Genomic DNA, 131,108 nt, shown 5'->3' with positions numbered 1-131,108 from the left:
AAAGGGAAACAGTTTTCTGTACGGGAGAGTGGCCTATGCCAGCACTTCCATGTGTCTATCTCTCTCTTCCTTAAAACAAGGAGGTAGAGGTGTCTTTTCACATGAAGAGGAGAGAGATAGACTCATGGGAGTGCTGGCATGGGCCACACTCCCGGATAGAGAACTTTTTCCCTAAATTAAATTATGAATATATACGAGTATGTTAAAGTTTCAGTTAATGGAATTTACAAATACATTCTAATTAATTAATTAATTAATTAATTAATGTGTTTGTAATGTTTTTTGTCCTCTATATATAGAGAGGTGCAGGATAGGATCTACTCCACAGAATGAGTGGTACTTCTTTAGTCACAAGGACAGGAAGTACCCAACTGGTTCAAGGACGAACAGGGCAACGAATGCCGGGTTTTGGAAGGCAACTGGAAGAGATAAATGCATCAGGAACAGCTACAAGAAGATTGGAATGCGAAAAACCCTAGTTTTCTACAGAGGGAGAGCTCCCCATGGGCAAAAGACTGATTGGATCATGCATGAGTACAGGCTTGAAGATAGTGATGATCCTCAAGGCAACTCCAGTGTAAGAGTACTATACCACTAATCTAGTAATTACTTCTGCCATTAATTGAATAATGTGATTATGTGGTCATCTTGCTACCCATAATTAGGTCTAATACATGTGTGCCAAGTGTATGGCATCTGATGTACGTGGCCATGCAAGCCTATACATCTGATGAGAACTGATGAGTTTGACTGGTGGGTTCTTTAGTAATCTTGTACGTATGTGTGCATGTGAAGCTAGTCAAACCACAATAAATTGAAGATACTGAGGATAAGTAAGAAGGAAGCTATGGAATTAAGGATCTTGATTTAGTGGTCCAAGTCCTAGTACATGTGAAACCCAGCAGAGAAGATCTGCTTTAGACCAAATTAAGGATCAACCCAATCAGTCATTGATTGAAAAGATGTTTTGTAAGTTACTACTTCTCACCACCAACATGGCAACATGCAGGATCGATCTTTGTCCTCTCAATTTGCATGCCCGTACTTGACGTCAAGTACATCTAATAGAGGGAGGTGGACCCCATCTCGGGCAATGTGTTCGGGCAAGGGGTAGAGGCAGAAATGATTATTCTACCCCTTGCCCGAACACATTGCCCGAGATGGGGTCCACCTCCCTCTATTAGATGTACTTAACGTCAAATACAGGCAAGCAAATTGAGAGGATAAAAATTCCAACATGCATGGGTAGGGTATCCATTAATTTGTAGTTCCTACATTTATCCTCCGGTGAGAGAGAGAGAGAGAGTCGGAACCAAAGTTTAAAGTCGTCCAACTCTTCTAGTCTGTTGAATACATGCTATGTTAATCCTTCTTCTCCTAATAACATCTATCGAGTCTCACAACCAAAGTTTAAAGTCATCCAACTCTTCTAGTCGATCTCTTGAATACATGCTATGTTACTCCTTCTTCTCCTAATAACATCTATCAAGTCTCACAACCAAAGTTTAAAGTCATCCAACTCCTCTAGTCTCTTGAATACATGTTATGCTAATTCTTCTTCTCCTGATAACATCTATCAAATCAAAACTTTAACTCGTTACAAATCCAATATTCTATCAATTCAAAAGTATTATCCATTAAAGATTCAATGTTCCAAAATACTAATCTAACCCTAAACTTTTACAAAAACATTAAAATTAGATTTTATGCAAAATCCTAGTGAGCATAAAACCTAGTGAGAAAAGATGATGAATAGATGAAAATTACGTAGATATGTATGTGTGTGTGTGTGCTTGTTGGCAATATCTAATATCTTAGCTGCGAGTAAGCTGTAGTTGATACAGTAATATTGATGAAGTGGAGGTATAGGGTATCGAATTTTTATCACCTGCGGTTCTCCTGCCCGGTACGGTTCCCTAGTGTCTCTAATAAAAGGTGGGGTGGATCCCACCCGGGCAGTGTGTTCGATCAGGGGGTGAAATGGTCATTTCAGCCCCCCCTATGAGAGGAACCACACAACCGTACCGGTCAACAAACCTTTGGGGATAAAGGTCCATAGGGTATCCAACAATCTCTTTAATCTTGAGCTTCTACCATACTAAACCTTCTTGTTTACCCATGCATGAATTGCTACTTCTTCATCTCTCTTTCTCTCAAGTAGAACTTTAATGCAAAATAACACCGACAGTTCCTTTCTCTTTGGTTCATATTATAGGAGGATGGCTGGGTAGTTTGCCGAGTTTTCAAGAAGAAGAACTTATTCAAAGTTGGAAACAATGAAGGTGGTGGCAGTAGAATCAACTCAGATCATCACCAACTCAATAACACATTGAGCTCCAACCATAACCAGCCTCGGACCCTCACTCTCAGAGACACTGAGTACCTCCGCCGTCAACATACTCATGGCAGCAACCAACCAGGCTTCGACCTCTACAAGCCTGACCTTGCCCTACACTACTCCCACATCCCAGCACTTCCTTACTCCAATTTACAACCTCAAGCCCTTCTTCATGACTTGTCCACTCTTCCTTCAGATACAACCACCAACCCATCCATGCTCAAGAACCTCTTGTCAATCCAGAGAGACTGTGACAGTGGCGGCGGTGGCGGCAGCGAGAGCCTCGCCGGACAAATACATTTTCAACCTCATCAAGCTTGTGAAGCAGGATTAGAGGTAGGGACATGTGAATCAGCTCAACAGCATTTGGTAGGAGGAAGAGAAGAAGGCCTTAATGACTGGGCTATGCTAGTAAATTCCCATCTTGGTCAAGAGGATTCCTCCAAAGGAGTGAGATTTGGAGATGCAAATTCTACATCAGTACACCAAATTAATCAGCTTTCACTCCGTGGAGAGATGGACTTTTGGGGCTATGGGAAGTAGAAATTAATAATGAACTTTTGGATGTAAACGAATCCAAAAATGTTTAAAAAAAATTTATTAAGATTAACTTATCTATTATTTATTCTTAAGTGGAATTAATGAAAAGTGGCTTTGAAAGCTTCTTTTCCTGTGGTTTGACTCATTTAATTTGTTGTACTTTGTTCAATTGTTTGTGTTTGTTTTCTCTGAAAATGATTTCTTGATTCAATGTATAAGGAAGATCTGTTGGAAGGGTAAGATCCTCTTTCATCCTTTTTGTGTGTTTGGGTATGTCGTCTCTGCTTCTTTCTACGTCTCTCTTTCAGTTGTCTCTATGGAATGGCAAACCTAATTGGCGTAGACCTTTTCTTTTTCCTGTAACATTCATAATGATTTATTAAGGAATAAAAACTAACAGGCAATGTTGTCTATCATAATATCTTTCACATCTAAAAAACAAAGGGCCTACCCAATGCACTTGCTCCCACCACTGTGGGGTCTGGGAAGGGTCATAATGTATTCAACTTTACCTTTACTTTCGCAGAAAGACTGTTAAACTCAAACCCGTAAGTCTGTGACTACTTGATCATAATGAAACAACCTTTATCGTTACATCAAGGCCCGCCCGCAATACCTTTAACATATAACCCTCTCAATTCTTCTCATGACTGAGCTGATGCTTATTAATTGGTTTAATTTGCAACCGATCCTTTTTGGTTTTTTTGGGTGCAGTTTGCAACGGCTTTAAAATCAATATTTCTTGTAGGGACGAACGAGTTAGAATTAAGAGAGCATTTGTCTTGACATCGACAATACTTATTGGTATCGGTATCAAAGTTGGCGGTGACAAATACCTTAACTCCAAGAACGATTGTACTGCAAACAAATAGACCTTCCATTTCTAATAAGAGCATAGGTAGTTTAGGTTAGACTAGATTAAATCATAATGATAGTTTTTATTTTTGTTTCAATTGGTAGTAGGTACGACGTTACTAATGTTCAATTAGCAAATATTCTAGCAATGCAAGGCACACTGCATGTTGTAATCTCTCAACGGTTTTTCAAAGTTATAATTTCTTTCAGATTCTTTCAATCCGGTGGGGTGTATAAAACCAAAATGTAGAGAAAGCCAAGAGAAAAAAAAAATGTAGGAATTATCTCTAAATTGTTAGAGAAATTGGTAAACCCTCCTCTCTCTATATATAAGAGAGGAAGATGTACCACCAAGAAATGTCTCTAAAAGACATGCCAAAAAATCATGTTTTTTTCCAAAATGCTTGTTTGTTGACCATTTAAACAAATCTTTTAATAGTCACACGTATTGATCATTTAGATATCTATTGATGCCTCTTAGGAAAAGACAAACCCACTAACATACTTCTATAAAATATTTGAATCTTTAATTTTATAAACAAATAAACATTCCAACACAATCTTCCCTTCTACGTAGAAGCACAAGTGGGAACTAAGATCTTCCCAAACAAATTGTTTCCATTATTGGAGGTGTACCAGAGTTGTCGCATTCTAGCTCTAATACCAATTGATTGGACTCAGGTAGAACTCACCCTTAAAAACCAGCCTAGCTTTTAAATAAAAGGTGTCAAAGTCATTATAAATTTTCATATTAGGCTATTCACATCCAACGTGAGATCTTTGCTTTAGCGTGGAGTCTCAATAAGTATTAGAGCCGCTGCGCGACAACCCTTTTGATAGCAAGACCTCAATTCTCATGTGTACTTTTATGACATGGCTACTTCGGTGTGCATAATCATGCTTACCATAATGGTGGAATATCATATCATATTGTCGAAACCGCCTGAAGTTAGTTTATTTGATTTTTCTCTAGCAAAGAGAATTCTCTTCTTTTTGTAACCTTTAGCTAAGTTACAAGGTGGAAGAAATGGAAAGCAAATGCTTAGCTAGACGGGGTACCATAATATATTTCTTAACCTAAGTTGCACATCAGATACCAAGGAATATTTCAGTTTCACATTAAAAATAATTATTACTTGTAAGGTCTTAAGATCCAAAATTTTGATAGAAGAATCTTCGTACCCTACCACCAATTGTTCGTCGTCAAACCATGTAACACTATTAGGGTAGTTACCAATGAGATGTTTGACACGTCTTCTATCATATGGACCAACTCAAGTACTACAAAATGACAAATAATGAAGCGTTATACTTCACTAGGCATAATGATGCCTAGTAAGACCCTTTTTTAATAAGAAATACCATTATTATTTTTCTAGGAAAATAATATCATATATATATTTTAAATTCATTTTTTTTATAATGTTAAACACACAAACCATACGGCAACACCCAAAAGGTTAACCAACTTTTAGGTAATCATATTACATTTAGCTAGGCATCAAGTCATAATTTCTTGTTAAGTGGTGGACATAAAGAGAGGGTTCATGTTATAAAGGACTCGATACCTATCCACTGGCCAAGTTCCAGCTCCAAACAAGAAAAGGAACGAGCTAAAAGGTGTCTGTTCCTAAAATTAAGAATGTCATAATGTCATTTTTCGTAATTTTTTGTCAATTTAGACTTACGTTTGAAGCGCTTCATTTTTGCTTGTTTGAGATTTCCTATTTCATGGACATACCCATATGGCCATTATACATAATTGGTTACTTGATTAACTATCATAAGTTATATTCAATATAAACAATTGGTTATTTTGATTTAATATTACAAAAATGCATCTTTATTCCTTAGATTAGGATAGACAGATCTTAGGGCTACACAGAAAAAAGAAGAAGATAAAGACAAACAAAGTTGGATTTAGATATTTCTAACCTGTTTTCTAATTGAAGAGACTAATGCATGATAATATCTCTAAATACCAAGGCATCTTAACAACAATTTATGTTCATTGTAGACTATGATATGCTTGCATTAACAGAATAATCACTTTGAAATATGAAAAGATGGCCATAATATTGCTGAAAACTTCAGTTAATAAGAAAATCTTCTTATCAGTATGCAGGCAAGTCGAATGCGCAAGGCAAACAGTACCCTTCTCATGGAGCTCATTCATACATCCCTTGATCACAGCTACAAATTATTAATTTCATTTTGTCCTCAAAACATCTTGTAGAATTGCATATCTATATCCATGTGCTCTGAAGTCTGAAGAGGGTAGGTAGTTTGCTTAACTCAAAACATGGGACAGATAAAAGTGATACTGTTAAGGGATTTTCAAAATATAAGGATTTCCTCATTCCCAGGGTTTGGTAATAGACAAACATATCAGGTGGGTGACATTTTGGACCAAACCCACAAATTTCGGTGAGTATCCAAACTAACCTTTAAAGATTGAAAAACATCTTCAAATTTTGTGAATTCATCATCTGTTCTGTGATCCACTCTTTTAGAACCACTTGGCTAACCTTGTGGAAGTCCATGCTCTTGATGAGATCCAATAGCCAAACCACAATGGTTTGAAATACTCTCACTTTTGGGTTTTCTGAATCACCAACTCCTACTGAAGTCTAAACTAGGCCAACATGTGACAGTCAATGGTTTTTACCAGTCCATTTGTGAATCACCAACTCCTACTGAAACCTAAACTAGGCCAACATGTGACAGTTATGGTTTTTACAAGTCCATTAGTGGATCCCTCAGTTTTTTCATTTACCCATCTCCCATATCAATAAATCATATCAGATGCAAAGATTCCAAATCCTCTGAGGTATAAATAATTTGTAGAATGAAAATCGAATTCCAGGGTTAACAACTTCTGTTGAATTTGTTCCCATTCACTAAATTTTGTAAACAGAAAAGCTACAGCACTATTGTGGGGGGAAAACACAGAGAAAGAACTAAATTCAAAATTCTTTTGGTAGGCATAAAAAAGGATACATTCAAAAAACCAAGTCTCAGACCTCCCTTAAAATACAAAAACAAAAATAGACAACAGAAAACTAAAGAATCTTTACATGTTCATTCCAAAAATCCCTTCTCTCACAATCACAAACTCACAAGCAGCTTCTGGTAAATGGGGTGCAAAAACGACCTGCAATTTCCTTCTAGTCTTCACAACACCTGTACCCCCAACCCCTCCATCCTCCAACCCTGAATCTTTACCAACAATCTCATCATTCCTTGACAAGAACAACCTTGAATTTACACAGTTTGCCCAGGCCAACCCCAAAGCAGGGCAAACCCGCCTTCCAGATGAATAAAAGCACCTCATATTTCCAACTCTCAGCCCATGAACACCATCAGATGCCATAAAATCAACAACCTGATTCGTAACTACAACAGCAAGTCCATACCTTTTCGCCTGTGATTTCAACTTCCCTGAAATCCTGAAAAACAGAGATGACCTGCGCTTGAGATCAGCCGGAGTGTTCTCAAATTCTGAACGAAAGAGTGCCGCAATCGAATCAATCACAATCACCTTCACAGGTAATTTTGAAGGTGGGTCTGTGAGCAGAGCATCAATTCTGTCTAATAAAAGAAGTAATTCTTCAGCAGATTGGACGGCACGAACAAAGATGAAATCACAAGGATCTTGAGGGGGGAAGAGGTGGGGGTGAGACGAGCGGAAGGAGAGGGAGAGTTGTTCGAGGCGGCGAAGGGGGAAGGGGAATTCAGAATGGATGTAGAGAGAGGAGGCTCTGAGGCCTCCATGAGATATTGGGAGCTGGGCAGAGAGGACGAGTTGGAGACAGAGTTGGGTTTTGCCACAACCACTCTCGGCGACGAGTTCGGTAATAGAGTTGCAGGGAATGCCACCAGAGAGGACACAGTCGATGATCGGACATCCGGTGGTCAATTTCTGGGAGAGAAGGTGGAGGGGGTTTTCTGGTTTCATCAGAAGCAGTTATTGGGAGAGAGAGAAAGAGAGAGGGTTTTGGACCTATGGTGGGAACTGCGAAGCAATGAATCTTTGGATTTGTTAGAATCACCGTACTAATTTTATAGAGGAGGAACAACAGCAGCTCAACTGAGGATTAGGATTTGCAGCAATGCCAGACGAACTTCTGTTCATCATCATTGGCAGCACCATCAAGCACAGTATAAAAAAGAGATAGGGAAATAGAGTTTCGTAGAAGAAGAGACGGTAAGATGGGGTTTTAGGGTTTTGCAGAAGAGGAGATGGTGATATGGGTCAATGAAGGCTTTCACAGAAGAGGAGATCGAGTTTTTACAAATCTATTCGTGAACGTGAAAAACAACTTTTTTTGCTCTGCCAAAAGTGTTCACTGAAACACTTTTTGAACTGGAACTGCTCTCTGTGAGCCAAAAAAAAAAAAAAAAAGACCAGCATGCCAAACGCTATTCTGCTCACAATCCGCTGCTCCTGGTGAGCAGGACATCAATGAAATTCCGGAGAATGTTACCCAACGCAGCCAAATAATCCCACTCCACAATCGCATGCCTGTGAATTACATGTATAAAATGCAAATCAATACAGATACAAGCATAATCAGTAGGCAGTCATTTGCGTTTCAAAAATCAATTGTGAGTTAGAGAAGTTGTGAATGGGAAAAACACAGTAAATTATTGATGTATCTGAATAAACAAGTCCAACAAAATAATCCGAAAACTGTTAGGACACTGAAAACTCAAACCTGGACAGTAAAAGGGTTAAAATTAAATCCCAGAGTCCAACTATTGGAAGTGGTTGAGTGATCAAAACTCTTCTATATGCTGGAACAGATCAGAATTACCTAATCTTTAACAAGGAGGCCAATCTGGTTCTGAACCTGAAATGAACAGAAACTGATTTACTGGCCTGAATAATCAGGAATTCAGATAATTGGGGTTGTTCTATTTTCAGAACTTCATCTGACCAGTTAGACATGAAGATAATTAAAATAACAATGGTACTAATCAGGAAATTAATGAACTGAAGACGAAACAAAGATTATTAACCTGTTGAAAGACCCGACTTTGATTGTCGAAAAAACCCAGAAAACAAATTTGAAATCCTAAATAGACTGATGGAGAAAGTCAGGAATCCATCTTCAAAGCAGGGCACACACAAAGCTAAAAGAAAACAGAAAACCTTCTTGCATAAACTCATACAGATGAATGGACCGGTACATATGCTTATATAAAGAGGCACTCCACAAATATTCCATCTTAACATGACTATAACCTATTACAACTTAAATATCAACTACTATGACCCACAAAGCACTGTAAAATGGCATAAAACTCTCTTCGACTGACTAGAAAAATTACAACTCTGAATTCCTAATGAGACTAGAACAACAAACTTAAATCTTAACTAAAGCCCAAACTCTCACTAGACTTGGAAAAATATAACTGAAACAGAAGACTCAAATGCTAACTAAACCGTGATAAATACAATACAGAATAGAACTGGAAAACGAACTCTCATATGGTCTGAAACTTGGCTAGAATAGAGTCGACAAATTCGGACTAAGGAATAACTAAGATGGCGTAAAATTCCGAATAATTCGTCTTCTAATTAAAGATTTTGGTTAGATTCTCTGAAAAAATGCGGCCTATATAAAAACTAGTATTTGGAATAATTTCTTTAAAAGCATGCATTAACCTCTACTAATTTTGGTGAGCCATTGTCCTGAATTTTTTAACAACTCGTGTTCTGAATCCTCCGATTCGGGGTGAGGGTTGGCTCTAACACTAGGGTTTGCAGACACACACACACGGAGGGTGTGGGCTTAACCGAACAGGGGAGAGTCGGACCGTCGGAGGGCACGATGGAGTATATATAGAGAGTGAGACCGGGAACTTACCAGAGTCGCGGGGCGTGCTTGTCGTCGACAGGACGGGGCTGACACGCCGCGATGGTAATGTAATGTTTCTCTGAAAAGGGGAGCGAAGAGGAGAGTGGGAGACGGAAGAAGAGACGTTCGGCGTCGGGGAAATTCGGTTTAAACGGTCCGGTTTCGGTTAAATCGTTCAATTAAACGGTTTTAATTTTAAAATAAAACCGAACCATTTGTTAAATATTTTTATAATTTCGATTTAAACGGTTTAGTTCGATTTAGTAAACTATTTTGGTTTGATTTTGACACCCGTAAATACCTCTAGCCCCCCTAAGTGTATTGGAAAGACATTCATTGTTCACAAATAAAATTTGGGGAGACCGTTCTTTGCAGAGGAGTATGGCCTATGTGCAAGAGTAGGAGCCAATGAGAATGTATGCAGAAACATCACGGGAGGCTAAATTTTCATCTTTCATAGGGATGGAGTGGTTGTTTCACCGCCCACTATGTCTAGGCGTGGGCGGTACATTCCCTCAAAGAGAACTTTTATTCTAAAATTTGGTAAGATATTTAGGGTTGTTGTCATTGCGACTTTCTCACTGTTTTTTTTCATTTATTATGCATGATATTAGGGATGGTGTTTTAAGGGGAAAACAATGGGATATAGTAGGCTAGTAGCGCTACTAATTTCGCTCTACGGTAATCTCTCTAAATAATATTAAATTGATAAAAGAAACATTACTTTTAAATTATTGGAAATATTTGTGAAGCACATTTTAATAATGTTGAAAACATATTGAATTTTCACAAATTAAATTTGAAATATTTTCTAGCTGGTTGTCATTGCTCTTTGTCATTATCTTGATCTTGAATCGCGCAATTCATTGAGAAAGGAATCTTTTAAAAATGAAAGAATTTATAGATAGATAGATATGCAATGCCACCAATAGTATTTTTGAAATATTAGCTATTTATTGTAAAATAAATGCTTAAGAGATATTTTTTTTTATAAGAAATGTTTAAGAGATATTGAATATTTACAGATTAAAATTTTACGGGTTTTCTTTCGTATCACTATGCCTAGTGAAATATAATGTTTCACTATTTGCCATGACAGTACATGGATCAGTCCATGTAATATAGTACCAAGCAAACATCTCATTGGTTTAATTTCAGCTAAAACGAGTAGAGGTAGTAGCTAAATTACCGAAAAAAAGAAAATGACATTTTAATTTGTATTTTATATCCATCTTTGTTTGATGCCATTTTGGTAATTTTACTTACAGGACATTACATATAAAGTTTTAATCCAATTGGAACTGTTTTTTGAGAATCCAAGACAAACAATAGGGTGCACGCCAAGACATGGACCACGAAGAGGCTAGTATGTTTTTACCAAAAAAAAAAAAAAAAAAAAAGAGGCTAGTATGTTTGAATTTGCCTGTAAAAATTTACATATAATCCTGGCCATGACCTATCAATCCAACACAAGGAATTGTCACGTTATCATGCCACATCGCACAAGTAGATAGATTGTCAAGGAAGCCTTCTCTTTAGTCTTATGATTTTCACATTATGTATCCAAACATTAGAATCACACATATTGCATACTTTTTGGAATTTTTATCTCCTCCAATTCTGACTCCCTCCAATTCCTTCCAATCCCTGACATGGGAGCTGAAATGACCACTTAGAGTGCGTTTGGTAACGTTCAAAACAGCGTTCTGAACAGTTCTTTTGTTCGAAAAGAACAAAAAAACATGAAAAAGTGTTTGGCTTTGCGGTTCGTTTTTTCGTTCTTTTAGAACGAACCGGAGGTCTTGAGCACCAAAAAACAAAGAACGAACAAGCAACGGACCAAAGTCACAAACCCGTGATTTTTTTAGAGACATCACGAAACTCACATCTCTCTCGCTCTGCTACCACGAATTTGGGAGATGACGAAGGGCTCGCTCTGCAACCCTAGGTGAGATCTCTCACTCTCTCTCGCTCTCTCTCCCTCTCTATCTCTCTCATGCTCTGGTAACGTTGTTTCCCTCTCTCTGTTTCTCTCTCTCCCTCTCTATCTCTCGCACTCTCTGCACCTCTCTCTCGCTCTTTCCCTTTCTGTGTCTCACTCTCTCCTTCTCTCTGTGTGCGAACCTATTGAAACCCTAGTTGAGGTCTTTCTCCCAGCGTCTATTTCGCTTGCCCTCTCCCTCTTCCTACTGATTCTGCGTCACTGATTGTACTGGATTAATTGGGATTTTCGGCTGAGTTTCTAGTGTATAAACAGAGGGCTTCGGAAGGTTTATTTGAATCCGTGGGAGGTGTTGCCTATTGAGGTGTTGAGGGTGAAAGCTGCGAAATATTTGATCTCACTCCAGTTGCCAGATTTGACCGTTCTCATCTTCAAAATTTTCGCAGTCAGTTTTCTCTCTATTTATGTCCCGCGTTCGCTCTCTGTTTAAGCTTATAATTAGGATTTTGCTTCATATTATGTCGATCTTCCGTTTTCATTTTCTTGATCTGGTTGGTTTTGCAGAGCTTTCAATTGCTATAAGGTTATTCTATAGAATGAACGAATTAATTGGGTTTTTTTTTTCAGATTATGTATTTGTTCAGGCAACTGTTCTGTTTTTTCTTCTCTTTATGATATCGATCAATTTTGATGCTCTAGTGTGTTCTATAGGGAAATGGTTTTTTCTTCTTTTTTTGGATTGTATCATGGTAGTGGGTGTTTCTCTTATCCATCAGGTCGTTTTATTAGTTGCTAAATGCGCCAATCTTTTTTCCTGAGATTTAATTTGTAATCCTGACCTATTTTTCTTGGGCTTTGTTTTTGATTTCTTTGCACAATCTTAATTTGTAGTAAGTTGGTTTTAACCCTCTTTCAAGTTATTGGTTTGTACTACACTTCTATTCCTAATGGTGGTTGTCATGTTCTTGGGTATTAGTTTTCACTTTGCTGGTTTGCTTTTCATGTCTTGGTTCCATATTCATGTCTTGCTTTTTAAACCTGTTTAGGTGGTTATGGTACTATGGAAGAACTGTTGGAGATGATAACATGGTCTCAACTAGGAATTCATGAGAAACCAGTAAGATGGGGTGCCCTTTAATCCAGGTTACTTTCCTCTTATGTTTCTTGCACTGAATTTGGCAACTGGGTTCTCATTCTCTCTTCCTCTGAAATTTGAGACAGGTGGGCTTGTTGAATGTTGATAAAATATTATGACAACTTACTCGCACTTTCAAAGGAATGGAGGAAGGTTTTATAGAGGATTCAACAAGACAGATTGTAGTCTCAGCATATACAGCAGAAGAGTTGATCAGGAAAATGAAAGTAAGATGAAGACATTCTTTCTCTTCTTTCAAAAATAAATATCATTATTTCATAGCGTGGCAAACAATATATATATAAATTTACGTTAGAGTTGGTTGTTAAATTATTGGATTCTGTAAAGAAGAAAAGTTGCAAGAAGTGGCAGGGAATGATTTGTTGCTGTTTTTGATTGCTATTTGCAGGAGTATGCACCACTTCATGACAAGGTTGTACCCAGAAAAAACTGGGAAGTAGACCTATTAGACTCTGCTACTAGTGGGCACCCTTTATATTCCAAATTCAACTTACTTATTTGAATATTGTTCAACTTTCATTTTAATTTCTTCTCCATTACCAAATTGATACAAAAAGGGAATACTGTTCAAGTTATATTTTTAGTTCCATCTCCATTACCAAATTGATACTAAAAATACTAAAAGCCAATCTCTCTCTCTCTCTCTCTCTCACACACACACACATTCTTGTGGACAATGTCTCTCAAGTTGCATGCATGTCTAACACTTGAGAGTAAGGACATGGAAGGGAAGGTAGGGTGAAAGAGAAAAGTTAGAAGAGATATTGGTGTTTCTTAGGGGTTTATCTTATTTTGAGTTTGTGGAATAAGCCTTTTCAATTTGGTTTCATTTTGTGGGTCGAAAGACTATGGCTGTCTCTTTCTCTATTTCAATAAATCCAGTGGTGGTTTTGAAGTTTTAGTCTTTCTAGCATTTCTTTCACTATCTAACAATCATCAACTTTTCTGCTAAATTTGTTCGAAGGGTGTGGTTTTGATTCTTATTTGCCTTTGATTTCAGACTATAAAATTTTCTTAACTAGATTTTTGTCAGGTAAACATTTTTGTTTTCCACACTGCAGGATCAGCTTTTGATTCATAGACTTCTGAAGAACAATGGCAATGTCTGGGGTCCCAAGGAGGGAAGGGAGTTGAGAGTTCATGAAGATGTGGAGGAACTTGCCACTGATTTGGCGGACTATATAGCTGAATTATGTGAGATATCAATGAAGGAGAGGGGGTTCTTTGGCATCGCCTTATCTGGTGGGTCTCACTTCTCTCATCAACTTGATGGGGTAAAAACGCTTTCCCTTTCCACAGGTTCGTTGAGTGATTTCTTTTGGTGCTTCTTGGGCCACTAAAATTCATTCATTGCAAATTAATTCAAAAAAAGAATGGAGAATATAATTTGGTTTAATCTGTTGTGTTAATTCATTGACAACTTGATGGGTCTTTAGCTCAAATTGGTAGAGCACTTGGAACATGAGCATGTTCCAATCGGATGGTGGTTCGAGTCCACTAAGGCCTTCTTTATTCAACTATTCATAGCATAGTCAGTCATCCTACTAATCCATACAAGAACCCAAATTTAATGGCATCTTTGAAATTTGACATATTTTTATACTTTGGTTATTAATGAGATATTTTAATTTTATGCTAAGGTTGGTAAGTGAAAAGGATTTTACAAGTCTTTTTTTCTTTGGTATAATTGACAAAGAAATGACATTATTGTAATTAATATCAAATAGGAAAGAACAGGTTTTACCAAACACCATTTTCGTTCTGAACGGCGTTATTGAGACCGTTACCAAACGGTCATTTTCTGTCTCAGAATGCCATTCTAGACCAAGAATGCAAAAGAACGTTTCTAGTCAAGAACGAGCGTTCTTTGTTCAGACCGTTCCCAAACGCAGCCTTACCCATTGTGTAAGGATGATGTGGCAATTTCGAACCGTTAGATAGGCAGGAGATGATCTAGATATTATAGTTACATACACATTGTCCAGGCAATGGGTAAGTGGTCATTTTAGCTCCCATGTGAGGGATTGGAAGGAATTGGAGGTGATAATGATCCTACTTTTTGGGGGTGATTAAAATATGGGAAAAGGGACTTTGTCCAGGAGTGTTGCTCTTGTGCGGCTGTGCCTAGACTCAATCCCTTGTGTAAGGATGATGTGGCAATTTCGAACCGTTAGATAGGCAGGAGATGATCTAGATATTATAGTTACAAATTTCATACTCTAAATTCAACATATATACTCCCAAGTATTGGCATGCATTCCCTTGTATATCCATGCAACTGTACAACATGACCAGTACTATGCACCACTATGGATTCTTCCAAACCCTGTTTTGCCACTCGGCAAACTCCATGTGGGCTAAAACTTGACATGAGAGCAGAATTGCTATCCCCTTTATTTCACTGTCCTGCAATTCCTCACATGGGGGCAAAAATGACCATCCTACTCCTTGCCCGAAAACACCACCTTAGGTGGGGTCCACTCTCCCCTATTAGAGGAATTGGAAGTTCCTGCAAATTGAAGGTGATAATTATTCCATGAGAGCAAGGACTTAGGGATTTACCTATCTACAAATTTAGACCCCGGCCATCCATGTACAACGGGCCATCTACACACCCATTAAGGGCCTTCTGTTTTTTTTACTCACGCCCCCCCCCCATTTGTGGGATTTACGATGGCCAAAGAGGTAGAAAAATTATCACTCTTTTATCTAAAGCAACTAATGCAATTTCATTAAAAACATCAAGTTTTATTATTTAAAAAGGTTAAAAAAAAATATTTACATTTGGCATAAAGATGGAGAAGTCAGGTCTTTCTGATTTCTGCCATGTGGCATATCGTAATTCACTGTGATAGTCCATCACTTAGTTAGTAAGTTCGAGAACGGCAATTGAACGGGAACGGATATGTACGGCAATTAAACGGACTAGACGGTAATAATACTTTTCAAAAATCCGGTTTCATAAAACGCATACGGTAATAATACGGTACGCGTTTAATATGGGTATAATATTCATTATTTAACATGCATTCATCACCTAATAAACAAAATAATATCATGATTTTATGAACTAAAATAAATACAATAATATAATATGCTATATAACATCTCTAAGATTATCATTTAACATACCAAAATATCAATAATCTACAAGAAATGAATGTAGATTGTCTGAAAATGAGATGAGCAAGTTGATTACCTTATCATTAAATCATTCTTCCAACATTACATTTCTTTCTATCTACAATGAGATAACCATATGTTTTTAACCAGATGTGTTCTTGTGAAGGGGGATGAGTTCCCACTAATTAACCAACACAAGACAAGAGGGAGAGTTCCAGATATGGATCTCCACTGTACACATTAGCTACAAGAGACAAAAAAACAAGAATAAAATAGAATAGAGATTGAGCCGTTCTCGTCAATATCACATCAGATTCATTTGCTTCACTACCACCATCAACGTTCGAAGACCAGAGAAACAAGAGGAGAGTACAAGACTTAAGTGCCGCTTTGTTGAACGGAGATGGGGAGGATGATTGGAGATGGAGAGCGGCTACTGTTGCCTGCTACGGTTGGATGTTCAACGCAAATCGAAAGGCACGAAAGTGAAAGTGAAATCATTTCCCTAAATTCTAATCTTTTGGGGTTTTTTTTTTTTAAAAAAAAGAGTATAATATGCGTATTATACGAGTATAATACTCGATCGATTAAAAAACACATTTTTTTATAAAAATATAGGAAAATATGGGGACGGGAGTATTATACGTTCAAAAATTTGGGTACGCATATAATACGCGTATTTACTAACTAAGGTCCATCATGTATCGTATTGCGAAATTGCTCATCAACCTCCTTTTTTTTTTTTTTTTTTTTTGGGTGTTATTTAAGGGCCCACCGGCCATCAACCTCAATGGGACCCCACAAGGAGGCAATGAGGGGACCCACAAGGGGTCAAATATGGTACCCAAAGGCTCCACTTCTTGGAAAGCAATTAAATGTGGACTAGGTGTCGCTAAGGAAACTTGAACCACCGATCAAGCGCCTGATGTTTAGTATGTGTGTGTTGTTTACATTTCATTTCTACCAAAAAAAAAATTGTTTACATTTCATTTCGCTCACTATTCCAACTTCTCCATCCATATTTAATCCCCCCTCCCCCAAAAAAAAAAAAAAAAAAAATCTCAGCCATAACTGAAAGTTAATTACCATCAGGGAGCTGATTCCCATCGAATTTTACTATGTCTCTCCCGAGGTTCAACAACAAAATGAAGAATATTTTCCCAATCAATCGAGTGGAATAATTTTAATTCTTCATCTAAGAATATAAAATCAGCCTAGAATGCATTCCAAGAATGCATACCAAACACCACTACTACTGCAACTTCAGGAGATAATGTGGTGCAGACTGTTGGAATGAGCGGAGAGTCAAATAAAGGAGCTTATTGTTGCTCTCTGAGAACAAATAAGTTTCTGGTAAATCGTTGATCCAATCCAATAAGATCCACTCTAATCATAACTTCCCCCTTGAGAGACATCATGAATTTCTTTTACTTTTTCTTCCTCCTGCAATGTCAAGAAAGCATGTTATCTAATCTTGAGAGAAGAAACCCTCAAAAGTAACTCTAAGACTTAGAGACTACTAGCAATAAAGATTGTAAGTGAATTCCCCCCCCCCCCCCCCTCCAGACTTTGCCAGCAAAATAAACTAGAAACTTGAGAGAAAAGGTTAATTGAGATGAGTATAATAGTGGAAAAGAATGAAGTTGAAGCTCTATTAAGGTGATAAATCATGTCATGTACATCCGATAAAAAAAAAGATAGGAAAAATACCTCCTTGAGGACCTGGTACTCCATATGATATGCTCAACTTCCTATTCTCCTTCAGCTGTCTGCAACTCCTTTCGATCTTTGGAAAGCCTCCACAATAGGTGTTCTGGTCTCTTGTATTCTTAGGCAATGCACACACTAACAATGGATAATAGTTTGTATGCTTGACTTACCAAGACTAGGCCCCTTATGGTATTTATCCTTCTCTTCATTTCATCTGTTACGAAATGTGGGAACGGTTACAAATCTCCACCACAACGCTCGGCAGTTACAAATCGTAATACCCAACGTTCATCAGTTACATTCTCAACACCCAACATTCAAATCCCAATGGGTAGATTATGGGAGTTTCTCCTCTCAACGGTTCAAGCTCGAGAAGAAAAAAAAAATTTGACTGAATTGAGTTTGGACCAACAATGTCGCGCCTACCAGGTGGCGACATCCCACCCCAGAACTGCACCGCTCCACAGTGTTCTCTCTAACTAATATTAGATTGATAAAAGAAACATTACTTTTATATTATTGGAAATATTTGTGAAGCACATTTTCATAATGTTGAAAAGATATCGAATTTTCACAAACTAAATTTGAAAGATTTTCTAGTTTTTCTAGCTGGTCGCATTGCTCTCTCTCTCTCTCATTATCTTGATCATGAATCGTGCAATTCATTGAGAGAAGGGATCTTTTAAAAAGGAAAGAATTTATAGATAGATATCTAAACCATCAACATTGCTTTTGAAATATTAGTTATTTACTTAAAAAACAAAACAAAAAGATTCTAATAAATGCTTAAGAAATATTGAATATTCACAAACTAAAATTTTATGGGTTTTTTCCCTATCACTATGCCTGGTAAAATATAATGTTTTACTATTTGCCACGACAGTACATGGGCCAATCCATGTAATATAGGATCAAGCAACTGAAGCAAGCATCTCATTGGTATAATTTCAGCTTAAAATGGGTAGAGGTAGTAGCTAAAATTACAACACAAAAAAAAAAAATAAAAAAAAAATAAAAAATATATATATATGTATTTTATATCCATATTCATTTGATGGCATTTTGGTAATTTTACTTAAACTTTGAATTAGAGGTTGAGCAACTTTTCTTGTTTACTTTGGACTAAAATTTGCCCATGGAGATGTATGTATGGTCTTCTATCACATGAACTAACCATGTACCACAAAGTGGCAAATATTGAAGAGTTATACTCACTAGGCATAGTGACACTTAAAATGACCTTTTCTTTTAGGGGCGTTGTTATTTGTGCCGCAATGCAGGCTGCACCCAGGCATATGGGGGTGGGCGCAATGACCACCCTGCCCCCTGAGTGGCAGGCCCATGTGCCTGGGCACAGCCTGTGCTGCGACACAGAAAACATTCTCTCTTTTTTTTTTTTGGGATAGTTTTTCCCCTCCCCTCAGGAGAATAGTTATCACCTCCATTTCCTCTAATAGGGGAGAGTGGACCTCACCTTGGGTAGTGTTTTCGGGCAGAGGGTAAGGTGGTCATTTCTACCCCATGTGAGGAATTGGAAGAATTGGAGGGGGCAGCAAATTAGAGGGGATAACGATTCCCCTCAGAGAGGATCTCATATTGAGAAAAACCTATAGAATCAGTGTCTTGTAACAATCGTTTTAGGTTAGGTGATGAATAAAGGCTTCTTTATATTGGCCATGTAAAGAACCAATACAAACGTGTCTTTGGGCATCACGAATCCCATTAAATAGGAGAAAAGGAAAAATATTAAAATTTATTTTTTACAATGACTGATTGGAAGTTAGGTAATTCCAAAAAGAATTTCTTGTTAGGTTAAGGTTTTCCAATTATCACCTCCTAGGCTTCTCATTGAAATAAATTTTTATTGTAACAATGAGATGTAAGGGTGAAGATGGACTTAGGGTTTGATTAAAAAGTTAAAGATAAATAGACAAGGTCTGCATTCGAAGTTCATCATGAAAATAAGTGTGGACAACCAACCTACATACCTTATTTTTATTTTGACTTATCAATCCAACACTAGGAATTGTCACATTATCTTGCCACATCGCACAAGTAGATAGACTATCAAGGAAGCCTTCTCTTTAGTCTTGAAAGACTGTTTATTAGTATTTTTCCCTTATGTATCCAAACATTAGAAACACACATATTACGTATTTTTTTGGGCAATTCAATTATGGGAAAAAAGGACTTTGTCCGAGAGTGTAGCTCTTGTGACCAAACTTAGTCCCTTGCGAAATGACATTCTATCCCTATGAAAAACAGAAATCCCACCCTTTTGGATGCTTACACGTGTGCTCCAAGGCCCCCATGCTAGCCCAAGAGCCGCATTCTCAGACAGAAAACTCTCTCCCTTAAATTACATTCAACGAAGCCTATAATTCTTCCCTCCCCCCCCCCCCCAAACCCAAAAAAAATGGAGGATAAAATAAGAAAAAATAATATATATATATATATATATATGGAGAGAGCTCCGTAAAAAAATCAACGGCCTATCTTTACAGTCGAATCAAGATCAGAGAGAAATCCGAAGAGGATACAACAAAGCCAGACCAAATACAGCCTTGCAACAAGGCTTACTTGAGAGAGTGACTCTAAAGCAATTAATGCAATTTCATTAAAAACATTCTTTTATTAATAAAAATGGAAATTAATTTACATCTACTATGTGTTTTCAAACAATTATGTCTACTATCCTTGGAATTTAAAAAATTACATCTGTACCCCTGAATACTAACTCAGTTCTATTTCTAAAGGATAATTTTGCCCTTTCTTATGTGTTATTAATAAATTCCCCCCACAAGGGTTGGGATCCAACGATCTTCCATTTTGCGACCACCTCTTGCTCCGGCAAACATTGCAAGCATCTTCGGTGACAAGTGTGGTAAGCATACCCCCTTCTTCTGCTTTTGGTTCTGCTTCTACTTGCAAAGAAGCAAGTATAATAAATTGTCAGGACCACTTGCTTCTACCACGCACACGGAGGCCAATTAATTGCAAAGAAATGAAAGAACGGTATCTTGTCAAGACTACAAAGACTTGTTGAGAAGTAGCAAATGAGACAAATGGCTGATTCTTCAACATCCAAGTGACAAATGAAATAACTTGCAGTCCAAACCCTTAAAATCAAGCATCTATCACAGCTTTATACTTTCAAAAGCTCTCAAGTTGCTTCGAGGGAGCATTTACGCCCACAGGGATGCGATTGTCGGCAACCTAATCACCCCCAATACTTGGGGGGGGGGGGCGAGCACCGCCCGATGCGCACAGCACCCCCCCCCCCCCCCACCAAAGTACTGGGGCGATAATTTTCCCTGACCAAGTGGTTATATTGATGGAAAGGAAGTTTGTGCAGAGATTTGTTGAGGGTGAAGTTGAAGTGAGGATGGCAGATTATATAGAAATTGCTCGTCAACCTCGTTTAGTGTGCGTGTGTGTGTGTTTACATTTCATTTCGTTCACTATTCCAACTTCTCCAGCCATTACTGAAATTTAATTACCCTCGTACACCTGATTCGCATTGGACTCTTCTGTGTCTTTACCGAGGTTCAACATCAACCTGAAGAATATTTTCCCATTCTATGGAATTGGACCATTTTAATTCTTCATTCTTAATATCTGAAGACAAAGAAGAAGCCATCGTGAGTCAATAAAGGGGTGTAGGCTTTGGGATAACTAGAGGGTCAAATAAAGGGGGCTTACAAATAAGTTTCTGGTAAATCATTGATCCAATCCAGTAAGATTCACTCTGTTCATAACTTCTCCCTTGAGAGAAATCTTGAATTTCTTTACTTTTCCTTCCTCCTGCAATGTCAAGAAATAATGTTATCTACTCCTTAGAGAAGAAACCCTACAAAAGTTACCCTAGGGCTTAGAGACAATAAAGAATGTAAGTGAATTTCCCCCCTTTTCAATATTGTGTTTTTGTAGGTCTCATAGGGCCAGGACATGACCTGATTCTATGTCTAACGTACCACACCCCCTCACAGATTTTGCCACCAAAACAATCTAGAAACTTGAGAGAAAGGATTAATTGAGATGAGTATAGTAGTGGAAAAGAATGAAGTTGAAGCTCTATTATGGTGATAAAATCATGTCATGTATATCCTAAAAGAAGACAAGAAAAATACCTCCTTGAGGACCTAGCACTCCTGCCATCTGATCAGTTCAACTTCTGATTCTCCTTCAGGTGAAAGCGACTCTTTTCGTTCGTCGAAAAGCCTCCACAATAGGTGTTCTGGTCTCTTGTGCTCTCAGGCAATGGACACACTAACAATGGATAACAATTCGTATGCTTGAGTTACCAAGACCAGACCCCTTGTGGTATTTATCCCATTCCCCGGCCATTTCCTCCGTTACGAAATTTGGGAACGGTTACAAATCTCCACCACAACGTTCGACAGTTAAAAGTCTTAACACCTAACGTTCATCAGTTACATTCTCAACACCCAACGGGTAGATTATGGGATTTTTATCCTCTGAAGTGCGGTGCATTGTTTAGTGCACTTTTAAATTGCATTGGACGGTGACCATTGCACTTCGAAGGATAAAAATCTAAGACAAATGTAGTGGCCACCGTCCGATGCACTTTAAAGGTGCATTGGGCAATGCACTGCACTTGAGAGGATAAAAATTCGTAGCTTATGGATAAGTGATGATGTGGCAATATTGGGTCATTTTGTTTTTTGGTAAACCAATATTGGGTCATACCAATTCACATATCCGCTTTGCCAAACACAAAGACAATATAAATTTAGATGTGTTTTTAGTTCCTTTTAAACTTTTTTTTAAGAATAAATAATAGTTTTTTTTTTTTGGGTAAAAGAATAAATAATAGTTATTAAAACATAATAGGACGCATGATATGCCTCCTATACCATTTATTTGGAAGAACATTTGAATATATTGATAATGCCTTAACAAAAACATGAAATCTTCTTGAAAACAGATTAATTTAAACATTGCTTTTATTATTTATAAAAACAGATTCTAATAATGCTCAAAGGAAATACATGAAACCTTCTCAAATTGGATTTGTGAGATCTTTGGGGTAGGTGTTATTGCCATTTTTACTCTATATTGATCTCGTATTGGTCAATTTATTAAGAAGGAATCTTAAGAGAGAGAGAAAAGTCCACATTATAGATATTGACACCAATTCTACTTTTTAATAACTTTTTTTTTAAATTATTAGAATAAAAAATTTCCTTAATTTTTTAGCTATTTTTCATTACATTAACATCTCTAAGTGATATTAGATTGGAACATAAATATTACTTTTAAATTTTAGAAAATAATTTGTAAATCACATTTTAATAATATTGAAAATATTTTATTTTCAAATATTAAATTTGAAGTTTTTTTCGCTGGTTGTCATTGCTTTCCCTGATTATCTTAATCTTCTATCGTTCAATTTATGGACAGATTTTTTTTTTTTTTTGGGTAGCAATTCATGGAGAGATACAGAATTAAAAAGATGTTATACCAATAACATGGCTAGCTTATAAACTCTTGGGTATATTTTTTGTGGAAAAAATATTCTAATAAATATCTAAAAGATATCAAATATTCACAAACGAAAATTTTATAGATTTTTTTTTTTTTGACCCTTTACCCCTCAGGCAGGAATCTTGTATTGTGAAAAACCCTATAGAAACACAATCTCAATATTCAATTGTAACAAGCATATTAGGTGATGCAAAAAACCTTTTGCCTTACATAATATTAGGGAAAAGGTTCTCTGAACCATTAGGGTAGGGTATGCTAGCACCGTCTGTCTGTTTCTCTCTCTTCACATGAAATGACTTCATTGCCCTCCCACTGGGTCAAATTAGGTTGGACTGAGATATCCCAATCTGACTTAGGGCTGGACTGAATTAAGAGAACTTAGGGTTGGGCTAAGATTTTAAAAAACCCGATCCGCTGACATCCTTAATACCAGGTTTCATTTGAGATTTATGTTTTGGAATTAATTTCACTCACAAATCCTATTTAGCAACTAGTAAGCAGCCAGAAAACCTTTTATTGTTTATATATTTATGTAATAGCATTAGCATTAATCTTGTTGAATACACAAAAACTAGGAAGGAAAAGCAAATATTTTTTTTATGGGTAAAGGAAAGATGGAGAAACGCCTCCACCAAGCAAGATATTATTTGAAGAAAAAATAAAAATAAGAGTTACTGTCCTTCAATGGGCCTGGATTGACAATGAAAATAGGCGGATGCATCTACCCTTAGACACCTTCAAAAGGGACGCATCCTTAGCTAATACTTGGGCATCATAATTTTATTTTTGTCATTTACAAGGAGAGGAATGGTTTTTATGAAAACAAAATTAAAATATGATTGACTCTCACATGTACGTTCACCGGTTGGTACGTACAGATGATCCATTCTCGATATTGAAGGCACTTTATTAAATTACGAACACAGTTCAAGACAGGCCGGCATCGTAGGATAATGAACCCAATCTGTCCAATTACTGCCCCAGTGAATGTAGCAATGGCTAAAGGTTCCACGCTTCAATCTTTGCTATGATGGTTATATGTCTAATGATAATTTCTTGTTTGGTTCGAAAGCTAAGCACTGCAATGGGATATGGGACAGTTTGAGGGAGGAGGCATTGGACATTTAGTTGAGTTTTTGGTGTACTCTGCTCTCACATGCAAGATTCGAGGAATTGATATCGGATTGTCCGGATCAACCGATTTGTATCAATATTGGTACAGACCGAAATTGATTCTTGACTTGTCCCGTATCGTTAGATCAATACAGAACAAAGGTAAAAAGGTAAAAAAATATACTGTATAAGGAAAATAGGGGTAAATCTGTCTGACCAAAATCGATACCAATCCCAATACCGGTTACTAAATCGTTGCTCATATGTAAATGGATAAAAATTGATCATTGACTTTCGTCGATTTTTTCCTTCACGTATTTAATATGCTTACTGGTAAATTTGTGTCATCCAAAGAAAGGAATGGGCTAAGAGTTCCCTTCAATAGCCTCCCTTCCGAGTACTAGGGATTGAGATATCGGTTTTGGAATAGTATCGGTATCTGTTGATATCGATTTGGATCAGTCTATATGAATTCGGACTGGTCGGTTTTACCTTGGAACAGTATCGGTATCTGTTGATATCGATTTGGATTAGTCTATAAGAATTCGGATTGGTCGGTTTTACCCTTAGTTTTCATTACTGGACTTGGCCGATATTGATCCAATCTGGCCATTGCCATACTGATACATGAATGCGATTGCTTTTTCAACCCGTTGACAGTTCCTTGTGTTCGATTTCTTGTGGGCTTAATTAATTGTTGGTATGGATCCACGGGCATAAACCCGGTTTAGAATCACTTTAAGGTTAATAGAGATATTATAATCCTTTCCATTGTGGGGTAGATAAGGATAAGAATTTTGTATTATAAATACACGATTGGAGTCCCGGTAGTTCTTAGTTTCATTCTTTATTTTTCCCATCAAGAATTTAAGATAATTGTATCGTATAAAACCCAAGATTTTCTGATACCCTACCTACAAGTCAAAATTCGAAAATGCTCCAAGCGTTAAAAGAAACACCCAAAATGTGTTTTTCAATTTGTGTTCTTCTTTTACCGAAAAAAAAAATAAAAAAAAATTTGTGTTCTTATGTTTTTAATTTGATTCAATTCGAGAGCACAAAAAAATGAACCGAAGGTACCTTTCTGTTCTACGTGCATTCCTGCAGAACAGAAGAACACCAGAAATACTCCAGCTGATTCTTAGCCGATTTTTTGGCTGGATCGGAATTGCGGAGGCCGATCCGTTGCCAACTCCATTTATTAGAACCGTGGTCAAACAGTTTTCCCACTCCAAAGTCCAAACCGAGTGAACCGCAAGGCGGGAATTGTAAAAAAAGGAGCTTCTTTTCGTTTGAAAGAACCAAAAAGTCGGTTGTTCTCGATAAAAATTCGCACACAACTCCTCTGCAACTGGACTCCATTGCAAAGCTTTTGAAGGTTGTAGTTGTGGTGGATGAAAGCTCTTCTCTCGAGAACGACCTCGTTACAACCCTCTCTGGAACTCCATCGATTGTCGTTCCCATCCTACGAATCCACAGGTAGCAGTGTTATCCTTGCTCCTCACCCTCTCTTCAACCCGTTTCTCTCTCTCTCTCTCTCTCTCTCTCTCTATCTACTATATTTTTCAATTCACGCAAGATTTCTACTAGCGGTCGTTAGCCTAGTTGCAGGGAACCGTTGCTGCTCCCTCTCCAGTCTCCATGTTCCACTCTTCTTTTTTATCTATCTTCTTCTGTCACTCACTTCCCCCATTTTTTCCAACCCCAAACCCTAAAAACCCCAAATGTCATATGTTAGCTATGTTTTCGTTGTTAATTTTTGTTGCAAAATTTTTTTTTAACTTAATCAATTGAATTTATGGGAGTTTGCAGCGAACATTTATTAGATTGTTAAGCAATCTCTCTCATTCTTGCAAGAAGAAGGTCAGAGTAATATCAGTTAAGTTTGATATTACAGAAAATTTGTCAAAAAAATTGGTATTGGTATTGGGTCGTTGCTTCTTAGAAAAATTGGTAGTCACCTGTTTTGCTACTGGAATTATTGGAACAGAAGGATATAGAGATTGGTGAGAAGATTGCTACCATCAAGAGTTTCCTGGAGAAAAGATTTTAAAAGTTGCGGTTATTTGGAATAGGGTGCTGTGGAAGTGCCAGAAATGCTTTTGTTACAATGGCTTCCCAAAGCACTCCTTGAGTCCCTGTTGTTGATTATCAAATGCGCTTTTATCTTGTAGAAGTGCACCCCGATAGCAGAAACACTCAGAAGTGTTTCTAGCGCAGAAACAACTCTCCAGCGAAGCAGCACTGTTGCCAAGCGTAGCTAATTCTCCCTCCCACCCGTCCTCTACTTTGGTACCACTTTTTGGTTTTCTCTGGTTGAATTGGATTTTGTTGATGGCCAATAGCAAATACAAGTATGTGAAGGAAGAGTTCGAAAAAGAAATTGAGGATGTGAATGGTCGGTTGATTCCATGCACTTGGATAATTGTCAGAATCGATGGCCATGATTTTCGAAGGTAATGACTTCTTAGTTTCTTCACGGAAATTGGCCTTTCTTTTCATTTTTTTTGGAATACTATCTACAAAAATTGGCTCTAGTTGATTTTGTTGTCTACTTATGGGTTACTTCATTCTTATATACCAACGTCTAGTTGAGTAAGATCTGCTCATAGTATGCCATTAAATGGTTAGGTTGAAGAACCACGAATTTAAGTATTTATATTTTAGGGTTATATTATTTAAAAGTTAGTGAAATAAATGAAAAAAAATGACCTTTTTAACCCTTTAGTTGACACTATCATGTTGTGTATCAATTAGAAATTGTTTTCTTTTCCTGGTGGATCTTTGGGTGATTAAATTTTGATATGTTGGAATTGTGTTCTTGGTTGGTATGCATTAACTGCTACGCAAAATTTTGAGAGTTCTCTTATGGCATTTTTTAGATTTTCTCAAGTTCATGAATTTATGAAGCCGAATGATGAGCAAGCTTTGAACCTGATGAACTCATGCGCTATGGCTTTGTTGGAAGAATATCCAGATATAGTATACGCATATGGGTTCAGTGATGAGTACAGGTACTGTAGTTATTCTTTAGGTTTATCACATCATATCAATCTCAATTTGCACAACTTCTGCAAGTATTCAAGTATTATTTGCTGTTTTTCTTTGACGATTAGAACTAATTATATTTCTCGTAATGTTATAACTTCCAGCTTCATTTTGAAGAAGACATCAAATTTCTACCAGAGGCGTGCCAGGTTTGTCCTCTGATATCCTACTCATTTTTTAGCTCCTACGATTCCATGGCTTCTTTTGTGGCATGATGATGAGAGATTTTAACCAGAATACAGGTTTAAGAACCAAAAAGATGTTAGACGTTTCTCATCAAAATTGGCAAGAATAAAAGTTTTAGAGCTAAAATATATGTTGTTAGAATCTTATTGCCGAAGTTTGCCACAAGGAGATTTGGATGTTCCAATATATAGGAATAGTATTGGCTAAATCCTTTAACTACTCCACTTGTTTCTTTACAAAGTTTACTCTTCCTTTTTTTTTTTTTTTAATAGATCTTTTAATTTTAGGAAAGGTGAACGGTGCCACCAGAATTTTATGGATTAAAAAAAGGACATGCAATAGTATCAAACCTTACTCCAGGCCCTTAATAGAATCCCACTTTCCTCCTCTCTTTCAAAGGAGATAAAAGTAGAAGAAGGGGAGAGGGTAGATAGAAACCTTGTTATGATGTTCCTGTTTGTCAATAAAGAAGAGGGAAATTCCAATAGAAGGAAACAAAGCAAGCATATCAATTCACAAAGATTTTTTTTGGAATATTTATATTCCACTTGAAAAGATTTCCATATCTGTATTCATATTGTGCAGATCTTCATGTTGCCAAAATGCTATAGTCCCCTTAAAATAATTCCATCGGCATCTTATTTTATATAATTCACGATTCTTCACTGTAGTTGGCTGGCTTATTTCTTTAGCAAAGGACCTTAAATGCTGCACAATTTTGTTAGAGAGGCTTGTGCCCATCCACAGTTGTTCATATCTTCCATTATCACTGTGTTTTGTCTGTTTTATTGAGGATGAACTATCTAAGCAAGCAGTGTCCAAGGTATTATATGTTTTGGGCCTCCTTTTGATGTATTGACCCTTTATTAAATCTTGGTATTTCATTTCTTTACATCCCTGTAAATGATCCCCCTTTTGTGGGTGTATTTTTTTTGTTTTTGTTTTTGGGGTGGGCGAGGGTTCTCTGTTATTGATCAAAAGCACTGTAGTAGATAAGTTGTAGTTCTTCAGCAATTGTAGGGCAGTCTATTTCTGACAAGGCCAATACGATGACAACATTTAAACATTATCTTGTAGATCTAACCTCTTCCAGTTGTAGGCCCCTGTGGATGTGCATAACGTGTATGGTACTAGCTAAAGAGGACTATTTTTTCCCAGTCGTTCCATCCTAATAATGATTCTTCCCGAAGATTACATCAGATTATTTATTATTTTACCAATTCATTGTTTATTTACTCCATACTGGTCTTTTTTGCAGCAAAATAGTGTCTATCACTGTATCTTTCTTCTCTTCTCTTTATGTCATGAAATGGAAAGAATTCTTTCCTCAGAAAGAGATGAGGTTCCTTCCATCTTTTCATGGACAGATCTTTCTCTGTCCTGAAGCTAAGGTTCTGAAAGATTATCTGGTGTGGAGGCGAGATGAATGTGAGTTCTGGGATCACTTAAGCTTTAAAGCCTAACCAAGCACTTATCCAACTGCACTCCTGGCATGCATACTTTTCTTTTTGGCATTTAGATTTGATCCCTATTCAAAGTAGATAATTCATTATTTTATGACATGTCACATCATGTTAGCTTTAAATTCATTATTGCTTGGTGTTTTCCAGGTCACGTTAACAACCAATATGATACTTGTTACTGGATGCTTGTTAAGTCTGGGAGGACTGAAGAGGAAGCACAGAATATTTTGAAGGTTCTAACCAGTATTTTTTTATATGTTTATGAGAGGCCAATTATGTAATCAAACTTCGTAGTTATCGGTCGGAATCGCCCGATATGTATCGGTATCAGGAGGCATCAATACGATGTTAACCCGATACGATACGTAAATATAAAAATATTGTATCTTACTTGTATTGTCTGAGACGGGTCGATATAGATTGGATACACTTTATACGTTTCCTTTAAACCTACAAAACAAAAGCTGTGAATGAGATACCAAGAGCAACTAAAGGTCGTGAAAACTGATTTTTCTTTTCGATCTGAGTTGGGAGAACTCATCTAATATGAAAAATGACGCTAATCTTCACCATTTCAACAAGTTTTGGGGATTGCTCAAATCTCGGATTGAAACAAACTTGGTTAAAAAAGATGAAAGTTATAGATCTCTCTCTCTCTTTTAACGCATCACTAAATTAGGTAAAAGCAACTCAAATCCTTGAATCAAATTGGGTTTAATTACAAGGATTTGAGCATATAATCTGTAATTTTTTTTTGAAATGTGTGACTTTCTTGTGCATGCATTAAATTATTATTATTATTATTTTTAAAATTGTTCTATTTTTGACTTGTAGTACTTTGTTCTCCTTTTAATACAGGATATATCTTTGTTAATTTGTGTAATAAGGTGTTTTAAAACTATATTTTGCATGTATCCTAAGTATTTCCATTCGTTTCTCAAAAATTTACATGCGTATTTTTAGCGTATCTTGTGTTTCTCCAATATGATACATCTCTTAAACTTACCCTTCTGATATGGTGACTGTTGCCGATACTGTACACCTTGTTGAGTTATATGCTTTTTTGTACTACACATTTGTGTCCTGCTGGTTTTTGCCTATGCCATCATTAATTTTTTTATGAAGGAAGTAGTATAGATGATGGTAGAAAGAAGATAAAGACGTGGCAGTCCCAAGTGGATCCTATAAGCCTCCAGCCAAGACAAAATTTAACGATGTATCAGGTATGACCTATTGTGTGTCACAGCCCTGCGAACAGTGTTTTCAGGACTCAATGATTGGATTGTGGTGTGGTTAGACCATTTGGACCACCACTTGCTGAGCCCGAATATCCAGTGCTAGGTCATAATTGTTCTTGGATAAAGAGTTGTTGGCTTGGTCAAAGGATTGTCTGGTTTGACTCATATCTTGAAGAATGAAGATGTGGTCCAGAAAATAAACAGCACCCTTATTAAATTGTTATTAAATTCTTAATTGCTTGCCATGTAATGGAGCTCCCTTCCCTCCTTACAAATGTTATTATAATTGGATAATGGTTACTAACATTTATGAAAATTTTAAGACTTCGTAAAAGTGGAGAATAACATCTGCCTTATTAATATGGCATTTCTGTAATTGTAAGTGTGTAGATTGGAGTGATTCTATCAGTTGCATACCAAGCGCTGATTCTGTTTTGAATGTAATCCGAAATCAATTTCAGAAAAATTTAACAAGCGATGATTTTGCTATAAAAAACCACTGGATGGTCAGACTTTTTCCAGCTCTGTTTTTCTAACAATAAATTCTGTACTGTAGAACAATTAAGACTTCTCTTTGATACAGTTAACATTACCCAATTGGGCCTAGGAAGACTTTATTTTATGCCACATATGGGTTTATGGGCTGGGTTTTCCTTTTATTTTTATGGGTTTCATTGTAACAAGCCTCAATTATCAGCCCATAAGGTTGGGGTGAAGCCAGTATACAAGATTAGTGTCTTAAGCGTTTGAATCAGATTAGGAAACTTATTAGTTAAATGCAGTTCTGTTTTGAGTCTATTTATTTCATTCAGTTTATTAGAGTGATTTGGAGTCCTGTTATGAGTCAGTCTAGGAATTTCAAAAGATATTTATTTATGTAATACCTCCCCCATTTATTAAGCGTGATTTGAGTGAGGATTTTGACTTTTTTTAGAAGTTTTGGAGCTGTTGAGCTTTGTCTATGGGATTGATATTCCAAATCCAATCTTCTTCCTCGTTTTAGTTCTATTCATCTCTGAGATCAGGTGTGATCTTTCCTCTCTCTTCTTCTTATTTCTAATAACTTCTCTGATTTCTTCTAATTCTCTTCTTTGTTCGTGAGAGATATAATATCTCCTATCAGTCTTCTATAATGCTTCTATTTTAGTTCTATCGATTCTACATTGATACTGAACTGCTCTTTTTCTTGGTTTTTAGGCTCCAAATTCTTTCTTAAACCTTGAATTACATTTCTCTTGTTTGTTTCCTTATATTTTCAAGCTTTTCTCTTTTATGTTTTATTTCCTCTAATAACATTTTGTTTCAGTGATACCAATAAAGAATCAAAGTTTTGCATAATAGCTCAGACTCTTAGTAATGCTACTGTGTGAATTGCAAGTGTTCACCCGACTTAATTTTGTATGCTTTATTTTGCAGGGTTCTCAAAAACAGGACAGAAATGAACTGCTTTTCCAACAGTTCGGTGTTAACTATGAGAAGCTACCAATCATGTTCCGTAGAGGATCCTGCATTCTCAAGGAAAAGGTTAGTATTAGTTTCTTCACATGAAAGATACTCCAGTAAGGATTCTAAAAATCTATACTCAAACTATAGGTCCCTCTTACATTCTGAAGACTATTGATCAGATTGAAAATCTTACGTCGATTCATGAACTTCATCTGGGTGTGGAGCTGTCATCTCCTGTATCACTAGGAGAACTATAAATATGTCCTTACCATTTTTGTTGTTTTCGTAAGGGTGTCAATTGGTTCGGTGCCCATTTCTCAGTTTGGTTCAGGATACAATATGTACAAATCGAAACCGATTAATTTTCATAACCTCAAACTGACACCAAATTGAATCGGTTTGATTTGTTCAGTTCCTATTCTGTTTTCTGTATTCAGTTTCATTCGGTTCTGATACTGTCTTGATAATTTGGTTTTTGTTTGGTTCACTTCTTCGGTTCGTACGAGACTTGGGAATTTCTTGTGCTGACCTTGAAGAAGCAAGGCACAAGAGAGGAAATGGGCAGAAATACAGAACTGCAGAAGAGAAGTGAAGAGAGTCGATGATCAAAGACGGAGGTGGAAGAGACGAAGTGACAATTGAAATCTTAGAACTCGTGTTTTAACCTTCTAGGGTTTAGTATGGTTTAAGTTCAGTTTATACGGTTTACATTTCATTTGGTGTGGTTCAAACCGATAGTTTTAGCCTCAAAACTGAATGAAAATTTATTTTCCGAAAAAAAAAAAAAAAGAACCATTTTTTTTTTGGGTTCAGTTTTAAACAGCCGGCTTTCGGTCTGGTTCCAAATTGACAACCTTAATTATACGCAAGTTTTTTCTGCCAGCTAATCTTGTACAAATTGAACTCCTGAACTATATAGTGTTATAATGTATGAAAAACTCAAAAGCGGAAATAAAAAACTAGAGGGAGACAAATTCAGATTTGGGTGTGTTTTCATTTATGAAGAATTTATATTCCCATTTCGACAACAAGAGAGTCTGTCATGTCATTTCTTGTGCTTTTCCTTTCTTTGCCTATCTTGATTATGAGGATCAAGATCCCTCTCGATAGAACAGCTGGACGTTCTTGGAGCAGCATAGCAGTATCTAGTGGTCAACATGAAAGGGGGTTAGTCCTAATAATTGATGACAACTTTATTTTATGGTCTGGATTTATTTAATCACCTTAGCGAAGGAGGTGGATTTCAACCAAGCCAGCCCTTCTCGAATCCTATTCTACACATAATTCAATCTTAGAACACACAACATTCAATAAAAACAATTGAAATATGCATTAGGAATGAAGAACCATAAAATTGGAAAGCATCCCACAGTTAACAAAGTTTGAAACCCTTTAACATTACAGCATTGTCAAGAAGTGTCATCATAGTCAGTAAGTACATTTTACAAATTGGCAATAGTTTGTCACCCAATATTGCAAGTTATAGCCCTAGGTCTATTGCTATACCATAGAGTGTTGGAGAGGGTCAAATTGACTAGAAGATCGATGCTGTCCCTGGTGTTAGTGGGATCATTCCTCTGACTGTGTTACATATGCTGGCCATATCATCCTCTACCTAAAGAAGAGCTCAAAGTCCATTACAACAGCCTTACAGGTGGATAAATCAACATATGCAAGATAATCCAACCTAGTATATTGATCACCAGGCCGTGAAGTTGCATATGTGGACCCACCATAATTGCTTGATGGAGTGGGCATATATGGTTGAGGGGCCGGGTGTGAGAAGATGTTCTTCACAAAAGACGATCTACCCTCACACTCAGTGGGGAATGAAGAAGAGTTATACTAACTATACATACCGTACCCGGAACTGGAGCTCTCTTGGGACAGAATGGTGCATGCCATTTCCCATACCCACCATATTCACCACTTTCCTCTAGACAAGCTTGTAACATTAATATCCATGCTTTCTTCCACCTTATCCGGTCTAAATGATGGCATGGACCTCTTGAGTAGCCTCTATGGGGGGGGGGGGGGGCACATGCACCGTGGTCGGCATCTTGTGTGGCATGGTCACACTGATTCTCCCTTGTGGAGCGGAAGGGCTAATGGCCATTGGTCCACTCATGATGTTTCTTTTCCTCTCGCCTTCTCTCCTAGACCTGCATGAAGCCATGAACAAATCTAGAAGTCTAGGCCAAAGAGAACCGAGCCTAAACCTTGGTTTCACTTCTATATGGGTAGCTGAAGAATTTATCTTTTATTTGGGGTTATTTTGTAATCTGAAATTCAGTTTATTATGGGGGAGTTGGCTGTCAACAGGAGTCACTAGGAGTCTAGGAGTCTAGTTCGTTTCAGTTTCCCAGTTTGATTCAATCTTGTTTAGTAAGGGAGTCTATATATGACGTAATCCTTATATTATTGAGCAGGTTGAATGAATAGATAGATTGAGTTCTTTTTAGAGTTTGCTCGTCTGCTTGCGTGGACTGGAAAGAACCAGGTTCTTGTTGAAAGCCTCTAGTTCTTCCTCTTCCAGCTAACTCTTTTCTCAGTTTTTTCCTTTTGTTCTTCTCATTTCCTCTTCCTTTTTTCTTGTTTCTTCTCTTCTGGCATAACTCTTTTCTGGTGTCAATTTGAGTCCAGCAAGAGAGAACTCGATCTCTCTCGGTACTGTTCCTATTGATCTGAATTTTTGGGAGTTAGTTTGTGGCAACCCAAACTCCTACAAGCCTCCTTACTGTGAGAAACCAACCTGCAACTAAAGCTGAACCTGCAAAGTACCATCTGGTATCACTTGCAAAATTATGTTGATTTTTCTAACTTTATTTTGAGTGCTGGTCGATTGGATTAAATAGGACTTTGAGTTATCGAACTCCACCTAAAGTTTCAAACCAATTGGAAGCCATATGGGTGAGATTCCTCACCAGAAATTGAACTTGGTCATCCTGGTTCTGTTTTTGTTGAGAGGTTACAATTAAGGCCAGATTCTCTGGTTATTTATTTAAAAGTCCTTCCTTTCTGAGTCTTGTTCTGTTTTATCCCTAGCCTGTTCTAAAATGCTAGAAAGTTCCTTCCCCACAAATTCAATTAGTGTTTGATCTATGATTCAGTTTGCCTTGTTCAAACGGGTCCTGAACTGTCCAGAAATTACAGAACTGCCAATATTCCTTTAATTTGAGTTTTTATTTGCTTTGGAGGGCCCATGGTGATCTAAATTAGGGTTTTGGAACCTTAGGTTGTTCCAATTTGGTATTACATATAAATCTAACCACAACAAGACTGCCACATATCATCAATCTTGAGCTACACAAGCTATATTGAGAACTCGCTGAGAGCCTGAGGTCAACAGAAACTGAGACAAGCTGGACTCCCATTGACTCCTATCAACAGCCAACTCCCTACTAATAAAATATTAGGTTACAAAAATAAACTCAAATATGAAATTGTAATGACAATCTTAGACTAAATAAAATATTCAAAATCTAAACTGGAATAGGAAAAAAACTGCTGTCAACCTTAGATGACCTCTACATTGACATGGACTCTTCTAACTTATTTTCTAAGACAAGTATTAATCTTGTGTGCATGCTTAAGACCCCACACATGGGCCTATAAATTAGGTCGTACAACAAATAACCCAAAATTTTCCGCCCAAAGCCCATGTAACCCAATAATGGCTTAAAACAAGGCTTAACCAGCCCCAGTTGAACTGGTTTACCTGCATCACTATTGGATCTTCTAGGCTCTAAGGCACAATAGATTCCAATTGATTGTGCTGGTTAACCCAGACATCTCATCAGTGGTTCCCAAAATAGTGTGTTGACACACCAACCGGGAGCTTGTATTATTGGTTTGTTCTGGGTCAAACAGGTTGGGATGAGGAGGGTCTAGGTAAACTCAGATGACTCATCATCAGTTATCCAGAATAGGTCAGTCACCATGGGGATGAGGAGGGTCTAGGTAAACTTAGATGACTCGTCATCAGGTCTCCGGAATAGGTCAGTCACCATGATGGATTTTAAACAGTCCCCAGAACTGGTCAATATTTTAGACTTGGGCAAGGTGGAAGGAGTACAATAGACTCTCCTTTTATATTAAATGTTATTTTTATATTCGGTAATAGATGCACTGGTCGTAGTCATCTTTTACAAGTTTACTAGACTCATCTGGAAAATCTGGAGGATAAATGATGGTCTCAGTTGCTCCACTAGCCATGGATGCAGTGTAATTCGCTCCCGCCAAACATGTTGAAAGCACTCTTCAAATGCTGCACCATCCATGGGCCAGTCATTTTTTCCTCCAAAATGTCAATTGCTAGTTTTGAATCTGAATGGATGGAAAGCTTCTGAATGTTCTTCTCCAAGCATAATATCACACCTCTATAACTCCATAAACAATTCTGATCTGTTGCCACCAACACCCACATGGGAAAATATGGGAACACCCTTCGCATCGCGGACCAAACCCCCATAAGAGGCCCTACTCTGATTAAGAGATCCATCACAGTGCAATGCAACTACATCCTCAGGTGGAAACATCCATGAATCCATACTACCTGCACTCCCCATATGTCCACAAGGAGTATATTCCTAGAATTCTGAATACCAGAAAGCTAAAGAGAATTACACTTTACCTAAATATCCTCCTTAATGGTATAAAAAATCTGAGGTTACGTCCTTATTTTGTTTTGGAATATCCGGAATTTCTGTTCTTGCCACAACTGATGAATAGTAGAATAGAAAGCCAATTTGCCATCTTCATGTAGTGAATGGTTGCCTTGGAGTATTACCTGAGAACCAAATTGCTTCAACTTGACAGATTTATGCCAAGCTAACTCCCAAGCAGATTTAGAGGAAAAAAAGTCCATTAGAATTTACCTTTCCAAACATCCAAATCAGGGTCTGAAGGATGTAGCTTCTGCAGATCCAGTAACGATTGCCTGGATTTTTGTTGATCATATTTATGGAAGCTTGTATTTGTGAGCCTTTTAATATATTGCTTGAGTGAGTGCTTAATGATATGGTGTTGGATCCTGTGTCTTTTTCTCTTTTAACTGCTTTTGATAACTTTCTTCCACCATCCCACCCCTCCCCCTCTCCCCCCCCCCCCCCAAAAAAAAAAAAAAAAAAAAAAAGGTGGAAGAAATTGTGAAGTACGATCAGGCTGGAGATCCTGTTAGAAGAGTACGGGAAAAGCTGATAGTGGACCACTTTGATCCGGACTGGCTAAGCTTTTGGGCGAAGCACCCATGTCTAATTGATGCGCTACTTATACCAAAGGAGAATTTCTGGAAAATTTGGTCAACCAAATGTGATTCTGTGAAATCCTTTGAATTCGAAGACAAGTTGATTCCCTCCACGTGGATTGTTGTTCGAATTGACGGCTGCCGTTTTCATAGGTAAATTATTTAATTGCTGAGCAGAAAGAATTGCTTGTAGTTTTTATAATTGCTTTAAAACGCAATCGAATTGTTTTTACAATATGACTCTGATGTAAGTAATAAGATGGAAAACTCAGAGAATATTAGGATTGCTCATGAGTTCATATGGTACGTATTACATGCTAGACTCACTAATTGATAAGTTCCACATAGGCTCTATGTGGATGGTCACCAAATTTTGTTGTGGAATCAGGAAAGTTATAGGGTTTGCAGTCTTGAAAACTGTGATTAAGAAGGTTTGGATCATCTGTTGGGATTGAGTATGCCCTTCAGGATGGGGTAAGACTTGGGTCTTTTCCATTTACAGTACAAGTATGTCTACATATAGATAGTTCGACCCTAGATTTCCTCTTCACGCTGATACAACATGCTGGTCATAGTTTAATTTCCAAAAGATTCCATGGAAAAGCACCAATTATTTCATATAACAACCGTTACAATAGAGCTTCTTAAGCTGGAAGATGATTTAATGTAGCTCTAGATAGGAGACAAATCCCCCTAGAGGCCAAGCAATAGGATTAAGAAAGGGCTGCTGGTTTGATTGGGCAGTTTAGGTCAAAACTAGGGTTAGGTTTTAGAATTCTGGAATGGGTCTTATATGGTTTTAATAGGCAGGTTTAGGGGGTTATTTTGGTATAAAGAAAATAGGATTTGGTTAGGTTTTATAATTCTGCAGATTTAGGGTTAGGGTTTCGGGTTTTAGAAATTAGGAAAACTACTAAAACTAGGGTTTCAAGTGGGCTGTGAACGCTGGGCTTGGGATTGAGCTTACTAAACAGGGAAGGGAAGGTTCGATCCAAATATGGGCTGGTTCTAATGGTGGAATCAGGCTGTGGGGAATTTAGATTATTTTAGGATTTAGGGTGTTAATGGTGGTAGGAGAAACTAGGGTTTATGGGGAAATCAAATAAAAATAAAAGGGGGAATCGATTGGGAGGGAGGATGAATGGAAAACAGAATTTAATCACTCAAACTTACAGCAGGAATCCACTGGCAGCAGCTTGAATTTGAAGAAACCTCCCGAACTTCTCGATGCAAGGAGTCACAGGAATTCACCCACCCTATCCGCCTTGAGATCCACAAGGATATACACTCACAAAGGAGCAGGAGCAGCAGCAGCAAACAGTCTTTTTTTTATTCAAAATTCAATGTGGGGGAGCCTCCACGATTTATTATATTTATAATATGGCTAATGCCAAGTCCTAATACAAATTAAAATCTTCTCCTTCACAAAATTGTGGAAGGGAGAGATTTAAATCTAACTTAAATAATTAAAACAGTAAATTGACTAAGATACCCCTACTAACTTAAATTAAAAGAATCTAACTTAAAACAACTAATTTAAAAAAAGATTCCATACTAACCAATAGGATTTAAGGACCTATTAACCAATAGGAACTCACTTAAATTAGACCAATTGAACCAATTGGGTGCAACCAATTCTAAACCGGTTCAATCTAAAAACAGGAAAATAAACTAAGTATGGAGAATAACTAGCAAATAAACCTACTCTCTCCCCCAAGATTTTTCTTTCCTTTCTTCTCTGTTTTCTCTCCTTATTCTCTTTTTTCCCACCACGAGCAGGTCCTCCATCATCTGATTTGCATCACTAAGCCAAGTGAGAAAAAAAAGGTGGGGGGGGGGGGCTAATAAAAAAAATGTGGATATTAGTTATTTAGCAACAACAACAAAATCAGCCTTATCCCAACTTAATGGAGTCGGCTACATGGATCCAAACAAAACAAAATATGGAAAACATAGATTTAACTAAAAAAGGAAAGAAAAGATGGGAAAAGAGAGATGAAAAAGGAAAAGGATAAAATAAGATGGGAAATAAATAGAAAAATGAAAGATGAAAGATATTAAGAGGAAAGAGGCATAGCCCAACCTGTCAGGATAATCTCAGCTAAATGTCTACGACATGGATCTTTGACTGGGGAAACCCAACCTTTGTAATTCTTCTGGGTGTTGCTCCTGCATCATCAAGTAATACTTCAACTTTGATATAGGATAAAAGAAAGTGCAGGGACAAGTAAATGTTTCAAGGCGCCTAGGCGACCCAAGGTGTTGTAGGGCCGCCTAAGCGCTTTGGAAACAAGGCGCTGCCTAGGTGTCGGCTAGACGCCCTAGTATTTTTTTGTTTTTTATGTGTCCATTATATCTAGTATAGCAATAATATAATTATTCTTACAGCAGTACAACAACGACAGTACAGATTTAATCTATGCACTAATATGCCACTACTTTTAGCAACATCATTACAACAACACTATGTTAGAAACAATGTTATTCAGAGTGAAAAAAGCGTAAGTTAATAAGTGAAGTGAACTAATGAAGTTCAATTCTTTCTTAATTTATTTATTTATTTTTTGGGATACTAAATGATTCCATGCTTCTCACCTGTACACAAACTTGTACACAAGCCAATAAAAATATTATAGACAATATTATTTAGAGGAAAAAAACGACCACCTGGGGACCTAGGCGTCCCAAGGTGCACACCTTGTTAAGTTAGAATAAGGCGGGCGACTGCCCAGCCCTTGGAACCTGCCCGACACCATGACAACTATACAAGTATTATGTATTCACCCCTTCCATTTCAACTGTTAGAATAGTTTGTTCTTTCATAATTAGATAGTTTATATATTGTCCCCTGATTAAGTGTAGTACCTGAAACATTATAATAAAGGAAAGAGGATGTTCTAACCTCTATTCAGGCACTCACAAGTTGTAATGAACTAAAATCTGTGATGTATTTGAATTTCATTGCTTTGTTTATTAGATTCTGCTCCTGAAACTCGAGTTTCCATTCCTGCCTGTTGGTAGATTTTCTGAAATCCATGAATTTGAGAAGCCAAATGACGAGCAAGCTTTGAATCTGATGAACTCATGTGCAGTGGCTATGTTAGAGGAGTTTCAAGATTTAGTCTTCTCATATGGGGTCAGTGATGAGTACAGGTACTTTCGGAAACCAACTTGGTTCCCTGGCGGAGGCCTAATTATCTGGATATCATCTAATAATAATCTCAGGGCATATCATTATCATCATCATCTTTGCTATTACGAATCATCTATCAAATAATAGTCTTGGGTCATATCATAAGTCTAAAATCATCATATTATTGTGATTTATTATTATTTTCTCGTGACTTCATTTATTGAAATTGCAATGATCGATCATTACTAGCTTGACATCATTAGTTTTTTTGTACTTTTTGATATAATATGCATTTTCTAGTTATTTACCTTCTTTTTTTTTTTCCCCCTTTTCCTTTTAGTAAGAATAGCATACTAGCAAATAATGTTTATATGAGAAATGTGATATCTGCGCATAGGGAGCCATAAGAACAAATCGTATTAATAAACAGAAAGATAAAGGCATAAGTTTCTTTGGGTGGGCTTCTTGTCCAAAGGGTATCATTGGACGGGCATGAGTAGTTGTGCCATGCAGAAGGGTGATGTGGCAATTCAGACTTTTGGGTGTCTAAGAAATTGTTTTGGTTGGCCATATGTCAAGTTTCAGACTCAAATTCAATTATATAGCATCCCATTTGTTGTCATGCTTCCTCTCAGTACTCCAAGCATTGGCATGCCTCTCAATGCTCCAATTTTTTGATGCTTTATTTACCACTTTGCTAACTCTGTTTTGGCATGAACTTGACTTGTGAACAAGGGACCTTGGGGTAGTCTACAATGTGGCACAAGCACAACCGGGTGTTCTGTCTGGTAAAACCTTTGGACCTGTGTGTCAAAAAGGACCAAACCAAAGATTAATTACTAGAAAACCTCTAGATGAAGTTGTAGAACTCTTTCTAGACTGAGTTATTAGGTGTCATACTGTCTTCTCAACTCAACATGAAATTTACTTGCCCATTAAATTACTTGAATTATTATTTTCAGCATTTGGCATTTCTAACATTATTTGTGTCTTAACTTCCAGTTTTGTTTTGAAGGAGGGATCTCAGTTCTGCCAAAGGCGTGCCAGGTTGCTCTTTAAACCTTTTATCTTAAGCAAAAAGGGTCCTGGTGCTGATGCATTAGATTATAGATTAATGATACAAGCCAAAGGCAAGATGGAAGGACTGGGAGGAGCCAACGGATGTTTATTACAAATACAATAGAGGTCTTTCCCAGACCTTCCATCCTGAATTGCTTATTTCCTCCACAAATGGGTTGCAGTGTAGGATTATGATCTCTATTCAGTGGTTTGACTTACTCCCAAAATCAATTTTTTTTTTCAGAAAAATAATTTCACGGACTGTATCATTATTCTCTTCCCTATATGTAATGAAATGGAAGGTATTTTTCCCTAGAGAAGAGCTGAAGTATCCTCCTTCTTTTGATGGCCGGGCTGTATGCTATCCATTGGTTCCAATTCTTCGACATTATCTGTCATGGAGACAAATTGACTGTGAGTATTTGCTTTTCTTTGACTGTGAAGCTCAAGCAAATGTTGCCAAAACATATCCATTGGATTTGTTTCTTTCTGTATGGCATAGGTAGGTATGTTCAATGCACGTAATCTTTCAATCTCCGTTTCTACTCTGCAGGTCACATCAACAATCAGTACAATACCTGTTTCTGGATGCTGGTTAAATCAGGAAAGACCGAAAGGGAGGCACACGATCTTTTAAAGGTGATAGAGAAAAGAGAAAAGAATGACACCAATATTTTTTGCATGTCACTTGTTTAGAAAAGTTGCTTACTTTTCTGGGGTGCCTCAGTTTCCTGTATTTAAATTTGGTGGGCTTGCAAATCTTTACTTAATTTTTTCTATCCATTCCTTCAAAGGAAAATTACTATTACTACTCTATACTTGCACTATAATTAGTCAATTCCCCTATTCAGAACTTCTTTTATGATTCCCCCAGAAAAGTAAACTTCCACTCTCTTTCTCCCTTGGTATTTTAAAATTCCTAGACTACCTCTCCGACCCCCCTCACCTGCACCGCCTCCCCCATCACCTTCCCTTTCCCCCTGCTACCACTCCCTCCCCCTCCCCCTCCCCCCATCGCCACCTCTGTACCCTCTACATCCCCATAACTCCAGCTTGTGCTTGATACCTTGGTGGTGGATGATGGAATGGACAAATAGAAATAAAAATAGGTCGTACGTGAACATGAAGATGGTAGAATAGTCAGGTCAATCATACTATTTTTCTTTGTCGTCTTAGTCCGCCATTGGCCCACATGCTTAACCTCTTCATAAACGCTTGCATGCAAAACCGTAACAGATAAGATGCAAATGCTTCACAAGGTCACAAAAACGATGTTTCTTCCTTCACGCACTGTTCTGAGAACATTACACTATAATGGCAAAATATACAAAAAAACGGCTCTGAAACTCATATTACGTTTGAAAAGGAAGGAGGCAAATTCGTACAAAGAAAAATTTGGATAGTGTATTTCTTTGCTTTTGTCCTTTATTTGGAAGGAAAAGACTGGAAAGGGGTTGCTGAGGAGGCCAACAATCGAGGAGCCAAAAACAGGGGCATGGTTGTGGAAATTTAGCAATTTCATTCGTAGGGGCAAACCTCACCAACGTCTTGATTCTGCTTAGAGTTGGAGGAGGGGTCTTCCTACTGCAAGAACCAAAGTATCTGCCACTGCAGCTTGTGACATATCTTCTGTTACTCTGGAGCAAAGAACCAAGCTGGAGAATCCCATCACCACCATCACTGGCATTATAATCAGGACTAATGTAGGGCCCGTCAAGAGACCAACGTAGGTGTGATCTTCCCTCGCTTGTGCATTAAGATTAACCCTAGTGGTGGAGAAGGGTCTCTGCCAATGAAGGGTGAGGAGCGACCAACGTAGGGCCTGTCAAGAGTGGTGGTGGGGGAGGGTGTGCTGTTGCTGGACATTTTGTTGTTGGAAGACTTCGTCAACTGAAGGCGTGGGGAAAGCTCAATGCATCTGACGATGGCGGTTGAGGGAGTGGGGGTGGGGGCGGTTGTGGTGGCAGGGTGAGAAGGGAGACGCAGAGGATGGTGTGATCTTGCGAAGGAGGGAAGACGGTCAGGCCAGAGGGTTAGTCTAGGAATTTTAAAATATTAGTGGAGAAAGAGGGGTGGAAGTTTACTTTTTTTGGGGGAATCAGAAAAATAGTAATTTTCCCTTCAATCTTGGTGTGGCTTTTAGCTTTGTACAATTATATTACAGAATTCCAAAAACTTCATCCTATGGTGATAGGGAAACTGGTTTCATTAAATTTTCAGAACAACTCACGTTACCACACTAGGAGAACAAAGAGAAGCTGTTCTCCTTTTATACATGTGGAACACATGGAGCACTTTTTAGACTACCATTTGAGAGTCTCATTTATAAGATCTTTCAGTTCAGGAATTGGCTGGCCATTACCAATCCCAACTATTTTTCTGTACTGTTTGCTATATCTTTTATTTAACATATAAAAGCATACAATAGATTGAGATGCGATGTCATCCTATAGGATAGGATTGTGTGGGAAACCTTAGGTGTGATCTTCATTAGGATTAACGGTGTTTTATATGTTTAGTTAAAATGGCATAATCCATTTCATGGGGCTCCAAAGTTGTTATATATATGCGTGAAGGGTTTTTCCATGGTGAAATAGAATGTTGGGATTGGTTTGTTGGGTAAACTTAGTTACGGTTTAGGCACTTGGAAGGACATTACGGGTGCTTTGAGGAGTTTCTGCCTGGGTCCAGATACTTTTCTTTCTACAAGCTTTTCTGTCCCGGTGAGAATTTTCTCTCAAGGTGGGGAGAACTCTTACATTGGTTTCTGACTGCCTCTGTTTTATCCTCTCTCATGCCCCCCCCCCCCCATGGAGAGTGTTTCTTGCTCATCTCCTCTTGGTGACTGGGTCTTGGTGTTTCCCTTCTCTCTCTCTTTGTAATAAATGTCTCTTGTCTGTGCTGAGCAAAAAAAGGTGGAAACAGGGAATCCATAAAATTCTGGTAAGGTGCATGATTGAATGACCATTTTCTGTGATATGTGCCCTTGCTTTTACTGGTTAGTCATGGATGAGGCAGCCACTGTTGATAAATGTAATGAAGTAAGCCCCTACTTACAAATGTAAAGAAATACAAGATGTGATCATAAGTTGATGTCCTACATGCGGAAGGTCATAATTGGATCATTCGTGCAATGAATGTGTCCATCTTCTTAGCAGGTTACACATGCTTCACATGAAAATGAAGAGATGGGTGCTAGGATGTGGAAGGCTAAAACTGGTTCTCAGTGACAGTCATTTTAATTCATTAGTAATTACTTAAGCAAATTGCAGAGCACTCTTCTTTAAAATTTTTTGAAACAGCTTCTGATATGTGGCATGATTGACGAGCTGGGTCAGTGATGTGATCTTGTTAATGTATTTTAATGATCATTGATTGTACTTGGCTGACTTCGGATTTAGACTAGTTCACTTGAAATCTATTAGCTGAGTTCTGTTTCAGTTCTAATTTTGTTGACCCTGCTTTAGATTTGTGGAACTCCAATTTAGCTGTTTTGAAGATTTACTCTTAAAATTTCCATAGTTCCATCTATTCATTCTATTGATGTTATGCTTTGTCTTACATTCAGTTTCTTTTCACTTTATGTCTGCACACTGTTCACATGATAAATGGTTCAAAAATGTAAAACTTCCTAATAACAAGTGCTGGTGTTTTTCCTTGTTAACTTCTTGTATCCTGATTTTGCAGGGTACTCAAACACAAGAGAAAAACAAACTGCTTCTACAACAGTTTGGAATCAACTACGAGAGACTACCAGTCATGTTCCGTAAAGGATCCTGTGTTTACAGAGATAAGGTCGACTGTCTATCCCACCAAGTGCTTGCACATTAATCTGTAAAAGATCCTGTGTATCATGATTGTGCAGGGTACTCAAACATGAGAAAACCAAACTGCTTCTATAACAGTTTTGTATCAACTACAAGACCACCGTCATATTCTGTAAAGGATCCTGTGTTTACAGAGTTAAGGTACACTATCTGTCCCACCTGCTGGGCGATCCTTGGCGCCACGGATAAGTTGCGCTATTGCAACCTGTTGGTTGTGGGTTCAAAACTTGGAAACAACCTCTTCTGCGAAGCAGGGGATTAAGGCTGTGTACATGTGCCCCTTGCTGACCCTGCAGTAGCAGGAGCCTCGTGCACTGGGATGCTCATCAAGGGTATACTGGCACATGTGGAAAAGAGTAGACGTGGTTAATACAGTTTGGAAACACATTTCGTAAAGCAAAAGAAGTGACCATATTGGATCACTATTATTGCTGACTGCACTTGTGTGTGTGTTGAATCATTGATACGCCTTAGTCAATTTTGGCAAGGGAGAGGAAATCAAAAGCACATGCCAAAGTATGGGTCCCATCGCCCATTTAGTTCTTTTTTTATTATTAATGAATCTATTTTTCCTTTTCACTGTCACTCAGCATGCACAAATGTGTTTCCATTCTACATTGGATTTAAGATACAGAATTTGGGTATTATCAACTGAAATTTGTCTGCAGTCCTTTGTGTATGGTTCTTTTCATCTATTGATTATCCTTGCTTGTCAAAGCGCAACAGAATTTTTTAATTTTATTTTATCTATTTGTCTCTCAGGTGGGAGAGAGCATACAGGACACTAAAGGTGGAGATCCTGTTAAAAAATCTCTGAAGGTGATTGTAGATCATTGTGACATCATTGGGCCTAGCTTTTGGACTGCACACCCAAGCATCCTTGAAGGGTAGCCTTTCCACATTAGTAACTCACCTGCAACAATTTACAGCTAAAATTCTAACTCTGTCCATTCGATCCATTTTGGTAATTTATAAAACTGTATTTGGTAGGGGGCTTGTTTAACAATTTTTAAATACTAGCAGATTCTTGTTAAAATTGAAACTGTCATACCCAAAGTGGGAGATGATCTGTATTGAATTCTCATGTATGAGAACATTTAAATTAAAATAGGACAGATCCATAGTTGAGTATTATCAGATGTGAAATACAAGGGTATTTGATGCAAATTCAGGGAGGTAAGCTGATTGAGCATTACTATCTTTTCCAAAACCAACACAGGGATGCTGGTTAGTCCTCTGGATTTGTCCCAATTTTGTGAGTACACTTTTAGGTCAGTTAGTGAGAAGGAACCTCCTTCATCCTTAAACAAGGGGATGACTCAGTTGAAGTCCTGAAGCTATCTGCAAATACATGAAATGGCCCATGCAAAGTGATGTATTGCCAGTCCTGGATGCGGAGGGAATTCATCAGAAACGTTTAAAAAATTGCAGGAAACTTACTAACAGGAAGGGTAAAAGTCAAACACTAATCTCAAGTTTGCAAGTACAACTCAACTAAAGTTCTCTTTTGCGGGTAGGTTGGGTTGGTGGGGTTGCAAATTGCTATCTCTGCGTATGAGAGTTTGGATTTGCAATGTGAGCCCTCAAGGTTTCAGGCTTCAGAACCTCTCTTTATTTTTAGGTAAACTGCAGCATTAAAAATTAGGATTTTTTTAGGATTTAGGGCCTATGAAATGCAGTTATTGGAAAATTGGGTGAGGGAGTTGTTTTCGTTGCATGGAAGGCTTACGTAAAGCACTGCCATTTCTTGTGCTCAGAAAGATGGTATTGCTCTTCAGAAGATCGAAGAAATTAAAATACTGTAGAATGATGCGGGTAGATTCGGAGATTACTAGTAATGATATTACTAAGCAATTCTGAACTTTTCTGTTCCTCCTCATCTTTGTTTGTCTCGTGGGTCAAAGCTTATGTACCAGGCTCAGATCTGCCATTATGATTAATGGCACCAAGCATAAGTTTATGCTTATGTTCCCCCCCTCCCCTTCCTGCTCTTCCTTATAGTGATGCACAGTGTACTTTGCTGATTTACTGCTTTTAGCCATGAGTGGGTGAACTATTAAGGCCTTGCACTCTTGTGTCTCACTTAGCTTTTTTTAGCAAACTATGTAATTTTGTTTCTTCAAAGTGGATGTTCCTTCGGCTACAGAGCTAAGTGGGGTTCTTCATAGCTTTGTTTGTGGCTATCTCAAGCATCTCCAAATTCAGCTGCCCGTATTCTGTTAGGAGATAAGAGGGCAAACCCAAATGTTAACCAGAAATTCCCTCTCTCAGACCTCTAATCATCCCAATTTCGGCGGTTACAAGAAGGATCTTAGTCATGGAAGAGCCTTGCCCTCTCCTTCGCAGGCAGGCTTGCACTCATTAAAAGGGTCATTTTTGGTGTCGTTCTCTATTGGTACTGGGCGTATCAGCTTTCTTCCTCAGTCTGCTCAAGAATTGAAAAGTTTATTGCTTAAGATCTTAAGGGCGGTTGACGAGCCATGGTAAGCACAAGGTGAGCTGGGCCCTTTCAAGGAAGGACAAGGGGGCATTGGGTGTATCTTTCGTAACAGCAGATGTGAGCCTTGCCTTGCCATTTCAGCCCCAATTATTGTCTCCTCAGCCCTTCAAGGAGAAGCACTCGCCATAAGAAGGGGTCTGTTATACGGTATTTCTGAAGGAATGGACTTTATTGAGGTTAAGACAAACTGCAAAGAGATTTTGGGCTATTTGCAGTAGGATATGTCCTTCACGATGGGGATAAGATAGGGCTTGTTCTTTTTCTTTTATCTCTAGGGAGACTAACAGCGTGATTGACTCCTTGGCTAGGAAGGCCTTGTCTTGTTCGTGTGAGACAGTATGACCGCTCTCTATTCTTTGGTTTTCGGAGGCTTGTAACTCGGATACCATGTGTTGGACACGATTCAATTAATAAGTTTGCTTTTTACCAAAAAAACAAAGAGCTGGGTCTTTGGATCCTTGATTCCTCTGGCTCCTTCTTGCAAGTAAAAGTAGGGAAAGGAAAGTGAAATTATTTTAAGAAAAAAAACAGTTATCGTATAATCTACTCAAGGATCGGGGGTTTCCTTCACCCACGATCAAGGGATTCCATGATCAAGGGGTTCAACTTTTCACCCTTTCATCTGTTCGATTTTTATCTTCTTCAGTTTATCTCTTTCACTCAATGGAGACAATGAGACTGTAGTACCACTCTCTCCAGATTTGCGACTATACATTCAAAGCAATGTTAATATTTTTTTATGGGAAAAAGAACGAAACTTGGTCGCGCCAGACATAGTGCCACATGCTGTGACAGGGGTGGCATTATCTTTCCCTTCTTTTGACATTAAAAATTTTCTTGGAAAGGAATGGGTATGCTAGGAGTATACCGTATGTGTCTGTCTATCTATCTTTTCTCCTTTGAAATGACTCCTTTATCCTTCAAAGGGGGAAGAGAGAGAGAGACACATAGAGTGCTAGCATACAGTATACCACTAGCATACCCACCTTTTTCAAAAAAGATTTGTGTTAATATTAATTTAGGAGATTCCATATTTTAAAAACCGGTTTTTGAAAGCTAATTGAATGTGAATACAAATAATGTTATATTTAATTCGATTTCAATTGTTTTACATTGCTAATTTTCACACCCTTAAATGATAGGGGAAAACAAGGTTTTTTTAGGGAAGGGGGATCATTGTCTAGTAATGTAGTGTCTGCACTAGCGCTGGGGCCAATAAGAGTGCATGCATGAACGTCTAATTAGATGATATAGTTGGATAAATTACAGATCACCCCCTGATTTTCAAACGAAACTCAGATCACCCCTTGATTTTTGAAAAAATTCAAATTACCCCTTCTACAGTAACGGTGTTAGTCCGCTGTTAGTTATTGGTGTGAAAGGACTATTTTACCCTTGTACTAAAACATTAAAATAAAATTTACAATATTACCCTTCCTTCATCTTCAACCCTTTCTTTTTTCTTCCATCTTCTTCTTCCACCCATCCCTCAGCTACCCTGAAGTTCGCGCCACAGCCACAACCACCACCGCCATCAACACCACCACAACCACCGCCATCACCTAAAACTCTGAGTTGCGGAACCTCTCCATCGCTCCACATCCACGAGAACCTCTCCATTGCTCCACATCCAGGAGAACCTGGATTGCTTTCATCCAAAGAGCAGAAGTGATTACTAAGCCGGTGCAGGGCTCTTGCAGCCTTGCAACAGTTCTGGTCCCTTTAAACTTGCAGAAGAATAAATTAATGAAGAAATAAACCCCATTATCTCACCCCAGTAGTCCAAACTCCAAATTCCAAACCCAGATATAGAAATGTATAGCATTTCATTTCTTACTTAATAGTAATTCATGAAATAAAAAAAAAAAAAGAATTAGAGCCCACTTTCTCTTTCTTTCCATAAACATACTTGAGCTACACTACTTTTCTCCTCTCTCCAAAATCTACAAACTACAATGACAGAGATTAAGCTCAAAAATAAATAGATCTCGATTACAGAGAACGAATTCTGAATTCAAAAGCTAACAAGGTAAAATTAAAGAAGAAAGAAAGAAATCCCAAAAAGGATTTTAAAAAATAAAAAAAGTCACGGGCGGAATTCAAAAGTGTGGTGGTGGTGGTTGTTGTTGTCTGGCGGTTGGGGCCCAAATCAAATCCGAAGAGAGATTGCAGCCATAGATTGATACCCCACATGACTCCGCTGGTGGAGCAGGGTGGCTATGGCTTCCCTCGCCACCACCACCACCGCCTCCGAAACCTGATGGAGAGTGACCAACGTTACCCGAGCCAGAACTCTGCAACTCATCTTCAGCTGGCAACCGGTGATAAGATGGGTCAGTGAATGCAACAACGACGATATAAAGAGTGTCGGCAGCGAGCAGAGAACCAGCAACGGAACCTCCAACAAGCGATAGAGAGGTTCTGCAACTCAGAGTTTTAGGGCTTTTCGTTCGAAATGAAATGGGGATGTGTGAAATGGAGATGGGTTTAGTTTGAGGGATTCACATCGGTTCAGTTAGAAGTGGGTTTAGTTTGATTGAACCGATTGGGGTGGAATTTTCATGGAGATATTTGTTTGTTTGGAGTGAAGGTCTTGAACTCAAGCACTGTTTGGAACATGAGTTGCAGAGGTGGGATTTGAATCAGGGTAGTTCAAATCACTACAGAAGGGTTGACATCTAGGATGCTCGATCACTGTGACCCCTCCATTAATGACCTCCGCCGTGAAATCCTCCACACGTCCCTCTACCTCCTCACCGTGACCCCTCCATTAATGACCTTTGCCGTGAGCTCCTCTACACACAATTGCAGGTCATATGAGGAAGATGATCAATTTTAGGGTTTTTAGTTACAAGGGCAAAATCGTAAATCAACACTGTTCAAGGGTAGTTTAGGGATTTAAATTTATTTAACTGGGTGACATCATCACTTAACAGCATAAAACAACCGCTAACTCGGTTGGCTGGAGGCATTACAGTGGTCAAGGGTTCGACTCGTGGATTGCATATTGTGCAAAAAAGGCACCTTTCTCCCCTCCCCACTCCCCATTAGTTGTAGATTGTGGGCTTGTCTTCCTTCCTCGACTTGTAGTTGGCCTTTGGGCCCTTGAGTAGGATAGACAAAAAAACAAAAAAAAAACTTAATAGCATAAAACTAATGTCAGGGATTAATTTGGCATTTTGGGGTCTAAATCAGAGGGTGATTTAAGTTTTTTCAAAAATCAGGGGGTGATCTATAGTTTACCTTTTTTTAGTTCATTGGGGACTGTGCAATAATTTTGTACGATCGATTAACGTTTATATTCCCTTCATTTTGGGGGGGGGGGTGTTGAAAAATGCAATTCAGTCCCACCATACATGCCGGCCCTGCGTCTTGATACATGGCGCACGAAATCATCGTGACACCCTTAAACCCCAAAAATTTACTAGGGTTGTGATGGTCATTTCTCGTGCCCCTGTGTCAGCGCAAGGGCGATGTGTATGGCAACCGACTGGCGTTCTCTTTATTATTATTTTTTTTTAGTTTGAACTTTGAAGTATAGAATCACATTGGTCCCATTTGGTGTTGACCAACTCTAGATGGGCATGATAGGTCTAGGCCTGTAAACAGATCAAATTCAGCTCGGATACGTCACATTGGATCCGGATATTCCTTGGCTGATACAATTTACTTTCAATCCGTATCTCTTAGATCATGATTATCTTTTTCCTCATATTCTAGAAGTTGAATCTTCAAAAAACCCTCAAGATCATTATTTACTTAATTTTTTATTATTAAGTATTCAAACTTTTTTCCGAATGTCTCTAAACGAATACGGATGCGAATCGAATTTGGATTTTTTGTTATTCATTTACAACCTTAGATTGGTCCCATTTGATCTTCAATGAGTTTGGAAGGAGATGCATGTTGCAGTTACAAGAAAAAATATAAGGGTTTTTTACAATTATCATCCCAAAAACTTTACTATTTATTATTACCCTCTAAAAAACTTTCAAACAACTGTTACCCCCATGTTGCAAACTAATTACTAAATTTAGGTTTAAATTTTCACTGTGACGGTTACTTTTCGGGACAACTCATAACATCGGGGCATAACACATATTGTGAGTGGGTTGGTTGTTTGGGCTTGATATTAGTTGCATTGATTATGTCATCATTATAAATATTAACCGGTTATCACGGATTTTTAGGACGAAAATATCCTTGATCAAAAGGGAAATAAACCTGTGGATTTTATCCCTTCCGACAACGGTTGCAGGCTTTTGCAATCAGATTTAGTTTGACGAGTCTCCACTCTCCATGTAAGGTATTGGATTGCAAGCATGTCTTCTCCTTCTCGCTTGATTGGAAGGCCTCGTTCACATACTTGTGGTACAAAGGAGTACAAATGTGATTGTGGAACCATCTTCTCCAGGTTTGTTATTTTTTCCTTTTCTGGATCGATCCATTAACTTGGGTTTTTTATGATTCTTATAGTAACAGAGCTTGATCAAAGAGGGTATCTCATGTTCATATTAACATTAATGGAGATCTGTGAAATGGCCGACAAAGTAATGAATCTCTTTTACATCCCTTTTGATTTTTTTGTTTCTTCTACTTCGTTGAAGACCTACTGTACTACACAACCCACAGTCCGCATGTAGATATTCCTCTGCTCCCACACTTCTAAAGGGAAAGAGAAATGAACAAGCCATGATAGAATAGAAGAGCAAACCTGATTATCGATTCTCAAAGTTCCAGGTAGCAGATCTCGTGATTCTCGTTTGCAATTACTACGTTACTTCCGAAATAAAACAGATCTGCTTGTGAAGATCGATCATCAAGGGTTTACACCAGATCTAAACCTTCAATCCTCTACCATATTTGAAGTTTTATTTAGAACAATAGGGCATTGCGAGTCACGGGGACTGGAAATCAGGTTTGGGATTTGGGCGTTGGGGGAGTGGAGAAGAAGAGTCACGGAGAATGGAGAAAATCGTGTGCAAAGGTTTCACTGAAACCCTATTTAGCCATATATGCCCTTTTTACCCATTATTTATTACCTGTGGATTTGATCCCTTCCGGCAACGGATGCAGGCTTGCAAAGGCATTTAGGGTTCGAGCTTGGTTTGGGAGAAGAGGAGGGTGAGATGAAGTTCTTCTTCTTCTTCCTGGTTTCTTTGCAACAGTGAGGTGGAGAGGATGAAGTGAAGAGGGCTGAGACGAAGCTGAAAATCAAAGGGTTTATTTCACTTTTGACCAAGGGTATTTTTGTCTTAAAAAATCCGTGACAACGGTTTTGTATCACTACTAACCCCCACCGTTATGGGTCTATAACGGTGGGGTTCATTTAGTAATTAGCTTATAACATGGGGGTAACAATTGTTTGAAAATTTTTGGGGGGGTAATTAATAAATAGTAAAGTTTTTGGGATGGTAATTATAAAAAACCCAAAATATAAAAAAGAGATGCATGTTGCATTGATGGATTCTGATGTGGATTTGCATAATACGCCCTAATCAAATCCCCATGTGTTCCCTAACCCTTGGATGCTTTGGCATTTGTTTACTGAAATGATGAAAATCTAATAACTGCTACTAGGGCTGCAACAGGGTCGGGTTGGGCCGGGTTTTACAGAACCCTAGCCCAACCCTAAGTCCCCTTAGTTGGGCCTAGACACGACCCTACCCTAATTCAGGGCCAGAAAAATCCAACCTTGACTCGCCCTTAGGGTCAAGCTGGGCTGACCCTGATTGGCCCTTATCATAGAGTAGGAAAAAGAAATGCATGGGTTGGAATGAACCGGGGAGAACATTATCAATTTTACATAAAATAACACTATAATAAAAGGTATTATATCAGTAATTGTCTTCATATATAATATATTATATAAAAAAAATGTAGGTGACATTTAAAGTTTATAATGTATATATTATATCAATATATATTTTATAGTAAAACTTAAATCAAGGTTAGGTCGGGCCGGGCCAAGCTTAGCTTGAGGCCTCAACCCTAACCCGACCCGACCTTGACTAAGGGTCAGAAATTTTCAGTCCTGATCCGCCCTCAGGGCCAGATATCTCAACCCAGGCCCTGTTCGGGCTCAAGGCGGGCCAGGGCAGGTTCAGGCCGACAAGACCAAACTTGCACCCCCTAACTGCTACACAGGATCAAAACCCGTTGATGGTAAATTTGTTTCTCCCTTTTCGGGCTTAAACGGATGGAAACCCTAACGCTCGGCCGCAAAAGCCTATAAATAGAAAATCCCTCAAGCTTCTTGTGTTATAAACCAGAAACCCTATTGAGGCTCCCTTCGACGTTTAGAATCGTTGTTTCGTAAGAGAACATCGTTTAGTCATCGCGATAGCTGGTTCTCCTGGTTTCTTATTCTACGATTCAAGATCGCAAAGCCCTAATTTTTCTTCTGTTCCACAACCACCTTTTCTTCTTCTTCGCATATATTTGGGAAATTTTCTCCATGATAGCGTTATCGATTTTAAAACTTCACTATGGATTTAGGTTTTCAGTTCTGCATCCGGTTTACCATCGTTTGCTTCTTCTCTTTTTTATATAGTTTGAAGAGGCCAAATGATGAACTTTCTGACTCGAATACCCAATTTATTGATTGGGTATGATGATTTTTAGTTGAATAGGAAGAGCTGATGCCTCTTGACCTTTTTTGAGCATAAATCTCATTTCTTTTTAAATTTTCTGACTTTATTTTTTTGTAATTTCCTACGGCATTATGGATGATGAGAAATTCAAATTACAGTTATCCCTGTCTGATTCATTGGTGATGATTCTTATCAACTCTGACATCTTTGCTGTAGTTTTTTTTTTTTTGGGGGGGGGGAGGGCGGGTGTACTGTTGTTCATCTCTCGAATATTTGTTATGAATTCTTTTCCCCCATTTGTTTCTGTAGAAAAATAACAAACCCTATATATTGCCAGTGATGACACAAACTTTGGTTGACTGAAATGCAAGTATGAGTGCTTGCATTGTGTTGAAATTCATGAACTAGGACGGTCTGAGGCATGAAATGATTGTTTGATAAAACGTTTTTCAGAATTTCTATCTCTTGTTTTTCTATGGATTTTGAGTGGTTTATACAAAGATTGTGTTGGCTGAAAATCATTGAGGATGAGGAGAATTTGAATAGAACAGTTATCCCTGTCTGATGCATTGCTGCTGATCTATTTTGAATCTCTGACTATTATGACAGCTTTTGAGTCTTTTCTGTTCTTCTGCTATTTTTTTTAAACTCAATTTCAGGTTTTCAAAACGAGGAATTTTGAGTTCTTGATTAATCTCGATTCAGATCGAATCGGAATTGGGTTTAATCGCTCCGAATAACCTTTTGCGAAGGATGTTTTATTGTTAATATTTCTCGAATTGAAAGTATCGCCCAGAGTTTGGTTTCTCTGCACGTATCAACAGGTGAACGAACATGTGAGGGTCAATGACATGTTATTTTTCCTTCTAGGGGTGAAGGGATTTTATGGAAACAAAATTAAAATTTGATTAGCTCTGAGATGTATGTTCAGCTGTTGATACGTGCAGGTGATTAATTCAAAGTTGAAAATCCTGCCCAAGGTGATTCTTATATATTCCATTGGTTTTTTTGAACTTTCTCTTCTTTATTCTTCTACAGTTTTGGTTTTTAATTTGCTGTTGGGTATGGTTGTTTCATTAAGACTTTAGTGTTCATGATTCTCTCGGTGAGGCACAGGTATTATAACTGCGAAGATTTTGACTCCCTCCCCTCCCTTCCTTTTTCCTTGCTTAATCTCCTATGGTGAAATTGTTAATGTTAGAAATAGATTGAATTCAATTTGTGCAACAATGTCTCTGTTTTTTTCTTTCTCCAAAGTCACTGCCAATGATGACTTGTAAGAAAGAAAATCTGATTGTGGGATATATTATAATTTTTCACAGTGATGAATATGCGAGAGAACTAGTACGTTCTGAGGCACAGAGTTCTTCTTTGGAATTTTCTCTTTAAATTTCTGTTTGTTACAAAGCAGACTCATGTTTATTCAATCTCACATATCCGTTGCCATGTTTTAGCATCATATGAACTTGCCCAAAAACAAGAACAAATTAACAACTTATGAACAAATTTTGATGAGAATTGAATGCTTTATTGGTTAGAGAATAGAGATGAGCAAGTTATCCACTTGTATTGGAATTACATACTCATAAGGGATAGTTATTTGTAAATGGATTACAAGTTGTTCGATTTGAATTGCATTTTTATCTTACATTGTTCGTTGCTCAAACTGCTGTTTTTGCACATGGGGCAAGAAATGACAACTTAATCTCTGTTGGCAATGTGTTTGGGTTGGGTGGACATGAAATGACAACTTAATCTTTGTTGGCAATGTGTTTGGGTTGGGTGGTTAAGTTGTCATTTTGTCCTCATGTGAGGGGCCAGTAGGAGGTGTTCGAGCAGCGGACAGCAGAGGATAATGATTCAGGTTTGGATTGCGATCTTCATCTCCAACCACCCATTCAATTGATGGAGGACATTGATAAACAACCTTGCATTTCTACAATGAATTTTCATGTTCTCAAGTATTGTCCACCACTGAATATATTTTTAAGTGCATTGAATAGTGTGTTGAACATTCAAAGTATTTTAAAGGTGCATTGGGTGGTGTATTGCACTTGAACGCCTCGCAACATTTGGGAATGCAATTTCAAAATCCTCATTATTGTTTTGTGGTTGGAGTCTTTGGAGAGGATCTTTTCTTGTGTTGAAGTAGAGAAAAATGTGAAGGTATATTTCCTTCTCACATCTTCTTCCTCTTTTATCTCAATTCAAAGTTGTTGCTTTATTATGGGATTATAAGAGATGATTTTTGCCTCGTTGAAGGTTAACTTTCTCTTTTTATGTGTTAATTTCAATACTAGTGGATTGTTTGTTCATCCCTCTTTCTAAATGTATATGATTTCACCAATGTGTCAAATGGGGCTCACTTTGGTGTATGGATGGTTTAATAAAAATGTTAAATTCCTTAACTTTCCATTCTTCTTGGTATAGAAGTTTCAATAAAAAGGTTAAATGACCTACGACTCTTTCTAAATGTATATGATTTCACCAATGTGTCAAATGGGGCTCACTTTGGTGTATGGATGGTTTAATAAAAATGTTAAATTCCTTAACTTTCCATTCTTCTTGGTATAGAAGTTTCAATAAAAAGGTTAAATGACCTACGAGTCTGGATTGATTCGTTGTAATGGCTCTATTTGTGATTTTATTATGTATTATTCTAGAGATATATAATTGTGGTCAAATGTTCTCTGTGATGGGGTGAAGGTTTTGCTCAGGCACATGGGGTGGGCAAAATGTTCATCCACCTTGCCCCCTAAATGGCAGATCCATGTGTCTGGGCGTGTTGTGGCACAGAGGACATGTGGATGTAATTATTCTGTTTTATTTGATGGAATTTCAATGAGTTCGGACATCTGCATCTAAATAATTTTAAAATAAAAGACAAGGATAAAATTGCATTAAAAAATTACAATAAATACTACATTGTAAAATGCTAAATCTTATTTTTTTGTGTTTTGTTCTTTATTCTCAAAAGTAGTTTATTTTTAGGGTTAGGATTTTTCAATTTATAAGTGAAAAGTCAAATAATTTTTGTGAATAAGGCAACAGTCAAAAAAGTAGGTTACAACTTAAATGTATTGGATGACAGAAAAGAATTTTGTTTGGTAAGACTTATTGAAACTGAATTGAACTTGTCATGATGAAACCTTAAGAATTGAATCGAACTCTTTAAATCACAGTAAATTGATTGAAACTAATTAATATATGAGAAAATGTAGTGGGATAATATTTTTTACATTGGGGGTGTAGGATGTCTCCCAAATGCATGGATGGGAATTTGCCGAAATGATTGCTTTGTCCTTTTAAATGATTGAAATTCTGCATCTGTCTGGTACCTTGGGTCTTTGTGCAGTCTATACCCAGATGTGCTCCTGAGCAGAGAACATGCACCCTTAATATATATATTGGTGTACGTTTTTTGTCTAGGAGTGCATCTGGGTGCAGACTACGCCCAGACATATGGGGTGAGATAGGGCCGGGGTTTGGGTCGTTGGGGAGGTTGGCTGGTCATTTTGCTTGCCTTGCATGTGTATGTGCGTATTCCCTAGTGCAAAGAACAATGTCCCATATCTTCATTACTTTTTATTGAAAGAGAAGGGAGAGCAGGGAGAATTTTGTACTTAATAAAGAAAATTTTGTAAATATTATTCATGTGACTATCATTAACTTCAAATTATACCATATTTGGTTATTAAATTTCATTTTACTTTGCATTTAATTTTCTTTGGTTTAAAAAGAACAATAAAATTTACATGCAAAATGTATCATTATTAAATATGGTAAAATTTTTAATTAATATATACAATCACATAGGGTAATTATTACAAAATTTTCTATGTTAGATTTGAAAATTTTCACTTTTTTTCCCTTTAAAATTTCTCAAAAACAACAAACGCTCAAAAGATGAAGCATGGATTATCCCAATCAAGTCGACCATGAGGACACAAACAAAATCACCACTTTGTTGGGGAGAGAGAAACCCTTGTTACATAATTATTTCAGAAAATTTTATCAAGTAAAACAATGAAAAACAAACATTAGAAACATTGATTGACATTTTACGTTGTATTTTATCTCTTGGAAACAGACATTGAAAAAAGTTTTAACATGAAAAATTTTACAAATAAATTTTTCATATAAAATTAGCTTGTACGGAAACAAACAGAACCATGGATTCAGTAAGAAAATGACTTGTTTTTTCAATACCTAAAAAATTGAATACATTTTGGGTCATTCTGGTTCTACCCATAAGTGAATAGTTGGTATCAATTGGTCTAGGTTGAATGGTTGGTTTATTGGTTTCTCAATTAGGTACTTTATTTTTCTAAATGTTTATTAGATTTTATTTATTTTTCAAACCGTAGTTTGACTAGGTAAACTATATCAAATTTGAATCGACAGATGTCAAGGGAAAAAATCTCCATGATGGGCATCTAGTTAGATAAAACTGAAATTTGTAGACACATAGACCCCAATGTCCTTTACCACATGTTAATTTTCAATCCAAAAGATAATATCAAATGATAAATTAGAGCATTGAAAAAACTGGAAGTGTTCCGATACATTTTGAAGTACCAATAGGTATGCATAAACATATAAGGAACGGCATGTCAATACACAGGAGTAGTTAATTCAAATTGGGGTTGAAATTTTATGTGGGAAATCCAAACACAAGTTTTGTTTTCATGATTGTATAATCTACCTAACCTCTTAATATATATGATAGTTTTACTTCTGAGATGTAATCTTTATTTTACTTTTTAAATTAAAAGAATTTACAAGAATTTGATCGTAAAGTAAAATAAATTTAATAATCATATATTTTGAACATTTTAAAGTTAATTATATAATCATGTGAACTGTCCTTTATTTCCCTTGCAACGACAAGAGAGAGGGAGAGAGAGCTTTTGGCCCACAGCCCTTAAAGGGTCTCAAACCCACCATACAAATTTGATTTAAGGACAAAGAGGAGGAAAAGGATTCTGTCTAGCCGTGGCGGGAGCTGGAGCGTCCAGCCTAGGGGTGTCAATTCCAGGCCTGGCCCGGCAGGCCCAATCGAGCCCGCCTTGTTAAAGCCCGACCCGGACCGGACAGATTCTTAAACGTGTCGGGCTTAAGCCCAACACGTTTAATAATAGGGCGGTCCCGGTGTGGGGTCTAAGCCCGTCGGGCGCCTGACTGGACCGATCGTTTTCAAGCCCGACCTAACCCGTCCAGCTACAGTCTGACCTAGCCCGACCCTTTAAGCAAACCACCCTCCATTATCCATTTAGCCCACCTGATAACCCTCTCTCTTTTCTTATTCAACTCCTTAAAATGATTAGCCCATTAAGCCCAAATTAATGGGCAATTCAATTGATGGGTTTCCTTAACTCAGAAAAAATGTTTATATTATTCTCCATTAAGCTTCTCATTTCATAGAACAGAACCAGACATATACAAAAAGGGCTGGGGGTGTTCTTGCTCCAAAGAGAAAACAAATAGCAGGACGAACCCAGTACCGTCAATGATGATTGAGCTGATAAGAATAAGCACTTCATAAATTTGAGTTAATTATAATTACAAAAAGAAATAAATCAATAAATAAAAACTAATAAACATAAGTTCTCACTTTTTTTTTGGTAGAAACTAATAAACATAAGTTTAGGAAAAGATTATTGTTTGAAAAATTGGGTTTGAATTTGGGTCTTGAATGTGTTTTGGTGGAAACCCATTTCTTTTCTCTTTATTTTTTCAAGTAGGAATTTAATTCTGTAAAGGCCCGATGAAGAGTTAAACAGGCCCACAACCCGGTTAAGACTCGATTAAAGCCCGATTTTAGTACCCGATTAAAGACCGATACCGACCGAATCCTGATCGAGCCCGACATGGGCCGGGTCGAATACTTAAATGGTCGGACATGGTGCAGCCTGCACAATTAGTGAGGCCCGACTAGGCCCGATCGAGCCCGACCGATTGACACCCCTAGTCCAGCCCCACTAAATGACAACAAAAATAGGGGTGGGATCGTCATTTCACAAGTGGGTTCACCTAGGTCCCACATGTGAAATGACCAACCCCCTATTTTTGGGGTGGTTTCTGAGCATTGGACCGTCCAGCGGCTAGACCGGAGCCAAGGGATCATTATCACCTACAATTCTGACACCCTCTAATTCCCCTACAATGCCTCACATGGGAGCTGAAATGACCACTTACCCACTGCTTGGACACATTGTCCAAGCAGTGGGTAAGTGATCGTCCAAGCAGTGGGTAAGTGGTCATTTCAGCTCCCATGTGAGGCATTGTAGGGGAATTAGAGGGTGTCAGAATTGTAGGAGATAAAAATTCGCAAGTGAGGTGCCAATAAGTGTTGGGCAATCTAATCTTTTACACACACATGGAGAGAAAGAGAGAGAATTGTAGGAGATAAAAATACGCAAGTGAGGTGCCAATAAGTGTTAGGCAATCTAATCTTTTACACACACATGGAGAGAGAGAGAGAGCTTGAGCTTTTGACCCACAGCCCTTACAAGGTCTCAAACCCACCACAAAAATTTGATTATAGGGACAAGGAGTCAAGTAAGGTGCCAATAAGCGTGAGGCAATCTCACCTTATCCACACTCCAACCACAGCCTTTATTGCAGGCATCATCTCCTTCTCCACATCATCATAATCAAATCCATAATTCAAATAGAAAGGGAAAAAAAATGAAAAATAAACCAACCCCAATAATACCATCTCTCTAATAGTATTTCTTCTTCAACTCTCTCCGCTTCCTTTCACAAACTCAATTTGAAGCAATGGCAGCTATTAATTCTAGTGTTTTGGCATGTAACTATGCAATCTCAGGCACAACATCATTAGATGCCAACTGGAAGCTTCCCTCAGTTACATCTTCATCTGTTTCAGGTCCTAAATTGCCAGTGATCAAGGCTCAACAGGCTAAGGTAGTTTCTGACAACAAGGAGGCAATAGGAGCTAGTGAGGGAAGAAGAGCTGCACTTGTTTGCCTTGCAGCTGCTCTTTTTGCTGGCGCCACCTCAAGCGCCTCGGCCAATGCTGGAGTCATCGAAGAGTACCTTGAGAAGAGCAAAGCTAACAAGGTGCACTGTTCATGTTGCTGGTTCTTCTCTATTTCATCATTTTCATTACCATCAATCAAGATTATGCTTTATAGTTGAAGCGAAGATTTTCATAAATTTGTGATTCTTTTGAGAATTTGTATTCAAAAGTTTTGTAGATCTAGCTACAAGTTGTCTGCTATTTTACTGATTTAAAGAAGGGGGAAAAAAGAGGGTAAAAACTGAAGATCAAAGAGCATTTACAGTAGATTCAAAATAGGTTGTGGGAATTGACATTAATCGGAATCAGGCCTATACAAATTAGCTTATTCCCCCAATTCTAATCCAATTCTTGAAACCATGGTTCTATAGAATAAGGATGTTTGGTGATCTTCCTAAGATTTGAAAGCAGATTACAGAGTCTGAATTGAATTTGTTTATACACCCATTACTAGGAAATCCAAGATGGATTTGTTAATCTTGTTCTATTTTATAATTTACAATCATATTTTCGATGGTTGTGATGAGTTTTCTATGAAAGATAAATCATTCTTAGTAGTGATGCTTAAAAGCAAACATGAATGTTTATGAAGGCACTGAACGACAAGAAGAGGTTGGCCACAAGTGGAGCAAACTTTGCTCGTGCATACACAGTTGAGTTCGGAACATGTAAATTCCCTGAGAACTTCACCGGCTGTCAAGATCTTGCCAAGCAAAAGGTTTGAATTATTCTTATTGTGTATGTTACAAGTGTTTAACTGTTAATTAAGTTAATCTGGGTTTATTGCTAACTTTTTTCTTCACCTGGTGATGCAGAAAGTACCATTCATTTCGGATGATTTAGCTCTAGAATGTGAAGGGAAGGATAAGTACAAGTGTGGTTCCAATGTTTTCTGGAAGTGGTGAACAAACAATCTCTCTGTTATCTCCACAACTTGTTTACTATTACTTTCACTAAATTTTCCATTGAAGCACCTTAAAATCAAATTGTTCTATAGCCTTCAGTACTTTTCTAATGTTCCATTGCAGTCTTCGTTTTTTTTTGCTGTACATCACAAGAATTTAATGGAGTACTGCAGACAAGGGACTCTTAAGCCGACAATTAATTCGTGGCAGTTGGTGAATGAGACAGTTAATCACTTTAAGGGCAATATATGGGATAATGTTCTAATGCTAAACTAAGAAACCTTTAATGGATTTCACAAAGATTAGAACTGACCAAAGCTTTTGTAGGGGTTACAAGTATCAAAATTCACATAGCTATTTCTTTGTATCGCTTCTATCAATGAATGGAAACTAACACTTAAATAAGGACAACCAAAGCAAGGCTACAAGATAGATTCTTTCCATTTTTTTTTTTTTTTTTATTTCATCTCATTTGTTTCTGATTGAAAAAAAATCACTCTGTATGTCAGAATCCCTACATAATGGTGTAGAAACCTGTGTAAATACCAAGCTACAAGATAGATTCTTTCCATTTTTTTTTTTATTTCATCTCATTTGTTTCTGATTGAAAAAAAAAAATACTCTGTATGTCAGAATCCCTACATAATGGTGTAGAAACCTGTGTAAATACCAAGCCATCAAATTTGGAGAATTGATAAGGGGAAAAAATCTCATGAATAAATTTGATTAACTGTTCCAATTTTTCATGTACATGGTTTTCTATAAAAAGCTGTTGGGGGGGGGGGGTTATAAACCCCACTTCATACATCTCAAAAACAGGGGGAGTGAAAGCCAGTTCCTGTTAACAATCTTTGGTATAGCAACCCGGCAATCTGGTGGTAGATTCCAATCATTGAGAGATATAGACCTCTCCTGTAGAACTCAATCCAAGTACAGGGTGAAGCAAGGGAGATCATACTGAACTCTCATGGAATGTTGAACTGTAGGCATGCAAGCTAATATACATCAATCTTCTCCGATCACCTACACACTCCAATCTGATCCTGCTCAACTATGCATCACTTAAATTCGTTGATACCCAGGTTCTCAGTGTAGGCTAAGTCACCTGGACCACTTCAAACCAAGTCCCTTAACCTCTCAAAATGCTAGGCCATTACATGATTAATTGAAGCTCAAGAGTGTGGACAGCTGAATAAAGAGTCATTAGTCTGAAGCTGTGGACATGGCATTGGATGTACGTCGACCACATCACCTTTGACAAATTCACAGTGCCATGTTGCAGATGAAGGTAATCCAGATAAAGTAACATTTCTCATGCATATTCCTTCAAATGGAGCATTCTCAATGCCCTCTAAAACTGGTGCTTTCCTTGTGTCTACGCTGACCACATTACTAATGAAAATTCCCTTCACTGTGGGAAGGGCATTAGGGTCCCATCTGTCATCTGGGTGGTCATTTGAGCCTCTACTGAATCTTATGGGTATCTTCACTCTCTCCATGGTTATATTAATTATGATTATGTTGCTTATATATCCTCCTCTTCCCTTATCAGTCTTTACACGTACCCCGGCTGCTGAATCTCTGACATGCAAATCTTCCACGGTTATATTTGATATCCCACCAGACATCTCACTACCAATTCCAACCCCAGAGCAAGTAGGAGTTGTGCCAGATACCCTCCTCACTATGATGTCTTTGCTTGGACGGGCCATGGCAATACCATATTGGTCCCAACCACTCTTTACCGCTACAAGATCATCCCCACTCTCAATGTAACAGTCTTCAATACATACATTTTCGCTTGAATCTGAATGATTAAGAAGGCAAGTGGGATATCAGCATGTAATCAAGTTGGAGATTATAGCATATAGAATGGTGGACAAATTGTGGGTACATATGTGGTATCAGTGTAACTATAACTCCAAACTTTAGATTGTAAAACCTTAAATCAACTAAACTTTTTTGGTTGGGGATGGGGGGAAGGGAGGGCAGGGAGGAGAAAGTAGGAAAAAGATGAAGAGAAGCCCACACACACCTGGGTCTATACCGTCTGTATTTGGGGAATTAAGGGGGGCCAATATAGTCATTCCTTTGATTACAACGTTACTGAAACAAAAGACAAAAACAACAATTAGTTCTTTAATATTCAAAGAAAAAACAATAACAAAGCTATAAGTAGAGTATAAGTTTTTTTTTTTTTTTTTTGATGAAAGTGTAATCACACAAACCACATATCAATCCCAAAAGGTTAACCGACTTTTAGGACCGTGGAATGGTGGTAAGCAGAGAATAAGTTGATCATAAGCATCAAAGAAAATATTGTACTCATCAATCATAGGGGGAAGGGATTTGAATTTGTTGAACAAACATCTGAAAGTGTAACTATTTAACTGAAGAATAATATCTTCATACTAGTAGGAACTGTAAAACAGAAAAGAAAAACTTGGAGGAATAGTTTTACGGAATTCAAACCTGCAGTAAACAGGATGGATTGTCCAAAAGGGAGAGTTAAGTAAAGTGAGGTTGGAGATGAGAATGTTGTGAGAGTTCATTAGTTCAAGGAGGTGACCCCTAGTGTACTCAAGTGATCTGTTCCACCACAGGTCCCACCACATCTTCCCTTGACCATCAATTGTCCCATTTTTTCCTGTAGAAAAGCCAAAACAATTCTCAATTATGGTTCTACATTATCCTGGTAGGGATTAAACGAAAACTGAACTGACTGGAAGGATCTCACTTTTCAACCTTTGTCTTTTGTTCTTCCAACAACCCCCCCCCCAAATGCCAGGGGCCTCAAAACACTAGTGAGGTGGTCATCCAATCCAGACCATTTGATGATGACTGGTTGCACAACAAAACTTCTTAAATGTTCTCTAATCTCACATATAATGTTAACTAACAAATTGATTAAGGTGATCTTAACATCAGATATTCAGGGTTGTTGCATTCTTCTCGGATAGTTACAAGCTAATAAGGTAGAAAGTGAAAGATAATGCTACTGGATCAGAGGGACCAGCTTGCTGAAATCAAATCCATCAAATGGTGGGCCCTGCTTCCCCAAAATGTAACATAACAATTGATGTGCCCTAACTGGAAGATATCCCAATCTTCTAGGTTTTCTTGTGACTGATCGAATGGTGGGTCAATCTTGAATGTCCGTGTGACATAAGGATTAAGTAGAATTAAAGGCAACCACCATTTCAATGATCAAATAATATACAACATATGGAAAGAAGAAAATGAGCAAATTTATTGTAGACTCAAATATGGTGGTTATAGCTGGGGTACCTGTGACGATAACATCAGTAAGAGCATCTCCATGAATGAGGCTAATGTGTCTCCCTCCCAATCTCTCTCTCCCTCGTCCATAAGACGGCAATGGCTCTATTACAGGCCACTCCTTTGGATTCTATTAAAATAAACCAAACCAAATTCAGGAATACAAAATCAGACAAGAGTTTTCTCCATAAGAGGAAATTGTTTCCTCCTATTTCATAATTTTTTTCAGAATTCAGAGAAAGGTTCAGTAAATCAAGAACTCCAGGAAGCAGGGCCTCCACTGATCCAGTGGGGTTTCATAAAAAATGAACAGAGCTTTGCTTATATCAAAAGAACAAACCACAGTAGGTTTGGCAGTTGAGGGTATGGAATTAGCATCTATGAATAAAGTGAAACAGCTTTATGAAATAGCTTTACAGCAGTTTCTTCAAATAAGGATCTTAACATAAACACAGCTCTGTTTCATTTCACAGGGAAGTGGTCCCATAAGTACCCATTAATTAACATGGTTGATTGACTTGGTCCTTGAAACCCAATTCAAGTTCAACGAAAAACAAAAGGGTTCTTCGACGAAATAACCATTAAACTAAAAAGAAACATGTTTTGATTCAAATCAAAGGATTAGAAGAACAGGGGCAGGGTAGAAGAAATTAATCTTTTCCTTTCTTCAACTTACCTGAGAACCTAAAATCACAGAACCCTCTTCAAGAAAAAGCGTGAAGTTGCTGGTGAGATTGAAATTGCCAGTAACCCATCTCCCTTTAGGGACGTTAAGCTGCGATCCACCTTTCTCTCCGAAACGCGCCATGTATCGTATCGCCCTCCGAAACACCTCGGTATTTGAAGTTTTACCATCACCAACACCACCAAAATCGCTTAACGACTTAACGACCTGTCGCGGCGGTCCTTGCCGGAAAAACCCAGAACAGCTTCGTGGGTCCGCCGGAATATCGGTTTTCTCTGAACCCAAAACCATCCATATCGGGAAAACAGTTTCTGTGGTTATCTGGAACCATGAAACGGCGATAACTGTGAATACCAGCAATAGAACTGCCCATGAAGCTCTGGTTAAACCACAACGCCTTGTGTTGACGAACAAGGATTTCTCGACGTCCATGCAGACCCCAACAAAAGAGAAAAAGAAAAAGCGAGAAGAAAGGAAGAATAAAAGGTATCACGAGATTGTTCGGAACTTCGGTGGCTTTGAAACGAGGAGAGGTGAATTATCATACGCCGTAGTGCGTATTAGTTAATACGGTCTTTACGAGGCAAAACGGACACCTTTAAACGGATTCGGATGGATCGGATTCGGATTCTAGCCTTTCCTGAACCCATAAGGATCTGTTTGACCCCATGATTTCCAATTTAGAGTCCGTTCTCTGTCCGGGAGCGTGGCTCCTGCATCAGCTCAAGTTGGGTGTAGAGAATTGAATGACAATAAAATGGTCCAACCTCGGGCTTTTAGGGCTAGGCTGGGCTAGGCTGAGCTAAAGAGACTCAGGGTTGGATTGGTTTTAAAAAAAAAAAGTGGTTCAACCCAACATCTTACACCTGGTTTGGTCCATGATCCATTCTTACCTGATGAATTTTTATCTGCTGTTGTGCGCTTTGTGTAGTGCATCAACGGCCATGTGTGCACAGCAGGCCCCACTGTGCACACATGGCCGCTGTTGCACTGCATGAAGCACACAGCAGCGCTCTAGTTACAACAGCGGACAAAGGTCCCATGTAGAGATCCACCTAAGCTCTTAGACTCTAAAGAGTCCTGCTACCTATATGGCTATGTTTGACATTTGACTAATGGCCAGTACTTCATGTCAGCCAATAACAATGAAAGACATGGAATATTATTTTGCGGTGTGTGGGCAAGATAGTTTACCATTGAAGAAAAAAAAACAAAACACACGAATAGAGATTCATTAATGGAACAAACAACAGGTTTCTTTTTGATAAATACTAAATGGTAGATTTTTTTTGCTTGGGACGTAGGGGTCACCACGCTTACGTACAACAGGGGTCGAAATTACCGCCATGCTAACCATGTATGGTAGAAATTCTGCCCTCTTTTGTACCATCGCGTGCACTCTCATTGTTTGGCTCAAGTGACATGATCTTGGTCTCACCCAGAAAACAACGTCCCATAATAAATTATTAAAAGAGAATGATAAATGTGTTATTAGTGATGTAGATAAATGAAATCCAAATTTAATTTTATTTTTTGATAAAAATAAATGAAATCCAATTTAAAGTTATCAAGAAGATGATTTTAGAATCCCCATCCGTCTTAATCAAATTAGAGCCAAAACCAAGCAATCTTATATCAATTTTGATGGCTCTGAGAAGTCTCTTAAACTAAAAAGATGGAATTAGAACTTCAATCATGAACTTTAAGATTGTTATATATTGCCAACCCATCTGATTTATTTTCAAATAAACTATTCAAGAAAGGTTGATTGTGGCTAAAGGTAATTAGAAATGATATGTTGATATAAGTTATTATCGTCTTTCTTCCACCCCATCTTTCTCTCTTTGTCTCAGAAGGGGAATTTAAAAGAGTTTAATATGTATATAATAGTAATCATACGTCCGGTTTCATGGTGTAGTGGTTAGCACTCTGGACTTTGAATCCAGCGACCTGGGTTCGAATCCCGGTGAGACCTTTATTTTTCTTCTTCTGATTTCTTTTAAGACTTATCAAAGCAATCACGGTTCAAATGTGTAGAAAATTAGTGTACTTAAATCTATGAGATTTCTGAATCAAAAATTTTAAAAACCAAAGATTTGTGGGAATCTACACTTTGTCTTCTTGATTTCAACTTATTTCATCCAATTCTGATCTGACTTGAATCGAAATCGATCACATAATTAATTTTCTACACTTTTCCATGTATCGAAATAAGATCAAGCAAAGTGGTTATGAAGAACTTTGAAATGAAGCGATTCAGTTATTTAGTGGACTCCTCTAGTTCACATCATATGGTATCTATTATTTCATTGCAATTTTTAAGTAAATTCTGATCTAAATTGAGAATCTTTAAATCTCTCATTCTATGTTGGTTATCATTCAAATTGGCACATTCAGTTCTAGTTCATGATTCACTTGTAGGATGCATATATCGCAGAGATGTAATGGTGTGTCTATATATAGTGAGTAATTAATAAAGTTTTCAGTTTGGGCCTTGGATTAGTCTTAGATGGTGGTGTTAACCAAATAAGTTTGAGGGTTAAGTGTGGAGGCCCTAAGTTCTAGTAGTCCAACTTGATTACAATTTATTGGACTAGATTTGGGCATTCCTTCTCTTGGTCCATCAAAAGCTTGACTGGGCTTTGCCTGAGCTCCTTCAATCATGGCCCAGGTACACATGAAAGTGACATAAAACCCAACACGTTTGGTTTGTAACCTTTTGCCAAAAAGATATGGGAAAAAAAATGCTACCTGATTGGGTGTTGATGTGTTGTGCATGGTCCCTGTGTCCAAACACAGGGTTGTACGAAATGACCATCGTACCCCCTGAGATTTCATCTTTTCATGAGGGCACAATGGTCATTTTCGAGCACCGCAACCCAACCAAGTAGCGTTCTTTCTCCCTTAAGATATATATACTATTTGAGAAAAAGAACGTTGTGTAGTGGCATGACCACTGTGCCCAGATACAAGAACATGCAAAATTACTACCATACCCCGCTTTGAATCAATAATACCATCCATATTGATGTCCTCTCATTGGTCCCTACTCTTGTGCAAAAACATGCCACCACGCAATGATCCTAACGGGAAGGGTTCCCCACATTACAATGTAGGAAGAATCTCCTACACCACAACATTGGTAATACACTAATATGCAGTAGAGGCAACAATGATCAGGGAAGAGAGAGGAAATAAATTAACAAAAAAAAAATTGTGAGAGGACATACATTAAGGGGACAATGTAGGAATCTTTTCTCCTTCTTTAAATCCCACTCCCTCCCACATCCCTTAAATACCCTTAAACTCCATTCTCCAATTCCCAAAACCTCCACACAACCAGCTATAAGGTCTTCACCGGCTGTATTGAGCAAATCATAGTTAAGATATGCTTCAATCAAGGTTTTAAAAATCAAATCTAAATTGGCCATGAATGCAATTTGATCTTTTTTTCCTTCTTTTTTAATTAGTAAAATAATATAAAAGATTAAAGAATTAAAAATTTTAAAATATAAAAGATGAGGCACTGTTCTCTGTGACGCAATGCAGACTACGCCCATGCACATGAGGGTGGGCATAATGATCACCCTGTCCCCTGAGTCCTGAGTGGCAGACCCATGTGGCTAAGCATATAGCCTACGCTGCCACACAGAGAACATTCTCCGATTTTCTTCTTTTGATTCCATTATGCAGGGTTTCATGATTCTATGTAAATTCCAAATGGATATACAATATTCAAAATCCACGTCATAGTCCACGTCCCATTTTATTGAACGTTGACTTCTGCGATACCTTCAAAGCAGGCCCATTTCAGTAATTTCAAAACATTAGTAGATCTCTTTCCAACGTTTCCAAAATGTTACGGCAAAAAAGCAGAGCGTGTTGACTTGACTCCTCCTCCACCACACCTTCGAGAAAGAACACAGACTTTGTGGTCTTTGGAAGACTCAGTCATTCTTTACCGCCCACGAAGGAAAGAATTTCAACTATGCCATCATCATGACCTCCCAATTTCCCTCACAGATTCCGATCCGTTTCCAGATATCACCGGTACCATGTTATGTAGTTTACAACCAAAAACACTGAATCAATTCTTAGTTAGTCTTTGCCCACAACGCACGCTTGAAGAGGGGTTATATGGTAGAGCACAAACCAGATTCATTGCAAGGTAAACAAAGAAGAAGAAGAAGAAGAAGAGAAATCTCAAGATGGATAGAGAACCAGAGGAACTCCAATTCCTGGGTTTGATAGGAATCTACAAAGAATCCTTGAAGATAATCTTCACATGTCGAAGAGTTTTCACCAAAATCACCCTTGCACTCATTCTTCCCCTTACTTTCATTTTCTTAGCTCATATACAAATCTCTGAACTCATCTTCTCCAAAATCATCAGAAACGAAGTAGACTTAGATAGCACTCGTTCCGGCACACCTTCTTATTATCGTCTCAGCGATCGAATTTCTTCAGAATGGACTACTTTTTGGCTGTTCAAAGCAACCTATTTCCTCTTCTTCTTAATCTTCTCCCTTCTCTCTACCTCTGCAATCGTATACTCTGTCGCTTCTATTTATACTTCTAAAGAATTAACCTTCAAGAAGGTCATGACTGTTGTCCCCAAAGTGTGGAAACGCCTCATGGTCACTTTCTTATGGAATTTCATTATAGTTTTCTTCTATAATGTTGTTGCAGGGTTGTTCTTTATTCTCGCTCTTATCGGGATCGCTCCTGGAACCACAAGAGGAGTTGTTCTCATTGGTCTTCTTGTTCTCTACTTTATTGGAATTGTTTATATAAGTATTGTGTGGCATTTGGCTTCGGTGATCTCTGTTTTAGAAGATTTGAAAGGAATCCAAGCCATGATTAAGAGCGAGGCTTTGATTAAGGGGAAGAAATGGATTGCCTCTGCAATTTTTGTTAAATTGAATCTTGGTTTTTTATTCATACAGATGGCGTTTGAGAAATCGGTGGTTCATGGGGAAGAATTGGGAATGGGGAATAGGGTTTTGTATGGGATGATTTGCTTCTTTTTGCTTTTGAAGTTGTTTTTGTTTGGGTTGGTTGTTCAGTCTGTGTTCTACTTCGTCTGCAAGTCGTATCACCATGAGAGCATCGATAAGTCTTGCTTGGCTGATCATCTTGAGGTTTATCTTGGAGACTATGTGCCTCTTACGAGCAAGGATGTTCAATTGGAGCAATATCATGTCTGATTTTTTGGTTTTTTTTCTTCCGCTTTTAATTAATTTGATGATTTCCAATTCAAAATTGTTGCTATGAGATTATGTTTTTGTTTGTCATGAATCATAAATATGTACAGAGAAAATTAAAAGATCTCCCCTTGGTGGTGTTTCCAACGTCCTCTTGAATGGTGAGATGACGTTTCTGCCCCCGGGTTAGACACCTATACATATTCACCCATTGGCCCAGATGCGTGTATCAAAACCATGCGACCAAGTAGAGATGTCTTGCCCATTTATGTACAAATACAAAATACTTTTGGTGTGTCTCTTTTTTAAGAATGAACAAGTTCGGGATGATCCGTTAATAAACACAAACTGTCAAGAATAGATTATCTACACGTATCTTCGTACATCTGAGAGGCATCCACATGTCCCTTTTGTTTTCATAAATATCCCTTCTCCAATTGCAAATGTCAAAATGGGACATGTGGTTGCCTCTCTCATGTACGTGCAGAGGATTTGAACTCCAAATCGTTTGCAAATTGCACTAGTGCGGGGCTAATCAAAGCTTGTAAATGGCTATTAAATGTATGGGATATTTTATTTCAAATGGGGCAGGACAGTAATTTTGTGGTCTCTTATGTCAAGGAGGAGGACCGCAGGGGTCACACGACTAGGCAGTGCTCTTTTTCCCATTCTTTGTATACCCAACACACTAAAAAAGATGTTTTCATTTATGGAGAAAAGTTTTCTGTGGGGGAAGAATAACGTGTGGAGATCCCATCCCCATGATGCTTTTGTGCGCTTCCCATTGCCACCCGCATGCACAGGGGACACGCTCCCCCCACATAAAACTCTTGTCCCGTTCCATTGCTACTATTTTTGTTCTGGAAACATGTCTCTGGACTCTAAAATGGTGTTTGGTAAACTTGTTCCAGAAACGTTTAAAGAACAGAAAAACAACACAAATCCGTTTGGTAAAATCTGTTTTGAAACACATTTTACCAAATTAATGAATTATTACAGAGATGTCATTACTTAACTAAACTTTACTTAAAATTAAAATGAAAACATCCACAATGAAAGAAGTTCCCAGTAGCACAAAAAAACAACACAAATCCGTTTGGTAAAATCTGTTTTGAAACACATTTTACCAAATTAATGAATTATTATAGAAATATCATTACTTAACTAAACTTTACTTAAAATTAAAACGAAAACATCCACAATGAAAGAAGTTCCCAGTAGCACAGAAAAACACCAAAAACGTGAAACAGAAGCATTAACAAACGGATTCTAATTAACTTTTATTAGAGAAAAAAATAATTTCGGTCTCTAAAAAGCATCGTTAATGGCACTTTTTTTTTTTGGTTGTTGTAGTGCATATAGGACAATGAAAGAAGTTCCCAGTGGTGTAGAATTTTCAATTTGCCCGTGTAAATCTAATCAGAAATAACACGTACTGATAGAACAGTGAGTAATCGGATGATTAAACTGAATTTGAACAACTTATTAAAAATGGGTTAATTTTTTGGGATTGGTGTGTGGTTTGTGTGATTATACTTTCATAAATAAAAAAAACTTGTGCAAAAGGGTTTGTTGCGCGATACATTGGGTCCCACTTAAGTATACTAGAGCCACCATGTTCTCTGGGCCGTAGCGCAGGTTGTGCCCAGGCATATGGGCCTGCCACTTAGGGGCAGGGTGGTCAATGCTCCCATCCCCATGTGCCTTGGCGCAGCCTGCGCTGCGACACAGAGAACAACGCCCCCATAAGATTTTAAGAATGATCTTTTAGAATCTTACCTAGTGAAGTGTTTGACAAAAATATAATTTGATTTGTTAATATTAAGATGGGAAAAGGAACGCCACTTGGTCGTGCATTTGGGGGTGTACCTGCGCCCAGACACAACGGGGTGTGACCACCCTACCCCCATGAAAAAGTAGGAGTGTATCGATCATTTTGTGCCCGACTGTGTCGGGGCATAGGTACACTCCCAAATGCAGGACCAGGTGACGTTCTTTCTCCCTAGGATATATGAAGCACTATTTTATGGACTGATTTCATTGCCCACAATCTTGCATAAAACAATCAACCAGTTCATTGTTTTTGATAAATAAGCTAATAAATACTTAAGAAACGTCATGTTGTAATTAATTTCTTTTTTTCTTCTTTTTTTTTTTTTTTTTTTTTTCTTGCTGATTAATTTCTTATGAGAGCAACAACCATAACACTTCACATTTTTATTTTGCTAAAATATTATTAAGGAGAAAGAACGATACCAGGCTGAGTATGCTATGCTAGTGCCTCCTTGTGTCTATCTCTCTTCTCCCTCCTATATAATGACATATATGCCCCTATTGTGGGAGGATAGACACAGGGAGGTTAGCATAGTATACGCTGCTTAGCAACGTTCTTTTTCCCTTAGAATTAATAAGGGAAAAGGCTAAGCAGACCACTTGCATGTTGCACGCTAGTAGACATGTCTATCTCTCTATTTCAGACTTGGTTTCGGTCAAGCCCGAGACCAAGACATCAGTTGAACTATGTTTTAACCATAGCCAAAAAATAACGAAAAAGAAGAGAGACATAAATATAACTTCTTATAATGGGGAAGGGATAAGAGGAAAGAAATAAATCTAGGATTACAATGATACAATTACATGATTCTAAGGGAGAAGATACGGAGAATGAGCTCAATGTATAAGCTGGCGCTACTGACAAGTGTAGTTTTGAAATTATAAATAATTAAAAAAATGAAAAATAGAGTTATATATGTTACATAATGAAATATATTGTGTAATTTACTATGATTGTGAGAGTAAACCATGTGAAAAAATATTACACGGAAAATAAGCCTTTTTTAAATTTTTTTTACTTAGGCTTTACTTGAAAATTTTCACTTCAAAAAATTGACATGTAAAATTTTACATGTTGACAAGTGTTCCAATGTTTTTTTTTTTTTTTTTTTATGGAAAAAAACCATTGGAAAATTTTTCAATATATAAAATTTTACATTTACGAAGTAAAATTTACCAAGGAAAATTTTCCAGGTAAAATTTTACGCAGAAACAAACAGAGCCTTAATGGAAAATTTGATAACAAAATTACACAACGTTTGTTTCGGCGTAAAATTTTCCTTGGTAAATTTTACTTCGTAAGGTGTAAAATTTTACAACATTTATGAAGGAAAATTTACCAACCATGCACCTTAAGGTGTAGGGGTAAATGGATTACCCAACAAAAAAGGGGAGAGAGGCGTGACTCTTGGCTCTTGGGTACGTATTGATTGGCCCAAGCAAAGGATTTAGGGAAAATTATCCTCTCAGGTTCCTGCTTGGTATAGGTCCCTAGTGCCTCTCATAAGAGGGGGGATGGACCCCACCCGAGTAGTGTGTTCGGGCGGGGGATAAGGTGGCCATTTCTGCACCTTATGAGAGGAACCGTACAAACTGTACCGGGTAGGGAACCTAAGAGGATAAAGATCGGGGATTTAGTCCGTACTTTAGGGTTGGCTTACAGGAGCCAAATGTCAACTGTTGCCTCTCCTTACCTGGTCCCAGGTAAAGGGTACCAACAAAATTAGTCCTTACAAGGTATTTTAGAAAATACTAAAACCTAGGATGGTATTTATGAACCCAAAAGGGAAGTGAATTATTCCATTTCCTTGGCTGCTGGCATGGTAGCAGGCATAGAGCCGTGCTGGCAGACATAGAGCTGCGTGCAATGACCACCTGATCCTCACCCGGGCAAGGCGCTCGGGCAGGGGTAAGGCGGTCTTTCCCCCGACGCAGCTGTGTCTATGCAGTGGATCCAGATCCTCTACTACCGAGCTGCCCGGTAGGACCGTGCTGTCTAGACACTAGGGGTGTCAATCGGTCGGTTCGGTTCTATTTTTTCGATTTCGGTGTGGCTTTTAACGAAATCGAAACCGAAAAAACCAAACCAATAAGGACTTTTCGGTTCGGCTCGGTTTTGGTTTCATTGCGGTTTGGTTTCGTGTCGGTTTCAGTTTATGATAATAGGTTGATAGTGGTTTGGATTCAGTTAGGTACTGGGTTTTTTAAAACAAGTTGGGTTCGGTTTGTGCCTATTTCTTCTCTCTCTTTTCAACTACATAAAATATTGGGTAAAGTATACGTACCTCACTATAATGCACCCAATATTCCTCGTACCCCTCTATGCGGCTCAATATTCCACGTACCACCCCTGCTTTGGACCTCAAATGCCAGATAGGTCCAATCCATTAAATACCACCGTTAGATGCCAAAATTTTGACCATTTTACCCATTGCTCCATTTTCTGAAATCTAAAAAGACTTAATTACCCTCACTTATTTGTTGCCCTAAACTAATTGAAAATGACTATTTTACCCTTTGTTTTATTTTTATAAATGAAAATACCTAATTGCCCTAATTTATATATTACCCTAACCTAATTTGAAAAGACTATTTTACCCCTAGATATTTGTTCATAAAAACCCCAAAATGCCTTCATCTTCCCTAAATAATCTTCTTTTACATACCCACCACCACCGCCGCCACCCACCATTAACACCATCACCAACCCAACCCCTTCATTCTTCTCCCCCCCCCCCCCCCCCACAAGAGCCAATGACGGTGGTGGTTTTTCACAAGAATTTTATTGAAAGCATGGATTCCACGATCTTTTACAGCACTGTAAAGATGGCCAACGAAAGAATTGCGAGTGTCTTTGCCTCTGAAGTTAATAAACACGTCATAGTTTGAAGATCCAACCCGTGACACCATGATGATTGCAGTTGAAGATGGAGATGTGCGATTCTGAATTTGTCAAGGAGCTTTATTCGTTGATTTGCGTTGTTGAAGGGGATTGATAATTAATGGAGAAATTGGCGGTTCTGTTTCCTACTTCTCTGAAAACGAAGAGGGGAATTTGTTTGAGATCTGAATTTGGGTAATAAATCTGATCACAGGAGTTCACAAGACCAGACCACTTATCACAAACGCAGCAAAGTGAAAAGTCTAAGGGCGTTTTATCCAAAAAAAAAATGTCTAAGGGCGAGAAGGAAACGCATACGCAGAAGAGAAAGAAAAGGAAAATCCACGGTGACTAGCGGGAAACGTATACGCAAAGGGGAAGAAAAGAGAAATGAGTTTAAAAGTATTTCTGTACGGAGAAGCTGGTGAAGGTTACTGGTTTTGACGGAGGGGAAAAAGTACCAGCCAGGAGGCTCGTTCCCCTGAAGAACGAGAAGAATGAAGGGGTTGGATTGGTGATGGTGTTAATGATGGGCGGCGGTGGTGGGTATGTAAAAGAAGATGATGATTTGGGGAAGATGAGGGTATTTTGGGGTTTTTAGGAACAAATATTTAGGGGTAAAATAGTATTTTCAAATTAGGTTAGGGTGATATATAAATGAGGGCAATTAGGTCTTTTCATTTATAAAAATAAAACAAAGGGTAAAATGGTCATTTTCAATTAGTTTAGGGCAACAAATAAGTGAGGGTAATTAAGTCTTTTCAGATTTAAGAAAATGGAGCAAAGGGTAAAATGGTCAGAATTTTGGCATCTAACAGTGGTATTTAACGGATGGGATCTATCTGGCATTTGGGGTGTAAAGGCTGTAAAGCAAGGGTGATACGTGGAATATTGAACAGTGATACGTGGAATATTGAGCCGCTTAGGGGGAGTACGAGGAATATTGGGTGCATTATAGGGGGTACGTGTACTTTATCCTAAAATATTTCATTAGCCCCACACTTAAAAAGCAGATCAATAGAAAAAACATTGTTACAAATGAATTTCCCTATTTTCATAACCTCATACTCATTGATTTGTAACAATTTCCCTTATAACCATAAATTTGCTCACTAATATTGAAATCAATTCAATTATTAATAACCTTATACTTTGTTTTTTTTATCAGTTTCATTCGGTTTGGTTTTTGGTTTTTGGTTTGTTATCGGTTGATCCGGTGCGGTCCGATTTTCAGTCGATCCCGTCATACCCCAATCCAAAACCAATCCAATAAGGTTCGCGGTTTGGTTCGGTCTCGGGTTTTTTCGATCGGTTTCGATTGGCCTTAACGGTTCGGGTTAGGTTTTGACACCCTCACCAGATACAGTGAGGTGGATCCAGATCCTTTACTGCCGAGCTGCCCGGTAGGACCGTGCTGCCCAGACATTGTTGGGCGCACAATGGCCGTCTTACCCCTGCCCGATCGCCTTGCCCAAGTGGGTGTAAGACAGTCATTGCACGCCTCACCGTGTCTTGGTAGTACGGACCTGCTGGACAGCTCGGTAGTAGATAAGCAGCACAGCCGTTGGGGGCAGCCCATGCAGTAGAGGAACTGGATCCGAATATTGCTGCTATAAGTGTAGCAGCAAAATTTCGTCCTAAAAGATATAATCCAAGGCAAAAAATAGAAAGAAATCACTTGTACAAGTGATAAGTGAATCTTGTAACTACCTTCGTTTTACTAACAAATTTTCCCATTACTTCACTCTCTAACACAAAATTTTAACAGCTTCTTTTTTTAAACGAAACTCTGTTGTCCCTTCTTTTAACCATATTTTGCTTTCTTTTTCTGTTCTTGATTATATTTTCCTCCTTTTTTTATGGTGGAGTTTTTATTATAAATTTCCTCTCCCTCTCTTCTTCCTCTCCATTATCTCTCCCTCTTAGGCTCCCATTCCTTCGCTCCCTCTCCCTCTCCCTCTCCCTCCCCCGCTTTCAGATTTTTGAAAACTGTAATATAATATTAGGAGCAGAAGGTGGTGGAGGGAGAGGGAAGCAGTGGTTCTATAATTCCAAAAAAATAATATGGAAGAAGTAGTTGTAATAGTAGGGGCAGGGCCTTCAGGATTAGCAATCTCTGCATGCCTAAACATCCTTTCAATCCCAAATATAATCCTTGAGAGAGAGGATTGCTCTGCCTCTTTATGGAAAAAACACTCTTATGATCGTTTAAAACTTCACTTGGCAAAGCAATTCTGTCAACTCCCTCACATGCAATTTCCCTCTAATGCACCAACCTTTGTTTCAAAGAAAGGTTTTATTGATTACTTGGATGACTATGTTTCTCACTTTAACATAAACCCAAAATATTGTCGAATAGTCGAATCGGCGGCGTATGACGGAGTAGCCGGAAAATGGCGTGTTTTGGCCAGAAATAGTGTCTCAGATCAGACTGAGGAATATGTTTGCAAGTTCTTAGTTGTGGCAACTGGAGAGAACAGTGAGGGATTTATTCCTAATGTTAGAGGGTTGGAGAACTTTGAAGGGGAGATTCTGCACTCTTCTGAATATAAGAATGGAACCTCTTACGTGGAAAAGCAGGTATTGGTTGTTGGATCTGGCAACTCTGGCATGGAGATTGCCTATGATCTGTCAAACTATAGAGCAAGGACCTCTTTGGTTATTCGTAGCCCGGTAACCCCCTCTCTCTCTCTCTCTATCTCTCTCTCTTCACTCTATATATGTATGTGTATGGATTAAAGAAAGCTATCGTCGTGGAAAATTATCTCCTCCAGTTTTTTGCCCGTCCGGCTCAGTTCCCCAATGCCTCTAATAAGGGGGTGGTGGACTCCAACCAAGTAGAGTGTTCGACAGGGGTAGGGTGATCATTGCACCCCCTTGTTAGCGGCATTGGGGAACTGGGCAGGGCAAGGAACTAGAGGGGATAAAGATCCATTGCCCTGCCCCATGAAAAGGCGGAAATCTCACCCTAATCGATGCTTGCGCATGCACTGCCATTGGTCAGCTTATGCATGCAGGCTCTAGAGGCCCATGTAACGATCTCTTGCCCCATATATATAAAGCGTGACTCCTATGTGGCCAAATACAAGAGCGTACAAAAGTATCGCCTTACCCCTCATGAAATAAAAATCGTATTTATGTTGATGTTCCTGTGTGTGCTCTCATTAAACCCTGTGCTGGTGCAAGCACTACATGACCAAACAACGATCTCTTGTCATATATATATATGAGATTATTTATTGATACATGACAGTTTATACAATTTTAAGTTGGTGGCATTTGATTTTTATAATGATGTATTATTTTTGTCTTGTGACCATGGTTTTAAATATTAGTATTAATCTAGGTTGATGCCGATACTAATACGTATTGATTGTATTGGATCGTATAAGACGATTTGTCCTCACTATTAAAAAAATTGATTTTTATTTTGACAAAATTTCCCTTATGAACTATTACACTGATATGTGATTGGCCAAGTATCGATATCGACCAATCTGACAGTGTATTTTTACCAAAAAATAAAAATAAAAAAATCTGATACTGTATTTTGAAACCATGAATGTGAAAATTAAGATGGGATTGAAATATTTTCTTCTAATTTACTAAAATTAGACCATAATTTACTAACTTGATCTGGTTAGTGTTATACAATTAGACCATAATTTAAAATTTACTAAAAATTTTCATTTTACTTGGATGGATTATTAATTTAATTAATCAATGTTTACAGGTACATGTGCTCACCAAAGAGATAGTGTTCCTAGGCATGGTTCTATTGAAATTCCTACCACTCCCTGTGGTGGATTCTATAGTTGTGAATCTTAGCAAACTCAAATATGGAAAATATTTGAGAAACAAAATTCAAAGACCACAGAAGGGACCATTTTATCTCAAGGTAACCACCGGTCGATCTCCAACTATAGATGTTGGGGCTCTGAAGAAGATTAAGAAGGGAGAGATCCAAGTAAGTAGCATTAATATTTTTGCCTTAAATGTATATAAAAAGTATTTATTTCCTAATTAATTAATATTCTTATCTTGTGATGACAATTATATTAGGTTTTTCCTGGGATATCAAGCATAAGAGGAAATGATGTCATGTTTGAAAATGGCGATTTGCAAGAGTTTGATGCTATAATCTTTGCCACAGGCTATAAAAGCACGACTCGTAATTGGCTTAAGGTACTTATTAATCTAGTTCTAGTCTTAATATTAAGCTTCAAATCATAAAAGATACGAAAAATTAGGAATGTCATTTCTAAGCCCGCATTGGCATACCTGATCAAGATTGATCGATCAAATTTATAAAGAAATTTGATAATCAATCGGATTTATTTTTTATCGATGAACCGATGGGTGCTCGATCAGTTACACTGAAAAACTAATTGAAACCCAAATTGACCAGTATAAAACCCATGACTGTATCATGCAGACCAATTACATATGGGCTTAAAGTTATTGAAAAGCTTACTTAGGGGTACTAATTATGTGTATGATGCATGTAGGGTGGTGAGGATCTTTTTGATGAAAATGGAATGCCTAAAGTGAGTTTCCCGAACCATTGGAAAGGAAAATCTGGTCTCTATTGTGTGGGATTTGCAAGGAGAGGCTTGCAGGGCATCTCAAAGGATGCACAAAATGTAGCTAAGGATATTGATATGCTTTTGAAGATCTTTTGAATTGAATCATATTTTTCAAGGGAGAGGATATATAACTTATTGAAGTAATTGTAAAGTGGCATAATATATAATTTGGCCACCTATATATTTTGCTCATGACAGATGAGATTTTTTGACAATAATTTTTTTTTAATGTTTGTGATTTTGTGACAATAAAGTTAATATGAATAAAAGTTTATGTTTCTTTTGTCTTTTTATGAATTGAAAATAGATTTTTAAATCCAATCTATTGATTTTTGCATTTCAGAGGGGAGGTCTGTGCACATCGATAATGTTGCTCCATTCCGACCTAGTGGTCATGGATTTGAGTCAGGAAATAGTCTATTTGCAAAGTGGTGGTAGGGTTGTGTATATTATAACCCTCCCCAAAGCCCATAATGGCTGGAGCTTCCTACATTGGGTATACCCTTTTTTTTAGGGTTTTTTCCAAATGTCCCCCTTAAATTGCTCAATTGTATAGATGCGCCATTGAAACTTTACTATTTTCAATTGCACCCTTATTTTCCAAACATTGTAACACTTTAGGCCAGTCCGTAACTATCCGTTATTGGAAAGTAGGGGTGCAATTGAAAATAGTAAAGTTTTAAGGGTGCATCTATACAAATGAGCAATTTGAGGGGGACATTTGGAAAAAGCTGTTTTTTTTTTTGTAATTTGATTTCCGGATTTCATACCTTTGGTCGTATTATTCCATGAGCTTTAAATGTTCCTCATAATTTATTTCTCTGGTAGGGGGGAATGTTTCCTTATCTCTCTAATTTTTTTTGGATAGAGAATAAGGTTATTTATTGAAGCGTGTCCAATGCATGAATCTTCATTACAAATATTAGAAATTCAGAGAGTAGAAAAGGTCTAAATTGTTTCACACGCAAGAGACAAGGTCTTCCTGGCAAGAGAGTCAGCCACGCTCTTAATTTCTTTTGAAATTCCTTATCTCTCTGTTCACTTCCCTTGATATTGGGTGTTTTTACTACCATAGGCTAATCTCCCAAACAAGAAACATTCCGTCTCTTATTTTTATTTTCATCTTTAAGGAGAGGGTTCTTTGAGTTAATGGCACAGAAGAAACTTACAATGAGAAGCGACAAAACAGTTTACATAAGGGACAAAGAAGACATTTCATGTGAGGAGGATAAAGATAGAGAGAGTGAGAGGATGCTAGTTGTAATTTCGATCAAAAAACCTTTTTCCTAATCTGTTTTTTAACAATGTTCAATCGCAATCGATCAAATTGAAATTGGGAAAAAGGACTCTATTCCAGAGCATAGTTACTACACCTAGACAAATGATGGGGTCAAATGACTGTGCCACCCCAATAAAAGGCAGAAATCCTACCGTCATCGATACCTTCACACACACTCCCATTGATCCTAGTGTTGGCAAATCAGCCATGCTCCTGGACAAAGAACTCTTCCCCCATTGAAATTATGCCCAAACATATCCAACATCTTTGGAGTACATTAGGTCCCTTCTTTTTCTTCGAACTCAAAGTCAATTCAATCTAGCAGAAGTACCAGATTATGGACCGTGTTCATGTTTCAAGGTAAAGCCCGCATATGCAAGACCTCTCATTGAATCACTTTTTTCATTGGTGAAATAGTATAAGGATTTGATGGGCCCCATCCTTATTTTTCTGGAGAGGCTGGGAAGATAATAGGGGTCCACCCTAACACAAAATCGAATTCAGATCTGATATCCACTTGGAGGGGTCAAATCTGGGTGGGGGTCAAATCTGTCCCCACCCGTCCTCATGTGGATAGCTGATCCGAACTCTACAAAATCAAGCAATCCAATCAAAATCAATGCCGTCAGCCTAGCATCAGACCGTGATTATATTAATTAAAAGGAAACTACCAGGTTCCGTAAAATTATGAGTTTTGATATTACAACAATACCTAAAATAGTGTACGGCCTATGTATGTTATCCGCAGAACCCGTAGGATTCTTGTTGACCTTAGCTGTTCATCATCCTGTGGACATGCGGTGGAATCCAGTGATCAGGTTCTTCTTGAATGCCCTTTCGTCAATGCTGTTTGGTTTGGCAGTAGTCTATCTTTTATTAACCCGAGTGGCGAAGAGACCCAGCTGGCCTCATTGCTACAAATGTGGAATCGCTTTAACCTTGCTAGCGTGGAATCATTCGTAGCCTTGAATTAATCGATGTCTTGGATGCTTAACTTGCCTCCATCAAACCGTTATTAAACTTAAGAAAACAACAACTACAGTTGCAGAAGCATCACTGGTATAACACTATGTTCAGCCACCAAAACAACAACATGATGATGGTGTTAGAAATAGGAGCAATGATAGTGATGATGATGAAAAGACACCCAAGTGGGCTCACCATCTACACCTCCAACGACCCAAGATCCCCCTTCACCAAGACCAATGCCAAGAACTCAAGTCCTAAACAAGATCAAACAACTCGTCCAACTTCTCCCTTCTACCATTAGATGATATTTAACCTACAAAGATTTCGTGGGCAGGGTATTGGTCATATACTCTTATATAAACATACACTAGGGTTTTTTAATTTTGAGGAGAAAAGTTCTCTATGGGGGAGTGTACCATCCACCCACGTCTAGACATAGTGAGGAGTGAAATGACCGTCTCACCTTCTATGAAAGATGGAAGTCCCAACTCCAGTCCCCCAAGATGCTTCTGTGCCCCCTCTCATTGGCCTTGGTGCACACGCAGAGGCTGCGGTTCCCCCGAGAGAATGGTCTTCTTTTTTCTAATACTCAATTTGGATAATTCAGTCAACATAAACATTGGATGGATAGTTTTTGTAAATTAAAATCGATTCTGAGTAATCTCATAATTTTTCAAAAAAATATATATTAAGCCTGCTTGTACCCAAAAAAAAAATATATATATCTATTAAGCCCCGCAATGACTCCAATTGAGATATCAATAGCGAAGTTTACCCTAAAAAAACCAAGAAGATATCAATGGCGAAGAAAAGAATTTTTTTTCTCGTTATTGTCGGTAAAGAAGCAAATAACATTTTAATGGTGTGAAAATTCTGCTTATGAAACAAACGGAAACGGTGAAATGCCCGGCTTTCACCCAAAAAAAAAAAAACAAAGGAGGTCTTTTTCTTCAAGCTTTCTTTGTCTCTCTGCAACCTTTCAAGTCTTCTTTCCCTTTTCCAACCTTTTCATTTCTTCATTCTATGCTCTATCTCCCTCTCTTTCATTGGGTATCAGATCTGACTTTATCCTATTTCTCATTGAATTATCTATATTAACAGGTAATTCAAACAGCTTCCTCTTGATATTTGAGAGTGTGCGAAATGGCGGTGTGAGTTGTAAATTGGTTGGATTTGATCTATGGGTGTTCTTTTCTTTAATTGATCCTTCTCTTTTTGGTAGGATTTTGGCGGTAGCAGTTGGGGAATTCGATGGATTCATCTTCAAGCCAACCGGAATTTGATTATTTGTTCAAGTTGCTGTTGATTGGAGACTCTGGAGTTGGAAAGAGTAGTCTTCTTTTGAGTTTCACGTCCGATACTTTCGAAGATCTTTCACCGACAATCGGTAAGTTTGGCTGTTTAGGGCCTTTTTCTTCGGTTTTATCAATATTGGGATTTGGGAAATGTGAAAAGGTGAAATAGAGAATCACATTATTACGTTGATTATAACGTGGTGGCTGCTGAAGCTCTCTTCTTTTGGTGGAACAAAGTGAAGAAAATCCTCAGTGAATTCGGCTCCTGCCTTTGAGAACGTATATATGTAGCTTAGCTTTTTGGTTTCATTTCTCTTGAGGCAGAATAAATTAATAGCCTGTAGATATGAGGCTGTAGTTTTGTGGAATGATGACTCATTGCCTTGATTTCTTTTACATTGTTCAATCTTTTGGTTTGACATAAGGTTCTCACAGGAATATGATACTTATGAAGTTTATGTTATGACAAACTTGTCAAGCTAATCGGTAGAGTTCCTTTCCTGGATGGACATGTAAGTAGCTAGTAAAATTTGGGTCTAATTAGAGTATGGAGAAGAAAGTATTTATGTCCACCTTTTGGGTATCTGAGGGAGCTCCTTTATCAGCTAAAGAAAAACTTTCCCATTTAAGGAATGTTATCTACTTATCTATGAGTTTTACAAGAGTAGCTGGATGGTCTCCAAGGATAAGGTATCACTTATCATTTCTAGATGTTAGTGTAACTCCAACTTAAGAAGCTAAAATGTTGGCCTCTCAAAGTCAAATAGTGATATCCCTAGGAGATCGATATGAAACTATGAAACTTATTAAAATTCTCCAAACAGCACTGTACAAATCCCTCACTGATCAGCAATCTGTGATGGTCTCAAATCCCAGGCAAAAAAAAGAAAAAGAAAAACGATTCCAATACCAGTACAATCATTGCTGAGGGGAGGGACAAATTCTAAAAGATCAAACATAAGGTTTAGATTTACTAGGATTAATGGGCTTGGATTTTAGACACTAAGTAACATCCAGATTGGAAAAAGTAATAAAAATCTCAATTTCAATTTAAATCTGACTCTGTGCTCATCAACAAGATGGAGCTAAACTTTTTCCTTGGTTCATATGCTTGCAGCAACAGAAGATATTCAATGCAATGTTTAAAAGTTCTTGTAGGATCTGCGGTTCAATAAGAAGATAATGGGAAAAGTCTTTCTGAGCAAACAGCGTGGCTTATGTCTACTCACATGAGGAGAGAGGAAAAAATGAATAGAAATTTTTTGTGAGGGGTTGTAGGCTAGCCCACTTTCTTTGAGAACTCTTTCCCGAGGATAATATACCTGATTCGAAAAACAGGGTTTGCAGAAACAAAATTACTGTCCTCACCTACTGAAACCATGGTTGAATTCATTCCTATAACTTGGATGCTTTATTCTGGAAAACTGAGGGTTGAGTCGAATAAAACCGATGGTTAAGTTGAAATCCAGAAAGAAGAGATCTTTCACCATGAACAGAAGAAGGTTCGCTTCCTTATGCAGCCACAACCAATAGGTATTTTATAGCCCATGGTTAGACTATGCGACTTAGCCTACTTAGGCAGCCCACAACCACATGAATAGGCATCCATAGCTAAAAGACCTAACTAATTTAAGACCCAAGAAACAACTACTAAATAGCAGAACCCAGTAACGCACACAACATTATAAACTCAAACCATCATGAAAATTAGCTTGATTAGTAATTGAAGAGTGTGGCTATACTGTATTATATGATCAATGATATGAAATGATACTGGTTTTCATTCCCCCCCCTCCCCCCAAAAAAAAATGTTGAAATGATACCGGTTTGATCAAAATAAGTAAATTAAGAATTAAAGGAGATTTTTTGAAACCACACCAATACTCGTACTTCCTGGATGATGTTGCCAATTCCGACTGTTGGATAGACAGGTAGAGATTCGGATGGGCCACGTATCACATTTCAGCCTTGAATTCAATCATTTACCCTCCCATCTAATGGCATAACCCCCATGTATATTCATGAACTCATCTGTACTCCCATGTACTCTCTTCATAGTCCTGAATATTTAGTGGCTTATTTTGCCACTTAGCCAGCTCAGATTGGACTGAAACTTGACGTGTGGGTGGGGACCTTGAGGTCAACCTGTCCAAAACATTTGGGCCCCATCGGAGCTGCCACATGGCAGATATTTGATGCTATAGCTGATGTTTTGTAAATGTCCTTTTGTGGGTGTCACATACTACGACCAAGGAGAAAATATAGTAAATTGGTTTAGGAACATATATGATTTCTTTCTGGAGGGTTGCCTGAGCAACAGGAAGAGTCTGGTCGTTTTTTGTGGTTGGTTGGTTGGGCAACATGAAAGGTCTGGTTAAAATTGAATTGCCATGTGTCTGCAAGTTGCGTGAATGATCGACCTGACTTCTATTGCCAATGCTCTCAAAAATATGGATACGATTTTATATCACAGAGTGCAATTTGAGGAATAGATTGCAATTTATGTGCCTGCTTCCAAGTGCATGGTACATGTAAGCAGGGATGCAGATGAGGTAGACCTAGTTATAGACTTATAGTTGATGTGGCCCTGTGGATTTACCTATCAGGCAGAACTCTTAAGGAGCTGTTGAGTGGGGTCATGTTACTGCTTAATGTGTAATGTGGATTCCTTGGACATGCAAGGGTGTAGGAGGAATTCCAGCAATGACCAGAATCACAGGGATAATTGTACCAGAATTAGAGATCTGAAATAACTCACAAAAGACGGATCAAATAGGTCTGATCTTCTGTTCACTGAAGCTATTGAAGATAGATAACAATGCCCAAAAGTCTGATTCAGATCTGACGGTAGTATCTTAAGAGGCCCGACAGTCACAGAGATAGATGATAATCAAATTAGAGACTCAGATTTAGTATCTGGAAGAGAATAGCAACCTGAAATCAAGAAATTGAAAGTTAGAATCCAAATAGAAACTTGGGATCAGAGTTAGAAACTAAAGCTTGACAGAAAATAGCCACTGATGGAATAGAAATAGATTACAGAAATAAAATGTCGGTCAGTATTAACAACTGATTATGAAATAGCAACTGGAGTCAAAACACCGTGTTGGCACCAGCACAGGGAGTTCAAAACATGACAACAATGACCTCCTGAAATTGATAGTTGAGTTGAGAATAGAATTGACTGATCCTGGCACTTCAGAAAGAACAATACACTTAGAAGCCAGATTCGATGGTAATGTGTGATTTGTAACTGATTGGAAACAGAAACAATATCAGTACCTCAACCAACAAGGAAAAAGAAAAGAAAAAGATAAGGATAGAAGAATAGAAGACGAGAAGGATATGTTATGCCTCACACCTAACTGTGGAAAAGGTATCCCACCAACTCCAATCTTGGCATCCCACCAATGTTTCCCTACTGCATCCCACAGTAGAACAGTTTTGAATCCCACAAGACCATGGTCTGTCTCTCCCAGAACTCACAAGCTCAAGGCTAAATTATTTCTCAAATCGTTGGTAGTGGGTATGATTCGCTACTCTTTATTAACTTCATGGAAATAAGCAAAACAGGAAACACTTATATATAATAGGGATAAACCATTACAACTTAAGTCTCTCTTCAAAATAGTAGCTATTCTAGAACATTACAAATTTGAAACTAACTACTAAATGCCGTATTGGACTTAAATCCCTAATATTTGGGATTATAAAATTGGCCCATTACACTAGTAAACCCAAAATTTCTAGCCCATGTAACCTATTGGACACTCAAAAGTAGCATAAGTCCATTCTTTTGATGGCCTGGTTTGCTGCTGGCCTTCTTGTTCTCTTGAACTACAACAATGTGTTTCCTTATTTTCTCCCAACTCTCTTTTCTCTCTCTCATCAATTATGACCTAGATAATGCTCAGATCCGTTACAAAGTATGTAAAGAATTTAATGTGTGTGTGCTTTTTATTTTATTTTTGGCATCTAGTCCATTTCTAACCACAAATATATGTCTGATGGATGTGCAAAGGTATCCCCAAAACTGAAAAAATTGTTGACTATTTAGTCAGTTAACTACAAGAGACAATATAGTAAGAAGTTTTTTTTTTCTTTCTTTGATGTATTTACTTTTTCTCGTTTTCTTGATGTCATAGTTTTTCATGTCCTTCTGTTTCATTCTCTGTAGGTGTGGATTTCAAGGTAAAGTTAGTTACTCTTAGGGGTAAAAAGTTGAAGCTTGCTATCTGGGATACAGGTAAATGATCTTCACTAATGATTTCATTTTGCAGAATTCTTAACGCCTTAATTATAACAGGTTACCATCTTAACCGACATGCTCATCCCGTGGAACAGTTCAGATTCTCATAAGAAATTATATTGTGTTTAATATGGCTTTCAATGTATTTCCTATTTTCTCTGACCAAAAAAGCTTTTTTTTAGTGCCCAGCTATTTGTTTTGGAATTAGATGACCTTGACACATGCAATTTCATTGCTTTTGAACCCAACTAAACTCAACTCAACTCAACTGAGACTCATTCCAACTAAATACGGTCAGCTACACAGTCCTGTCTCACCATTCTAATCTATTTAAGGTCATGTCTTTTATCAACATAGAGCCACCCATTTCTCCCCAGGTCATTTTTAGCATGCCTTTAGTTCTTTTAATTCCTCTAATCTGCAGAATATGGCTCCTTAATCCTTATCGGTGCATTTAATGTCCTTCATAATTTGCCCAACCGTCATAATATATTTTTCCTCATCTTATTGCATAGTGGAGCCTTCAACAGTTCATTGCTTTCTTTTGCTAAATGTAACTTTCACATTGTTTGTATCACACTTGCATAATTATATCACCCTTGTACTTGTAATAAGTACTTAATAAGAAAGTACCTCTGTATGATAAGAGAAATTCTGGTGTATAATTAGCATATAAAATTTCATGAGTCCTTTTAAAAAAAGAGGAAGGAAAAAATGGTATCTTTCTTTTCAATGTACTTTGAAGCCCAACCTTGAGAACCTCCCCCCCCCCCCCCCCAACAAAAAATTGACCTGATTATGCTGGAAGACATGCATACACTGTTTATGCATGTACAACTATTGTCTTAGCAAAAGTTTATTGTGCAGAAGGAAGGAAATTCATAGTTATCCCACTTTTTTCTTCTCTTGTGTGAATATGGTATAGCTTGAGGGAAGAGGGGTAAGGATGAAGGTGGGAGATGAACCCATGGCCTAGAAATGACAGCCTGCAGGCTTTAACCAGTGCAGTGACAGCATCTTCAAAATAATCCAATTAATATAACAGTTATATTTATCACTTTTTTAATCTCTCTCTTTTTAAGCCTTAACTGAAAACATTGGAACTATTAACTAATCCCAACATAGAAGCATTGAAAAAAAAAACTGATATAAGTAAAAATCTTAAAATTGAGAACCCTTTAAATGAGAGTGCGAACTTTCAAAAACTTTGAAATAAATAACCTAGAAACCCATATAAAATATTTGCCTACCAAAAAGAAATAATTAATTAATAGACCCATTAGTCAAGGTCTGAAAATATCAAACCCTTTTTTTTTTCTTTTTCTTTTTTAGATGATAGTAGAATCAATTTTATTGTTAATGAAACTGTTATTTACAGAACTTGAGACATTCTAGACCTGAAGCAACACAGGGAACTGGAAAATTGACAGCTCAAACAAGAACTACAGAAAAAGAACCCAAAAAAAAAAGAAAAAAAATGGGTGAACCCAGTGCACAGGGCTTTCGCCACTGCGAGGTCTGGGGAGGGTCATAATGTACGCAGCCTTACCAGCCTATTCACACCCTGTTTGGCCAGCTGGTCTGGCACATCATTAGCAGATCTGGACCTCCAGTTGAATGGGCAGCAGTTCATTTGGGAAGCAGTATATCTGATACTCCTTCTGGCATGAGCAAACCTCCATGGAACCTGTGAATCTGAATCCATCCAAAATATAATAGTTGGCTGAATCTCCCTCTACTATTAGATTGCAAATGCCCTCTCTCAAAGCATATTCCAAATGATAGAAGCTCAGCCTTTGTAGAGTTTCCTTCTCCAACTGGAGCTGAATAGGCTCTCGAAACTACTCCCTACTAGGTGTTAAGACCTCCCACCCCTGATTATCCTGGGTTCCCTAATGAAGTACCATTAGTTTTGCTATTCCTTCCAGCTGAGGACTCTTTAAAAGTCAATTATACCATCACATATTGGTGCTTGTTAGCTCATCAGTGAAGAGTGAACTGTATTGGGATCAAAATAAATGGGCAACTAGGAAATAGGATGCAAACTTTAGTTGGTCACCAAACGGTGGTATCCTATGAAAATGCTGAGAGAATCATCAACAAAATGCAGTGTCTTCCATTCACACTTAGGTGGATGCGTCATTTCTTGAGAACTGAGGCAGCATGTGTAGAGTCTTTGGTGTTGATTAGGCTCGAGTATTATGAACACTCAACATGTTTCTTTAAGTTGGAAAGCCTTAATCTAGGGATTTAAGGATCGCTATTGTTGTTCAGATTGGTCCTGGTGATAATGACCCTGTCGTTTTGAATCAGAGAAAGGATCTACTGATTCGAGGAGAAAAAAAACACTCGATCCACAGTTGATTGGCCAATCCATTAGAACCACAGTATGGAACAATCTTCTCAAATATGACAAGCTCTTTGAAATTCTTGCAGTGGAAAATCCTCCGGTTTCTAAACATGGTAACGCTGTCATTATAAACAATTAAAATGAAAAATGATGTTGGTGACCATGTCTATGAAGTGAGCTAAATCCTTGCACTGAAAGACTTGTCATTCCTTCTCTTTCTATTCTTTTCTTTCCTTCGTCTCCCCTCCCCTTAAAGATTGCATTTACCAAGTCAACCACTCCTGCCATCTGCATGAGTCCATGTCTTTATACACTGCTTCTTTTTAGCATAGTTATCAAGGCGTCGCCTAGGCGTCCAGGCTCCTTGGTTGCCTTGGGCACCTAGGCGGACACGTTGGTACGCCTTGTTGGTGTTGCTTTGATTTTGGACCCTCTCCACCGCCTTGGTCGCCTTGCCGCCTTGATAACTATGCTTTTAAGTACTTAATCTCACAACACAAATGCCCTTCAGAAGAAAATTAAATAAAAGACTTCAGCAGCCTCTGAATACAAAGAACTACATTTGTTAAGACAGTTTTCAAGATTACTTTCAAGCTGGGTAAGTGTACTTACTGAGAATCCATCATGGATAAGTGTATTGTTGGAGCATATTAATTATCTCTTTGTTAAATGGAAAAAATTTGCTGATGTACTGTAAAGTGGTTAGAATAAGATACCTTGTTTGTGCTTCTTTTTGAATGACCTTTTTCACCATCTTCCTTTTAGGCAGATGAGGTTCATTTGGTTAACCATAAAAAAGGGAATAATGAAGTTACTTATTCTTTTCATCATGCAGCTGGGCAGGAGAGGTTCAGAACATTAACAGGCTCATACTATAGAGGAGCGCAAGGAATCATTATGGGTATTTCTTCACACTTCAGCCTAATATTTTTTTCTTTATTTTTTGGGACATAGGTTTGAGTTCTATATTTCGTTTTTCAAATTTATTTGTGCTGTTCAAAATTTGTATTCACTTGAGTGCAATCTCGCTATGGATCAAAGATAAAAATTGAAAAGGAGCCTCTCTGATTACTTGTGGGGTGTGATAAAGTTGCTCGGTGTTGTGGATGATTTGTGAGCTTAGAATCTGCATGGCTGATGGCAATGGTTTGACATTATATATGTATTTCTTTCCCTCTTTGATTGTTATAATTCATTCTTAGTGCTGAGATTATGACTATCCATGTTTGATATGTAAAGTAACTTAGTAAGGTTAATGCAGATGCCCTATGTATGTATGTATGACATAAGAATTGAGTAGTCCTCCCGTTTAGGGCTATTGTTTCTGGGGTTATGCGTCATATACAATGTATTGAAACAGAATAATTCCAAGTACAGCCTTTCCTAGTTGCATTATAATTTTGCAACTGACAATTGAATCACATCTGAATCAGATATGGCTACTGATACATCTAGGATACTGGATGGATCAAGTGTCAATAATGATGTCCAATGGCTGTTGACACATTGACTATTCACAAATTTTCTGACTCAGGACTCTGAATGACAGCAGTTTCAACCACTAAGATGACCGATTGGATTTCAATGTGGTTGAAGTTCAGTATTTAAAATTTATTTTACTCACATAACCATGTCACTGGGTACGCCCTTTTTTCTCTTTCACATAACCATGTCACTAGGGTTTGAGAGAAGGTTGTATGTGGGGCAATGAATGAAGGTTAATCTTCTACTGTTTTTTCTTTTTTTTTACATATATATACTGACCCTTTTGTCTTATTGGAACGCTTCTACTGTTGGAAATTTTGTTTATGTGAAAAAGTCTAAATTTTATTCCATTAACTGAAGAATAATTTTGGCCTTAGTATGAACCTAATGATTGTTTGAGCAGAATAAGAACGATCTATGTAGTCTTCTTCTCGACCGTTGTCATAATAGTATAAAAAACTTCGTGATTTTTAATATGAAATTGACATCATTACATTCACTTGGGGGGGTTACATTCACTTTGGGGGGGGGGGGGGGGAGGGAGGGTGAAGGTGGGACTCGATTCCAAGACTTTGAGATCAGGCCAAGGTCCTTATCAGCATGCTATACTGGCACCTTCCTGCTCTAGTACATCTACATCTAAGAAAATCATGTGTTTATTATCTAGCTCGTTTGTATTCATACAATTCAAGTTAAGAAATGTTGTGGAAAACCTTAGTAAATTTTTTCCCCCTCGGGGAGTACTTGACAGTTTATGATGTCACACGGCGAGAAACATTCACAAACCTTTCTGATGTATGGGGCAAAGAAATTGACCTCTACTCAACAAACCAAGATTGCATCAAGATGCTGGTGGGAAACAAAGTGGATAAGGTACTTCTTTAGATATCCTGGCTCAGAACTTCCATTTTATGGAGAATTTGGCAGGACTATGGCCTGATTTGGTATGATTTCTATTTCAATTTTAGATTGATTTCTATTTCAATTTTAGATTGATTTCTTGAAATAGTCAACTAATAGATTTTTGGTCAAAAAATTGAAATTGTTTTGGTTGAATGAATATAAAATATTTCAAGAATAAAAAAAATCCGTTTGATAGTTCAAATTCTGAGGATATATTCTCTATATTTCTTTGGGAAGGATGGTGGTTGTAGCGGCAAGGTAGTGGCGATGGTGGTGGAAGGGTAGTGGTGACGTGGAAGTAGTGGCGGTGGTGGTGGTGGTGGTTGTGGAAGTAGTGGCGGTGGTGGTGATGGCAGGGTAGTGGTGGTGGTGGTAGCGGGGTAGTAGTGGTGGTGGTAACAGGGTAGTAGTGGTGGTGGTGGCGGTGGCAATGGTGGGAGTGGGGTGGTGGTAGTGAGACCATTAGGAGAAGAAGTGTGGTGTTTTATTTTTAACATGCAATTACTACTTTGCCCATGAAATTAACCATGTACTCATTCAGGAGTAAGAGTGTTAAATCAAATGAAATAGAAATTCTGAAACAGCTCCTCAGTTATTTCAGAATTTCTATTCAACTTGATTTCTATTTCACTGAAATAAGGTGCAAAAATCAAACCAAACAATTTTAGAAATAGAAATCACCCCCTGAAATTGAAATAGAAATCATACCAAATCAGGCCTATATTTGACAGGAATTGGAAAATAGTTGAAACAGTTGTTCTTTAGCTTATGTTTATTTTGTACTCATTGAACAATTGAATTTCATCATAGAAGTACTTGCACCATTTCAAGGTGTGATACAGGTTGAGATCGTTTGCTTTTTCTTTTTTTCCCCTTCCTCTCCAGGAAAGTGAAAGGGTTGTCACCAAGAAAGAGGGTGTTAACTTTGCTAGGGAGTATGGATGCCTGTTTCTTGAATGTAGTGCTAAAACCCGAGTTAATGTAGAGCAATGTTTTGAGGAGCTTGTCTTAAAGGTATGTACATTTTAAATATACAAGTCCTAGAATATGCCTTAAATGAAACAATAAATGCCACTTTATAATAACTGCATTGTGTAAATACTAAATAGAGAGAACTCCAAGTCGATTACCATTCTCATTGTCCAATTGTTATTTTACTTTATTAATTTAGTGTTAAATGTATTGTAGTTAGTAATTAGAGGGCGGACCTCGGCGCAACGGTAAAGTTGCTCCATTGTGACCTAGTGGCCGTGGGTTCGAGTTGGGAAACAGCTTCTCCGCAAAACGGGGTAAGGCTGCGTACATTATGACCTCTCTCCAGATCCCGTAGTGGCGGAAGACTGGTGCATTGGGTACACCCTTTTTTTTTTTTTTAAACTCATTGGTCATTTGGTGTAGTTAATTAGTGAGAGAAGGTTCTCTGAGCAAGCGGCATAGGGGAGTGCACCAATGAGAGGCAAAGAAATGTTTCTAACATTGGCGGCAGAGACATCATTTCAGGAGAGAGAGAGAGAGAATCTCAAATAATGTTCTTTCGACTGGTGGTCTAGGCATCATCTGGTCATGTCAAGCTGTCCACGTGACATACTTGAATTAATAAAACCACAACTCAGTTCATATCTCTTGGCCAAAACGTTTTCAAATCTTGACTGTGCAAATGGAAAGCTCCTCTTTACACTGATCCTAATTATCCAAGTTAAACCCTTCCATGGATAGAATTCTGATTGTAAAATTTCAGAATCTTCTCATATTTGATCACTAATTGTTATTTTTTGAGCCAATGGTCGATAATATTAGGGTTAATTTTACATTTTGTCTTTCATTCTGATAGTGCAAGGTAAACCACATCATTGACTCATGAAAGCATCATACAGAATGTGAAATGTCTCTTCTTTTTTGGGTTTTGTTCTTTCTCATTAATGAAGGTTTGTATACCTTACGGAAGCCATATCAATTCCATATGGCCTGTCTTCCACAAGTTTGAAAATGACTGAGTGAGTGGGAAGACACATTTCCTTATTTTCATGGTTTCTGTCAACATACTCAAATGTCTATGATGCAGCATTTTGCAAATACCGAAGGTCCTTAGATGGTTACTGCATTAACTTGTAAACAGGTTGGAGTTCTTAAAATTTGATTATGGGAAAAAGAACTCTGTTCGGGAGTGTGACCTACGCCAGCACTCCCATGAGTCTTTCTCTCTCCTCCTCATATGAAAAGACACCTCTATCCCCTTATTTTGAGGATGAGAGAGAGACACATGGGAGTGCTGGCGTAGGCCACACTTCCGGACAGAAAACTACTTCCCTTTGATTATATAATTTTTAGTTTGCTTGTTAGCATGCTAGAATATGATGATGATGGTTTTTGGTGGTGGTGGTGTGCAGATATTGGACACACCCAGTCTCTTGGCTGAAAGCTCAGCAGGTGTGAAAAAGAACATCTTTAAACAGAAGCCTCCTTCGCAAGCTGATGCATCAACTAGTGGCTGTTGCTAAGTTGATTGTCATGTCAGGTTTCTCTGATTGTCATATTTAATACATACTTGACGGAAAACTGTCAATTCAGCCTCAAATAGTGAAAGTTGGTGTTCCTCTTCACCTTATTATAAATCTTCGGGAAGCAGTTTTCTGCACAAGAGTGTGGCCTACACCAGCACTCCCATGTGTCTGTCTCCCTCCTCTTTAAAATAAGAGACCAGAGATGTCTTTTCACATGGGGAGGAGACAGAGAGACTCATGGGAGTGTGGCCTACCACACTCCCGCACATAAATCTTTTTCCCTAAATCTTCTGTTCTGTTTGGCTGTTGGTACAAGTTTCTTGGGAGATTATTTGGAAAGTCCAACAGATTCTACATTTCTGAGTAAATGGAAACATTTTAGGGCAACCCATATAAACATCATAGGCCTTTCCGGCTAGTGCATCAACATTAGCAGTAATGTTGGAGAGATTCATGATGCCACTGGAATAAGATGTTTCCCTCCATACATAGAGAGACTTTTCTTCCCTTATGAAGTTAAAATACTCCACAGGCCTCCAATTTCTGCTGCTAATATACAAGTCCATAAGATCCCAAATAGACTTATTCGGTTTGTCAAATGACACACAATCATATGGAAAGAAAAAGAGGAATCTCAAAGGTAGGTAGACCTATTAAACAATGGCATTTTATGCAACAATAATTCATCAAACCCAAAATTTCAACTTCTGATTCCTTAGAGAAAATGCAAACAATGTTAAAAAATAAGAGCAGCATTCCATTAAGATAGATTATTATTCAGTAACCAACGCCAAATTAAAAACCAAAAGCAAGTAAGCAAACTATTACAGAAACTGAAGGACACCCTAATTGTTATTTGCATTCTTCATTACATCAAATCACTCACCAAATAATTGAGTACCAACATCTACTTCAATGGAAATGCTCACTTAAAACTGCTTTCTCTAGCATTTCATGAAAAAGTTGGGGACAACCCTAGTTCTGCTTCCTCTTTCTCTAGAAATATGGAGGTCATTGTTTCAGGAATATAGAAGGAATTGATAAAGAAGGGGGAGAGAGTGAAGAGGAATACTTTGAGATAATACAAAAAAGAAATGCTTTCTTGGATTTGAGTGAAAAGTATGAGGGAGGGAGAGTGTCGGAAGAGAAGTTGGGAATTTGGGCTTCACCCAACAAACACTCCTGACAAATGCGATCAATATTGTATGTTTTGACATCAATGTTCCAACCCTGTATCAATGATACAATAAAATGTTTGAACATCGTTTAGGTCGGGCTAGGTCGGGTTTTAACAGGGTGGGTTAAGTCGGGCTCGTAATCGATCAGACGTTCGATGGGCTAGAACCCCACACCAAGAACAATCGATTATTAAACGTGTCGGACTTCATCGGACTGCCGAACCGGGCCGGGCCTGAAATTGACACCCCTACAAGCCGCCCGTTCCGATTATGCAACACCAACAGTCTATCCTTCGCTTCATTGCATATCTCCTCACTTCTTATTGTTCCCTTTCATTTTGTCGAAATTTTCCAGTGATTTGTCCCTAATTTTGGCAAATTTTGAATTTCCAGCGATCTCCATCTCTCTCTCTCTTGCTCTGCATGTGTTCAGCATCTTCCGCAGTGGGGTTCAAGGAGGTTATTCTCCTTCGACGTTTACAATGGGGTTCAAATATTTTTGTTCTTCAAAATTTCTGTTCTCATTCTAATCTTCTTGTTCTTCAAAATACATTGGAGGTTATAACATTTGGAGAGAAGAAGACGACGAAAGGATGAAAGAAGCAGACAGGAAGAGAAGGGCTAAGTTGCTAAGGTCGACCTACCCATTTAAATTCGATTCTGGGATTTCGTTTCGGCATCCACAGTTCTTCACATTCCTTTCACTTCCAAAACAGTGGTTCTTGACAGGGCTCTCTTTTCTTACCGTTGGGCCCACGAGTTATCGAGATGAATCGTCTAAACGCCAAGGAAAAGTAGAAAACTCGAGTTGAACCGTCCGAGTTTACACACAACAATCAAGTTGTGACAAGAAGAGAAGCAAAATTAAGAGTAATTTACACATACCACTTCTGAGGTTTGATGAAAAGATAATTTTATCCCCCAGTTTTGAAAAATTCTGCGTACCCCCTTGAGGTTTGTAAACGGTAACAAATAAGCCCATTACGTCAGTTTATGACTAACACAGTTAAAAATACAATGTGAATTGTCAAAATTGCCCTTGCAAGAAACAAAAAAAAAAAAACAAAAAAAACCTGCAACTGTAACTATCCAAATACTCACAATTTAAAAGAAGAATCGCATAAACCACTACGACATGAAGATGAAGCTAACCGGAGAAAATTGATAGGATACAAACCGAATAAACAGCTCCATTGAACGGGACGATCCAATCCAAGGATTTTCTTTACAGAATGTATAAAAAAGAAAGTGGAAAAAAAAGGTTCTTATCGTTGATGGACATCTAATATCATTCTTCTGCTCATCCTCTCTCTCCTCCTCCTACTCCACTGCAACTAAGTTGCATACCCAGAAAACCAAAAATCTCCCAAACATATGTTGCAAAATTGTACAATTCGATGCACATTGAAGGTGGACCAGAATTCAGGTTTCAGAATTTCAGATCATTCAGAATTGCTTGCCTTACCCATACAGTCCAGACCTTCAGTTCGGCTATGCACGATCCTATGGAACACCTCCCTTACCTGACGCTCTAAAGGATCTAATCCCTCTCTCACTGTATCCAATACCAATGCCAAATCCGATGCTCCCTGTCTCAGCTCCTTCTCCCGTTCCTCTGTCAAGGGAAACTGAACTGCATCGGCCATTTTCGTCAAGTGAGGCACACATTTCTCAATTTTATGGATTTCGTTCAACAAGCCACTCGCATTCTTTCGGTCCCGCTTCTTGGATTCCTCCGTGATCCGCTCTTGGAGTGAAAGAATTGAGATTGCCCATGGGAAATGGCGAGGGATGGAGAGATGAGTTTGCAGGCCACGGTCCTGACAAGGTATAGCAGCTACGAGAGACTACATTACAACAGAAGCATCGAATTCATGGTATAGACAACAACTGCTACCCCGCCGGTGGCAACAATTTCATTGCTACGGGGAGGGGTCAAGTTGTTCCCTATCGCCTGAAGCTGCCTAGCGGCTGACCAAGAGCGAGAGACACTCCAGGAGAGCGAGTGGAAATGCCCTGCTGGACGGTGGTCCTTGCTGTTGTTGTTGTTCCTCCCGAACGAACGGTTCCTGTGGGAGAGGACAGAGCTAGAATCCTTCTCATCCAGCATCGCGATTGTCAAATCCGTCAGCGCCTTCTTGGCCTGCCTGAACTGGTCCTCCCCGAGGATTCTCTAGCGGGAGTCCAAGGCGCAAAGGACGATCTCCAAGTGCTGTTGCCATTGTTGAACCTGCTCAATTCCATCGCGAGTAGCGTTGCAGACATCAAGCGCCTTCACACTCCTCTCAAAAAATTCGTTGACCATGCGATCTAAGGGCGGTCTCGAGACGAGAGCCTTGCTGTTGAACAAAATAGCCCTAAAATCCTCCTGGCAACAGAGGAACGCATCAAGAAGGTGATGGATCCATGAGAGGGAGAGCAGATCTTCACCGGTAACGGCATGGAGATCATTGAACCGATCAACCACCTGTTTCTGGAACCCCTCGAGCTCCAATTCCAGGTTGGTAGGCTCTTGGTTCCCTTCCATGGAATGAACTTGATCGCGCCTAATACTCAATAACGAATGACCTATCGAGGAAAAAGGCACCGAAGAACCCTGGTAATCCTTCACTGGCATTCTCAGTCACGATAGGATAATTTTACCCCCTGCAGTTACTTGCAACTCATCTTCCCCAATCGATTTGGGGAAGATGAGTTGCAGGGTTTTTATTTTATTTTATTTTTGTTTTGTTTTTTTGCAAGGGCAATTTCGATAATTCATATCGTATTTTTAATCATAAACTGACGAAATGGGCTTATTTGTTATCGTTTGCAAACCTCAAGGGTAGACAGAATTTTCCAAAATGAGGGATAAAATTATCCTTTCGTCAAACCTCAGGGGTGATATGTGTAAATTACCGCAAAATTAAAGCTGAGAGAAATAAGTTAAAAATACAAAACTGAATATCCGAAGGTTTCAAAAAAAATGGGTGCCTGCAAAGCATCCATTCTCAATCTTCTCTCCTCGACTCCAAACCCTTCTAATCCTAAAACCCTCCAGAGAGCAAATCCTAATGGGGCCTTAAAAGATTTCTCTTCTATTTCGTCAAAGAGGCGTTTGCTGCTCTTCTCTCTTCCCATTTCTTCCACTCTTCTTATCCTTCCCATTATAAATCAACCCGGCTCTTGCTCTGCTCTTCCCAACTTCGACCCAGTGAGCCCAGCTGAGAGAGATGCCAGCGATGCCCTTTCTGAACGAGTCTCTAACGCCATTGAATTGCTTGAGAAGGGTAAAGAGTTGCAGGCTCAGGGAGACTTCAATCATGCTTTGGAATATTTTTCTCAGGTACCCACTTCTTAGTTTTCTTCGGGGTTTTTCTTTTTCTTTGCTTCCCCCCCCCCCCCCTCTTCTGTTCTGCTCCCTAGAGGATTTGATTCCAATTTATGTCAGGTGTAATGGAGCTTTTGTGCAATTTCAGTTAATAAATCTCATGTCAGGCAATGGATTGGAGTGTTTGGTAGTTGTTAATCTAAATCTGGTTCTGAGATGTTAAAACTCAGCTAAAAGGGTCCTGATTGTTTCCGTTATTCTGTGAATCAATTTATATAATATTAATATCCAGAAGATCTTATAGAGGAATTTTGATTTTTCTGTGCTTTATTGATGAGAGTAAAAAGGAGCACCTTAGTATACTTGACGAACTGCTTTAGACCTGGTTAGATCTGGGACGGAAATTGCTTATATGATTGCCTTATTCACCTATAGGCCTTGTTGGTTAGTCCATGCCAGGGCTTGCTAGGGGGTACGTTGGAGTTTGGAGTAGCTTGTTATAAACCGAGACCATTACTCACTTCAATTCAATGGAAGTCCAATTTTATCTTCTTGTATTAATTTTTAAGGTAAGATTCCACTACCAGCAACAGAGAACTTTTGAAGGAGATACCTAACTTAGTAAACTTCTCTTGGTAATGAGATCAATGTTTTTTCAGAAAAGTTGACATGCATATGCACGGAAACAGAAGGGATAGGTTACTCTCTTTCCTTTAACAGGGAACAGCCCAACTCCTTCCTCTGCAACCCACCATACCTCCTCCCCCCCCCCCCCCCCCTTCCTCCAGAAAAAAAAAAAAAAAAGAGTGGAAACTGATCAATCTGTACGGTTCTAAGGCTTCTTGCATTAGAAAGCAAACTTCTTTTATAGATAGATAGACATATCTACTATGTAACCTTCAGGAATGAGGGTTGCTTATTAACACTTGTATGACTTTGCTGCTTGGGAAGCCAGATTATGAATACGATAACCCACTCATCTGCTATCAGGGTCCAAGAATGATAATCTTCGCCATAATCCAATTTTACGGCTAGAAGATGGTAATACCTTCACTTTCCTTATATCCATCGTATATTCTTAATGATAAACATGATTTCATTTACTTATAAATCTATGACAGCATTCTCAAGTTATTTACATGTTGAATATAGATTTCAAGCATCATATAGCAGAAAAATAGGTACACTATTTGTTTTTTGTGATGTGGCAACAAAAATATATGTTATACATGATATAGTACTTTCTCTTTTGAATTACAAAGTTCACTTTAGGGGGGTTGTTATGACTATTAAGCATCTGCTTATGATGTTATGTCAAATTCATGGATCTTCAAGTAGAAATGACTTGGGCAAATCCCTCAACTTCAAATGCTGGAATTTAGGTCTCCCAAAATGCGGTACCAGAAATTATTGTCAGTTGTCACTCTTTATACATAAGGAAATTATGCCAAGACTTGTTTTATTGGCATCTTGTTCTCAGTTATTTTTCATTTCAGGTGGTCAAAGAGTACAAAGATTTTGCATTCTCAGACTATGCAAGAGTGGGAAGAGCATTGGCCTTGTATGAGGTTGGCGATAGAGAAGAAGCAATTGCAGAGATGGAAGATGTTTCTATATCTCTAAAAGGATATCCAGGTACATGTGAACTTTATTAGCATTAACCGCTCAGATTGAGACATAAAAGTGTGCAAGCCTGGAGAACTTTCTTTATCTTCCATCCTATTGTTCTTATTTTGGGGTTTCCTGCAGAAGTTCATGCCGCTTTAGCTGCAGCCTTGTATGTGGACAAGCATGCTCCTTTGCTGGCTGAAAACCAGTTTGCGATTGCCACTCTGCTTGATCCTCACTATACAGATCTCTCTTATGTAAGAGAAACAAAGCATTGGCCGCCAAGTCTGGTCAGTTCCTTGCAACTTTTCATCACCCTTTCCTAGGGATTCTCTGTATATCATATTAGAATACATGTTCTATACCAAACAGGTTCCTCTCAACCAATGCTAAATGATGAACCTCTGTTCTTCATTTCTGGCACTTTTTTGTCATGTGTGTCAACCAGTTAAGTGTTACCTTGCACAAATCATAATTATAACATTTAAAGATATTTGTAAAATATAATGGCAGTTGTGGAATATATGATTCATTCTTGCTGTTTGTTGGACTTTGATATTATTCTTCATCAGTTCATCTTTAGGCTATGCCATTTTCCATACTCAAATATGTGAACATAATCTACTTAAAGTTATTGACTGAATAATCTACAAATATATTTTTTTCTCCCTTGGTTGTACTTAAACCTGTTCCACACTATATTAGAGCACATAGGGGATGACTTAACAAGATAGGAATGGGAGAGATTCCTTAACCTCTTGGGATCCACAACAACCTGCAGGGGTACCACCAACTGCTGTTAGTCTTCAGGCATGTATGGATTGGTTCTCAATTCCTTTGTCTCTACCTATTTCTTTGTCCAATTGATCACCCCTTTGAAAAGAGGGGAGGGGAGGGGGAAGAGCAAGATACCTATGATTTGAGTCCTCTCAGACTGAAAATACAGTTCAAATTTTTTAAGGTCATACATTATGGATTCTTTTAGTGGCTAATGTATGGCCCAAGAGGCCAAGGATGTATAGGTTTCAACTGTTGGTACACAATTTTCGACACATAGCAGCCCAAAATAGATCCATGTGCCAACTGGTTTTCCATGCATCAATCATTCCATGTGGGACGTCTTTAACTTAAATTCAATCGCTGTCTAAAGGAGTTGGTTTCACCCTGCCTTTTTTGAGAAAAAGAAAATTTTGGGAGTTGAAAATTCAAGGGCTTTACTCGTTGTAGGTGTCGATGTAATTCAGAACTGTGTTAACAAAATACACAGGGCTCTGTAATATAGATATTCATGAACAATACTCTCATATGCTAAACACCTATTGCCTGAAGTTCAGGTTTAATGCAAGTAATTTAGAGATGGACATGTTGCGTGATCCAGAAATACAAACACTTATTTCCCAGGTGAGGGCTGTTCAACCAAATCTAAAAAATTCCATGTTGGATTGTGGTTGAACTGAACTTGACATATATGCGACCTGGATTTTTTATTTTAACCTGCCAGGTTTATGTTGGTTAGGCTTAATCCTGTTGAAAATCCTTGTTTTTTGAGGTGCAACTTCATACGATAAAATGCTGTTATGAATTACTGCATCCCAGGAGAAGAAAAGGAAAACAATTGATAATAAATAAAGGGAGGGGATAGTTGCCAGGTTGTGTGGCCACTGCACCAACGTAGGGGCCAATGAGAGCGCACGTGGGGGCATCCAACATGGGTGAGATTTTGCATTTCGCAGGGGGTGAGGCGATCATTTTGCCCTACAATGCTTGGGTGCAAATGCACCTCCAATGAGAGGACGTTATATCGTAAAGGGTAAATTACATCTGACATACCCAATGTTTGCAAAAAATACTTCTGGATTGCAGTAGGGAGGATGTGTTGGTGTTGGGGCTTGAGGATGATGATGTGCATAACCAGGGATTAAATGTAGGGGTGTTGCAGGTTGGGGGGTGTGGTGTGGGGGAGGGAGTAAGGGTGGGAAGGGGACGTGAGGTTGGATTGGGGTCAATTATTAAAAGGGTAATTTAAATTGATTTAATTCGAGGGTAAAACTAAGCTCAAAAGAACCTCAATCGTCCCATGTAAAACGCCCGAACTGTTTTTTTAATTATCAAACATTGGGTATTTCAAGCGTAATTTGCCCTTAAAAAACAATGAAGCTTGGTGCATTGCTTTATTAAGAGAAGTGAAAACAACAGAGGTAGAGGAGGATGAGATGTCTCTCCCATCCACCAAAGGTGGAGAATTCAAAAACAAAATTACCCAGTTGAAGGAAGTACAATGCTGATGTGAAGAATCCAAAAACAGAATCACCCACCAATATGAAAAGTAACAGACAAAAATGGAGTGAGAAGAGAACAGAGCAGGAAATCAAGATGGGAGCAGAGAGTTCATTTGTTGAAGAAGACTACTCCAACCTCTTCTACAATTCTTCCACAATGTTTAAGTAATCCTTCGAAGTTGTGGATTGGAGGGATACAACCTCATTCAGGAGACGGTTCATACATATGATTGTTGCACACATCAGGTATCGTTGGTAGATCATGTAGAAATAATCTTTTCAGCTCTGAATGGAAATGGTGAGAACCTTTCAACTCGCTCTTGTTAACTTTGTCAAGGGACACGATTACCCTATGTAATTGATGCATGACTAGAGTCACTTCTCTCATCCTCATTCCCCTCTTAATTTACCTGAATTGCAGCTACTCAAATCCGGTTTTTTTAACTTCATCACCCTGATGCTATTGGATTTGATTTTCAGAAGGTCAATTCCTCGAGCAAACAAGAAAATATCCTCTGTTGCCTTGACTTCCAAATCTAAGTATCTCAAACTGTTGAAGAGTATTAATCCAAAGTGCAAACTCCATAAAGATGGCTGCTAACAGTTGGGAGGTTGGATTGAAGTCCAGTAGATCTGTGGAAGATGCACGTGGTGCGGAAGCATCATCCATGTAACAAATAACTGTGGGGAAACTAGTAAGAATTGTGCCTACCATCCAATTTGTGACGCATGGCGATATTATTTTGTCACTCTATAAATGGAGGCTTGGTAAGTGTTTTCACGTCAACAATTGTTTCCAAGGCAATTGCAAAATGAAATTCAACCACACCGTAGAGTGCTAAACTGCCTTTTGAGAAGTGTTAGAACAATGAAGTGGTAACTTCTTAATTAGTCTTTTTAACAAAGTTGTTTCACAAATGAAATATTCGTGGCACTTTCATTTGGATTTTAACACCCATATCAGTGCACGTATCTTGAATCCAACGGATCACAAGAATCTTATTATTTGTTATCTTGCCCAATCCTTCCATTCCATATACTCCAGTGATCCCAAAAAATAGGTCACCGACGTAATCACATACCTGTTTTAGTAGCACTCCTTGAGTTCTTGATTGGTCCTCGATGGATTTGCTTCCCCCCATCTCTTTCACAAGTGAAGGAGAAGATGGTCAACAAATTGTTCGTTGAATCTGGGATCTGTATAATTCTTGCTCAATTTGTAGTGTGAGCACTTCCAGATCACACACCAGCCCTCTTCACACGCCTCTTGATCTACGATGGCAGCAGCTTCCATTGCGATTTCATGGAAAAGAGAAGATGAAAATATTGAAAGATAAAAAAAAAAGGGATTTATGAAGATGGAGAATCGGACAATTGATCAATCTGAGAAGGCAAGTGGATTAGAAGAATACAAGGCGAGAAAGTCGAGAGTTGAAGGCTCCATGGAACTGCATATGTAATCGGTGAGGACTTCCGAGAAAGAGGGGCATGTGGAGCTCTTTAAGCTGTTAGCAATATTAATTCTTGAAAAAATAAATCTTGTCCGTTTGATCACGTGAAACGTTGGCAAGTGCGGACTGTGAGATAAGACGTGACACACTATTTGCGTTATAGGAATCGGGATTGATTTTTTGTTTCTGTTTTAGAAAATGAAAATCACGGGAAAGTTTCTACCAAAAACAGGCAGTCACGGGATGGGCATTAAATTTTCCTGTGACCCATGAGTGAATCTGACTTCTTAGTAGGGTAATGTAGGGAAAAAGATCCTGTGCAGCCGTGGTGGGAGCTGCATAGGTGCAGCACCGCTGAACAACAGCAAAAACAAGAGTATAATTAGGGTTGTAAATGGATCGGATTCAGCTTGAATAGTATTATATCCGCATCTGCATCCGATTAACTATCGGATGGATTCGGCTCGGATAGTGCTAAACGGATACGGATCGAATATTTTATCCGTTTACATGTAAATATAGCTTTTCGGATAGCTATAGCTTATCCGTATCCACATCCGATTAGCTTTCGGATGGATTCAGATAGTGCTAAACGAATACCGACACGGATACGAAAATGGATTTTGGCTATTCATTTATACCCCTGGATATAACCTCATTTGGGATGATGCTGTTGTACCTGTGTAGCTCGGTTGCACAAGAGCCAAGTCCACAATATAGAACCTAGATTCATGAACATGAAGGTGGAGTATCCACACATTTCTGCAAAGGGTTGTGGAGTGTATAGACTTTTCTATAGGGAGGTAGTTGTGTGCAGACTTTTTTGCATGGAGATAAGGTTATGTGCAGGGTTTACTGCATAGGGATGTGGAGTACTTGGGGGTTTTTACCGCTTTGTTTTTGCTTATGGCCTTAACTTCGTCACATGTCAATTTGCCATTGATGGAATATTTTTTGGTATATCAATAATGATGTAAATGAATCCCAAGGGGTTAGTGCAGCTGGCTTGGAGGGGACATGTCCGCCTCAGGAAGCGAGGTCTCGTGATCAAAACTTCGTTGCTGCATAATTTTTTGGGGCCACCCGTCTGTGGTTGACTAGGGTCCAGAAGCTCCCGGTTTGTGCGTGGTGCCGGGGCCATGTACGACAATTAAACCAAAAAAAAACAAAAAAAATGATGTAAATGAATAATCGAACTATTTGATTCGCATTTATATTTGAAAATTTGAATATTCTAATAATTCAAAAGTTAATTTGATAACATTATTTCTATTTCAAATCGAATATCATCTCGTTGGTATTAGAGGTGAAACAGGGTCAGGTTGGGCCAAAGAATTGATTATATACTGCTACACAAGACATATCAATGGTTTTGCTGTGACTCTTGAAGGAGATAAGCAGTTGAGATCGCAAGTACGAAGCATCACTCATCATCATCTGTTATTAATTTTTATCATTTAAATTTTAATGGGTGTTCATCTTCATCATCGGTTGCTCCTTCAATCAATGATCACAATAAATTTTAATGGGCAAAATCAAAAGAAAAAAAAAAAAATTTTTGTTCCGAGAAACAGAGTATAATACCATGAGACCATAGGTGAGGACTTTTTTTTTTTTTTGATAGAACCATAGGTGAGGACTTGAATGCTGATATTGCCGAGTGAAGCAGCAACGAGTTCAAGGTTGTCAAGCTCAAGGATATCTCCAACTCATCTTCTCTTTTTCAAACCCTAAATGATTTGGGGAAGATGAGTTGCATGGTTTTTTTTCAAGAGCATTTTTATCACTTTACTCTTTGATTTTATCTAAACTAACAGAATGAAGACATGTGTTCACTTTTAAGAACCTTACAAGACACAATGAAATTTCCCAAAATTGAGAGATGTTTTTGTAATTAGGTGATACCTTAGAGGAGGAGCTTGAAATTTCCCCTTCTTTCTATTTATCGGGATTGTCCCCTCCCCTCCCCTCCCCTCCCCTTAAAAGAAAAAACCCTCCTCTGCTAGTTTTTTTTTTTTGGTTTGTGTGTCATCAATAAACAGATATTTGATTATTTTCTATAGGTTTGTTGGTTACAGTTGAATTGGGTCGTGCAATGAAGAGAAATACCAGAAGAATTCTTATTTCTTTTCTTTTTTTTCATTCTCTGTTCCTTGATTTCTTCTTATTCTAACTGGCAAGAATTTAAGGTTCCACGACCTACCAAACTCAATCCATCAAGATCAAAGTCCTGCACAGAATCAGTGATCAACAACTAACCAAAACTTGAGGATGAAGATGATGATGCACATAACTAGGGATTAGAACAGGAGGGTGAGTCTGCTCTGAGTAAGCTTGTCTTGGAACAGTTTAATCGTCAACCTACCAAATCCAGCCACCATCAAAATCGGGGTGGGGAAGAAATTACGATAAGGGTAATTTAAATTCATTCAATTCAAGGGTAAATCTAAGCTCAAAAGAACCTCAAACGTCCCTTTTAAAACATCCAAACTATCTTTTTATCAAACATTGGGTACGTCAAGCGTAATTTACCCATAAAAAAATGAAGCTTGGTGCATTTTTTTATTAAGAGAAGTGAAAACAACAGAGGTAGAGGAGGATGAGATGTCTCTCCCATCCACCAAAGTAAGGTGGAAAATTCAAAAACAAAATTACCCAGTTTAAGGAAGTACAATGCTGATGTGAAGAATACAAAAATAGAATCACCCAATACAATAAGTAACAGACAAAGATGGAGTGAGCAGAGAGTTCATTTGTTGAGGAAGACTATTCAAACCTCTTCTACAATTCTTCCACAATGTTTATGTAATCAGTCGAAGTTGTGGACATGGAGGGATACAACTTCATTTAGGAGACAGTTCGTACGTATGATTGCTGCACACATCAGGTATCGTTGGTAGATCAAGTAGAAATAATCTTTTCAGCCTTGGATGGGAACAGTGATAACCTTTGAACTCGCTCTTGTTAACTCTGTCAAGGGACACGATTACCCTATGTAATTGATGGATCACTAGAGTCACTTCTCTCATCCTCATTCCCCTCTTCCTCCAATTTGAGCAAACAAGAAAATATCCCCTGCTGGCTTCACTCTTCCAAATCTAAGTATCTCTAACTACTTATACCTTTCAAGCATACAATCTTAGGTGGAGATAAAACAAACTGAAGAGTATTAATCCAAAGTGCAAGCTCAAGCATCAATTTGAGCAAACAAGAAAATCTCTCCTGCTACCATGATTCTTCCAAATCTAAGTATCTCTAACTGCTTATAACTTTCATGCATACAAACTTGGATGGAGATAAAACAATACTAAGGAGTATTAATACAAAGTGCAAGCTCAAGCATCATATCATATATTCTCACCATATCTTCATACTCTCTATCTTTCTTATGCAAGCAATTTTCAAGCTCCCAATATAGACTCAAAGCAATAGTTTTATATGTCATCTTTGTCTATGTCATAATCTTCAAGGTAACAAAATTGGAATTGAATTTTTGAAAGGAAAAATATTTCACCTTTGCATAACAGGAGATTTGTGGCTTGATTGCTTCATTTCCCTTGTTATATCTTTCCACTCTTCAACAACTCTATGTTTATTCGTTATTGTGTGAGTAACAGTGACAATTGCCACTGGTAAACCCCACATCTTCCAACATATTTTCAGTACGTCCCTTTATAAATAGAGTTCTATACCCATTTTTTATCTCAAAGCTCTGAGAACTAGTATGCTGGTAACATCTCTAGAACGAAAAATGGGTACTGAAAATAAGGTCAAGATTGTGATTTTAGCACCCATATCAGTGCAGGTATCTTGATTCCGACTGATCACAAGAATCTTGTTATTTGTTATCTTGCCCAATCCTTCCATTCCATATACTCCAGTGATTCCAAAAAATAATAGATCACCGATGTAATCACATACCTGTTTTAGTAGCACTCCTTGAGTTCTTGATTGGTTCTCGATGGATTTGCTTTCCCACATGTCTTTCACAAGCGCTGGAGAAGGTGGTCTTGCTGCGACAAATTGTTCTTTGAACCTGAGATCTACAGAACTCTTGCTCAATTTGTAACTCTCTTCACATGCCTCCTGATCTACGATGGCTGCAGCTTCCATTGCGATTTCATGTGAAAGAGAGGATGAAAAGATTGTAAAAACTTAACACGCAGAAAAAACAAAAAAAAAATGGGGTTCTTGAAGAAGGAGAATCGATCGACCGAAGAACGAAAGTGGATTAGAAGAAGCAGAGAACAGAAAGTGGAGAGAGTTAACAGGTTCCATGGAAAAGCATATGTAATCGGTAAGGACTTTTTCGGGGAAAAGGGCCATGTGGAGCTCTTTATATCTGTTAAGCAATATAAATTCTATATAAATTTTTGAAACAATAAATCTTGTCCGATTGATCAAGTGGGAAGTGGCCAAGTGGGGACTTTGAGGTAAGACGTAGACACACTGTTTGCATAATGGGGAATGAAAGTCACGGGAAAGCCGTTGTGACCCACGATGTGCCACGTTTGTATCTAGATGCGTGAATCTGACTTCTTATATGTGTGGTGTATGATGTTAGGAATTTTTATCCTCTCAATTACGCAATCGGACGTAAAGTAGAGGGAGGTGGATCCCACCTCGGGTAGTGTATTAGGACAAGGGATAGGAAAATCATTTCTGCCTCCTCTATGAGATGTACTTGACGTCAAGTACAGACAGTGTAATTGAAAGGATAGAGATCCATTTTTCCGCATAGAGATAAGGTTATGTGCAGGTGTTACTGTATAGGGATGTGGAGTCCCTAGGGGTTTTGTACCACTTTGTTTTTGCTTGTGGATTTAGCTTCGTGGATTAATAGCTGATGGGCTATTTTTTGGTATATCAATGAGGACGTAAATGGGATGTGGGTTCTGATCCTCTATGGCTTGGCATGTAACGGCCTTGGTGTGGCCCACACCCAGATAAGAGCGAAATGACCACCCTACCCATTGCCTGAGCATCCTGCCTGGGTGGAGTCCATGCCCCTATTTGGGTGTGGGCCGCACCAAGGTCACTATCTGCCTAGCCATAGAGGATCCAAATTGCATAAATGGATAGTCGAATGATTCAATTCACATTTGTATTTGAAAAATTGAATATTCTAAGAATTCAAAAGTTAATCTGATAACATTATTTCTATTTCGAATCGAATATCATCTAATTGGTATACATATGGACCTAGCTCTCGTTCAGCCGTGGCAGAAGCTGGACGGTCCAGTGCTCAGAAACCACCCCAAGAACAGGGGGTCATTTCACATGTGGGACCTACCTATGAAATGATCATCCAACCCATGTTTTTGCTTTCGTTTAGCGGGGTTGGACGCTCCAGCTCCCACCACAGCTAGACAGAATCCTTTTTCTATACATATCTCGTATTTTATTTTTTGGATTGGTGTTCTCTGTGGGGGAGTGTGGTCTTTACACTTGTATGGGGGCCAATGAAAACACACACGTTGGCATCATAGAGGGGCGGGGGGGGGCGAGGAGTCATTTCGCTCCCTCTGTGTTTGGCATAGACGGTTCACTCTCCCACAGAGTAATGATCTCCTTTATTTTTTTAATAAATAAAATGAAAGAAGGGTTCCGGGCATTGTCTCGTAAGCCCTATCAACGATCCCCAAACTAGGGAGGGGATAGTCTGGATATTTCAAAGAAATTAATGAATTACTCTAGAATAGTGGCTGAGACGAGAGAGCTCCAAAAAGGCTAGTACGGTGCCCTTCGGCCAAGGCCCAATAGAGGGAACAAATGGAGGCCCATCGTAGATTGTACTGACTGAGAGACAAAGCAAAATGTTTGTTTGATTGATCCCAGACTCCAGTTCAGTTCAGAGATGGGACTGAGTGAGATCTTTTTTCAATTAGATCTCACAATATATAGATTTTTGATGGATGGCTAAGACATGGGCTGTGTAAGCCTGTAAAAAATTCATCAATTTATCTCTGCAGATCGAGCATTATGCACTGATCAGTGCCTCAGGAATTACAAGAGGGAAGTGTTTGTAGAGAACGAAGTGAAAGGTATGTTGAGAACTGTGGATGCTCTCATTAAATTGCAAAATCGAATTTAAATGGGTAGTTGGTCTTCTCTTAGCCCTTCTCTTCCGTTGCTTTTTTCATCTCTTTCGTTTTCTTTTTCTTCTAAAGCTACAAAAACACATCCTCGAGCAAGTCTTGTCAAATTGTTGAAAAACTCTGCAGAAGATGATGGATGCAACAAGTCAAGTAGTACAGGCACCTCCATTAGTGTTGAAGAAGCATTCCGCCGATGGTTCACTCACAACCCTTTCCAAAATCGTCGCTTTCAATCAACTATTTGGGATAGTTGCCAGATGCAAACACTATTTGACTGTCATTTCTATGTACAAAAATATGTTTTCTTTGCAAATACAGCCAGATATCTTGACTCTGAACATCTAACTCAACTGTTTCTGTGGGTCGAATCGGACAGATTTCGGCTTCTGTCTTTGGGATCATCATGAAACTTGGTTTCGAGCCAGATATTGTCACATTGACTACCCTACTTAAGGGGCTCTGCACGGTGGATAAAATTGCAGAGGCTAAAGAGTTGTTCCACAAGATACTTAAAGAAGGGTATCGTGGTAATTTAATCACGTACGGAACCATAATCAATGGGCTCTGCAAGTCTGGAAACACTTGTGAGGCTCTTGAAATGTTTAGGACAATGGAACTCAAGGGTAAATGTAAGCCTGATGTTATCACGTATACTACAATCATCGATGGCCTTTGCAAAGTAGGAATGGTAAATGAAGCTCTGAACCTATTCCTTGATATGGTCGGGAAACACATCTCCCCTAATGTTGTTACCTACAGTAGTTTGATTCATGCATTTTGCAATTTATATATGTGGAAAGAAGCTGCAAATTTGATCCACGAAATGTTGAACCATGGAGTATCACCAAATGTCATTACCTTCAACATTATGATAAATGGTCTTTGCAAAGAAGGAAGGGGTGTTCAAGCCAATAAGTTGTTTGAATTGATGCTTCAAAGAGGACTAAAGCCTAATGTTGTCACTTTAAGCTCTTTGATTCATGGCCTATGCAATTCTGATCAATTAGAAAAAGCCACTGAGGTGCTGAAAAGAATGTTGGGACTAGGAGTATCTCCTGATGTCGTGACTTTCACTATTTTGATAGATGGTCTTTGCAAAGCCAAAAGGACTTCTGAAGCGCAAAAGTTGTTTGAATTGATTCTTCAAAGAGGACAGAAGCCTAATATTGTCACTTTCAGCTCTTTGATTCATGGCGCATGCAATTCTGGCCAATGGGAAGAAGCCATTGGATGGCTAAATAAAATGTTGGGACTAGGAGTCTCTCCTAATGTCGTGACTCTGAGCATTCTGGTAGTCTTTGCAGAGCTAAAAGGACTGTTGAAGCGCATAAGTTGTTTGAATTGATGCTTAAAAGAGGACAGAAGCCTGATGGTGTCACTTTCAGCTCTTTGATTCATGGCCTGTCCAATTCTGGCCAATGGGAAGATTCCACTAGATGGCTAAATAAAATGTGAGTCTCTCCTAATGTCGTGACTTTCAACATTATGATAGACGGTCTTTGCAAAGATGGAAGGATTGCTGAAGCACATAAGTTGTTTGAATTGATGATTCAAAGAGGACAGAAGCCCGATGTTGTCATTTTCAACTCTATGATTCATGGCCTATGCAATTCTGGTCAATCGGAAGAAGCCATTGGATTGCTAAACAAAATGTTAGGATTAGGAATCTCTCTTAATATTGTGACCTTAAGTGTTTCGGTTTTTGGTGTAGACAATTCTGGCCAGTTGAAAGAAATCACTAAATTGTTGAATGAATTGTTGGATTAAGAAACCCCAGGCCTGTCATGTGTGGGAGAACCCATCAAAGATGACGGTGGGCAATTTCATCGGATACTAATCTGTATTAACTTGGTAGGATAATTATGTTAGAAATAAACTTCTTTCTTCATGCTCAGGGCTGGATTTTGCTCTGTTTAAGGGTTTTAGAATCTTATTATTGAATGCTATTTGGCTACAAGCATTAGTTCGTTTCAGAGACACTTTTATTGGCCTTAGAGATTTTCATATTATCTTGGAAACAGCCCGCAAGAGGTAAGGTTGTGTACATTTGACACTCATGGACGGTGTGGGATCAAAGGTGGGAAAGTCACTACATGGGAAGAGGATCCTTTCATGTTTCTTGGCCTGTTTTGATTGCTGATTAGAAGGCTATTTGTGATATAATTGTTGGTTGCATGTTGTTCTGAGATGAGCATAGGACTTGTGATTGTACTATTTTGGGGGTTTTCTGACTGCTTCTTCAAGGGGACTCCAGCCATCGGATTAGAGTGAGTTTTTTAAAACTTGAAGGTTTGTTCCAGCACTACCTTAGACCTGAAGTTCACCCTTAATAGGCCTGCCGATGGTGAGCTATATATGGCTAGTATTTCTGTTGTTTGTTGCTAATTTACAATGCTTCTATTCATTTTGTCCTTTGGATTGCCTTGGGTTTGATATATGCTATTCCCATTACTAAGTGAAGAGAGGAAATGGAATGTTCATAGAAGTTACACTTTTTCTTTCTAATTTCCTTGCTAGCAAAACTAATTATCCTAAGAACACAAGACAACAACTGTATGACATTCAAGTAGTGGGCTTAATTGGCTTAAATCCTTGTTGGTTTTCCTGCAATCATAAAAGCCTTGCGGTTCACTGTCTTTATCAAATTAGACTCACTCCATGTACTCTTAAGCTCTTTAACCATACCTTCAGATAACAAATCAACACCATGTTCTTTAGCTGTAGAGACTACAGACTATGAGTTAAACTCCTTCAATACCCCATCAAATGACAACTCTTGGGTTAAGTCAAGCATCAATGGATTACCTTCTGATCCGATACTGATGCTATCGAATGGAAAAGGAAGCGTGCGATAAGAATCATTTATGAAACGAATGTTTGGATTGAAGAAAGGACTAGCAGTCTCAATGAAATGCTTCGTGACTGAATCAAAACCGGATCTACGGTGAAGTGCTTGTAACCCCAAACAGCGATTATACCTTCTGGTTTCCTTAAGACGCGATTAACAAGAGAATAAAAGCTTGGGAGATCAAACCAATGCACAGCTACAGCCACAGTGACCAAATCAACTGACCCTTCAACTGACCAAGTCATCGTTAGCGATAAGTAGCAGTCACTATTTAGTTGGTATTCTAACCTGTCAAGTCACTAGTTAGTTTGTATTCTATCCTTCTACAGAACCCGTTGGCTTGATTACTCAGAGCAATAAGCCCAGCCTCAAGGATAACTGAGCTAAATACCCCACTTGACCACTTCAAACTATGGGTCATTGGTTCCAAAATGCTTGGTATGGCACATTCATCAGCTGAACTGAGTTTTCTCTTAACAGAGTTCATGTAAGCACCTAGGGGTGCAAGTCGGGCTGAAATAGGACTCAACTTTGACCCAAAATAAGCCACAGGCTAGACGAGGCTCAGGCTCAAAACTTACCATTTCACTGACCTAAGATTATTAATATTTAAAAAAAAAGGTGATACATTCAGAGGTTTCAGAGTTCAGACGACAACAGATTCAATAACCTCAAAGGCATAAGAAACAGGCAAGCATGACAGGAAAACATTGGAAACAAAGAAGTGAAAAATGTAACACGAAAACCAGTGCTAGAGCCTCTCCAGGCATCCATAAAATGTGCATTTCTGACCCTAGAAGTCAAATGAGAAAACAAAGCAAATGAGAAAAGAGGGCAGAAAGGAAAGAAGAGGGAAAAAAAAATCAAAATAAACATTTGCAAAATGGAAACTCAAGAGACCACTAAGCCCTGTTTCCAAGCAAAGAAGAATGCTTTGCACAAACTCTGTACTCCAACAATGTCAATTACTTGAAAGCAGCAAGGTTTGGGGGCATCATGGTCACGATATGAACTCAACTTGATTCATGGGAATAACTTGAAAAGAACATAGATTAATATATTGATTTCTATTTTTAGAAAATGATATCTACCAAACATGCTTGATATTGAGAATCATTTCTGTCAATGCTGTTGACCTTGCAAATGTATATAGAGAATTACTCTAAGCAAGCCACTCTATTAAAATGACTTAAAATGGATAAAATTAAATGAATGTAAATATATCAGCTTTTCATTCATCAAGAAAAAATCTATAAAGCATTCATAGCATTCACAATCTTGCCGCCCACACACCACAATCAAATCACTTTTCAAACAGAGTTTCTGAATCTACCAAAAAAGCCTCTTCAACAATTCCATTAAAAAACTGAATTGCCTTCTGTATGTTTTTATATCAGGTTCCAACCTTCTATCAACGATCATGCCCTTGATTCTGAATGGTGGCAAAGACATCAACAGCTTCAACCATTTGACCTAGTACAAAGTGTTCAAATACCAAAGCATCTTATGTGTAAGTATTGGGTTCAAATCAATGCCTCTTTGAACCATAAGATGTAACAGATAATGTGCTTCTTTCATCATTTATTATTTGTAAATAGCATCCACCAACATAGTGAAGGTTACTACATTAGGTGAGTTTCCTTAATCCAACAATTCATTCAACACTTTAGTGATTTCTTTCCACTGGCCAGAATTGTCTACACCAAAAACCAAACTAGTTAAGGTCACGATATCAGGAGAGATTCCTAAACCTAACATTTTGTTTAGCAATCCAACGGCTTGTTCTGATTGGCCAGAATTGCATAGGCCTTGAATCATAGAGCTGAAAGTGACAACATCTGGCTTCTGTACTCTTTGAAGCATCAATTCAAACAACTTATGTGCTCCAGCAATCCTTCCATCTTTACAAAAACCGTCTATCATAATGTTGAAAGTCACGACATCAGGAGAGACTCCTAGTCCCAACATTTTATTTAGCCATCCAGTGGATTCTTCCCATTGGCCAGAATTGCATAGGCCATGAATCAAAGAGCTGAAAGTGATGACATCGGGCTTCTGTCCTCTTTGAAGCATCAATTCAAACAACTTATGTGCTTCGGCGGTCCTTTTGGCTTTGTAAAGACCATCTATCAGAATGTTGAGAGTCACGACAGTAGGAGAGACTCCTAGTCCCAACATTTTATTTAGCCATCCAATGGCTTCGTCCCATTGGCCAGAATTGCATGCGCCATGAATCAAAGAGCTGAAAGTGACGACATCGGGCTTCTGTCCTCTTTGAAGCATCAATTCAAACAACTTATGTGCCTTACCAGTCTTTTTGACTTTGCAAAGACCATTTATCAGAAAGCTGAAAGTCACGACATCAGGAGAGATTCCTAACCCCAACATTTTCTTCAGCAACCCAGTGGCTTTTCTTAATTGGCCAGCATTGCATAGGCCATGAATCAAAGAGCTTAAAGTGACAACATCAGGCTTTAGTCCTCTTTGAAGCATCAATTCAAACAACTTATTGGCTTCAACAGCCCTTCCTTCTTTGCAAAGACCATCTATCATAATGTTGAAGGTAATGACATCTGGTGATACTCAATGGTTCAACATTTCATGGATCAAATTTGAAGCTTCTTTCCACATACCTAAATTGCAAAATGCATGAATCAAACTACTGTAGGTAATAACATTAGGGGAGATGTGTTTTCCGACCATATCAAGGAATAGGTTCAGAGCTTCATTTACCATTCCTACTTTGCAAAGGCCATCAATGATTGTAGTATACATGGTAACATCAGGCTTACATTTACCCTTGAGTTCCATTGTCCTAAACATTTCAAGAGCCTCACAAGTGTTTCCAGTCTTGCAGAGCCCATTGCTTATGGTTCCGTACGTGATTACATTACCAAGATACCCTTCTTTAAGTATCTTGTAGAACAACTCTTTAGCCTCTGCAATTTTATCCACCGTGCAGAGCCCCTTAAGTAGAGTAGTCAATGTGACAATATCCCAAGTTTCAGGATGATCCCAAAGACAGAGAAGCCGAAATCTGTCCGATTCGACCCACAGAAACAGTTGAGTAAAATGTTCAGAGTCAAGATATCTGGCTGTATTTGCAAAGAAAACATATTTTTGTACATAGAAATGACAGTCAAATAGTGTTTGCATCTGGCAACTCTCACAAATAGTTGATTGACAGCGACGATTTTTGGAAAGGGTTGTGAGTGAACCATTTGGTGGTATCGTTGGAATGCTTCCTCAACACTAATGGAGGTGTCTGTACTACTTGACTTGTTGCATCCATCATCTTCTGCAGAGTTTTTCAACAATTTGACAACACTTGCTCGAGGATGTGTTTTTTGTAGCTTTAGAAGAAAAAGAAGAAGAAGAAGAAAGAGAGGAAAGAAGCAGACGTAGCGGAGGAGAAGGGCTAAGAGAAGACCAACTACCCATTTAAATTCGATTTCGTAATTTAATGAGAGCATTCACAGTTCTCCTCCACATACCTTTCACTTCTGTCTTGTAATTCCTGAGGATTTCTCGAGCGATCAGTGCATAATATTCACCCACCTGCCCCCACTTGGAGAACCTGAGTGCTCGATCTGCAGAGAGAAACTGATTTCTTACAAGCTTACACAGACCATGTCTTATTAGCCATCCATCAATTCTCTATAATGTGAGATCTAATTGAACAAAGATTTCAATCCGATCTCCGAACTGGGGTCTGGAATCAATGAAATAAGGAAATAATATCTATAAAATGAATATTGCCAACAGCTAAACTTGAATTATTATTATTTATTAAAGGCTTGGTGGTGTTGCCCATGTGTTTGGACCATGGTTCGTGATTTTGGTATCGGCTAGATTGGATCGGATCGGTCAATATGGCTCGGGATCACTCAAATTTGGGCAAATATTACACGTTTGTCTCTGAGGCAAATATTCTTCACTTCTCATGTGAGGAGAGGACATTTGGGTCTACCTGTCCATAAATTTTGAGCCATCATTTGACATGTGTTCTCGATTATACATGTTGTTAGTAGGGTAAAAGTGTTCTCGATTAGGGATAAGATTGGACATCATATTCATAGGGTCATCACACCATGTATTCTTTGGAATGAAGATTTTAAGATAGAAGTGTGAGTGCATGTATGTGCGTGCATTGAACAGGACCATACGACAGTCTTGCATGTGTTGCTGCCAGATGGTAAGCAACAAGATTCTCGTTAGTAAATTTGATTAGTCTCTTGACTTAAGATGTCATTGTCGTTGCGATTACACATCATTCATGCACTAATTGTTGATGTCTCCCTGACTATATCGATTTACTGGGTGCATGATTTTTTTATCGTAAACGAGAGAGATGCTCAACACGGAATCTATTGCCCTACTGAAAAATATTGAGGAGACTGTAGAAAGAATATTTGCGCATGATTGGACTAAAATCCGGATCCAATATCGTTTTTGTTCAATGTTTAGAAATTGTTTTAAAATTAATATTAATTATTAATAATATTATTTTATTAAATATTTTGAAAATGTTTTGGTCCAATCATGTACACAGAATCTCTGTATAAACATGTTCGATGGATTGGGATTTGACAGTAATAAAATTTCCTCTATAGTCCATTATGTGATATTATGTAATAGAGAAATTAATATGCAATTAATCAGATAAACTTATTTAATCTATATGTCATTATTAAGTGATAGAGAGGAAACGGAACCAAATGGGCTAAAGCCCTTGCAGACAAACCCTCGGATCATAAAAATCCAAATGGGCCAATTACAACTATATATGACATTCAAGTAGGAGTAGTGGGCTAAATGGGCTTAAATCCTTGGTTTTCCTGCAATCATAAAAGCCTTGCGGTTCACTGTCTTTATCAAATTAGACTGATCACCCCATGCACTCTTAAGCTCTTTAACTATACCTTCAAATAACAAATCAACCCCTTGTTCTTTAGCTATAGAGACTACAGACCATGAGCTCAACTCCTTCAATGCTTCATCAAATGACAACTCTTGAGTTAAGTCAAAAATCAATGCATTACCTTCTGATCCGATACCGACACTCTCGAATGGAAAAGGAAGCGTGCGATAAGAATCATTTATGTAACGAATGTTTGGATTGTAGAAAGGACTAGCAGTCTCAATGAAATGCTTCATGACTGAATCAAAAACCGGATCTACGGTGAAGTTCTTGTAACCCCAAACAGCGATTATACCTTCGGGTTTTCTTAACACGCGATTAACAAGAGAATAAAAGCTTGGTAAATCGAACCAATGCACAGCTACAGCCACAGTGACCAGATCAACTGACCCTTCACCTCCAATTAGTGATACTAATTCATCCTCAGACATGGAGAGTGGGGTATGAACATAACGAACCTTTGGATGTGGTATTGCATGCTTTATTTGGCCTTCACTCACATCAGTTGCAATCACTTTTTCATAGTGTTCAGCGACCTATATATATACAAACAAAATGAAACAAAAAAATGAAAGGTAATTTCGTATGCATGGGTGGGTAGAATTTCAAAACTTTGTGAGTAAAATGAAGAAATTAACCTAGAATGCATTCTAAGTCTGATTCTGCATTCTCAAATGACTAAAATAGTTGTTTTTATTGCACGAGAATGTGAAATCAACCTAGAATGCATTCGAAGAATACACACCAATTCAAACACAATATAAATTTGAAGGTCTAGATTTGATGTATTATAGAATTTGAGGACGGGCCTCGGTGCAATGGTAAATGTATAATTTCAATCAAGGGAAAAAAGATCTCTACTTGGTGGTGGTGTTTCCGGGCCTACGTCCTCTCACAAGGCACCATGAGATCGATGATGCTTCTACCCCTGGGTAGATACCCAGGCGTGCTCACCCATTGGCCTAGAATACTCTTGTGTAGAGACCATGTGACCAAATAGAGATCTCTTGCCCCTATCAATCAAATTATTAAAAACCATTCTCAAATTATTGGAATGAATTTAGAAGGACCATATCATTGAATTAAGTAAGAACCCCAATTAATTGACATGTGGGCCATACATACATGGTCTCTCTATATATTCAATGTTATTGGGCCATGTGGCATGCCACATGGCACAGATCGATCAGGGGTCTGGTGTTACCTTTTCATCTGCGTTCAAGTTCTCTAATGGTCAGTCCCTGGTAATTAATCAATTCATACATTGGGAAGCAAGCAAGAGTGAAAATCTATAATTTATTTCAAGGAGATAAATTAAAGAAGAGAAAAGATGATGGAGCTGACCCCAATTGCTGCTTGGCCATTGCCGGTGCCGGCATCCCAAGCCAAGGTTCGATTAGGGGTGAGAGACGCAAGCTTTGAGTACCAATCGCTGGGATACGTTGGCCTTGTGTTCAAGTATGCCTCCGCTTGCTGATCGTAATAAACAGCCATCGTTGGATCGATCGATCTCTTTGCTTTCAATTCCCAACGTCTCGACGGCAGAGTACTGGAAGTGAAGAGAGGAAAGGGCGCCCTTTGCTCTACTCTCTATCTCTCTTTCACACGAGTCTTCCAATTCTTCCTTTCTATAGGCATAAGAAGAAAGAAAGGCGCGATACACACGCACGCAATGATGTAAGCGAGAGACGGCTAAGCGTCATTTTCCACTCTTAATCTGTTTGAAAAATTGACTCTTTGAGCACGAAATTTGAGTCCATGGCGGTTTTACCAACAATCCTGTGGCCGGTTGGCTCCTCTGCTTGGAGGGCATCGCCAATGTGTTCCGAATGAGGCATCAAAGGCTGTGCTGTGCCAAACACACCCCAATGGTTGACTGTGCACGTGTCAAGAATCAAGATGCGTGTGGCACAGTCTAGCCATTGGATGTCTCATTGGGTGATGATGCCCTCCAAAGAGAGGAGCCCAATATCCTGACTGGGCTGTGTCGCATCCATCTCGACATAATTGATACTCTGACCACTATAGTACAAAGTCGATAATAATCGCCCAACTATTCCCTATACCCAATCCAAGAAATCCAAATCATGGACAAGGAATTCTTTGTTCAACGTGGGTGAACGACTTTTTTCTCTCTTTCTTATTTTTTTTTTCAGTGAAGGTAAAACCTACCCGATGTTAGGGCCAAGTAACTATTTGGGCCCAAAATGTCTAAGCCAAAAGGGTAAAACTGCTAAGCAGTCATGACTATCAGAATCAAACCATCTTCTAAAGAAGTGATCCAAATCTCTATTGTCGAAAATTCCATCTACAATGCCCCTTGCAACCCTTGTAGCAGTCCTCTGACCTAAGCCTTTTGGAGGCATCTTGTATTACCAAAATCGATATATCCCCAAACAAAGTTATGCTGAAACAATATACCACCAAACTAAGAAGTAGAAGGATAAGAAAACCCAAGGGAGATTGATGTTAGAAATTTCTAATTAATGGCTTAATTAATTACTGGTTAGTCACTTAGTGGGTGTCTACACCTGAATCGATTCGATTTGTCACACACTGAGATAGACCAATCCAATTTACCGTGGAACTGAGTTTAGGGTTGAGACAGTATTATATATATACTTGTCTTGAGTCCTGTAACCTTTGTCATAATTTTTACCTCTTTCTTGCACAAAGAAGAGATCGTAGAGTGATGAAGGATTGTGATAGCCCAATCGTCACCAAAATATGAAAGGTGAAAGGTACATCCAATCTCAGTGGATTTATGTATTTGTGTTCTAGGTCATTATATGGAGTTAGGGTTTCTGGTTTGAAACCCAGAATGTTATCATCTAACAATTGATCCTTATTACCAAAATCAATATAGCCTTTTCATAAGACAAGATATTTAACCATAGTAAACCACAAAAGTGATAATGTGTATTATAACTTTAGGCTAGCTATTGGCAATACCTATTATAATAATATCAGAAACACAGAACCAGCATAACAATCAACGGGTTTGGATCGATCCAAGGTAGTGCACTTGCATCAAAACCCCCCTCATAAAAATCCAAATGGGCCAATTACAACTATATATGGCATTCAAGTAGTGGGCTTGGCTTAAATCCTTGGTTTTCCTGCAATCATAAAAGCCTTGCGGTTCACTGTTCTTGTCAAATTAGACTGATCACTACCCCATGCACTCTCAAACTCTTTAACCACAACTTCAGTTAACAAATCAACACCAAGTTCTTTAGCTGTATTGACTGCAGACCATGAGCTTAACCAGTTCAATACCCCTTCAAATGACAACTCTTGAGATAAATCAAGCATCAATGGATTACCTTCTGATCCGATACCGACATTTTCGAATGGAAAAGGAAGTGTGGCATAGGAATCTTTTATGTAAAGAATGTTTCGATTGAAGAAAGGACTAGCAGTCTCAATGAAACGATTCATGATTGAATCGAAAACCGGATTTATGGTGAAGTTCTTGTAACCCCAAACAGCGATTATACCTTCGGGTTTTTTTAATACGCGATTAACAAGAGAATAAAACCTTCGTAGATCAAACCAATGTATAGCTTCAGCCACAGTGACCAGATCAACTGACCCTTCACCTCCTATCAGTGATACCAATTCATCTTCAGACATGGAGAGTGGGGTATGAACATAACGAACCTTTGGGTGTGGTATTGCATGCTTTATTTGGCCTTCACTGACATCAGTTGCAATTACTTGTTCATAGTGCTCAGCAACCTATAAAGGCAAAGATACAAAAATGACAGGTAATTTAGTATGGGTGAGAATGTTACTTGATCGCGTGTCCCCCTACGGGGCCAGCGGAAGGATCAATGGGAGCACACACTCAAGCATCTAATATGAGGGTGGGGTGATCATTTCGACACTCATGTGTATGGACGTAGGGGGTGCGATCAGACACTCATGTGAATGTAGATTCCATCCCACACCCTCTCACATGATGAGCTGTGATGCCCACACTAACAATCTCTCTACTCTAACCCCTGTGAATCTCATGTGGATCCCCTCACACACTCACTCTGGTGGGAACCGTCTCCCTAATAGTAATATAGAGAAGGTTGAAACAAATCCTATGGTGTCACTCCAAATGCGGAACTAAGTCATGTCTACCACATGATATATGGTTGGGCACCAGATTTTACCCTAATTTTTTTAATGTATGCTGGATTGACCACAATTGAAGACAAGACTTAAAAGGGCGTACCTAGTGCTCAAGGGTTCCGTCTGCATGGTCTTGAAAGGGTCACAATGCACACAACTTATCCCTATTTTTAAATTTGAATCCATGACCACTTGGCCCCAATAAAACAATGACGTTATCGTTTCCACAATGGAGCCAGACAGAAGCCTACAAAGTGGACAGGAATGGGCAAGGGGCCACACTTATTGAAAGCAGGGAAGGGAGGATAGTCTCCAACGTGCGAGGTGGAACCTCAGGCAGCCACTTTCAACGAGTGGAGCCAAATAAAAAAAAAAAATAACTGATTAAGACATGTGGGTCATTCATGGTCTCCTTTTTCAATGTTATTGGGCCACTTTGGCATTATCAGGAAATTTTTTTTTTTCGGGTAAAAGAGGAAATTAAGAGAAGAAAGGGAACGAAAGATGAGCTGCTAACCCCAATTGCTGCTTGGCCATTGCCGGTGCCGGCATCCCAAGCCAAGGTCCGATTAGGGGTAAGCGCCGCAAGCTTTGAGTACCATTCGCTGGGATACGTTGGCCTTGCGTTCACGTATGTCTCCGGCTCGTAAGAAACAGCCATCGATCTCTTTGATTGCTTTCCCAACACCGACTGGGGAGTGGGGAATGGGGGTTGGGAGATGGGGAGTTGGGGAGTGGAAGTGAAGAGAAGTGTGGGTGGGAAGTGAGTAGTGGGGATTTGATTAAATAAATGAATCAACGAGATCACAGCCCAGTCAAGCTCAAGAAATGGAACCGGCCTTTGCTGTCTCTCTCTCTCTCTTCCAATTCTTCCTTTCAGTAGGCATGAGAGTAAAGGCGATACAAATCTAGTCTTAAAGAGTTAGAAAACTTACGCATGCCATTACGTAAGTGAGGGAAGGTTAGGCGTCATTTTGCACACAATTTGTTTGAAAATTTGACAAATTGAGCACGAAATGTGTGATCCATGGAGGTTATACCAGTCTGAGTTGACTGGTGACCAAAGCTTCAGAAAATGGGCCTGGACCAGGCCCTAACCCCCTACAGAGAGAGGCATATTATCCGATCCAAGTCTTGCTGAGCGGGCTATCCATGTAGCATTTCACTTGTTTTTGGACCTCAAATTACAGAGTTGTGTACAAAGACCCAATTAAGACCAAAACTGCAGAATTAATCTTCTAAAGACCAGCCGATTATAGTCTGGAAAATTTCTTAATGTTGCTCTCTACTTTGGGCCAAGTCTTTTACTCGTTTAAGTTGGATGTAAAAATATAGTTAAATGAATGTAGTTCTTAAAACATTTCCATTTTCTAGTCTGTTTGTAATATTGAAGATTCATAATGATCTTGTTCGATCGTGTGAGTCTGTCCACATTATACTAATGCTGGCTTCATCTTTGTTTCAAGTCATTCATAATCTTCTGATTTTTTTAGCGCCCGCTCCCGTAGAGATTTCTCGATTTCGAAGTTAAGGACATGAGTTCTAATGCAAAATCCAAATCAAGTAAGAATAAGATGACCAAGTAGGAACCTATGACCAACAAGAGTGTACAAATGGTATTAGGTTCAGCAGCCCTGATGGTTACTTATATGAAGATGATTCTCTTTGCTGACATTGGTTTGGATTGAACCAATAATTTTAGAAGGTCAAGTTTGGTGCTGAAGAAACACCCGTGTTTCTCGTTCCCATGGCCCCAGATCATGTAGGGACTTTATAACAGGATTGAAACTGAACCATGACCTACTGTCATTGCCAAAAATGTTAATATCCCCATTTAGGCAGAGCACATCTTGGAAGCCTTATTGCATACAAAGGAACAGATAAAAAAAACCAAAAAAAGCAGAGGATAGTGTAATGTTCAAATAAAATTTGTTAATGCAGAAGTTATTAACATAATTCCACAGTCCGACAATTGTTTTGAATGAAAAGCCAACTATTCCTGGCCAAAACATCCATCACACTTTATTGTCAACCATATAAACAGGGATTGGATTTTTTATTTTTATTTTTTTTGTTGGGGGGGGGGGGTGAGGAGAGAAAAATGTTCTTAGATTGCTTGATTCAATCAATGTGCAGGATGAAGGAGGCTCACCGCAAGATGTGCTTGAATAGAACAGGCACAGTGCACAGATGCTAGGTTGAGACAGCCGCTCTTTATGAGGGAATGCCTTCCGGGGCATGTGTGAAGCACAGGGAATGAGTCGCACACAGCCTGAACAGCTGAAGGAGTCAGAGCCGTGCACTGGCTGATATTGAGGTTAATGAGCCCTTCATCCTCGCTGTACCCATTTTCCACAGATTCCCACAGCTCGTGCTTGCTCTTAACCCGACTGTTGGCCAGAGAATACATGGCTGTGTCTGTAATATACTGGCAGTAGTACAGGCAAAGACATCTCAGATGGTGGCACCTATCTGCCAATGCTATTACACTCTCATCTGCAGCAAATCATGTAAACAGGCCAAGACTTCAAAGCCAACAAAGCAAACACTCGCCTGTTATACAAGGAATAGGCCCACCTGCCATATCTAGCAAACAACATATCTGATGGGTTTTGTGTTAGAATTTTAATTCTAATATAATTCCATATGAACATAATTAAATCCCTAAACCAGACTAATTAGGGTTTTGGTCTAATAAAGTGGGATCATTAAGTTATATTAGAAGTCTAATGTGGACTGGCTTAGTGTGGTCCAGATAGATTCCTATTGGGACTGTGATAAGTCAGACCCTATAGGGATTACTATATAAGGAGAGCTAGATCCCCCTCTACAAAACACAACTTATTATTTTCAATTGCTATTGAGGAGTGCATTCTTGAAAGAGAGGGAGATATTCAGTGTTCGTCGTCCCTACGCATTCGGTATTCTCATCAGGCCTGTTACTTTGGGAATAGAGGGGAAGCACCTAGATATTTGTTCTTTATTTTTCGCTGCAATCATCATCACCATGGATGCGAAACAAGGTTGGTGGTTCTATCCCTATTTTCTATTATTTATTTGATTGTGTTCTTGAACGTCCTATGGAGATCCTGGCTTTTGGGATTTTGTCCCTATTCGGATCGATTCATTCTAACATTTTGCTCACCTGTTATGAGGATACAACCACACAAGTCCAGGGCCCCCATATCCGGGCATCCAAGTGCCAGGCTCATCACTCCTATATCAGTTACACCCTCACACCAACCCAGATTCAGAGACTCCAACTGATCGCAATTACAAGCAATGGCCTGCATAGGGAGCAGCAAGAGTAAATAAAGATCCTCACATGTACAGAGGCAAAAGCAACTAAATATCATTCCCTGTTCAAAACAGAAGATCATTTACCTCCAGAGCTCTGTCAGATGCAGCTCTTACGCATCCACAAAGATTTAAGAATTTTAAGTTTCTGCAGAAGCTGGTAAGTTATGCAAGGGCAGCATCACTCAAGGCCGAACAACCACTGATGTTGAGCATGGTAATGTTAGGACATCCATGAGCTAATGCATATAAGGAACGATCAGTGAGCTTGAAGCTTTTGCTGAGATCCAAGTCTAGTAGGTCATGGAAGAAGTTTGCAATGCTCGCAACCGCATTAGAGCTGAATCTCAGAGATGTTGTCAATGATAAGCATCCATACGGACCATACCTGAAAAGATGGTTTGTCTGAAACACTAGAAATTAAATGATCAGTTTTGGCCCAGTGGGCACTTCTCACTGTATATACTGGATCACTATAGACCCTAGAGAAAAGACGAGCACTCTCATTCCCCGTCTAACAAATGCTCATCAAATGGCAAGAAAGGACAATCTCCTTAGGAATTGCCTTACCTTAAGGTTAACGTACGAGACACAGTTAGAAAGTGGTGCACCTTTCTAGTAAATTTAAAAAAAATTGATTTTAGAGATTACCCGTCTTCATGCACATTAGGCAGAGATGGCTAGACAAGCACCTATCAACTCTCCTCTGCTGGAATCCATCAGCAGTAAGAGCCTTTCTGTGTGCAATTTCCATCCCAAGGCTTTACATTTAGATGGGAGTGAGATTTCCAAATAGATTTACAAGGGTGTCAGTAAGCTCAGTTTCAGTTCCTAATAGGTTCCTACTAAAACCAAAAACAACTGATTAAATAACCAATTCCAGGTTCCAAAACCGACACCGACAATTGATTGATGCCGCTTAATCGAGTATTTATTTGTCCCACTATGCTAGGCATAATGCCAGCAACACCTCCATCGCTGGTTTCACTTTTGCACGGTCATAATTATGTCCATCTCAGTTTCAAAAGCTAACTGCTTGACCTGAATGGTGAGCAGTAATTAATATTGGAACGAAACGAGAACAGAACTTCAATACGATTACTGTAATGTCACAACCTTAATGGAATGTCTACTAAAAAAAAACTCCAGTCAGGGTGTAAGCTTCGAAAGAAAATAGAATAACATTACTAACTTCTATTTATTAGAATATGATATCAACAAAACATGCTTCATTTTGAGGTGATTATAACTATCACAATGGGATGTATATATTATACTAGTGAAATCAACTTCTTTCATGGGAATAATTTCAAAAGAACGTAGATTAATATATTGATTTCTATTTATTAGAAAATGATATCTACCAAACATGCTTGATATTGAGATCCATTTCTGTCAATGCTGTTGACCTTCCAAATGTATATAGAGAATTACTCTAGCAAGCCACTCTATTTAAATGACTTAAAATGGATAAAATTAAATGAATATAAATATATCAGCTTTTCATTCATCAAGAAAAAACCTATAAAGCATTCATAGCATTCACAATCTTGCCCACACACCAAAAAAAAAATCACTTTTCAAAGACAGTTTCTGAATCTGCCAAAAAAACCTCTTCAACAATTCCATTAAAAAACTGAATTGCCTTTTGTATGTTTTAATATCAGGTTCCAACCTTCTATCAACGATCATGCCACTGAATGGTGGCAAAGACATCAACAGCTTCAACCATTTGACCTAGTACAAAGTGTTCAAATACCAAAGCATCGTATGTGTAAGTATTGGGTTCAAATCAATGCCTCTTTGAACCGTAAGATGTAACAGCTAATATGCTTCTTTCATCATTTGTTATTCGTAAATAGCATCCACCAACATAGTGAAGGTCACTACATTAGGTGAGTTTCCTTAATCCAACAATTCAGTCAACAATTTAGTGATTTCTTTCCACTTGCCAGAATTGTCTACACCAAAAACCAAAATACTTAAGGTCACGATATCAGGAGAGATTCCTAAACCTAACATTTTGTTTAGCAATCCAACGGCTTCTTCTGATTGGCCAGAATTGCATAAGCCATGAATCATAGAGCTGAAAATGACAACATCGGGCTTCTGTCCTCTTTGAAGCATCAATTCAAACAACTTATGTGCTTCTGCAATCCTTCCATCTTTGCAAAGACCGTCTATCATAATGTTGAAAGTCACAACATTAGGAGAGACTCCTAGTCCCAACATTTTATTTAGCCATCCAGTGGATTCTTCCCATTGGCCAGAATTGCATAGGCCATGAATCAAAGAGCTGAAAGTGATGACATCGGGCTTCTGTCCTCTTTGAAGCATCAATTCAAACAACTTATGTGCTTCGGCGGTCCTTCTGGCTTTGAAAAGACCATCTATCAGAATGTTGAGAGTCACGACATTAGGAGAGACTCCTAGTCCCAACATTTTATTTAGCCATCCAATGGCTTCGTCCCATTGGCCAGAATTGCATGCGCCATGAATCAAAGAGCTGAAAGTGACGACATCGGGCTTCTGTCCTCTTTGAAGCATCAATTCAAACAACTTATGTGCCTCAGCAGTCTTTTTGACTTTGCAAAGACCATTTATCAGAATGCTGAAAGTCACGACATCAGGAGAGATTCCTAAACCCAACATTTTCTTCAGCAACCCAGTGGCTTTTCTTAATTGGCCAGCATTGCATAGGCCATGAATCAAAGAGCTTAAAGTGACAACATCAGGCTTTAGTCCTCTTTGAAGCATCAATTCAAACAATTTATTGGCTTCAACAGCCCTTCCTTCTTTGCAAAGACCATCTATCATAATGTTGAAGGTAATGACATCTGGTGATACTCCATGGTTCAACATTTCATGGATCAAATTTGAAGCTTCTTTCCACATACCTAAATTGCAAAATGCATGAATCAAACTACTGTAGGTAACAACATTAGGGGAGATGTGTTTCCCGACCATATCAAGGAAAAGGTTCAGTGCCTCATTTACCATTCCATCTTTGCAAAGGCCATCGATGATTGCAGTATACATGGTAACATCAGGCTTACATTTACCCTTGAGTTCCATTGTCCTAAACATTTCAAGAGCCTCACAAGTGTTTCCAGTCTTGCAGAGCCCATTGATTATGGTTCCGTACGTGATTACATTACCAAGATACCCTTCTTTAACTATTTTGTAGAACAACTCTTTAGCCTCTGCAATTTTATCCACCGTGCAGAGCCCCTTAAGTAGAGTAGTCAATGTGACAATATCTGGCTGGAAGCCAAGTTTCAGGATGATCCCAAAGACAGAGAAGCCGAAATCTGTCCGATTCAACCCACAGAAACAGTTGAGTAAGATGTTCAGAGTCAAGATATCTGGCTGTATTTGCAAAGAAAACATATTTTTGTACATAGAGATCACAGTCAAATAGTGTTTGCATCTGGCAACTCTCACAAATAGTTGATTGAAAGCGACGATTTTTGGAAAGGGTTGTGAGTGAACCATTTGGTGGTATCGGCGGAATGCTTCCTCAACACTAATGGAGGTGCCTGTACTACTTGACTTGTTGCATCCATCATCTTCTGCAGAGTTTTTCAACAATTTGACAACACTTGCTCGAGGATGTGTTTTTGCAGCTTTAGAAGAAAAAGAAGAAGAAAGAGATGAAAGAACCGGACGTAGCGGAAGAGAAGGGCTAAGAGAAGACCAACTACCCATTTAAATTCGATTTTGTAATTTAATGAGAGCATCCACAGTTCTCCACATACCTTTCACTCCGTTCTCTACTAACACTTCTGTCTTGTAATTCCTGAGGCTTTCTCGACTGATCAGTGCATATTATTCACCTTCCCCGCTTGGAGAACCTGGGTGCCCTAAGTGCTCGATCTGGAGAGAGAAAGAAACTGATTTTTTAAAGGCTTACACAGCCCTTTGAGATCTAATTGAACATTTGAACTACGATCTCAGTCCGATCTCCGAACTGGGGTCCGGGATCAATGAAATAAGGACACATTCTAACCCGAATTTTTATCTGCTGCTGTAACTGGAGCGCAACTGTGCGCATCGTGCGGCGCAGCAACGGCCATGTGTGTACAGTAATCCACTGCCCCGTTTTACACGCATGGATGCTGCTACACTGCATGATGCGCACAGCAGCGCTCCCTTTACAGCAGGATACCCCCCCCTCCCCCCAAATTATGACTTCACATTGTCTCTTACTTTTGTGGTTTCTATTTTAGAATAATAAAAAATAAAAACTGTCGGGTGATGATAATATTAGAAATGAAAAAAAACAAAAAAGGGATTAAAAGAAAGTAAAAATAGAGAATGCTTAAAGAAAGAAGTCAAAGTAGTATCCCAAAAACATTCCCTTACGAAGGATCATTTACACGGGTCTTTCTTCTCCAAACAATTCTATCCGCAGTCATATTAAGATTGAGTCCTACTAAATACATATGCTTTCTTACCACTTCTCTAATAGCCATTTTAGGTTCGTCTTTATCTCTTTTAGCTTCACAAACTGAAAAAAGAATTCCATCCATATAAATACCCATGTGCGTTTTGCTTTTATTGGCCCTGCATTAGTGCAAAGACTACGCACTCAGGTGGCAATCAATTGCCCTTTAAATTTTCTGCTCCTTATCAAATTTTTGAAGAAGGCCTAAGG

At 38.4% G+C, this 131,108-nt stretch overlaps 13 protein-coding genes, 5 non-coding genes and 3 pseudogenes across 19 annotated transcripts in view; 13 read left to right on the top strand and 8 right to left on the bottom strand.

Moving 5' to 3' along the window:
• Nucleotides 1–2,881, top strand: part of LOC122669830 (protein BEARSKIN2-like) — a 3,989-nt gene extending 1,108 nt beyond the window's left edge. Inside the window, exons 2-3 of the mRNA XM_043866692.1 lie at nucleotides 300–577; nucleotides 2,216–2,881. Of these exons, the coding sequence (XP_043722627.1) occupies nucleotides 300–577; nucleotides 2,216–2,881 (944 nt within the window). The remainder of the gene's footprint in view (nucleotides 1–299; nucleotides 578–2,215) is intronic.
• A 3,886-nt stretch (nucleotides 2,882–6,767) lies between these two features.
• On the bottom strand, nucleotides 6,768–7,762 carry LOC122667043 (DNA repair protein XRCC3 homolog). The gene has a single exon (XM_043863215.1). The coding sequence runs from the start codon at nucleotides 7,689–7,691 to the stop codon at nucleotides 6,807–6,809; it is 885 nt and encodes a 294-aa protein (XP_043719150.1). The 5' UTR covers nucleotides 7,692–7,762; the 3' UTR covers nucleotides 6,768–6,806.
• An 18,541-nt stretch (nucleotides 7,763–26,303) lies between these two features.
• Nucleotides 26,304–45,925, top strand: LOC122666606 (tRNA(His) guanylyltransferase 1-like). The gene is made up of 13 exons (XM_043862628.1): nucleotides 26,304–26,605; nucleotides 27,032–27,163; nucleotides 27,302–27,346; nucleotides 28,642–28,811; nucleotides 28,994–29,079; nucleotides 31,501–31,608; nucleotides 36,666–36,928; nucleotides 39,797–39,928; nucleotides 40,911–40,955; nucleotides 41,212–41,381; nucleotides 41,521–41,606; nucleotides 44,655–44,762; nucleotides 45,557–45,925. The coding sequence occupies exons 1-13, from the start codon at nucleotides 26,484–26,486 to the stop codon at nucleotides 45,683–45,685; spliced, it is 1,596 nt and encodes a 531-aa protein (XP_043718563.1). The 5' UTR covers nucleotides 26,304–26,483; the 3' UTR covers nucleotides 45,686–45,925.
• A 7,940-nt stretch (nucleotides 45,926–53,865) lies between these two features.
• LOC122670157 lies at nucleotides 53,866–53,939 on the top strand. The gene has a single exon (XR_006334136.1). It is a non-coding gene; the product is annotated as a small nucleolar RNA snoR64a (small nucleolar RNA).
• A 75-nt stretch (nucleotides 53,940–54,014) lies between these two features.
• On the top strand, nucleotides 54,015–54,096 carry LOC122670210. The gene has a single exon (XR_006334184.1). It is a non-coding gene; the product is annotated as a small nucleolar RNA R38 (small nucleolar RNA).
• A 123-nt stretch (nucleotides 54,097–54,219) lies between these two features.
• Nucleotides 54,220–54,308, top strand: LOC122670159. Its single transcript, XR_006334138.1, has one exon. It is a non-coding gene; the product is annotated as a small nucleolar RNA snoR20a (small nucleolar RNA).
• Nucleotides 54,309–54,404: 96 nt separating this feature from the next.
• LOC122670211 lies at nucleotides 54,405–54,491 on the top strand. The gene has a single exon (XR_006334185.1). It is a non-coding gene; the product is annotated as a small nucleolar RNA R38 (small nucleolar RNA).
• A 6,096-nt stretch (nucleotides 54,492–60,587) lies between these two features.
• On the top strand, nucleotides 60,588–62,021 carry LOC122669024 (photosystem I reaction center subunit N, chloroplastic-like). Its single transcript, XM_043865635.1, has 3 exons — nucleotides 60,588–60,973; nucleotides 61,525–61,650; nucleotides 61,748–62,021. The coding sequence occupies exons 1-3, from the start codon at nucleotides 60,671–60,673 to the stop codon at nucleotides 61,835–61,837; spliced, it is 519 nt and encodes a 172-aa protein (XP_043721570.1). The 5' UTR covers nucleotides 60,588–60,670; the 3' UTR covers nucleotides 61,838–62,021.
• Nucleotides 62,022–62,534: 513 nt separating this feature from the next.
• On the bottom strand, nucleotides 62,535–66,283 carry LOC122669022 (probable polygalacturonase). Its single transcript, XM_043865633.1, has 5 exons — nucleotides 65,793–66,283; nucleotides 65,126–65,246; nucleotides 64,310–64,484; nucleotides 63,873–63,943; nucleotides 62,535–63,644 (listed from the first exon to the last, which is right to left on the bottom strand). The coding sequence occupies exons 1-5, from the start codon at nucleotides 66,231–66,233 to the stop codon at nucleotides 63,010–63,012; spliced, it is 1,443 nt and encodes a 480-aa protein (XP_043721568.1). The 5' UTR covers nucleotides 66,234–66,283; the 3' UTR covers nucleotides 62,535–63,009.
• Nucleotides 65,585–71,025, top strand: LOC122669023. The gene is made up of 3 exons (XM_043865634.1): nucleotides 65,585–65,593; nucleotides 68,966–68,970; nucleotides 70,010–71,025. The coding sequence occupies exon 3, from the start codon at nucleotides 70,010–70,012 to the stop codon at nucleotides 71,006–71,008; it is 999 nt and encodes a 332-aa protein (XP_043721569.1). The 5' UTR covers nucleotides 65,585–65,593; nucleotides 68,966–68,970; the 3' UTR covers nucleotides 71,009–71,025.
• On the top strand, nucleotides 67,705–67,776 carry TRNAQ-UUG. The gene has a single exon. It is a non-coding gene; the product is annotated as a tRNA-Gln (tRNA).
• A 6,758-nt stretch (nucleotides 71,026–77,783) lies between the features above and the next one.
• LOC122668181 (probable indole-3-pyruvate monooxygenase YUCCA10) lies at nucleotides 77,784–80,401 on the top strand. Its single transcript, XM_043864775.1, has 4 exons — nucleotides 77,784–78,392; nucleotides 79,453–79,686; nucleotides 79,782–79,904; nucleotides 80,228–80,401. The coding sequence occupies exons 1-4, from the start codon at nucleotides 77,784–77,786 to the stop codon at nucleotides 80,399–80,401; spliced, it is 1,140 nt and encodes a 379-aa protein (XP_043720710.1).
• A 3,106-nt stretch (nucleotides 80,402–83,507) lies between these two features.
• LOC122667948 (ras-related protein RABC1) lies at nucleotides 83,508–95,436 on the top strand. The gene is made up of 8 exons (XM_043864442.1): nucleotides 83,508–83,575; nucleotides 83,608–83,654; nucleotides 83,776–83,940; nucleotides 88,026–88,094; nucleotides 91,283–91,348; nucleotides 92,684–92,805; nucleotides 93,721–93,849; nucleotides 95,223–95,436. Exons 3-8 carry the CDS (start codon nucleotides 83,805–83,807, stop codon nucleotides 95,331–95,333), a joined length of 633 nt encoding a protein of 210 aa, XP_043720377.1. The 5' UTR covers nucleotides 83,508–83,575; nucleotides 83,608–83,654; nucleotides 83,776–83,804; the 3' UTR covers nucleotides 95,334–95,436.
• A 2,246-nt stretch (nucleotides 95,437–97,682) lies between these two features.
• LOC122668180 lies at nucleotides 97,683–99,131 on the bottom strand (annotated as a pseudogene).
• Nucleotides 99,132–99,430: 299 nt separating this feature from the next.
• Nucleotides 99,431–101,977, top strand: LOC122667947. Its single transcript, XM_043864441.1, has 3 exons — nucleotides 99,431–99,839; nucleotides 101,321–101,459; nucleotides 101,574–101,977. Exons 1-3 carry the CDS (start codon nucleotides 99,480–99,482, stop codon nucleotides 101,756–101,758), a joined length of 684 nt encoding a protein of 227 aa, XP_043720376.1. The 5' UTR covers nucleotides 99,431–99,479; the 3' UTR covers nucleotides 101,759–101,977.
• A 9,042-nt stretch (nucleotides 101,978–111,019) lies between these two features.
• On the top strand, nucleotides 111,020–112,399 carry LOC122668179 (pentatricopeptide repeat-containing protein At1g63080, mitochondrial-like). The gene is made up of 5 exons (XM_043864774.1): nucleotides 111,020–111,029; nucleotides 111,135–111,206; nucleotides 111,333–111,547; nucleotides 111,637–112,281; nucleotides 112,346–112,399. The coding sequence occupies exons 1-5, from the start codon at nucleotides 111,020–111,022 to the stop codon at nucleotides 112,397–112,399; spliced, it is 996 nt and encodes a 331-aa protein (XP_043720709.1).
• Nucleotides 112,400–113,884: 1,485 nt separating this feature from the next.
• Nucleotides 113,885–120,546, bottom strand: LOC122667782 (putative methyltransferase DDB_G0268948). 2 transcript variants are annotated; one of them, XM_043864209.1, is made up of 3 exons: nucleotides 120,374–120,546; nucleotides 119,151–119,565; nucleotides 113,885–114,065 (listed from the first exon to the last, which is right to left on the bottom strand). In XM_043864209.1, the coding sequence occupies exons 1-3, from the start codon at nucleotides 120,521–120,523 to the stop codon at nucleotides 113,995–113,997; spliced, it is 636 nt and encodes a 211-aa protein (XP_043720144.1). In that variant the 5' UTR covers nucleotides 120,524–120,546; the 3' UTR covers nucleotides 113,885–113,994. The 2 variants fall into 2 exon arrangements, with proteins under 2 accessions (XP_043720144.1, XP_043720143.1); XM_043864208.1 differs by lacking the exon at nucleotides 113,885–114,065 and having other exon boundaries at nucleotides 118,894–119,565.
• LOC122667226 lies at nucleotides 115,696–117,264 on the bottom strand (annotated as a pseudogene).
• A 1,565-nt stretch (nucleotides 120,547–122,111) lies between the features above and the next one.
• Nucleotides 122,112–123,845, bottom strand: LOC122667783 (putative methyltransferase DDB_G0268948). Its single transcript, XM_043864211.1, has 2 exons — nucleotides 123,672–123,845; nucleotides 122,112–122,770 (listed from the first exon to the last, which is right to left on the bottom strand). The coding sequence occupies exons 1-2, from the start codon at nucleotides 123,813–123,815 to the stop codon at nucleotides 122,132–122,134; spliced, it is 783 nt and encodes a 260-aa protein (XP_043720146.1). The 5' UTR covers nucleotides 123,816–123,845; the 3' UTR covers nucleotides 122,112–122,131.
• Nucleotides 123,846–125,260: 1,415 nt separating this feature from the next.
• LOC122668178 lies at nucleotides 125,261–127,205 on the bottom strand (annotated as a pseudogene).
• Nucleotides 127,206–128,328: 1,123 nt separating this feature from the next.
• On the bottom strand, nucleotides 128,329–130,159 carry LOC122668177 (pentatricopeptide repeat-containing protein At1g62910-like). The gene has a single exon (XM_043864772.1). The coding sequence runs from the start codon at nucleotides 130,157–130,159 to the stop codon at nucleotides 128,357–128,359; it is 1,803 nt and encodes a 600-aa protein (XP_043720707.1). The 3' UTR covers nucleotides 128,329–128,356.
• Between the last annotated feature and the right edge of the window lie 949 nt (nucleotides 130,160–131,108).

Source organism: Telopea speciosissima, chromosome 7 (assembly GCF_018873765.1).
Source record: "Telopea speciosissima isolate NSW1024214 ecotype Mountain lineage chromosome 7, Tspe_v1, whole genome shotgun sequence".
NCBI lineage: Eukaryota > Viridiplantae > Streptophyta > Magnoliopsida > Proteales > Proteaceae > Telopea > Telopea speciosissima.
This window is presented reverse-complemented; position numbering and strand designations above follow the sequence as displayed.

Coding starts and splice junctions, on each gene's coding strand:
- LOC122667043 (XM_043863215.1), bottom strand. CDS start 7,691: ATGAAACCAGAAAACCCCCTCCACCTTCTCTCCCAGAAATTGACCACC.
- LOC122666606 (XM_043862628.1), top strand. CDS start 26,484: ATGGCCAATAGCAAATACAAGTATGTGAAGGAAGAGTTCGAAAAAGAA. Junction 29,080..31,500: donor AAGCACAGAATATTTTGAAG/GTTCTAACCAGT, acceptor TTTATTTTGCAG/GGTTCTCAAAAACAGGACAG. Junction 44,763..45,556: donor CCTGTGTTTACAGAGATAAG/GTCGACTGTCTA, acceptor TTTGTCTCTCAG/GTGGGAGAGAGCATACAGGA.
- LOC122669024 (XM_043865635.1), top strand. CDS start 60,671: ATGGCAGCTATTAATTCTAGTGTTTTGGCATGTAACTATGCAATCTCA. Junction 60,974..61,524: donor AGAAGAGCAAAGCTAACAAG/GTGCACTGTTCA, acceptor ATGTTTATGAAG/GCACTGAACGACAAGAAGAG. Junction 61,651..61,747: donor AAGATCTTGCCAAGCAAAAG/GTTTGAATTATT, acceptor CTGGTGATGCAG/AAAGTACCATTCATTTCGGA.
- LOC122669022 (XM_043865633.1), bottom strand. CDS start 66,233: ATGGACGTCGAGAAATCCTTGTTCGTCAACACAAGGCGTTGTGGTTTA. Junction 63,944..64,309: donor ATCCATCCTGTTTACTGCAG/GTTTGAATTCCG, acceptor CTTTTGTTTCAG/TAACGTTGTAATCAAAGGAA. Junction 63,645..63,872: donor TACAGACGGTATAGACCCAG/GTGTGTGTGGGC, acceptor TTAATCATTCAG/ATTCAAGCGAAAATGTATGT.
- LOC122669023 (XM_043865634.1), top strand. CDS start 70,010: ATGGATAGAGAACCAGAGGAACTCCAATTCCTGGGTTTGATAGGAATC.
- LOC122668181 (XM_043864775.1), top strand. CDS start 77,784: ATGGAAGAAGTAGTTGTAATAGTAGGGGCAGGGCCTTCAGGATTAGCA. Junction 78,393..79,452: donor CTTTGGTTATTCGTAGCCCG/GTAACCCCCTCT, acceptor CAATGTTTACAG/GTACATGTGCTCACCAAAGA. Junction 79,905..80,227: donor CGACTCGTAATTGGCTTAAG/GTACTTATTAAT, acceptor TGATGCATGTAG/GGTGGTGAGGATCTTTTTGA.
- LOC122667948 (XM_043864442.1), top strand. CDS start 83,805: ATGGATTCATCTTCAAGCCAACCGGAATTTGATTATTTGTTCAAGTTG. Junction 88,095..91,282: donor GCTTGCTATCTGGGATACAG/GTAAATGATCTT, acceptor TTCATCATGCAG/CTGGGCAGGAGAGGTTCAGA. Junction 93,850..95,222: donor TTGAGGAGCTTGTCTTAAAG/GTATGTACATTT, acceptor GGTGGTGTGCAG/ATATTGGACACACCCAGTCT.
- LOC122667947 (XM_043864441.1), top strand. CDS start 99,480: ATGGGTGCCTGCAAAGCATCCATTCTCAATCTTCTCTCCTCGACTCCA. Junction 99,840..101,320: donor CTTTGGAATATTTTTCTCAG/GTACCCACTTCT, acceptor TTTTCATTTCAG/GTGGTCAAAGAGTACAAAGA. Junction 101,460..101,573: donor ATCTCTAAAAGGATATCCAG/GTACATGTGAAC, acceptor GGTTTCCTGCAG/AAGTTCATGCCGCTTTAGCT.
- LOC122668179 (XM_043864774.1), top strand. Junction 111,548..111,636: donor TATTTGACTGTCATTTCTAT/GTACAAAAATAT, acceptor CGAATCGGACAG/ATTTCGGCTTCTGTCTTTGG. Junction 112,282..112,345: donor AATTAGAAAAAGCCACTGAG/GTGCTGAAAAGA, acceptor CTATTTTGATAG/ATGGTCTTTGCAAAGCCAAA.
- LOC122667782 (XM_043864208.1), bottom strand. CDS start 120,523: ATGGCTGTTTATTACGATCAGCAAGCGGAGGCATACTTGAACACAAGG. Junction 119,566..120,373: donor ATGGCCAAGCAGCAATTGGG/GTCAGCTCCATC, acceptor GTATATATATAG/GTCGCTGAACACTATGAAAA.
- LOC122667783 (XM_043864211.1), bottom strand. CDS start 123,815: ATGGCTGTTTCTTACGAGCCGGAGACATACGTGAACGCAAGGCCAACG. Junction 122,771..123,671: donor ATGGCCAAGCAGCAATTGGG/GTTAGCAGCTCA, acceptor TTGCCTTTATAG/GTTGCTGAGCACTATGAACA.
- LOC122668177 (XM_043864772.1), bottom strand. CDS start 130,159: ATGGGTAGTTGGTCTTCTCTTAGCCCTTCTCTTCCGCTACGTCCGGTT.